At 38.0% G+C, this 144,179-nt stretch overlaps 1 protein-coding gene across 1 annotated transcript; it reads left to right on the forward strand.

The window, feature by feature from the left end:
- The first annotated feature begins 4,041 nt into the window (after positions 1-4,041).
- On the forward strand, positions 4,042-119,814 carry LOC125231286 (glucose dehydrogenase [FAD, quinone]-like). Its single transcript, XM_048136725.1, has 5 exons — positions 4,042-4,823; positions 116,358-116,556; positions 117,542-117,652; positions 118,160-118,304; positions 118,399-119,814. Exons 1-5 carry the CDS (start codon positions 4,042-4,044, stop codon positions 119,760-119,762), a joined length of 2,601 nt encoding a protein of 866 aa, XP_047992682.1. The 3' UTR covers positions 119,763-119,814.
- The last annotated feature ends 24,365 nt before the right edge of the window (positions 119,815-144,179 follow it).

Raw genomic sequence — 144,179 nt, forward strand, 5'->3', positions numbered from 1 at the left:
ATTGTACTTGAGAGTTGTTTTTGCAAAAATTTGTTTGTGAATTATAAAATGTATTTTGGTTATTATTAACAATATCGATAAAAAAGTCATTGAATATATTACATATGTCCTGAGGTTTACAGTATGTTACATTATTATGAGTCAATATACGAATGTTATTACTGTGATCACTAGATTTACAACTATTAATTAAGTTCCAGGTGGCTTTACACTTGTTTTTGTTTGACTGTATATACTGATTGTTATGCAATTTCTGAGATTTATCGATACATTTCCTCAGAATTCTACTATACTCTCTGAACCTTCTCTTACAACTCTTATTTTTGTCCTTTCTACACATAATATAAAGCTTGCGTTTTGTTTGGCAGGATTTTTTTAATCCTTGAGTTATCCAGTTTATATTTTTCCTACGGCTGCTCACTTTTACTTTTATCACCGGGAAGCAAAGATTAAAAAAGAGGCATATTAAATGGAGACTCATCTACATTATCATTGTTTCATAGGAATCGTAAAGAAATTGCCTTTCAGATAAGGTATAATGTTGGTTGCCTGGTAGTGTTGAAAATGATGCAAGTTTCGTCAACAGGAATCAAGTTTTTGACAGCAATTTGTCGCCGAATTATTTTCAGCGATCACTTTAATTTTATCTATCTAGTTAGTTGAGAATTGCTTTTAAACATGATTCTAACATAATAATTTTGTGAATCTGGCAATTTGAATGGTGTAATGTATATATAAAGTAAGCTAGAAATTATACAAGAAAAAGCACTCTGAATTTGACAAATCCGTTACGAATCAGGCCTTATTTAAGCTATAAATAGGAGCACACATTGCCTAACTATATTGCGATTACCTATATTATTTTAATCAAAAGTCCTAAATGTACTTAAATGGACTCTGTAAAGAGTGTGAAGAAACCACGACCTTTATGTAGAAATATCGGGTTACCCTCATCTGGCAGAATAATGTTGGCCAGAAACACACTTGGCATAACATGTTTCACAGAAAAATATTCGGTCGAATTGTAATTTTGCAGAAAACTTAGTGGGCATTATTATCTCGCTGGCAACTGTACTTGCTAAGGTGCTTGATAGTCTTCTTAATGAGCAACTCTGTAAATACATTAAGCTGCACGATGCACAATTCGGCTTTAGGCCAGGATTGTCCACAGAAACTGCGATATTGTGTTTTAAGAAGGCTGTCAAGTACTATAAAGATAGGAACACACCTATATATGCATGTTTTTTGGACCTCTCAAAAGCGTTTGACCTGGTTGTGTACGACGTACTGTGGGACAAGTTAGCGAAAACCGATATACCGGGAGAGTGCGTCGAACTGTTAAAGTACTGGTACAGCAGCCAGGTCAACTGTGTGAGATGGGCAGGTGAGGACTCGGATGACTATGCTCTAAAATGTGGGGTTCGTCAAGGCGGACTGACATCTCCCGTGCTGTTCAACCTCTATGTAAATGGGTTAATTGAGGGGCTCAGCAACACACATGTCGGATGTCATATAGATAAAACATGTTTTAACAACATCAGTTACGCTGACGACATGGTGTTGCTGGGTCCGTCAAGTGACTCGTTAAGGCAACTCATTTGTGTGTGTGAGGGGTATGCTGTGGAACATGGTCTTAGGTATAACACTAGCAAGAGCGAGTTCGTTCTCTTTAAAGCTAGTAAGTACAACCCTACAACAATACCTACGATCATGTTGTGCGGCGTGCCCTTAAAGAGAGTTGAGAGGTTTAAATACCTGGGACATGTCATTACGGAGGACCTTAAGGATGACTTGGATCTGGAGAGGGAGAGAAGGGCGATGGCAGTGCGTGGCAATATGCTTGCCCGCAGGTTTGCAAAGTGTAATGAACAGGTCAAGTTGACGCTTTTTAAAGCCTACTGTCAAACGTTCTACACTTGCAGCCTGTGGGTAGCGTTTACCCAGTGGGCATATAACGCACTGAGAGTGCAGTATAACAATATTATGAGGATGCTCTTGCGGCTGCCGAAGCATTGTAGTGCGTCCGGCATGTTTGCCGAAGTGCGAACTGACGACTTTTTCGCAATCAGACGCAAGCGTGTTGGATCGTTGCTTAGGCGAGTGCGTGGCAGCAGCAATAGCCTCCTCAGAGTACTGTCTGGGAACTAGGACTGCCCCATAATTAAATACTGGGTGGAAGTTGCCATCGGCAAGGCTAAGTAAGAGAGTGTGTGTGTGTGTGTGTGTGTGTGTGTGTGTGTGTGTAATGTGTGTGGGTTTTCTTGTGAGTGTGTATGATAATTATTATGAATCTACTAACATAGTTTGTAAGTTAAAATTGTTACTAATATATTCTATGGATCAGTGGTCTGCAATAAATGTTTTTTATTTTATTTTATTTTTATTTTTTATTACTACCACACATACGACACATTTGGCAGAATATTGTTTCACAGAACATTAGTTTGGTAGACTTTGATTTAGCATAATTTAATGTACCGTAATAATAGCATACTATTACAAGAGCAGAATTATGACAAGCTATCGAAAAGGAAATATTGCCTCAAAGCCCCCGTTAGGTACGACGACGAGCGAAGCGAGGAGGAGTGTTAGGTATCTTGCATCCCCAACACATCTGACTCGCTATCAAAAAGCAAATTGCGACTTTATGCTGTCTAAATATTATGCACAAATATTACCTGCGAAAGTACTATTCGACTAATATTTATATTTATATTTATATTTATTTATATTCTGCGTAAGGTATTTCTGCCAAACGTGACTTCTGCCAAGAACTATTATGCAAATCAAATAAATGCGAAAAAAGTTTCTGCAAGATAATAGTAAACCAGAAATATCAGCTCAAGTCGCTAACACATTAAAACTATTTTAATTCAAATCTGTATATTTTTAGGCCCTCCGCTCACGAGGCTACTCTCAAGCGACTTTCGTCTCATACGCGTATGATACGCGTCGCTCGTGAGTAGCCTGCATACAAATTAACGTCGCTCCGCACACGACGAGACGCGTCTACGACCCGTATGCTACCAGTCGCACGCGATTGTCATTGCTGGTCGCACGCTACTCGAGTCGCATGCACGTTGCAAACAAAAATGGCGGTGGATCAAAAGTTTAATATTCGATTTGTCCAAGAAGTGGAAAATTATCCGTGTTTGTATAATTATAAGCTGCCAGAATATATGAGAAAAGATGTGGTGGAAAAGGCGTGGAATGATATTGGCAAAAAAATTAATATGACAGGTCAGTATAGGTATTATATTTTGTTTTTATGAAATGAAGGGTTTATTTACCTACTATTATTACATTAACCTACTACAGACTATGAAGGGGTGAGTGATAAATAACGTCACGATTCAAAATTCATCGTGTTTCATCATCTTGTACGCACGAATGTTGCACTGCAAATGATAAAAATCGTCTCAGTTGCGTAGCACTGTGTGCGGAAACGAGTAGCATACCAGTATGCAACCATGAATTGCATTGCAATCGCGTCGCTTGAGAGTAGCCTCGTGAGCGGAGGGCCTTACACATGCCTTAAAAACATCGTTCCGTTCACCTCAAGAAGATTTAGTGCTCCGCGAGTGCTATAAGCGTTGTAAACAAGCGCTGCGTGGGCGCAGGGTACGTAGCCATTGCACAAACGCTCACGATAATATCGTTATCGTAGCTAGCTATCTCTATCGCTCTTCCGTATTGGCGCGACAGAGCCAGACTGTGTTTTAATCGGCGTCTAGCGTCCACTATTGTCATTTCGATTATGCCGGCTGGGCATACGCAGATACAGATGATACAATTGTAGGGTTGACAGCGCCATCGATATCGTTATAATGGAACTTTTAAGTGATTCTCATATTATCCTTTTAATTCAAATTTACCTAAATACTTCTCGTCTCTTTCTAACGCGAACGAAGCCATGGGCAAAAGTTAGTTATGTATAAACACACAGTCGTGTCTAATGTGCGCAGCGGTGCAGTCGCATTGATGATTTAATTCATATAATTACGAAATCGCGCGGCTCGGCCGCTGCCGGTATTTGACGCGATGGCAGACTCTAAACGGAGGCAACCTGTCGTGAACGAGTTCCTCGCCTTTCTTCAAGAAAGAGATAAGCTCATTCTGGAAGGGGCGATGGATGCGGTGAATGCTGTCCAGATGAATTCGCGTGCATCAAGGTTCACTGTCGAAGACATCTGCGAAGCAAAGAGAGTGTTGTGCGAGTCCCTAGGAATCGCCGGCACCTACGTTCCTCACCGGAGAGGAGATGAAACCGGGAAGAAGAGCCTTGAAGACATTATGAAGATCTTCAAGGAGTACAAGGACCGAATTCCGGAGTTTGTGGCGACAGATATCTCCATCATTCCGTCGTGCGATCCGGATGACGTCAACGTTCGCAGCTTGTTAAGGGAAATCGTGGCCCTAAAAACAAGTTTAGCTGTAGTTATTACTAGGTTTGAAACCAGCTTGCAAACAATCGCCGAGTTACGTGACGAAATTAGTTGTTTACGTAATGCTCCTGCTCGGTCAGCGGTTTCAGACCTGACGTCCGATCATCGACCTGACAACACTAGTGTCGAGTCAGGTAGTTTGCGCGTTGACACAATTAAAAATGTCGCACGCGCCGCTCCGCCGCCCGCGCGCCCCCCGCGCGTGCGGCCGCCTCCCCCCCTCACGTCGAGCTCACGTCAGCCGGCATATGCTGATGTAGCCGCCCTAGCCGGTCAACGCAACGCCGCAGCGAACCAGGTCAGCGCACCTGCAAAGGTGTGTGAAGAACGGGCTCCAATCAAGGAGAAGTCCTCCCGTGCCGATGTGGATAAGGAGGGGTTCACACTGGTGCAAAGGAAGAGCAAGGCGCGTAGGGCGCCTCGTAAGACTCTGTGTGGTACCGCGGAGCCGATTACTTCTGGTCTGCGAGTTGCTACACCGAGTAAAGCGCTCTACGTGTCGCGCTTGCATTACTCCGCCGGGGCTGATGAGGTGGTGGAGTACGTTCGCCGGAAGACTGGCTACACGCTGAGGGTGCAACAGCTGCAGTCGCGCCACTACGTGCACTTCACTTAATTTGTTGTGCGCGTGCCGCGCATGCTGCAGGACACCATCGCGAGCGCAGACTTCTGGCCGAAGGGTGTGGTATTTCGGCGGTTCCGGGGCAACCTGCCGAATCCTACGCCGAGTCAGACGACGCAACGGAGCCACGCTGTTACGTCGTCGCCCAAATCTAATGTTTAATTTGTTTATTTTTTGTATGTCTTTTGTATTTTTTTTTTGTAAGTCCTGTTTTGTATTTTGTAGTTTCACAGTGCCTTGGTGTAAACTGTAATGCTGTGTTACTTTTTGATTAAATAAATAAATAAATATTCAAACATCTTACTCAGTAAGCTGAACAAACAACAGTTAACCATGTCGTCCATAAAACATCAAAGGCCGTCCCCGGTTATATTATAATTAACCCTTTCAGCGTTCAACCCTTTATCCCGGTGGCAGCGACATTCGCACGTCCGTAAACAATTACTCGTCAGATGCCGGGAATATTTTAATTTTGAAACCATTCTTGGTGCATTTTGAAGGGAATTATATCAAAAACATATTTTCTGTCCTCCGGCCGGAAAGCGTCAAATTTCAGGCCGCTGTGCTAAGTTTAAGGGCAGTTTCAATATTTGGGACCCCTCAGTTAGCATAAGTTGTTAACAAAAATTAACTCACTGTCACTTTTGTGACGATAATTAAGCATAAAATTTCAATAAAAATAATGTTTTTGTGTTAGTTACATAAACTTTAAGCGATAAGCTAGATTCAGAATGTGAAAAAAGTAAATTTTTAGACAGATTTTATGCTTTTTTGTCGTCATAAAACTGACAGCGACTTAATTTTTGTTAACGACTCACGCTAATTGGGGGACCCAAATTCTAAAAATGCCCTTAAAAGCTTTGAAACTAAATCTAAGCGTAAGCTACTATACGAGTATGATGCGGCTACTATATGATACCATATCGTCACTACTTTTAAAAAATCTCGTATCTCACGCTGTTCCTCAAAGTTATAACGCAGTAAGTCTATATGCATTCCATACATACTGACTACAATTTTCTTTTCATTGACAGACGAAGATACAAGTTTTTTTAAAAGTAGTGACGATATTAAAACCGAAATAAATTACACATATGACAGAAAAAGTGACCAAGGCCTCTCGTGCTGAGGCTGGAATCGAACCAGCGTACTCTGCATTCGCGGCAGATGCCTATTAATCCGCTCGGCCACCCAGGTCACAGTTGCTGAGGTCGAAATTATCTCTCATATGAGTAATCTATATAAGGAATCGTAGCGCCCTCTTTATTTCGGTTTTAATTTATATACACCGTGTTTCCGGTATCACTCAAAACCTCAGACACCCCATCTGATTTTTATTTTTTTAAACGTATCTAGAATGTTTACTTTTTAATCTGATGATTATTATTTTTTTAAATTGAATTTCTAATTTTCTGTGCAGCTCTACTCGGCTTTTAACTTTACACTCAATAAAATAATTGCTAGCTACCATCACAAACCTTCAAACTGTTTAATTATGTATGTTACTGCAACGATATAAGGTTTACCAATAGACGCTAAGTCACTGTAAAGCACTTTAACCTGTGTCACAGTAAACTTCAAATTGGACAGGTGACGCAGTAAGCAAATTTAAACCTAACATTCAAAATGACAAGGTTGTAATTAGGTACGAGTTCAATTAGTTATGACTTATGATAATCAATAAAATTAAACTGACGCACAATGTCTATCTCGTAGAAAAAAAATAATCGTCCAAGTAACCAGCCAGTATTAATACCCCTAAATACTGAAAAAGGCATACAACCTCCGACAATATGATATGCACAATGTTGTATTACGAATTTGTAGAATGGGCACGTAAACAATAACTAATAATACAAATTAAAACAAAATATATTACCCCCATCAAGATATACCTCAATCGATTCTACTCTCGATTCTGAACAAACAGTTTTCAGGTTTTTAGTGTTAAGTGAAACACGGTGTATAGTGGTGTGACTACTTTAAGGTAGCACAGGTTGAAATATTTTCAATAGATTATAATTTAACTTGTGTTAATTAGAATTAGTGACGATATGCTGATACGTTGTGCGAGGAAGTCGCTAGCTCTTCGGTCACCAGTTTCGTCAACTGTGTGCGTAGCCGCATGCTTAAACGCTTACGAAACGCTCACGATAATATCTCTTTCGTAGCTATCTATCTCTATCGCTCTTGCGTATTGGCGGGACAGAGCCAGGCTACCTTTCTGCGGCGTTTCGATTTCGTTTCGCGTCGCAGAAATGCCATTCGGCTACGGGGCCTGGCCTGTTTCACCACAGTGACAATTGTCGCCCGACAGTGACACTTAGCCATTCATTGCCTGTTCAACAAGCAGAGGAAATGTAATTTTATCGATCCAGAAATAGGCACAGAATTGTTTCGCCGTGTCCTGCGTGGGCGACGGTCGCGCGAGCGTCGCGCGACCGTCGCCGTCGCGTCTCATACTTCCATATCGATAAGGTTTGATTTCGTATGCGTCGCATCGCGCGACCGTTGCCCACGCAAGCCACGGCGTTAGCTTCGCGATTTCAGCAAAGAGAACTTGTCACACTGGGATCCCATGAATTTAGTTTAATATGTATTTGTAAGGTTTCCATCCTCCTTGCGTTACCCCGGCATTTGCCACGGCTCATGGGAGCCTAGGGTCCGCTTTGACAACTAATCCCAAGATTTGGCGTAGGCACTAGTTTTTACGAAAGCGACTGCCATCTGACCTTCCAGCCCTGAGGGTAACTAGGCCTTATTGGAATTAGTCCGGTTTCCTTACGATGTTTTCCTTCACCGAAAAGCGACTGGCAAATATCAAATGACATTTCGCGCATAAGTTCAGAAAAACTCATTGGTACGAGCCAGGGTTCGAACCCACGACCTCTGGATCGAAAGTCGCACGCTCTTACCGCTAGGCCACGAACGCTTGTATTTGTAAGGCTAAGTACATCTAATGGCGCTAGTGGCGCAACTGCTGCGTTCAGAAAAATATTTTTTTGTCTGTTTGTTTTAATATTAATATTATTGTAATTGAAATCCTTGAGTTTGTATTGTTAATTATTGTTATTATAAATTTTTGTGGCTATAGGGTTCAAATAATTGTACTTTTATGTTTGTTTTTGTTTTTAAATTAATGTGTTATCTGTCGTGGCATCACCAAATGGGCCCTACGGAAGATCAGCGCTGGCTATGCAGCGCTGAGCCATGTGGCTAGCATCATGCTGAGTTGGGTCCATTTCGTGATGAACACTTTTATGTCATTTTGTTCTTTGCCATTTTATGTTTGATGTCTGTACATGTCCGTACATGTTATGTGATCGTCATGAATAAATGTCTTTTATCTTTATCTTTATCTAATGAAAATGAATATGAAATGTTTTAGAATGTTACATTTCCGCATTTCCTGTTGTTCTCCAGTTTTCGCGGAGACAGGTGCGGGCCTTCGCCGCGGGCCTCGGCTCCCTTTGATCTCGAATTACGGCTGTTTGTGGAGCTGTAGAGCTTTGAGAGTAGAGCGGCGATAGAGCCGTTATATCGTGGAGAAGTATTTTTTCAAAGTAGGTATATAGTAGGTTGATAGAAGACTCCAATCGAAACTGAAATAGTGTATAGGAATTGTCTTCTGAATTTTCGTAGCATCTTACTAGCTTTAATTGTCTATTTAAACTTAAATATTACAAATGGCGGAGTTAATGGTAATAGTAACCTAACCTAACCACAAAATTAAAATTCCGAAAAAACCCCCGACCGCGACATAGTTGACCGATTTTCATGAAACATGGCTAAGAACACTCCCGACTAACTCAGCTTTCAGACAAAAAAACTAAATCTAAATCGGTTCATCCGTTCTGGAGCTACGATGCCACAGACAGACACACACACAGACAGACAGACAAACAGACAAACAGACAGACAGACAGACAAACAGACAGACACGTCAAACTTATAACACCCCGTCGTTTTTGCGTCGGGGGTTTTTTTTTTCCGGGGGTTAAAAAGCATTCTCAACCAGTCATCTCAGGCCGAGAGATCGTGTTGGTGCAATTTCATAACACAGTTACGGTGAAATGAAAAAGAACAATATAACCAAAGGAAATAAAAGTAACTTTGTAGATACTGCACTTCGCAAGATGCAGGCGATCATAATCTACGGAGACTTATTACTATCAGATAGGTCAAATACTTACATGTTTGCCATCTACATTGTACACAAAAACTTGCACTGAGAGAAATTTGCATTGTGAATTTAACAAGTTCGACTTGTTGCGGCTTATCCGTTTGAATCAGCCAAACGTATGTTTAAAACAATATGTGTCAGGTTGTTTTTATAAAATCGACTTGTTGATTCAAATATATTGCCGATTCAAATGACAAGTAGCTTGTTGTTTGAACCAAAGAGCACGTAGGCGCTATTTTAACCAAAAAACTTGTTGAACGAACATGAAAACTGGTTGTATTTTCTCTCAGTGCAAGATGCAGGCGATCATAATCTACGGAGACTTATTACTATCAGATAGGTCAAATACATGTTTGCCATCTACATTGTACGATTGTACACAAAAACTTGGTGTACCTAATACCTATTATGAATATAAAACTTATGTAAAGTCACAGTTTAATAAAGAGTACTATCGTAAAGTAGACACAAAAGAAAATTAGACTTATATTAACCGGGATATAGACGGTAATTACCTTTTCGATTTTTGTCGACTCCCGATATTTCGACGCAGTTGCATGCATCATGATCACGCATGCATGCAACTGCGTCGAAATATCGGGGTCTCGACAAAAATCAAAAAGGTAACCACGACACTATATCCCGGTCAATATAAGTCTAATGAAAATAACCGTGAATCATTCAAAACAAAAGAAAGTGCCTAATGATATCAACAAGAATGGTAAACAACAAGTATTATACCAAGTATTTTATACTTGTTATCCTCAGCTACTTACCGTATTGTCTGAGATACACAACTATAATAAAAGAGCTTACCCCGCAAAAACCTTTTTTCTACCTTACACATCACAACGTAGTTGCGAACTTCCTACTCTTAAAAAAAGACTTCAGTCCTCTGGATTTTCAAGGGATAAACCTCTTGTTTATCTTAAGTTTAAGGAAGATATTTCTTTAGCAAATATAAGGGATATATGTGATTTTATATACTAATGGTTATTAGCGATGTTATTCGACTGGAAAGTAACTTTGTGTTATTTCCCCCCTAACTATCCTAATGGGGAAGGTGAGTTTCGGCAAAACAACTAATAAATAATATTCATAGGTAAACAGGGAGGTAACATTGTTTTATCTTGTTTTTATTGGTTTGGGAAGGGACAAATCGGTTTACAATTTATTTTCCCCCTCACTAGCTCGGAAACACGTGTTTTGTCCTTCAATACCAGCGGGTAAAAACGCATTTTATCCACTAGTGGGTAAAGTGATTTGACCTTGAATAAAGTCAAATTAACTGCTTTAAAATTGATAAGAGTAGGTGAATCTAGTAATAAAGATGATTTACCACCTGTGGAACTACTGGAAGTAGTGATAAACGCATTTTTTGCGTTGTAGTTTCCTCGCTATAGTGAGGGGAAAAGTTTTGTGTTACACTCGGGTGCAAATTTATTTTACTTCTCGTGTGTTAAAAAACTCGCGAGTTCAGGATTCTATTCTCAAACCACTCGCTTCGCTCGTGGTTCAACTATAGAATCCTTTCACTTGCTCGTTTTTCAATTCCACACTCGGCGTTAAAATACAACTTTGCCCCCTTGTATAACAAATAACTACTCGTATTATTTAATCGTATGGCATGCATGTTCAGGCAATCAGAGTATAGCTTTGAGATCATTAAGCCAGGAAACTGCATCGGCTGTCAGGGCATTTAGATCCTCGGCTGGGCCAGGATAAGAGTGGAGGGGGCAGCGCCGGAATATGTGGTCAGTGGTTTGCTCTTCCTCGCTACACTCGCAGAGGGGAGAATCCTTCCAGCCCGGCCAGCATCGGTTTACAATAAGTTTAATGTAACGAAAATATTTTTTGTCGTTTGATTTTGTAAAACTTTTTATTTTGGGTATATTTAGATTTTTATGTTAGAATATCTAGTGTGTTATTACAGGCAAAAATTTCTATGTGAATGTTATAGGTTTTTAGCTATCAGACACTCTTCATACAAAAGTGCAATTGTCCTTTCATTATGAATTCGTTTATCTATTTTAAGTAAGTATATCGACGCCTAGCACCCATAGACAGCTTTGCTTAGTTTGAGACTAGGTTGATCTGTGTAAGGTGTCCCCCAATATTTGTTTATTTATTATTTAAATTTTAACTGATACAACTGGTGCATAAAACTATAATATGAATATCGGAAAGGAAGAAATTTAAAAAGAAAAGCGAGTTTTAACTATTTAAGTAACTAAGCCAGTTGAACATGTTTTTCAAGTTAAAGTGGCTCTCCATATCGATTAACACCGTATTTATGATACCATTGTTATTCGATTATAGAGGCATGAAGATGCCAGATCCCAATTTAAGTTGAACATCTATTAAGTCTGAGACAGTACAATGAATAACATAAGTGTGGGTGGTCTTTTAATCAAGTAGCAATGGAAATGGTTTTCAATTAATCGATATTGAATAGACTGAAATAGAAATTAATTGTCAAATGGGTAATTTGAAATAAGTTTTGACACTTGGTTTTCAATTTCAATATTTATGTTTAATTACAATAGTATAGTCAAAGGCAATTTTGGTACAAGAACAGTATGGATTTATTAAAGATAGGCAACATCTTCTTTATATAAACCTTTTCTCCAAATGTTCTCTCTAAATATTGCGTTAATAAATCTAAACTATACCTCAGCAATTCCCGTTAAGTTTGTACATTAAGATCACGTCTCCGATTTGGATAAAAATTGGTAGGCTGGTAGAGTCCATGATGCTGAGCAAGATCCAATAGGTTTCCCAAAATGTCCTAGGTTGATTGGTATGAAATTTTCCTTTTTCGTTACCGAAAATGTATAGAAATCTGGTAACAAAAAAAGGAAGGTTTCATACAAACTACATAGGACATTTTGGAAAACCTAGTGGATCTTGCTCAGCATCATGGACTCTATCAGCCTACCAATTTTTATCAAAATCGGAGACGTGATCCAAATGTACAAACTTAACGGGAATTGCTCACCTACAATACAAGCCGCTATGCAAGACTACAAGCTACAAGTTCAGCTTCGAAAAAAAACATGGATATATACTAATCTAAGATTTATTTTTGTAAAACACATTACCTACTGTTTATACAGAGTGGGGCCTGTAACAAAAGCAAAAAATTAAACTGTAAGCTATTCTCCTTATACTGATCAACATTTGTTCAGCGACTTTTAAAAAAAACTTGTATTTTGATTTTTATTACCATTGAAAGTTTTTTCTAAGAGGTAATGTATTGCGAATTTTGTTAAGTCTAAAGTATGACAGACAACGTCAATGACAACAATAATGGCGTACATTGAAGCTAATATTTATTTTGTATGAAAAATAAAAAAATTAAAGACTTCATAATTTTTAAAAGTCGCTGAACAAATGTTGGTCAGTTTAAGGAGTATAGCCTACAGATTAATTTTTTGCTTTTGTTACAGGCCCCACCCTGTATAAAACTTCAACCAGTTTTTTAAGTACTTAGCAATAATGCTTTTATAATTTAAAATTTAATTTTTTAAACAACTTTATTACCTAATGCATATTTAACACCGTGTATGAAGGACGAATTCCTCCTAACACTAGTGTCAAACTTAAAAGGAGGATTCGACACCATGTTTGATAAATAAATTAATTTTGAAATTTGAATTTTTTAGGCCCATTTGCACCAACCACTTAAGTCAGGGTTAGTGGGCTGTCATTTATCAAATTTCATATTAGCAGTCGGTAGTCACCCTGCCTGCTACGCGGCGGTCCCGGGTTCGAATTCCGGTAAGGGCATTTATTTGTGTGATGAGCACAGATATTTGTTCCCGAGTCATGGATGTTTTCTATGTATATAAGTATTTATATATTATTTATTTATATCGTTGTCTGAGTACCCACAGCACAGGCCTTCTTGAGCTTACCGTGGGCCTGTCAATCTGTGTAAGAATGTCCTATAATATATTTTTTTAATATAAAAACCTTTGGGTTAACCCTCCATTTTGGTTGGTGCAAGTGGCCCTTAGAATATTGCCATTTTATCTTTCAATACCTAACCAATATAACCATTGTCTCCTAAAAACTTAAAATATAGGTACTGATACTAATAAAGCATATCAAGTATTTCCTTGGTCCATCGCCAAACAAATTACAATACATAGTTTAACCCGGCCCTATTTTTCCATGCCCACTTCAAGTTGCATAACAGCCCTTTTCCCGTTTATAAGACTTGGCTTAGTAACATCCATTAGCTAGAGTTATCTGCTCTCTTAACGGACAATAGAGCCCCTACCATGACGTTTTAAAATATGTTAGTGTAACGGCTCAGCCACGACATTGGTCTAAGCGCGACAGCGGTGAGCGATGGCCATACATTGGAGCGAGACACAGCGATGGGACTTTTCATTCGCACGTATGGCTGCCGCTCACCGCTGTCGCGCTTAGACCAATGTCGTGGCTGGGCCTTAAGGCCTGAGTGCGCGCTCATATTGGGCGTGCAACGGGTAGTGTGCGGAGTGCAAGACTCGGAACCGGTTTCTTTTTTACCGGTTAAAACCGGTTTATTTCGATTTTACTCCGAACTTTTTAAAGAACGCGAACGTTATGAGAACTTTATTTTAACCGAAATAAACCGGTTTATTCGACGAGCGGCGAGACGCACCTAAATACCTAAGTTTACGCAGCGAGTTTTTTGTTTGGTTAGAACAGTATTACCTATCATGCTGCGGAATAAACCGGTTTATTTTGTTCTAAACCGGTTAATCGAACAAAACCTTTATGAAAGAGTTCTTCTAAAAACCGGTTTAAAAATAGCGGTTTTTCGAGCGAAAACGAAATTTAAAGGTTTGTCCGCAAGTACATGATAACGGTTTGAAAATTTAACCGGTATCCGAGCCCTGGTGGCGTGCACGTCAAACAATAGGCAAGACGGCTAAAAAAATCTAATAATAAGTCCGTCAGTTAGATTATCAAAGAATTTTAGACACGTATTTTTTCTTTTTTCTCGTAAACGAAAAATGACGACGGTACAGTGCGTTGAAGTTTCGCGTGACGTCGTGCCTAGGTACAATTATTACTTAGAAGTGACGTCACAAGGCCCCACTATGGAACTTTGATGCTCTATATTTTTGTATTTTTTCATTAATTATGTGTATGAAATACATATACACAGCAAGTTTATGTTTGTTCCTTGTGTTATAGTTATGGATGTCACTGTTAAGCTTAAATTCGTGGATGTTTTTCCGAACATACATAAAAAAGTGAAATCTCATAGTAGTGGTTTAGGTCGCTTCCCGCAGAAAACACTTATCTTTATGGCTATAAGAAAGCGAGATGTACATTAAGATTCGCGGTGAAACAAAAAGGTAATTTAACATGGAAAATAATTTGTGAATCGCTTCGAGGAAATGTAATGTGATGCTTTCTTTTGATTTAAACATGGATAAGAAAGGTAATCGCTAATACGTTTTTGGCATAAACTTTTTTGATTCAATCTATTATAGCTAAATTACTTTTTTTACTGCCAACACTAATATTCTCTGAAAGGAACTTTCATGTGCTCTGCGTACCCCTTTATGGGATACAGGCATGTATGTGCATAACTAATATTCATCGATATAATTTTTAATACCTCAATCTGATTAGTTGAGTTTCATGGTCACCTCTGTCTATCATCAGATCAGGGGCCCATTTCTCAAAACTGAATGTTACAAGTTACAAGCGGAAGACTCTTTCCAACTTGTCATATTAACATTGATTACCTCTTGTAAATTATAACTTGTAGTTCGAGAAATAGACCTCAGCTTATTGTCATCATAACATTGCATTTCCACCCGATTTACGTGAGTAAGCAGAACTAGAACTTCATCTAAACTCGGGAAGTGTGTCTTTAACTTGAGCCGTACTCTATGGTTCTAAAACTAAAAAGCAAAAAATTATAAACCTTTGAATTCGCATTTTATTTCTTATCGGATTGTAATTATCTAAACATCCAAATTATAAACAAATCAATTATTTTTATAGTCGGTACCAGCCCTGTTCGTCGCTTTGCTATTGCCTGTTTGCCCCACCCAACCATACGCAGGCTGGTCCCGACTCCAAAAATAATTGATTTATTTATAATTTGGATGTTTAGATTATTGCATTTCGATAAAAGATCTGAATTCAAAGGTTTATTATTTTTTGCTTTTTAGTTTCTTCGTGTTTTCTAACGGACTTATTTTTGAAGGTGGTTTTTTTTGTTCCTATTATAATTGATATTATAAGTAGCAGTCTGAATATGTGTACAGTAGTGAAATAATGATCCTTTAACTCATAACCATCTAGGAGTTGACCTTCCATCATCAGCTCAGCCACATAATTATAATCATGACCATCAGGCGTAAATACTCATACTCATACTCATACTCATTTATTCATAATATTCTTAAAATATTACATGTCAACAACAGGGAATAAATTATTTTGTATCATCAATTCAAAGTGAAATACTGGTGAACCTTTGAAAAATACACTAAAAACATTACATGTGCCTATAACATTTGAAGAGTTCCCTCGATCTCCATGATCCCATCATCAGACACCGACTTGAAGCCAATGGTAGAGAATGCCTCAAGGCGTTAAGTCCGCCATTTGTACTCTTTTTTTGTAAATTTGTGCAATAAATAAATAAATATCGAGTAACATACATACAAAAAAAACATTTAGTCGAAGAGCCTCCTCCTTTTTTTGAAGTCGGTTAAAAAATTCCGGAAAGCTCACGCATTACCGTTGTTGAGTGTACATTGCAAATTAATGAAATTTTAGTGGTGAAATCTCCAATGGTAAAAATCTTACGGCTCATGTAATGATTATGATTAATAATAAAAGGCTTTTGTATCTATAACAGATGATTCGTGCAGCATCTTTGCGACAATTACGTTTGTGGCTGTATAGCCCAATTCGAGAGAGGATCCCTCGTCCGCACACACGGCAGGTGTATGCTCCCCCAGATGGGCGGGGGTTAGAGGCCTGCTCGTGACGCCTCATGCGTTTATCATTCAAGGAGGAGAACCAGGCGTTGTCGTGCTTGGATTGACCGTCATGGACAACACGGCGCCACGTGGGTCGGTCTTCCGCCAGTCGCTGCCACTGGTTGCATGGAATATCAAATGATTATGATTACCTTTCTAATAAAGTACCTATGGTATCACGTATCCATCAGTGTCCATACATAATTGCGTCCGTTAGGAGACATTGTTCTACATTGTTACCATTTAATTATCTCGTAAGAAGTGACAGGAAAAGTAGTTAATCACCGTTCGAAATGTAACCTTTGCTAACAATTCATCTGTCATCTTACCGAGCTAGCCCTTTGGCAGAACTGCAATGTATTAATGGGCATCATTGACCATGGATTACTTTTTATAGATGGCGCGTTAAAACGCTAAAAGCTCATTAAAGTTTTAACCCTGAAAGTGTGCCTATTTTGTTAACCCCCGAAGCAAAAGCGACGGGGTGTTATACTCATACTCATACTCATTTATTTATAATATTGTTACATATTACACGTCACAATTGATTTAGGTACATAGTTATTATATGGTATATTAAAATTAAAATTATTATATTAGTATTCGTAGTTTGATATGTCGAAATATGGTAATACATTTTTAAATTACATTAAGGACCATTGAGCATTATATAATATTAGAATAGAATGGATACAATGTTTTGTGACTGTTAATTAGATAGTTAATTAAATAATTTAAAAGATGTAGAATTCATTCATGTCATAAAAGGCGTGGGCGATAAGCCATTTTTTTAACGCTCGTGTGAATTGGTTCGAAGATTCTATACAGGTAATGTCTTCGGGAAGTTTGTTAAAAATCTTGGGACCTTGTACCTGCATAGTCTTGGAGGACTTACTCAGACGACAATATGTATAAGTTTGACGTGTCTGTCTGTATGTGTGTCTGTCTGTCTGTCTGTCTGTCTGTTTGTCTGTTTGTCTGTTTGTCTGGCTGTCTGTCTGTCTGTCTGTCTGTTTGTCTGTCTGTCTGTGTGTGTGTCTGTCTGTGGCATTGTACCTTCCGAACGGATGAACCGATTTGGATTTAGTTTTTTTTGTCTGGAAGCTGAGTAAGTCGGGAGTGTTCTTAGCCATGTTTCATGAAAATCGGTCTACTATGTCGCGGTCGGGGGTTTTTTCAAAATTTTTATTTTTCTACACTGGGTAATTATAACAATTTATATTTAAGCACCTCAAATTTCATGGGACATGTTCGACTAAAAATTTTCCTTATCAACATACCTGCCACAATATCAAAAAAATGTCTGGTTGAGGTAACTGGTGACCGAAGACCTGGCAACTTCCTCGCACAAAGTATCAGCATTGCGATACAGCGAGGAAATGTCGCCAGTATCCTTGGTACAATGCCGCAAGGGCCTATTTTAGACATTAGCAAGCTTTTAAGTTTAGTCTTAATTTCTTTTTATAATTATGTAAATATGTTCATGTAAATAAAGAATTTTAATTCTTACATACATACATACATACATACATACATACATACATACATACATACATACATACATACATACATACATATATACATATAATCATGCCTGTATCCCATAAAGGGGCACATGAATACTAAGTTTCAGTGCCACTCTTGGCAAAAAGGGGTTGAAAGAAATCCAAATTTTGACATTGCAGTGACAGATTGCCAGCCTCTCGCCTACGCCACAACTTAACCCATATCCCACAGTCGACTTCTACGACACCCACGGGAAGAAAGGGGGTGGTGAAATTCTTAACCCGTCACCACACGGGGGGTTTAATTCTTAAAAACCACTAAGTGTTGTTAAGGAATTTTAAATATCAGTAAACCGAAATTGATATTGAATAATACATATGTAATCGCTTAGGTATAACTAAGTTTTTAAAAGTAACCTCCGACGTTTCAAGGACGACATTGTGTCGGAGCACACTCAGTACCGTTTTGAATATTATAATATTTTTACCGTGTAAAATCGTATAAGTTCAAATCACTGATATTTAATAAATCTTAATATTCAAATATTTTTTGTAAGCTAAACGACCGTCGCAGGTTAAGGAATTTATTTGTGTGATATTTAATTGAATTGAATTCAATTGATAAAAGCAGATGATTGATCCTGAATAACGAGGAGGCACACTTAAAGATTATGCCAGATGGCGCTACCTTATTAGTCCATTGCACAGATAAAGAATTTCATACGTGAGAGCGAGAAGCAGATATATATGTTTATGTCTCTCTCACATATGAATGACAGTAACATGCCTAGACACTTGCACAGGCGCCTAGCGGGATAAAATGTCAGTGTGTCTCCTTATTGTTCCTTAGTCGTGGGTGGTTAGGTATATTAAGTACTAGCTTTTGCCCGCGGCTTCGCTCGAGTCTAAAAGAGACAAAAAGTAGCCTATGTCACTCTCCATCCCTTCAACTATCTCCACTTAAAAAATCACGTCAATACGTCGCTCCGTTTTGCCGTGAAAGACGGACAAACAAACAGACACACACACTTTCCCATTTATAATATTAGTATGGATGGTTATTTAGAAAATAAACACAGAAGTGAAAACAAAAAAATCATATGAAAATTTTGTATTAATTTCTAGTGAAAGTTAATTGTTTTGATATTAATTAACGTCCCTTAAATATAATATCCGTGACTACTTTGATAAGACCCTATACACCGTGTTTTTTTTTGGATATCACTTTTAGTTAAATTCGCCAAAAAATATTTTTCATCGTTTTCATACATAATAAATGAATTAATTAGTGTGAGAGACCCTTAAGAATAATATTCAAGTTAGTGTTAAGTGATTGACGGCACATGTCAAAACAAATAACATTAGGAAGTGATAAAGGCTGTCACACACGTGTTCAGTAATTATATTTATTTTTTTAATAACTCAATAACCGTAAGAGTTAAGACGCTAGTTTCCTAGAGAAATTAATTGTATTTGATCTGAAGAACCTTCCCTTAAAGTTAACGGAATTCAATAAAAACACGGTGTATAAAATTTGTGTACTCATAAGTTTTTAGTGTAAGTTAGTTAAGTAGAGTAGTATGGTGATGAATAAATTTTGATTGATGATTAAATAAAACTTGAAACTTGGTGAAAAATCTATCTAATCTATCTAAGAGTTAAGTTAAGACGCTAGTTTCCTAGAGAAATTAATTGTATTTGATCTGAAGAACCTTCCCTTAAAGTTAACGGAATTCAATAAAAACAGGGTGTATATATTTTTCTAACATGCATTTATTTATTTATTTTCTTGATATACTCCGTCTAATGTGTAAGTGGTCTCTGTGAGTGACAAAGCGGTTAAAGTTGCTCGGCCATGTTGGTTTCCGAACAATCGCACCAATCAGGAGCGAGCAAAGGGCGCGCCGGAGGCTACGAGTTGATCTATTGCTTGTAGGATGACTGCACACGAAACAAGTGGTTACATTACAGATTAAAATTTTGAAAAAACCCCCGACCGCGAGGTAGTGAACCGTCTTTCATGAAACATGGCTCAGCAGTTCTCGAAAAGTTTGTACAAAAATTAAGGAAAAAGTTAAATCTGTTTTTATTATTCCTATTTTGTTACCAATATTTTTTTGATGAATTGACATTTTAGTAAGTTTTGTTTCGTCATTGAGGTTCTCTAGTATCTATATTTTCTTAATTATAACAATTATCCTGTATATATCTTACGAAAGTCGACTTATATTACTAAATGTTGGTAACAAAATAGGATCAATTAAAATTTGCTGACGTGGCTATGTACAAAGTTGACGGGAACTGCTCGGCTAAGAACACTACCTAACTCAGCTCACACAGACTCCGTTGGTTGGGCCATCTCGAGAGGATGGATGAGGATCGGAATGTGAAGACAGCATGCCAAGCAGGAGGACGACCTGAATGTCACGCCCTCGCCAGACAAAGAATGAAGAACTTTGGAGCAGGCTACCTGGCACCGAAGGACTTCAGAGAGCTACCCATGAGCCTCATCATCCGATACGTGGAGATGGTCGAGAAGCTCCTGAATAGCTGAAGGATCTTAGGATCGCAGGGGGTAATTGCACAAAAGATCCCGCTGGGTCGAAGTGTATCCGTAAGGGCCCCCGCAGATTTAAGATAAGATAAGATAAGGAGGACGACCTGCCGGACGCCCTAGGTATCGCTGGAGCGACATGGTGGAGGTGGATCTGTGCGAACTCCAAGTCAAGAATTGGTGAGAGGCAGCGCAGGACCGAGAAAAGTGGCGCTGTATCGTACCAAGTCTCATTTTGGAGCACTGAGCCAACGGAGTAAGTAAGTAAGTAAGTAATATAAATATAATCTTGCTTGTTTGCCACTGGTATACATCACCCGCCCGCCAAGCGCTAGATTAATAGTCATGCCTTTTTAACGCCCGACGCAAAAACGACGGGGTGTTATAAGTTTGACGTGTCTCTGTGTGTGTGTGTGTGTGTCTGTCTGTCTGTCTGTCTGTTTGTCTGTCTGTCTGCCTGTGTGTGTGTCTGTCTGTGGCATCGTAGCTCCCGAACGGATGAAACGATTTCAATTTAGTTTTTTTTTTGAGAGCTGAGTTAGTCGGGAGTGTTCTTAGCCATGTTTTATGAAAATGTCGCGGTCGGGGTTTTTTCAAAATTTATATTTAATTTAGCAGTATCGTGTGTAGCCGCCCTTATCAAGCCGGTTTGCCGGCGCCAGAGAAAGGTCGCAGGTAAATATCACCACAACTTATGGCCGTAATCGATATGTTGCGAAATCACTGATATTGCTTTTGTATCAGGTCAAAGCACTCCAACTGGTAATAATGTACTCGATAATATATACCTACTCGGAGTTTAAAAGTTATCAGGGCCCGTAACTTTCATGCCGATGACATCAATTTAACGTCACGCTACATATAGGATAATTCAAATAAGTAGGTCTATTGTAATAATTAATCATTATTCATTAATCAATTTAATCGATTACAAAATACTTCAAAAGTAAGCTATTCATACGTGGAATAATTAATACCTACTCGATACGTGAAACGCAAAGGAAACAATTTTGTTTTCATAATTTATTGAAATACGGTAACAAAACTATTTAATAAGATGGATGTATAAAAAATAAACAAATAATTTAATTTACTTTTTAAGTATCAAGTAGGTATTAATTATTTCACATATGAATAGATTCGTTTTGAAGTTATGATTAAAATGATTTATGAATAATGATTAATTATTAAATAAAACTCTTGAATCATCCTATATGCAGCGTGTCGTCAAATTTATGTCATCGGCATGAAAGTTAGGGGCCCTGACGGCATATCATGCTTCCAATTTTATCACTTGTCTACGTGGATAAGACAGCTGTCACTCTCACACTGACATACTTGCCAAAGCGTGACGCATGCTTTATCCACGTGGATAAATGATAAAATTGGAATCATAATACGCCGGTTGTTATCGAATATGTATAATATAATTATAAGTACAGTCAGAAATTAATTGTAACGCATAAAATAACGCACCAAAGTTATCTGCCAGTCGGGATCAAATGGAACCTCTGTCATAGTTTGTGGTTAAGAGTAAGTATAGCCTGTTACAACAATAGCATACGCTGGGACACCCAGTATGTCAGTAGAAGGTGTGAAATTTAAAATTCTTAAGGGTTGACCCTTCATGTCTAAAAATGTGCCGAAGAAGATAGGTTCACGTTTCTTTTAGGTAACTTTCGTATATTTGAGACTGTATTTCCGTATATTTTCAGAATTTGGGACCCCAATTAGTGTAAGTTGTTAACAAAAATTAACTCAATGTCAGTTTTGTGACGATAATTAAGCATGAAAGTTCAATAATAATATTATTTTTGTGTTAATTACTTAAACTTAGCGATAATCTAGATTCAGAATGTGAAAAAAGTAAATTTTTAGACAGATTTTATGCTTTTTTGTCGTCACAAAACTGACAGCGACTTCATTTTTAGGGTTCCGTAGTCAACTAGGAACCCTTATAGTTTCGCTATGTCTGTCTGTCCGTCCGTCCGTCCGTCCGTCCGTCCGTCCGTCCGTCCGTCCGTCCGTCCGTCCGTCCGTCCGTCCGTCCGTCCGTCCGTCCGTCCGTCCGTCCGTCCGCGGATAATCTCAGTAACCGTTAGCACTAGAAAGCTGAAATTTGGTACCAATATGTATATCAATCACGTCAACAAAGTGCAAAAATAAAAAATGGAAATAAATGTTTTATTAGGGTACCCCCCCTACATGTAAAGTGGGGGCTGATATTTTTTTTCATTCCAACCCCAACGTGTGATATATTTTTGGATAGGTATTTAAAAATGAATAAGGGTTTACTAAGATCGTTTTTTGATAATATTGATATTTTCGGAAATAATCGCTCCTAAAGGAAAAAAAAGTGCGTCCCCCCCCCCTTCTAACTTTGGAACCATAAGTTTAAAAAATATGAAAAAAATCACAAAAGTAGAACTTTATTAAGGCTTTCTAGGAAAATTGTTTTGAACTTGATAGGTTCAGTAGTTTTTGAGAAAAATACGGAAAACTACGGAACCCTACACTGAGCGTGGCCCGACACGCTCTTGGCCGGTTTTTGTTAACAACTTACGCTAATTGGGGGGGGGGGGGGGGCTCAAATTCTGAAAAAGCCCGTATGAACACAGATCATATTTAATAGGTATGAGTCAATGTAGGGTCAACCATTTGAATCCTAAATCACTCTAGAACCCTCTCTTATTGACTCCGTGCTCTTTTACTATACAAGTCACTTAGGCGGTTACTGTGAAAAGGTTCTACAGTGGCCTAGGGTAGGATTCAAATTAAATGACTGTAACTTACTAACTACATTTTAGAATATAACTTTGGTTAAGGAAGCCATTTTTTTCCTACAAACCAAGGATGATTTATATAAGACTAGCTTTTGCCCGCGGCTTCGCTCGCGCGATAAAAAGTAGCCTATGTCACTCTCCATCCCTTCAACTACCTCCACTTAAAAAATCACGCCAATTCGTCGCTCCGTTTTGCCGTGAAAGACGGACAAACAAACAGACACACACACTTTCCCATTTATAATATTAGTATGGATTTTAGAATCGTACCTCAATTTTTTAGCGCCACCTATTAAATACTATCATAACTGTACTGAATTGATGATGCAACCATCTTATTTTTTTTTTTTTCAAAATGTGTATTGACGTGATATCATGGTATGTATTTTGTTTTTATATAAAAAAAATAACACGCAAAAATATTTGGGGAAAATATGATTTTGGCCACTTTCAGGCTGCATAACAGCGCCATCTAGTTTTAAGCCTACAAGGCCCATACATTTCAGGGTTACGCTTTTTTGTACGGGCTTTGTATGTCCCAATATTACATCGTTCTTGCTATAAACATAACTATTTACATTTCAATGTTTTTGGCGTTTTATCTCACCGTTTCAGGAAAAGTATATAACCGGGAGAAGTAACTCTTTCCTGCAATCTGTGTTTTTTCAGGATACAAGCCCCTCGGGCGCTGTTGGCTGACCTTTTGCCCCAAATTGTCCCGGAAATGGTATCAAATTATGAATTTATGCAAACAGGGCTACATACCCAAAATAAACCATCTTATCTCGTTTCGGCAATGTTTGGTTTATCCGAGCCTGCAGCAATGATGTAAGGTCCTATTCATCTGTACGCATAGTGAGGCGAATTTTGTAAGACCAGCAAAACAATACTCTTATATTTTACTTACTGCGTTGTCTCAGCTACCCGAAGTGGATCTTGGCCTCTGACAGACTAGACTTAGACTCCGCCATTCGCTTATATCCTGTTGAATTGGATCTCTGATCTGGATCTTGACATTAGAAGATCACACAGGGCTTTCTGCTTTCTGGACCTCATCGATCAATTGGTACCTGGGCCTTCCTATGCTCTGCAAAAGTGATTTTGACTGACAAATGACAAACAGATTGAAGAGGAATTAAAGAGGTACATATCTCCCATGTGGATATCAGCAGAGACTTTGTGAGTTATCGACCTCTGGGAAAACTCGACCTTTATTTTGAAGATTTTTGGGAGATAGCAGATCACTTGGATAAGTAGCGTGCTCAGAAAGAAACAGAAAGCAATAAATGGCTCATTTGATGATGATTATGAAAAATTTAGGAGATGATTGGTGAAGGTCGAAGTTCCTGGAAAAAATAATTGCTATCAGGTATTCGTCAATGATTAATGCCTTTTTTCGATGTCCTAACAGACTTAAACATTTTTTTTTAAAAACGAGGACCATTTAACTCGGGTTCGTCTCACCAGCGAATGGAATAGGGAGCGCAAACAAAAAACAAACACGGCCCATACAAGCCTAACACAATATAATTAAAATATTCACGTGCCGGCAGCAGTTCACTCGCTGTTTGTGCGGAGCGCGACTCACACCGAAGCTTTAATATACTAACACTGGGGGCAAATGCAAAGTTGGTGTTTTTCTGCCGGCGTATCATGCTTTGAATTTTATCACTTATCCACGTGGATAAGACATCTGTCACGCTCACACTGACATACTTGCCAAAGCGTCACGAATACTTTATCCACATAGATAAGTGATAAAATTGAAAGCATATAATACGCCGGCTGTTCCTACTAATACTGATACTGAAACAGGGGATCGATTTTTGAATTTCGAAAGCACGAATTCGCCGTTCGAAAGTTTGTGGAAAACGACGGCTATTTTTGAAAAAGGACGACTAGTAATTTTAAAACTACTTAGTGGTAATGTAATGACCAGTCGTTTTCTATTCTGTTAGTAGAATTGAAATCGCTTGCAGTGGAGTTATTATTGAACGAATTTCACGAAATCGAATGGTCGAGATTAAAAAATCGTCCCCCAGGTGAAAGATTCTAAAATTGAATAGTAAGACCTTGAGCACAGTATAATAAAGAGTACTATATATCGTACCTTAAGCGTTGTCAGGCTTGAAGGAAATACAAACCTTTCACTAGACGAAACGAAAGAAATTATTAAGTGTAAGATCTTGACTGCAGATATTAACTTCATGAACAAAATCAAATTCAATTGAACATTATTACATTATTTTAAACTCAATTCTACTATCCAATATAAGAAAACCACTCGAGATAACTTTGGTACACATGTAGATAAAGAACTTCTGGGTTTTTGAACGATCAAGAGGGATTTTTAGCAGTTGAATACTTATTTATTATATTATTTACTTCATCATCCTCCTTGCGTTATCCCAGCATTCGCCACGACTCATGGGAGCCTGGGATCCGCTTTGACAACTAATCCCAACATTTGGAGTAGGCACTAGTTTTTACGAAAGAGACTGCCATCTGACCTTCCAACCTGAAGGGTAAATTAGACCTTATTGGAATTAGTCCGGTGTCCTTACGATGTTTTCCTTCACGGAAAAGCGACTGGCAAATATCAAATGACATTTCGCACATAAATTCCGAAAAACTCATTGGTGCGAGCCGGAGTTCGAACCCGCGACCTTCGGAACGAAAGTCGCAGGTACTTACCGCTAGGCTACCCTCGCTTCATATTATTATATTATTTACTTACTTAAGTGCGTTTTCACATTATCCGATCCGATATCGGATGTCGGACCGATATTCCATACATTACAGGCGCCATTTTGGATTTTTTCTATTGCGATTCTTCCGACATCCGATATTGGATCGGATAATGTGAAAACGGCCTAATACTTATTTATATTCTTTCCCTAGAATATTTGAACTAAAGCTAAATTTTATCCGGTTTTATTAAATAAACAGTATTTTATTTATTGTATAAACCCTGCAGCGAATTTCGATAATCGTTCGTCTAAATCCAAAGGCACATTACGATTCGGTGTAACAGCGGCCAGCACCGACCAACTTCACCAAGCATTATTCATGACATGGCCATATTCCCGTTCTGCTAAAACAACGTTATCCGAACGTACGATAACATGTACCGAAAACGGTACACCGTGTGGTGTAAGTATGCTAATATATTGGCTTAGAATGTACACTCTGGAGCAATGAAAATGTGCAATTTGACCGTTCTTATGTACCGTCGAGGAAATTAAATGTTTAGGTAATAGTTTACGTAAGTTTCATTTGCATTTGGACAATTCTTAGTACATATCGTCACTACTTTGAAAAAATCTCGTATCTCACGGCGTTCCTCAAAGTTAAAACGCAGTAAGTCTATATGCATTCCATACATACTTACTACAATTTTCTTTTCATTGACAGATGAAGATACAAGTTTTTTTAAAAGTAGTGACGATATTTCACACTAAGAATCATACCTCGATTTTAACGCCACCTATTAAATACTATCATAAGTACACTGATGATGCCTACAATTTTTTTTTTTTTTCAAAATGTGTATTGACGTGATATCATGATTTTAAAATAAAGAAATAAATGTCATTTGTTCTTATAAAAACTACACATGCAATAGTTATTTTCAGTACAGATGGTGTTTTTTTTACGCACTAGTGCGAGAAGTGGTTCATTATAATATTATGCCAGGTCGAAACTTCGGAGGGTCATCTGTACTGAAAAACGTCGTACGATACGCGTGCAAAAAGGAAATTCGTAACTCGTGTCGATTTAAAACACTCCCTTCGGTCGTGTTTTAATTTATCGCCACTCGTTTCGAACTTCCTTTTTTACGCACTTGTATCGTAATGTACTATTGTTATACAAGTTTACGTAAGTTTCATTTGCATTTGGACAATTCTTAGTACATATCGTCACTACTTTGAAAAAATCTCGTATCTCACGGCGTTCCTCAAAGTTAAAACGCAGTAAGTCTATATGCATTCCATACATACTTACTACAATTTTCTTTTCATTGACAGATGAAGATACAAGTTTTTTTAAAAGTAGTGACGATATTTCACACTAAGAATCATACCTCGATTTTAACGCCACCTATTAAATACTATCATAAGTACACTGATGATGCCTACAATTTTTTTTTTTTTCAAAATGTGTATTGACGTGATATCATGATTTTAAAATAAAGAAATAAATGTCATTTGTTCTTATAAAAACTACACATGCAATAGTTATTTTCAGTACAGATGGTGTTTTTTTTACGCACTAGTGCGAGAAGTGGTTCATTATAATATTATGCCAGGTCGAAACTTCGGAGGGTCATCTGTACTGAAAAACGTCGTACGATACGCGTGCAAAAAGGAAATTCGTAACTCGTGTCGATTTAAAACACTCCCTTCGGTCGTGTTTTAATTTATCGCCACTCGTTTCGAACTTCCTTTTTTACGCACTTGTATCGTAATGTACTATTGTTATACAAGGGGGCAAAGTTGTATTTTAACGCCGAGTGTAGAATTGAAAAAACCGGCCAAGAGCGTGTCTGGCCACGCTCAGTGTAGGGTTCCGTAGTTTTTCATATTTTGCTCAAAAACTACTGAACCTATCAAGTTCAAAATAATTTTCCTAGAAAGTCTTTATAAAGTTCTACTTTTGTGATTTTTTTCATATTTTTTAAACATACGGTTCAAAAGTTAGAGGGGGGGGGACGCACTTTTTTTTCCTTTAGGAGCGATTATTTCCGACAATATTAATATTATCAAAAAACAATCTTAGTAAACCCTTATTCATTTTTAAATACCTATCTCACAATATATCACACGTTGGGGTTGGAATGAAAAAAAATATCAGCCCCCACTTTACATCTAGGGGGGGTACCCTAATAAAACATTTTTTTCCATTTTTTATTTTTGCACTTTGTTGGCGTGATTGATATACATATTGGTACCAAATTTCAGCTTTCTAGTGCTTACGGTTACTGAGATTATCCGCGGACGGACGGACGGACGGACGGACAGACAGACATGGCGAAACTATAAGGGTTCCTAGTGGACTACGGAACCCTAAAAACGAGCAAGTGAAAGGATTCTATAGTTGAACCACGAGCGAAGCGAGTGGTTCGAGAATAGAATCCTGAACTTGCGAGTTTTTTAACACACGAGAAGTAAAATACATTTGCACCCGAGTGTAACACAAAACTTTTCCCCTCACTATAGCGAGGAAACTACAACGCAGAAAATGCGTTTATCACTGCTTCCAGTAGTTCCACAGGTGGTAAATCATCTTTATTACTAGATTCACCTACTTTTATCAATTTAAAGCAGTTAATTTGACTTTATTCAAGGTAAAATTACTTCTACTACTAATACTTCTAATTACTTTACTTCTTCTTCTACTTATTACTTTGACACAGTTTCGTTTTCTTTCAAACCCTTATTTGCCAAGAGTGGCACTGAAGCTTTAGTAGTTTCATGTGCTCTGCTTACCCCTTTATGGGATACAGGCGTGATTGTATGTATGTATGTATGTAAAATTACTTTACCCACTAGTGGATAAAATGCGTTTTTACCCGCTGGTATTAAAGGACAAAACACGTGTTTCCGAGCTAGTGAGGGGAAAAAATATTTGGGGCAAATAGCCACTGTTTTTAGCCACTTCCAGGCTGCAAACAGCGCCATCTAGTTGTAAGCCTAAAATAGATCGGGGTTTTCAAGGGTGAAAATTCTATGTAGCTAATACTCAAGCTAAGATATGCCTAATATGTCTATGAATACGCCCATTTTTATTAACCGTCGCCTCATATCTCTCAAGAAGGACGGTTATCAAGTCGTCTGTATGTTTTTTTTTATGTTTGTTCCTCGATATCTCCGTCGTTACTAGACCGATTTTGAAAAATTTTTTTTTTGATTGAATGTATATGCATACAGATTGGTCCCATTTTTCTCAGAATCCAGTTCTGATGATGGGATCCTGGAGAAATCAAGGGAACTCCTCGAATCTGAAAGGCATACATATGGTGATTTTTGTGTTTTTAAAGGAACAGCATGCATTTAGGTACAGTGACATTTGGTGCAGTGGAACTGCTGATGATGGCCAGAACGGAACTCTTCAAATCTGAACGGCACGCTTATAGTGACTTTGGTATTTTTATAAGAACAGCATGCACTTTCGTCAAGAACAGTGAAATTTGGTGCAGTGGAATTGCTGATGATGGTCAGAACCGAACTCTTCAAATCTGAACGGCACGCTTATAGTGACTTTGGTATTTTTATAAGAGCAGCATGCACTTTCGTCCAGAACAGTGACATTTGGTGCAGTGGAGCTTGCTGATGATGGCCAGAACCAAAATCCTCAAATCTGAACGGCACGCTTATAGTGACTTTGCCATTTTTATAAGAACAGCATGCGCTTACGTCTAGAACAGTGACATTTGGTACGTACAGTGGAACTGCTGATGATGGTCAGAACCGAACTCCTCAAATCTGAACGGCACGCTTATAGTGACTTTGGTATTTTTATAAGAACAGCATGCACTTACGTCCAGAACAGTGACATTTGGTGCAGTGGAACTGCTGATGATAGTCAGAACCGAACTCCTCAAATCTGAACGGCACACTCATAGTGACTTTGGCATTTTTGTAAGAAAAGCATGCATTTAAGTTCAGAACAGTGACATTTATTTAGTTATGTTTGTTAAGCATATTGAGTTTTCAAGTCAAAGTTTGTTAAGCTTCGATTTCTTATAATATAATCGGATTCATGAGGAATTGAGGAAACTCCTCAAACCTTAACGTTATACGTATATTCATTTGTGTTGCCATCTAATAATTAAAGCATTAAAAGCAGTTTTACAAAGTACTTACACATTTCTACATAATCCAACATTCGCAAGTAGCTTTCACCAGAACCCGAAAGGCGACGGTTTTTTTTTCTTAAAAATTATGTGAGTTTGGTATCATATGTTTTTCACTGATTTTCTTCTGTATTTTAGTACTAACCCCGCAGCTCACGGAACCATAGTTATATACCCACATAAAGCTTACATAATAATAATACATTTGGAAGCAGAATGGGGCGGACGTCTCCGACATTCAATTTCCGACCAATATCGGGAGCAACTAGGGTGCGCCTAAGTCCAATCACTAATATATAATGCTGTGTTTTATGGTTTTTATGAATGACGACCGGTCTGACTCAGTCGGTAGTGACCCTGCCTGCTACGCCGCGGTCCTGGGTTCGAATCCCGGTAAAGGCATTTTTTTTTTGTTCCTGAGTCATGGATGTTTTCTATAGTACAAGCTTTGCTCAGTTTGGGGCTAAGTTGATCTGTGTAAGGTGTCCCCAATATTTATTTTTTATTTTTTTATTTTACTAGCCTTTGCCAGCGGCTTCGCTCGTGTTAAATTCCATAAGTGCTTTTGGGTGAATTTCTCAGTGTGATTTTTTTGTGGCGGAGCTGATAATCATTGTGTGGGCTAATTGTTTCCGGGTTTTTATTTTTTTTATGAAAACCAATCCTAAAATACTACCTTCGGCAACATTGAAAATTGTTACAAGTGTTATGTATATTTATTTAAAAATAATTTTCCATCGAAATTCTAATTTTGGTGTAGCGTCCAGAGCCTGTTTTTAGCGGATTATTGCTATGGTAAATCCAGTAAATCCGCAGCTATAAAGAAGACTTGCCATAACTTCATTCTTTATTACATTAAGTATATTTTAAGATGACATAAGTCAATATTATTATACAATTTGACACTTATAACTGCGCACCAAAAGTTGTCCGGGGGAAAGAACCAATTTTGGTGATAAGTATTGAAATCATTTTTATGGTTAAACGAGACGCAGCAAGAGGAACAAACGTGTCGTAACATGACCATTCAGGTTCGTTCCCGCATTTAGACATGACACAAGTGTCATACCTTGCTGGATTGGTCCGCCCCACACAAAAATATCTAATTTTGGTGGGTCGTAATACTTTTTCCACCAAAATTGCATAAATTTTGGTGATGAACAAATTGAGGGCAGTAACGTTTTTGTTTCTATTTGAAAAGTATTTATTACATGTTAAAAGTTTATTATTTCAAGTAGAAAATAATAGAAAAATGAATAAAAGGCTTATTTTTGATTTTATTTTTTATTTTTGTGGGTAGACCAATTTTGGTGGCGACCATGTCATTGAAATCGTAATTTCTCTAAAACTACTTATTATAATGAAAGGTCATTGATACATAACATTGGTAATAATTAGTTATGTAACATCAGTACATAATTTCAACAAAAATTACAAAACTAAAAAAATCCACCAAAATTAGGCAAATTTCGAGTATGTTGAAATCCACCCTTTTATGAATTATAATGGCATGTTATTGATTTATTGTCTATAGAAAAATATGGAATTGGAACGTGTGTAGCACAAAAGATTACTTTTTCAGTTCATATGGTGTTTTTTCCCGCACTAGTTCGCAAAGTAGTACCTACCTACATTTTAAAGGGTCATAATGTACTGAAAAACGTAGTAGGTAATTCGTTACTCCTTTCGGTCGTGTTATTTAACGCCACTCATTTCGAATTTCCTATTTTCCGCACTTGTATCGTAATGCTATTTTTCAATTTTCCATGTTTCCGGCCAATATTGGGAGCAACTAGCGTGCCTAAGTGCAGTCACTAATATCTAATATTCTGTTTTATGAATTATGACGGTATGTTATTGATTTATTGTCTATGGAAATATAATGATCGTACGGCTAAAAGCAATTTTTTCACGATATCCCTTTTTTTTTCTTCGTTCATTCGAGAATTCTGAAACTCAAGGGGCTAAAGGTGACATTTAATTTAACTTTTATTTACCAATTATTGTTATTTTATACTTATAGCAACTTAATATTATTAGGTACTATTAGAATATGATTAAATAAAATTAAAAAAATTGCATACATTCGTGATCCACCCTACGCTCCCACAAAAGTAAAGTATCTAAGTAAATTTTAGATGTCATATGATAATGACCTGAGCGACGCGAGCCTTCAAGTTGGACTTCAAATGAATCGCGAAAAGACCCAGGTGATGACTAATAGCACGAAACTTGGGGTAAAGGTAGACGGGCAGACTATACAATACGTCAACGAGTATATTTACTTGGGCCAGTTAGTCTCTTTCAACGATCGGCAAGACAAGGAAGTTGAGCGCCGAGTTCAAAATGCATGGAAGAGCTACTGGTCCATGAAAGAGCTAATGAAGGGCGACCTTCCAATGTCACTGAAGCGCAAACTCGTTGACATGTGTATTCTGCCTGTCCTCACCTACGGTGCCCAAACGTGGTCATTCACCGAGGGTCAGAAGTCCAAATTGAAGGTTTGCCAACGAGCAATGGAGCGCAGTATTTTAGGTGTTACTAGGATGGATCGCATCCGAAACACTACACTGCGCTCCAAAACACGAATAGCTGATGTGGGAGAGAAAACCGCCAGACTAAAGTGGGACTGGGCAGGCCACGTTTGTCGCATGCACCCGGATAGGTGGGCCAGCATAGCCACCAAGTGGATGCCTCAAATTAAGCGCGGACGTGGAAGGCCCAGACGGAGATGGCGGGACGACTTTGACACCTTCATGACTAATTGGCCAGAAATAGCACACCAACGGGAGCTGTGGAAATCACGGGGAGAGGCCTTTGCCCAGCAGTGGGACACATAAACGGGCTATCTAAAAAAAAAAAAAAAAAAAAAATGATAAAAATACTTAAAATAAAATAAACTCCCCCTTACCCATTTTTTATACAAATACATATTACACAAATGTGTTTAAATACCCAGAATAGTACAAATAAAGCGTGCCACTTTGTCAAGTTCATTTAGGGGTGTTCGGACACCAATACGATACGAGTAAACACGGCGTGCAAACACAGGTGCCGGTGACAGCTTCCCCGGGTACCGTGTTTGCCCGGGCTCACCCAACCGGCGTCGCCGAATGGCAATCAACGCCGATTGAAATGTAGTCTCGCTCTGTCGCGCTAAGAAGAGCGATAGAGATAGATAGCTACGAAACAGATGGTATAGTGAGAGTTTGTTCATTTGGCTACATACCCAGTATTATGGGCCTTTTAGTGGTAAGTGTGTTGGTTGTCGGTTGCAAGCTTGTGAAAAGGATGTTTTGGGATTTGGAAGGATGTTTCTTTTTTTTTTCGGAAGAAAACTTGTGTAAAAGACCTCCTACTTCTCTTCCTTAAAAAAATATAGAGGTATATTGTAATGTAATGCTTAGTGATCTTGGGATTACTTGTCAAAACCCCAGGCTCCCATGAGCCGTGGCAAATGCCGGGATAACGCAAGGAGGATGATGATGATTGTAAGGCTCAGTGATGAAGGTACTTACTGGAAGAGATCCCTAAGGGACCAGTTTAAATAAACACCTCACACAGATCAACTTAGCCCCAAACTAAGCAAAGCTTGTACTATGGGTGCTAGGTGACGATATACATATTATTTAAATAGATAAACACATTTTTTTTAATTAGCCTCTTTTGTGTCCCACTGCTGGACAAAGGCCTCCCCTCGCTTTCTCCACTCGACCCTGTTGTCGGCATTCTCCCACCATTTTAGGTAGAATGCGTCCAGCACGGGAAGCATGGTCGCGCGAAAGACGATAAAATATCAGGCCGTCCCTATCGCACTTACAAATAGTGCGATAGGGATGGCCTGACCATAATTGCCTGCCAGGTCGTCCCGCCATCTCCTTTTTGGTCTGCCCGCACCCCGGCCTGCCCCGACTATGGTGTTTCGCGGGTCCCAGTCTGTAAACAAATATCTGTAAACAATCAATGACTCTGAAACAAATATCTGTGCTCATCACACAAATAAAGCCCTTGCCGGGATTCGAACCCAGCAGGACCGCAGCTTAGCAGGCAGGGTACGCACTAGGCCGGACCGGTCGTCAATTATGTAAGTAACACCTCGGAAACCGGGACCTCTAGTCGTTTTCTCTGATACTTTGACTTCGTCTGCTCAAACATAAATCCAAAAAGACTTATTATAATGCAAAACCCGTTAAAGTTGCAACTTTGTCAGTTAAATACGTATAAAAGAGCGTATAATGATAGGTAAAATGTGGCGGTTATGTCCTTTTGTTTTAAAAGGTTTGTAAATCCATGCCTTTCTAATGACAGGCTGGCGCCAGCGTCTGAGAAAGTTGCCTATGGGCGCGTAGCCAACATGCCAATGGATTACGCTTCGTAGCCAAAGAAACGTGAGTCTGTCGCACTAAAGGTAAACCGCATCGAGGTATAAGACGGGATCGTTTAGTGGGTAGGGGAGACCTGAGAGACTTGTAACAGAGGTGAGTTGTCACAGACGATTTCTCCCTATTTATAATAGTGAGCGAGCTGGCAACACCTCTCATTTGTTGCTTTAGAGATGAGCTACTTAAAAAAAATATATTGGGGACACTTTACACAGATCACCTTAGCCCCAAACTAAGCATAGCTTGTACTATGGGTGCTAAGCGACGATATACATACTTAAATAGATAAATACATACTTATATAAATAGAAAACATCCATGACTCACTACTGGTGACTTGTACACTACTGATGTACTTGATGCAGTACCCGACAGTGGCACATGAGAAGCAGTTCCGTAGTTATGACATTTGCGGGCCAAATAACGCTAATAAAAGTAAGTAAGTGTCACAACTCTCCTAGGTCTCCCCTAAACTTGATTTCAAGGAGTCCCACATAACCACTCGGGTTCATTCCCGTACCCGAGTGGTACCTATGTGTGATTGCATTTTTCCTCTCTTGGAAAAAAAAGGAAAAAAAAAGCAACTGCCATCTGACCTTACATTATAACTACTATTATGAGGTTTCCATCAAAGAAAATTTCTCATGGATATTCTTTCTGGCGGAAAGACTGTAGTCTTGAATAATGAAATAAAATAAATAAATAATGATTATGTGCCGTTTATTTCTTCTCAAGTCTTCACGCTTAAGCATCTGAACTGATAATATTATCCCAATTTATTTAATGGACCATTTTTTTTGGGATTTGGAAATTTTTGTGTGTTTTCCACTCAGAATCGCGAGCTCTTTCAATCCTAATGGGAGAAAAAAGTGTCCCAAGGTTTTTTCCCATTCCATTACCATTTTTCATACATTTTGCCGCGGTCTCGGGTTCGAATCCCGGTAAGGGCATTTATTTGTGAGATGAGCACAGATATTGGTTCCTATATATCGTTGTCCGAGTACCCACAACACAAGCCTTCTTGAGCTTACCGTGGGCCTCAGTCAATGTGTGTAAGAATGTCCTATAATATTTATTTATTTATTTAGTTATGGCGGTAACGGAATGAAAGGTTTAGATAATGTATGGAAATCTTGGGACATTTTTTTTTCTCCTATCAGGATCGAAAGACTTCGCGAGTCTGACTATGAATCGCATAAAAAATAGGTACCCATGTTACAGAAAAGTGGGGTGGACAACTTTGAAAAAAATGCCCTAATAATAGTTGTTTCACCAGGATATAATACTGTGGCTCTCGTGAAAAAGGGTACGTCTCGCGGGGACATGTATGGGACATACACCCTTTTTAACCTGCGCTCCGCGAGACTTGTACCCTTTTTCACTAGAGCCTCAGAATTATATCTTTAAACTATTTCTAAAAGAAATATATCTACTTCAAATGTCCATAATATATGTAATGATATGTACCTACTGAAAATCGTCGTACACGTGCGAAGAAATAATACGTAACTCGTGTCATCCTACGTAAATTCTCAAGCATGAGCTGGTTCTAAATAAAATTTTAAATGTAATCCTTTCCTTCAAATTTCCATGCGCCTGTTAAAATCTAAAGAGCAAACCACTTCAAAGCATAATGTAACAAATTAACAATGCTGAGGAGTATCAAACGAAATTAATTAATTATTGATTATCTCCTAAACAATATAGATAAGATAACAAAGGAAAGTGTGTTTCAAAGGGAAGATTTTGCACGTTTATTGATTAACTCGCGCTACTGAAAATTTTATAAGAACATGCATTTACTTACGGAACAGTGACATTTGGTGCAGTGGAACTGCTGATGATGGTCAGAACGGAACTCCTCAAATCTAAACGGCACACTTATAATTAATTACTTTGGTATTTTTATAAGAACAGCTTGCATTTACGTTCAGAACAGTGACATTTGGTGCAGTGGAACTTCTGAAGATGATCAGAACGGAACTTCTCAAATCTGAACGGCACACTTAAAGTGACTTTGGTATTTTTATAAGAACAGCATTCATTTAAGTTCAGAACAGTGACATTTATTTGTTAGGAGATTTGTTCTCTTTGTTATGTTTGTTAAAGCATATTGAGTTTTCAAGTCAAATTTTGTCAAGCTCGATTTCTTATAATCGGATATCGGATTCATCAGGAATTGAAGAACTCCTCAAACCTTAACGGTATACGTATATTCATTTGTGTATCCATCAAATAATCAAGGATTTACATTAAAAGCAGCTTTAATAAATACCTACACATTTCTACATAATCCAACATTCGCCCTTAACCAGAATCCCAAAAGCCGCGTACCTTTAACCAGAATCCCAAAAGCCGCGGTTTTTTTTTCTTAAAAATTATTTTTAAAATGGCGCGATAGCGGGATGTCCCTGTCACACCATGTTTTAACATTTATAACAGCCAGTGTGGGATCACCATAATACATAGTACATACAAGAAATGCGTTATTACCTAAAATCAGATTACTTCTTTATTTACATTTCGTGAACTCAACCGTGAGAAACTCCGTTTGTACCTAAGTACTTAACTGAAATTTATTGATTGTGTCATTTTAGACGGAGTTTAAAAAGGTGAATGTTATTATCGACACTATAAATTTATGTGATCGAATTATACATTACGCTATTTCATTAAAATTATTTGTTTATTTATTTACTCTTCGTATTGACAGGGGCGGCTCACTCCGCGATTCTATCGCCGCGCTATAAGTACATGCTGGCGGCCGCGAGTTCGCGGCCTAATCAGGGGTGGCGCGCGTTCTCACGGAACGCACGTTCGCACCTTCTATTGTTACTTTACGTCGCGAGCTTTTTTAAGGTTCATATGCGATGTCCGTGTGTGGAATGACTAATAATGATTACTTAAATAGACATCATGAATTAAATAGGATAATCTTACACAGATCTAGGTACTATTGATTAAGTCCCGCGGAAAAGTTCAATAAGGCTTGTGATGTTGGGACTTAAACAAAAATATATAAATACTGTAAATATACCTACAAAGTACCCAAGACAAATATAATAGTAATTATAACATTCTAATTAAATTTGTTTTAATCCATAGACAACCCTATCGTCCGACGCTACGCACGTGCGGCTCGTTTCTTTGTTAGAATTTTGTAGGTATTTAAAAAGGCGGCATTTAGTAAACATCAAAGCAGTGGGCCTTCTGTACTTGTACTATTATATATTCTGTGGTATTGACAGAAAGCCATTTGGCGTTTCAAAGTCCGCCGTAGTTGTAACCGCTGGGTGATGCTGTCATCGTGCACACATCCAATAGGTATTAGGTGGGTACTAAGTGTTATGATTATTATGGACAATATTAATGTGCCTGTTCGAAGCTATTAAATATCATTAAGGTTGCGCCGGAAACGAGAGCGGGTCTGCTGTTCGATGTCGGGCTTTAAAGGTTGTGGCACACTAGCTCGTGAAGTGTAAGATTTATACATCGAAAAGATCCAAGACTCAGGAACAAATATCTGTGCTCATCACACAAATCAATGCCCTTACCGGGATTCGGACCCAGGACCGCGGCTCAGCAGGCAGAGTCACTACCGACTGAGCCAGACCGGTCGTCTGGTCGTCTCAAGTTTCAAGTTTTATTTAATCATCAATGAAAATTTATTCATCACCATCATCATACTACTTAACTAACTTACACTAAAAACTTATAAATACACAAATTTTATGCATCGTGTTTTTATTGAATTCCGTTAACTTTAAGGGAAGGTTCTTTAGATCAAATAGGTACAATTAATTTCTCTAAGAAACCAGCGTCTTAATATTATTAAAAAAATAAAAATAATTACTGAACACGTGTGTGACAGCACTACCTAAATATTATTTGTTTTGACATGTGCCGTCAATCACTTGACACTAACTTGAATGTTATCCTTAAGGTTCTCTGCTCTATTTTTTGCGAATTTAACTAAAAGTGATATACAGGGTGCTTCCTGATAATGAACCTAACAACGTGTCGAATTTAACTGAAAAAAAAAAACACGGCGTAGAAATATAAAACAATAAATACATTTTTATTGGAATACCTTTACCTTTACACTTTTGGAAATACCTTTTAATTTATTTATACCTTTATATTTATTTAGGTATATATAACTAGATTACTAGGTAGGAATTACCGTTCGGTCAGTTTGTGTGACATCTAGCGACAATCACGCGTCAAATAGCGTGAATTATCAGTACCACTACTCGATACTAGGTGGCAACTGTGTCTCGTCTGCCAAAAAAATAATATTAGAACAGTTTACAACTTATATTACAAGCAGAAGGAATTGAAAACAGAATACTGATTAATACTATTGTAATATTAGCTAAAAATTGGTGAGCATTAGACTTTTCGTTCGTCGCGACATCTATTGACAAGTAGCAGGACTGATAATTTACGCTAGTTGACGCGTGATTGACGAGTGATCGTCGCTAGATGTTGCTTAACTATGCCTATACAAATAACCCGCATTTACTGATGTATAGAGTAGAACTCCTCCCTTACTTATTCCTCTATATTCTAAAGTTCTAATAATTAGGGATGTTACGAATATTTGCATTCGCATTCGCATATGCGAAAGATTCATATTCTTTTAAACATTTGCATTGACATTCGCATTCGCTTCAAACGATGCGAATGTTTTGCGAATGCGAATATGTGCAAGTCGCAGTTTGTTACTCGCCCGCGCCGGCCGCTCCAATTTGCTACTTGTCGACTGTCGACTCGCACATGCGCAGATAGCTCAAATTCGTACGGCGTGAAGTTCGTACTCGGCATTTTGACCAATAGTAAGTATTTAATACCTAGCGGGTTATTATTGGTGATTGCTTGGTTTTTATTTTGTTTTTTTTTTTTATGAAATTCAGCGATATTCGCATTCGCACATTCGCATTCTGAATATTCGCATTCGCATTCGCGAATGTGACACATCCGACATTCGTGACATCCCTAGTTCTAATCAGTGTAACACAAGCATTAAACGGGTATGGCCAGAGGTATAATTTTCCAATTTTCCCTCCCTACTCTACTAGTTATAAACCAGTCCTTCCACTAACAACTGCGATTAACTAGCATAGTAATCAACTTATTAGGTAACTATGATTATTACTAATCTGTTCGGTATTACGAAATAGGGGCAATTTTATCAATCAAATGGGGTTCATATTAAAGTTTAAGAATAAATCTTAAATCTAAATATATAAAAGAAGAGACTAAGAGACGTCACCGGAGACCGAAGAGCTGGCAGCTTCCTCGCTCAGCGTATTAGCTTGACAATCCAGCGAGGAAATGCTGCCAGCGTCTTCGGTACTATGCCACAGGGGCCGTTTTTAGATTTAATTTAGTTTAATTTTAGATTTATTTAGTTTTTTTTTTTATTTTCAGTTTAATTTTAGAATAATTTTAGATTTATTTAGTTTACTTTACCTGTAATATTATTTTAAAATTGTGTAGATATGTTATATACCAGAAATAAATAAGAATTAATACATGTTAAAAAAAAAGAAGAAACTGACTGACTGACATTATCAACGCACAGCCGAAACCGCTGGTCCTAGAAATTCCAAATTTGGCACGCAGGTTCCTTATAAGGTGTAGAGGAGCACTAAGAAAGGATTTTTAAAAATTTACCTCCTAAGGGGGTGAAATGGAGGTCCAAAGTTTGTATGGGAAAACAAGATTAAATTAGTATGCGGGCGAAGCCCCGTGAAAAAGCTAGTTCATAATAAAACAATGTTTTAAAACGTTTTACATACAAATATATACTATCACACAGTCAAACTATGAGCACACTATATTAAATTGGACGCAATTTTGATAGCTTGTGCATGTGCAAGTGTCAAATAACCGTCAAATATTACAAGCTTTATTTAACTTATGCCTTGTTAAGTTGTTAGTATGTTAGTTTGGGTCAAAACGTAGAAGATCAATTTGACCCACTTCCCGGTTTCTGATTGATCTGAAATTTTGCACACATATGTAATTCACGTGACAATGCAATATTATGGTATCATAGAGGTCATCTGATGATGGAGCAGAAAGGTGGCCATAGGAACTCTGTCATGAAACGTCGTATCCCCATCGAGTAAGGGGTTTTTAGAAATGCCTCGGAGAGTAGATGACTCTTGAAAGAAAGGTACAGTCGGCGATAAAAGCTTGTTCCAAATATGAAATTTTTGCAAAAAACTTATTTTTTTGAACTTTAAGCTGGCACCGTCGCTATCAAAATCGCTGCAAACTTAGCTTGGTCTAACCCTAGATGTGTTATTTAACTAACACAGTTACTAGTTGCCAGGGTCACCTTCATTCATATGTTTAACAAATAGAAACTACCAAGTTTTAGTATACAGGTAAAGAAACCTTATAAAGAAAGCTGTTCTACCGAAATTTCCTTAGTAGGTATACAATATACACCGTGTTTTCATTGAATTCCGTTAACTTTGAGAGAAAGTTCTTTAGATCAAATACAATTAATTTCTCTAAGAAACTAGCATCTTAACTCTTACGGTTACCGTGTTATTAAAAAAGTAAAAATAATTACTGAACACGTGTGTCTAGCCTTTACCACTTCCTAATGTTATTTGTTTTGACATGTGCCGTCAATGACATTAAATTGAATGTTATCCTTAAGGGTCTCTCACACTGATTAATTCATTTATCATAGAATTTATTATTATTTTTTTGCGTATTTAACTAGAAGTGATATACAGGGTAGTTCCTGATGGTAATGAACCTAACAACGTCTCGAATTTAACGTAAACAAAAAAACACGGTGTATATTTAAAATGATATAACTATATTGTGTACAATCCAAGTCCCGTCAGTCACCCTCATTGAAATCTAACAAACCAATTCTCATTGAAAGGTAAAAGAAACCTTACACGTGCGAAAGCTGTAATACCGACTGCACAATGAGTTACTGAAAGACCTCTCGACTCCCGGATAGCAGTTATTGTGCTGAAAATAGGCCATTGTCCAAACTATACACGGGTCAGTTACGTAGCCCGTTAGAGCCGGTTACTCGTGGAACAGTTAGTTAACAGTCGGGCGCCAATATATAGGAAATTTAAATAGAACGATTTAAGAGAGAATATACTACGACCGGTCTGGCTCAGTTGGTAGTGACCCTGGGTCCTGGGTTCGAATCCCGGTAAGGGCATTTATTTGTGTGATGAGCACAGATAAGTATGTATATCGTCGCTTAGCACCCATAGTACAAGCTTTGCTTAGTTTGGGGCTAAGTTGATCTGTGTAAGGTGTCCCCAATATTTATTTATTATTATTTATTAATTCCGCTAGATTTAAGTTTTTGCGCTGTTTTCATACGACTTAAAAAACAATTAAAACCAAAAACAAATTATTCAATCTAATGTGAAACCATGAGCCCTACTTAAAAGTAAAACTTGGTAAGTCAAAATCCCATGCATATCTGACGCCCCATGGTAAATCCCAAGAAAATACCGTATAAAAAACTCGTCAAACAACTCCGTAAACGTATCCTAAATATTCAAGTAAAACAATTCCGAAGACACGGCATTAATTAGTTTTTAAAACCTGCTCTCTTCACAAATCCCTTTCAAACTTTATAAGATAATAAATAAATTAAATTTCTAACAATATTTACAGTCTAGTGATGATGTACGTACATACTGAAATCATCATTCCTAGAATGTTATTTTAATAAAGGAACGTTTGCGTTCACAAATACTAGGTACCTAAAAATACATTGCTGGCCTTCAAGTTGGAGAAACTCCGCAAAACATGAAATTTTTCACATGATTAAGACAGCAAATGGTCAAAAATTTGTTAACGCGTTTATCTGTATTAGTAAAACGTTGCACAACATAATTTTAATACCAGATAGTGCAACAAAATAATGTAATCGTTTGCTTGTTTGTTTCCCAAATTTAAATTTAAAAAAAGAATTGAAAAAATTGAGGCATGGATAAATTCACACACATCCAGCAGGCCTCCGTGGCTCAGTTGATGAGAGAGACGGCTCCGGCAACCCATGGTCGCAGGTTCGAATCCTGCCAGAGGTGTAAACTATTGAATTTTTCCTTTAATTAAAAAAAATATTTAAAAAGTTCTCAATTTTACTCTGTAACGTGTAATTACAGAAAACGCAAAAACTAAAAAAAGGTAGGTAGAATAAGGAACGCTCCCAAAGCGGGAATATTCCCATCTAATCCTTGTCCCTGCACATCACTAGTCAAAGCCAAGATGCCTTCTCGCCACCGGGCCCAAAACTTTCCGAACTTGGCCGATGAATTAAAACTAAAGCCCGTTTCACCCCATTTATTTATAAACGGCCAACTTCGCTTAGATAAACTGTTTCCGCCTTAAATATCAACACTATTTTGTACTTTATAAACTTTGTATTAAGGTTCAATAACCCCACCCCATTTCTTCCTTGGGTGTCGTAGAAGGCGACTAAGGGACTACTGTGACAGGACTAAATAACCCATAACCATTGACCAGTCACTGCATTCCTTTCCTCCATCAGTCGTATCGATCAAACGGTCCACTGATACTAGGGGGTTAGGGACGAGAGAGTGGGTCTGCAGAAGCGCAACTGCTCATTCACTATAATCCACAATACCGCCCTATTTCACTTCTTCCCGCCATCTCCAAGGTATTCGAAAAAGCAATGTCAAACCGTGTGTATAACTTCCTTGAAAAATATAAAATACTAGATAAAAATCAGCATGGTTTCAGAAAATGTCATTCTACAACATTAGCAGTTTTCAAATACATTAGAAATATTTTAGAGCACATTGATAACAAAAAATACAGCATTGGTTTACTTCTAGACATGACAAAAGCATACGATAAAGTTTCCCACGAAAAACTCCTCACAAAATTGTACGAAATGGGAATACGCGGTACGACGCACAGCTGGTTTAAATCTTACCTAACAAATCGTCAACAATACGTACACATTGACCATTATAATTATGAAGCTCGCGAAGTAACCGATATTACCTCACACAGGCGCCGCACAACTTGCTCTTTGCCACAAGGAAGTATTTTAGCCTACAGTACCCTATTTTTGGCATATATAAACGACTTGCCAAAAATCCTAGATCCGAATATAACTTGTGTAATGTTTGCCGACGACGTCTCCCTTTTGTTTAGCGCTACAGATAGTATAGAATGCAACTCCCAACTTATGTCAACTTTCAACTCAGTTAGTAAATGGTTAAATTATAACAACCTTGAAATAAATATTAAGAAAACGAAAATAATACAATTTAAGCCTACACAGAAAAAACCTTTAGAATTAAACCTAAACATAAACAACACGGAAATAGAGGAAGTCACTGAATTCAAATTACTAGGCATATTCATAGATTCGGGGGTCAACTGGAAGGCTCATATACAGAATACGAAGACGAAATTGACAAAGTTTATATACGCGCTTAGTGTAATAAAGTTAAATACAGATTATGAGTCTGCACTTTCAGTCTATTACGCGTACATATACTCTAGTCTCCGATATGGTGTGGTCTTATGGGGAGCCAGTACTGATGCCCTGGACCTCTTCATCCTTCAAAAGAAATGTATACGTATTTTAGCAAATATAAGGATTCTTAATAGCTGCCGCCCCTTTTTCAAACAATACGAGCTCCTTACACTGCCGGGTATATACATAATGGAGGCCGTTATCTTCGCACGGAAAAACCCTGACCTGTTTGAGGCTAAAGTAGACACATATAAAACTAGAAGCCAGTATAGAAATAAGCTAAAAACACCTGACTCGAACTTGGCTATATATAGAAACGGTCCCCATTTTTTATGTATCCGCATAGTTAACAAAATCCCTGATGACATCAAATTAGAAAATAATGACAATTATTCCATAAGAAATTGAAAAGTTTTCTCATACACAAATGTTACTACTCAGTGGAGGAGTTTTTTAATGACGAAACCTTTTAGTACCTAACTTAAAATTTCCAAAAAAAAAAAAACGTTTTTTTTTTTTTTTTTTTTTTACATATATTTTAAATTTAATTGAAATCATTTATTCCTAAATCGTATTACTCGAATTATATTATGCTATGACCAAAAATTATTATATAATAATTCCACCTATCCAAATTATTAACTAACTACATGGCCTGAAACTTAGTATTAAGCTAGATATAAGTAATTTGTGTGCCCTGACAGGGTGTCATGGAAGCTATTTGTAAAATTTTAAGATCCTATGTACATGACTTATACAAATAAACATCTTATCTTATCTTATCTTATCTTATCTAATCGCATCACGCGCAGATGACCTTTGCAAAATTACTGGACTCTGATACAAAAGCCCTGCGGCGATGGAGTACTGGCGGTGAGGTTTTGGGTTGTGATGGATCCGGGCCTTAGTTGGTGCTCTGCACGCAGGCGGCCAGACGAGAGTGGTCGCTCCTTGGACTCGACAGAGGCGGGAGGACAGGTTCGGCAGCACGTTTGGCGACAAAGCAGCCCTATAGGCTAGTAGGATCGCTCTGCTTTCCCCAATCCGGGGAGGGGCCTAGAAAAGGTGGCCCAAACATAGTCCGTCTCACCTTTTACGCCAAGTGTCAAACCGCGGTCACTTGGGCATCAATTTCACGCGGTCGAAATAAGAAACGAAAGCAAGTATGTAAAAATCTAGTTTTAGCGACATGGAACGTCCGCACTCTAAAAGACAACGAGCGCAACATGTGCCCTGAAAGGAAAACTGCAATAATAGCCAGAGAACTGTCGCGCTATAACATCGATATCGCAGCTTTGAGTGAAACCCATCTAAGTGATAGTGGAGAACTCTGTGAACAACTTGGTGGCTATACATATTATTGGAGTGGAAGACCTGCTCAAGAAAAGGCAGCAAATGGAGTGGGCTTTGCCATCAAAAACAACATCGCTAGGTCAATGCAAGAACTGCCAAAAGGTATCAACGATCGAATCATCACCCTGCGCTTGACTCTAGCTTCTGGTAAACATCTTCACCTTATAAGTGTATACGCGCCGACTTTGCCATCGCCAGAAGAAGACAAAGCTCGTTTTTACCACGAGTTGCGCCACGTCCTGGAGGGCGTCCCCTCGAGTGATAAGTTAGTTTTGATGGGCGATTTTAACGCACGTGTTGGTACGGATTTTGGTGCTTGGGAAGGCGTTCTTGGACGTCATGGGGTTGGTAATTGCAACACTAATGGCTTAGATCTTCTGACAATGTGTGCAGAATTTAACCTTTGCTTAACCAACACTTGCTTCCGTCTAAAAGAAAAATACAAGACCTCGTGGATGCACCCCCGATCTAAGCATTGGCATCTCTTAGACTATGTGATTGTTCGTAAAACAGATCTCAGTGACGTTCTAATCACAAGAGCCATGCGAGGAGCACAGGGCTGGACTGATCACAGGCTTATAAGATCCAAGCTTCGCATCAAATTAAAAGCACCACGCAGAATCCAACACAAAACCCACAAACTGGCTTACCCAAAACTTATTCACTCGAAAGAGATGCAGAAGGCTTTGGATGACGATTTCGGCACTCATACTGTAACTGAAAATAACATCTCAGTTGACGAGGCTTGGAAAACATATTCAGCTAACTTAAAAGAAAGCGCTGAGCGAGTTATTGGAAAACCATCCAAGAAAAACCAAGATTGGTTCGACTCATCAGAGGAAGAATTCCAAAAGCTCGCTGATGAACACCGACGCGCTCTTCGTAACCGTAGTGCCAATCGGAAATCCATAGATCTACAATTTAAGACTAAGGTGCGTGAGCTCAAGGACCGCTGGTGGCATAACAAAGCTGAAGAATTGCAACATCTGGCTGATCCTAATCAAACCGGCAAGTTTTTTGAGGGTATTCAGGCGGTTTTTGGTCCAAGAATTAGGAAAACTGCACCTCTTTACTCTCGTAGCGGAGACCGCCGCCTTACTGACCAAGGCGATGTACTTGCTCGTTGGGCAGAACACTTTAACGAGGTCCTAAATCCCATATCGCAGAGAGTTGACATGGATTACATCAATGCTCTCATAAACTTGCCGCTGAAGGAGAATCTGGCCGACCCTCCAACTTTCACAGAGTTTTTAACAGCCATAAGGAAACTTAAGAACGCAAAGACACCGGGCGTGGATGGTTTGCCCTCAGAAGTGTATAAGTACAGTGGACCAAACATTCTGAATAGGCTTTTTGCCCTGGTACTAGAGGTATGGGAGACCGAGATTGTGCCGCAGGATTGTAAAGATGCCTCTTTATGTAAACTTTATAAAGGTAAAGGAGATATAGCTGATTGTGGTTCGTATAGAGGTATATCTCTTCTAGTCACTGCTGGTAAGGTACTTGCGCACATAATAAACACCCGACTGGGCACCCTAGCAGAACAAATCCTACCAGAGAGCCAATGTGGTTTCAGGCCTAACAGAGGTACGGTGGATGCCATATTTGTTGTGAAACAAATACAAGAAAAGTGTGCAGAGCAAAACCGTCCTCTGTTCATGTGTTTTGTAGATCTTGAAAAGGCGTTTGACCGAGTTCCACGTCTGGCCCTCTGGTTAATTTTAGAGAAAATTGGCTGTCCACCAAAGCTAGTAAACCTAATAAAGCAATTTCACGTTAACATGTCAGCTAAGGTTCAGCATAACAGCGAATTTTCGGACTCTTTCTTAGTTACTAGTGGTGTAAAGCAGGGCTGCGTTATGGCTCCTACTTTATTTGCTTTATACTTCTCGGCGGTGATGAGGGACGTACTTAGCCGAAGCATCGAACCAATTCACCTGAATGTAAGATCGGACATGGGGGTGTTTAATATTTCACGTTTCAGAGCGATACAAAAAGTTCGTCAGGTTTCCGTTCTTGAGATCCTCTATGCCGATGATGTCTGCCTGATGGCTAACAGCTTAAATGCACTGCAAGGCTCCATAGAATCTCTAAGTAACTCGTGTGACAGATTTGGCTTGGTGATAAGCGTCACCAAGACCCAGGTACTCAGACAACCAGTTAGAGGTACCAGCGCTGATAATGCTCAAATCGTCTTGGGTAATTCAGCATTGAAAGATGTCACAACTTTCAAATACCTGGGCAGCCAAATACGTAGTGATAATCGCCTTGCCTCAGAAATTCCGTCACGCATAGCCAAAGCTGCAGCCACATTTGGCAAATTAAACCAACGTGTTTGGAAGTCGCACGATCTTAAACTCCAAACCAAGCTTTCTGTGTACAAGGCCATGGTGCTCCCAATACTTACCTACGCTTCAGAGTCTTGGTGCCTGTACAAAGGAGATATCAGAAAGCTTGACACTTTCCACATGCGTTGCTTACGCAACATACTCAGGATTAAGTGGCAAGATCGTGTGACGAACACAGAGGTTTTGCGACGAGCCAATATGTCCGGTATGGAGGCAGCTCTAATGAAGAGCCAGTTAAGATGGTGTGGCCACGTTTGTCGCATGGATGACTGTAGACTCCCTAAATCCGTTTTCTATTCGGAACTTAAGGATGGAAAACGCAGCCACGGGGGACAGTTTCTGCGATTTAAAGACGTACTGAAGCGCCACCTTAAAGCCTGCAATGTCTCACCTGAGCGTTGGGAGGAGCTGGCGGTCAGGCGACCAGAATGGCGCAAGAAGGTAAGAGAAGGTGTAGCTACTTTTGAAGAAGCTCGACTAGAACACCTAGACCAAAAGCGCCTTCAACGGAAGTCTCGACCCAAGCCGTCCTACGCATACACCTACAACGAACAGGGCCAGCTTTACTGCGCACAGTGCGACCGGATATTTAAGACCAAGTTCGGATTCGCGAGCCATATACGTGCTCATCAGAGGAAAATGTAAAGGTCGCCGTTGTCGGATACGACATGGAGGACTATATATATATATATATATATTAATGTTCAATAGTGTGTAAATGTTATTGGTAAAGGTATACGTGTTCAGGTTTCATAATGGCAAGGGTTTTTGAAAGTCAAGACGGATTGTTCTTTTGGGTAAAGGACTGGGTTATCTTTTAATTTGATTTGACATGCCGTTTCATTAGGTGGGTGAATTTAACATAAGGAACAGCGGGGCAAATCTCGACTTGGGGTCAATTGTAACTAATCCATTTTTTCCATTATTACACTATGACGTTTAGTTCTACATGTATCCACTGAACACGCCTACCATATATAACCGGTGGACACTCTATTTAATAATGCAAACATTGTAAAACATAGAATAAATGGACCAGTTACATTTGCCCCCCAGGCGATATTTACCCCACTGCACCTTAGGATGGCTCCCATACAATGAAGTTCTAAAACGCTTTTAAAACGACCCGATGAACGAAGTAGGTAGACGACGGTGGAGAGACGTGGTAGAAGTCGACTGTATATGTATAATATGGGTTCAATTGTGGCGTAGGCGAGAGGCTGGCAACTTGCCACTGTAATGCCACAATTGCGTTTTCTTTTAACTCCTTAATTGCTAAGAAAGGGACTAAACTTTGAGCAGTTTCATGAGCTCTGCCTACCCCTTATAACAATACAGGCATGAGTATAACTGTATGTAAACACACACGATATCAAACACGAAACACGATGTAAAATTTGTTCTTGAATAAATAAACTGAATTGAACTGAACTGTAAAATCGGTAAGGTATACTTTATTTCTTGTTACGTGCCACATGACTTACAGTGCACAGTGGACTGCAAAATAAATGTTGGCAGTTTGTAATGCTAAATTTCTTATAAATCTTGGTTTTGTGCGATTAGGACCCCTCAAGAGTGTATGGAAAATTACAAAAAAAACTCAAGTACCTATTTATCAAATCTTAAATCCTCTTCATTCTGAAATCCATCTTTCCTTATTTAACCCCCGACGCGACGCCAAAACGATGGATGTTATAAGTTTGACGTGTGTGTCTGTCTGTCTGTCTGTCGGCCTGTCTGTCTATCTGTTTGTCTATGGCATCGTAGCTCCCGAACGGATGAACCGATTTAGTCGGGAGTGTTCTTAGCCATGTTTCGTGAAAATCGGTCCACTATGTCGGGTTTTTTTTCTTTCAAAATTTAAATTTTGTAGTTAGGTTATTGAAACCTTACATTGTAATAAATAAAGTGACAACTACTTCTAAATGTTTCCACATATTCGACCTTACCTATCATACATTTTATGCTCTTCTAATATGGTTAAAAATGACTAAAACTGAGTAAAAGTTAGTTAATCCTTCAGTGGTTCAGAGACCCATTAGGGTACGCTTAAGATTAGAGACGGGTACCCATTACGCTCGGTTTATACCTGTTACATTGGAATTAGATTCGTCTTTAGCATAGATTATAGAAACCCTTAGACGGGTATGTGACGTTATAATGATATCACTTTACCATTACAAGATATGTATTTAAATTAGTTATAGAAATTATATAGAACACATTTGTAAATATTATAAGTTAATTCTTAGAGTAATATGAATTACTTAGTTTAGTGAATGTTTATGTTTCTGACGTGTAATGTATATGTGCAATATCAATAAATATGAATATGAATACGAATATGACTGATAGCCACAAATTCAAAAAGTCGGGGATAAAATGCGGTACTGAGGTACTGATTGACGAAAATCGAATAGATTAGCTATGAAAGAGTACAAGTACTGCCTTGGTTTAGACTTGAATTCACGGCATTTGGATATGATGAGTTCAAGTTTATATGTTTTAATATATTTTATTGTTGTTTTGTCTTTTACGAGTGTGTCTATATATTAGTTATAACGAATAAATAATTGAATAGGCTTAGTAGCCTAGTGACTCATATCTAATTTGGCACAATAAAATGATTGTCTTAAAACCGAAATATTTTCAATAGATTATAATTTAACTTGTGTTCATTAGGAATGATTGTCTTCTGTAATATTTGACATAAGGAACCAATATTTCATTATTTTGGGTTTTAAATGTGTATGATGACTACGTATTTTTAATTCAAAAATGTGAGTATTTTATTTTATTTCGCCCACCGAAAACGCTGTCGGCCGTGTAGTGACGTCATAGAATTCATGTCAATTCAATCACTGACATAATGACCTTTATGCCTCGTACTTAAAGTGTCAGAAAGTGTTGTTTTCGCACTGAATGACTTAATTCACAGAAATCTATAAATGACCTGGCTGATGTTGTTTTTGCCTGATTACGTAAAAGTATTATTTAAAAATATTTTTTTGCGGTTTATAAGTCATAATAAAATATAGTGATATTTTTTTCGGTTAATTGGACAGTAAGTAATGATATAAGACAAACTTTAAAAAAGGCCAAGTAGCCTATTGAATTGAATTGAATTACGTGTCATCCGAGGCATAACTTTTACACTTTTTTTAATGAAATGACACCAATTGCAGACGTTTCTGCTTTTAAAAAAATAAATAGAGTAGCTAGGTAATCTAGGGATATCTCTCCGAGTCTCTTTATAGTCTTTAGGTAGGTGGGGGAAGTTTGAAGGGTATACCTTGCGAGTTAAGATACAAACCCGCCTGTAGTGCTTCACTATACAGAACATATTTCATCTTACCCCTTAAGAAAAAACCTTCAATCTTCGCCCACATTACCTTAAGTCAAAGACATATATAACTCCGTATAGACAGATAAAGTCTAAGAAAAAAACATACCTCAGTACCATATAGAAAAAGGTACGGTGGCCTAGATGGCATTACACCTTTGGAGTACGCTCAGCTAGATGGTCCTAATATTAATATTTGACATTTTAACACATATCAAGCTAAGAATATGAGCCAAATTGTCAAAACTGAGGTTCAAAAGTTTTAAGTCTGTGTCAAGAGATGGCAGTCTATGCACTGTGATTACATTTTACTTTGACAGTAACTCTCTATAATACTCGATCCTCTTTGCCTTAAGTATAATTTTATTATGTTATGCTTCATTATAATCATGAGAGTGTACATTAATGACATAAGTTTATTTTGATCCTGTTAAAATACCCTCGGTCTATATTTTTTTCTATGTCTATGGTATTTAGTGAATGACTAATACAAGTACGTACATTAGTCACATGCTCTTTAATTCACTACTAATCTTTACTAAGTATCTTAAATGAGAAGAAGCTACGTTTCCCGACAAACGTCACAGGAAATGACATATTTATTGGATGAAGAAAATGAACAGCGCTAAATTTTGCATATAATTTCTGTAACATTTACACTATCCTCTTGCCGCCCAATGTGCAATGAGATGTACATTTCGGTTCATTGGAATTTTAACTTTTATGTGAGTACATAAAGTATCATTTCTTTTGTCTCCAAAATTTTTCGAAAAAATGAAACTAAACTTAATTTAAAATGCAACTAGAATCAAAGTTCTCTAGCAAGATTTTTGTATGGTGGGCGTTACGAGGATTACAACTAGAGAACAAATCAAATTTTTATTGAATATTTTTTTCTTTGTTCTTTTTAAAGTAGTCACACAACTATACAGATTATCCCCCTTATTCATAAACGTACTCTAAAGTTATCAAGCCGATAAAGTTCGTTTGTCCTTTTCTATAACACCAATACGTCGGAAAGGGACAAACGAACTTTATCGGCTTGATTACTTTAGAGCACGTTTATGAACAAGGGGGTATAAATTGAAATAGATATCATTCTATTTCTCTAATACTATTTCAATTTATGAAATTTACATTATTGAGCGATGAATTCTAAACGTCATAAAATAAGACTTATATTGACCGGGATATAGACCGTGATTACCTTTTTATGCAACTTTAACATCCACCCGCCTTCGTCAGTTTTCCGTGATCATGATGCATGCAACTGCGTCGGAATATCGGGAGCTCGACAAAAATCAAAAAGGTAATCACGGTCTATATCCCGGTCAATATAAGTCTAATGAAAATAACCGTGAATCATTCAAAACTCTTATCATAAAATAATGTTAGAAGCTTAGTAAAGTTATAGTAATTAAGGTTTTATTTGGCATGCTACTTCCATCAACATAAGCATTTTTGGTACAGTCGAGTTAATATACACTTATACAGGATGGTTCATTTAAATCGGTCAGTATAGGAAAGTCTGAAACTTTAAGACATACGAAGATCTTAGGAACGATGTCATCGATTAAAAAAAAAAAAAACTGTACTCAGCTGGGGAATCAAACCCGGTTGTTTTGAAAAATTAAACTTACGCTTTTTCTATTCAAATATCGATTGTGTAGGTCTTAAGCAGTTAATATCTCTATGAAACATGATGTCAAATTGAAAAAAAAAGGTTGCGAATTTTACTAAAAGTGATACACAAGGTGGTTCCTGATAATGAACCTAACAACGTGTCTAATTTAACGGAAAACAAAAAACACGGTGTATAACTGACTGAAATATTATAAGTAACACATTTCCATGAAAATACGACACATAAATGACGACAGATCTGGCTCAGTCCGTTGTGACCCTGCCTGCTGTGCCGCGGTCCTGGGTTCGAATCCTGGTAAGGGCATTTATTTGTGTGATGAGCACAGATATTTGTTCATGAGTCATGGATGTTTTGTAGGTATATAAGTATGTATTTATACAAGGTGCCCGGTAATTAATGGTCAACCTTTTAACCACCAAGAGGGCACCTTATACTGGTCCAGAAAATCGACAAGGTGAAGTAAAAGTCGCCTGGTTTTCGAGATTTTCATAAAATTTTAGGTAGTATTAAAATTCTATGTATAAGTATGTATATCGTCGCTTAGCACCCTTAGTACAAGCTTTGCTTTGGGGCTAAGTTGATCTGTGTAAGGTGTCCCCAATATATTTATATTTATTTATTTATTTATAGTCGATCTAGCAGAAATTCAGCAATGCACCAAATTGACATCAACATCAGCCTTACGTCCGTCTTCATAACATGATGTTCCGCCAGGCGGCGCGGCCGTAACGCCGCTCGTAAAACTTTACGATGTTGCCAACCGCGCGGGCTAATGACTGCAACTTTACCGTAGTCGCAGTGTAACAGTAGTAAGTGCTAGTAACAGGCCCCGTAGCCGAATGGCATTTCTCCGACGCCAAACGAAAGCGATACGCCGCTGGCTCTGTCGCGCCAATACGCAAGCGCGATAGAGATAGATATCTACTAGCGCTTCGTTTCGTGAGCGTTTCGTGAGCGATTGTGCCATTCGGCTAGCCACCCTGTTCTGACAAACGTGCGCCAAGCGGTATGTATGTGTGCGCGCCGTGTTCGTACGCAACACATGTAAGCGGGTGAGGACGAACGAGGATGAATCTTTCTCATCCGCTTATAATATGTGTGATTAAAATAATATAAAATATTGAAAATTCGAATTAGGATGCAACAGGAGCAAACTAGAAAGGAGCCCTCATTTCAATTTGTATTTTTTAGACTAGAGTCTAAAAAAATGCGTTAAGGGGATACAAGTACCTCTAAAATGATACCCATTAGTCATGGCGCCACTGTCGACAGTTTCCTTCTCCAAAATTTAACCAGTTGGAACGAAATTTGACAATCTGAATAACAATTTGTGGCATAATTGCCAGCAAGCAGTTTTTTGGAAACTGTCAAGAAATGGAATTCCTTGCCGGCGGCTGTATTTCCGAGCTCATTTATAACTTGGTAATCTTCAAATCTATGGTGAACAGGCATCTTCTACGCGAGCTCACTGCATCGTAAGCTACGGCTTTGCCTTTGGCTAGAGTAAGCCCAGAGTCCATTTATAATAAAAAGTTGTCAAATCAGCAATAATTCATGTAGTTTTGAAAATTACCTACTGTTGTTACACTTTTGACTGTGACAACGAGATATGGTAAGAGCCGGTGCCTTACACCGAGCAAATTAACTTTGCGGGTACCAAGTAAAGTATCTCTGAAACATAACATCGCTGCAGATTTAACTTGGTTCAATTTTAATGAGATATTAATGAGCTCTGATGGGTATAGAATGTTATTGAGTTATAATTTATACTATTTGAGCAATAAATGTTTTGAGTTTGAGATGAATTGAATTACATGTGTTTTCGTCCTAGATGCATATTCGAGATTTTTTTCGTAACATGCGGCACACAGTAAACATTTTGGCATATTTTGTTTTTCTAGGCCACTGTGGGACATGGGGTAAATTGTGGCGTAGGCGAGAGGCTGGCAACCTGTCACTGCAATGTCACAGTTTCGTTTTCTTTCAACCCCTTATTTGCCAAGAGTGGCACTGTAACTTTAGCAGTTTCATGTGCTCTGCCTACCCCTATATGGGAAACAGGCGTGATTGTATGTATGTATGTATGTATGTTGTTTTTCTAAAATAGAGATTAAATATCGGGTGTTTTTTGGGAGATTCATTAACAGTTTCAATCCTTTCGCACGTCGCGTGATAAACGTCTTTCGGACTATTTCTAAGTGCGAATAGGACAGGCTGATGTTTTATCGTTTATCAGGCGACCATACTAACTACTATCGGTGCTGGTGATAAAAAAACTTCCGAAAATTAACTAAGTATAAAGTGTGAAGTGTACTTTGAATCCTTAAAACCCTAAGGTTTAGTGAGAATAGAGTTTTCAGAAAATTATATATTTACTAATAGAAGTCAGTATCAAAAGTGACTATTTTTAATAACACACATCGGATCTACATCCTATAATTTAACTTCAAATCAAGCCGTTGCGCCACATTCCATTTTTAGCGGTACCCCCCCAAGTATCGAGCCCAATACCTCCTCACGTCACGTCACGTAGAAACACGTAACCAATACGGAACGTGACAGCTCACTGATGCCTCTCTACTTCTTTTCAATCTTCATTTTAACTCAAAAAACAAGTCTGTTCGTAAATCATCTTTATGCTAAGAAATTAAAGTTGAAAATTGGAAACGATCGGGTGCAATTCATCATTTTGAAAGGTAAAGTATTTTTACTTCGCAAGGCCCATTATATTTTAGGACAGGTATAATAAGGATCCAAGCTTCTAAAAATAGGAAATTCATTTTATACTTACGACAATTTTCCAGAGATCATTTCGAATAATCGTTAAAACCTCTTTTGTGGGTTGACTTAATACTTCCGTTCTAAGATTTGAACAGTAGGTTTGACGAAGTAAAAGCATTTATAATCTGTTCAGTAACGATTTCAAATCGGAATTAGAGCTAATATTTGAAGTAGGTCGATAAATTTAATCGAATTCTAAATACGGAGTTACAAGAATTTACCTATTCGACTCAAGAATTAAAAAAATAAAATTTTGAAAAAACCCCCGGCCGCGACATAGTAGACCGATAAACTCAGCTTTCAGACAAAAAGAAACTAAATCTAAATCGGTTCATCCGTTCGGGAGCTACGATGCCACAGACAGACACACACACAGACAGACAGACAAACAGACAAACAGACAGACAGACACGTCAAACTTATAACACCCCGTCGTTTTTGCGTCGGGGGTTAAAATCTGAAGCCTCTTAAACGTTAAAACGGTAAGAGACTATCAGCACTAATGACATCTGTGTAACTTAAGAAACAACGAATCGAGAATAAATGGTGAACAATAAAAGAGCATTATTTTTTTTGCCAATAATTTTTTTTTATTGTTTTAGGAAATTTTAGGTCAATTGTACCAGGGGCGGCTCACTCCGCAATTCTATCGCCGCGCTACAAGTACATGTCAGCGGCCGCGAGTTCGCGGCCTATTCATTGGCAACGACCTTCGCGCGGCGCAATAAAATTCAATGTTGGCTGCTAGCGTGCGGTCCGTTTGTTAATGTAGGTAAGAATTTAGAATGGCGGCATTTTGTGAACATCAAAGGAGTGAGCCTTCTGTACTTGTACTATTATATTATATTCTGTGATTGTACTCAGAATCACGAGTACTTTCATTCTCACTGGGAGACAAAAAGTGTCCCAGAATTTCCATACATTTTTGTTACTTTCCTCTTTTGTTACCCCATACAACATGTACGGAAAATGGTAACAAAATAAAAAAAATCTTGTGGGACAATTTTTTTAACTACTAGGATTGAAAGGCTAGTAATTCTGAGTAGAAATAGCATATTTTTTTCAAAAATTTCACACAACTTCATAAATGTGGCAAAAAAAAAGAAATGCTCAAAAAACCCCTTCGCCATATTTAAATGTTGTTATTTTCAAGGAGAAATAAATAAATCTATCTATCTAAAAAGCCTTGCCTTCGTGTACCGATGGCCGAGTGGTTCAGGCATCCGTCCGGTAAACGGAGTACGCTGGTTCGATTCCAGCTCGGAACACTTGAAGGCCTTGGCCACTTTTTCTTTGTATAAATGACATTTATTTAATGTTTATAACATAATAGTAGTGTGACTACTTAAAAAATACAAGTTAAAATATTTCCTATGAAAATAATTTAATTTTCCCCTCACCAGCTCGGAAACACGTGTTTTGTCCTTTAATACCAGCGGGTAAAAACGCATTTTATCCACTAGTGGGTAAAGTAATTTGACCTTGAATAACGTCAAATTAATTGCTTTAAAATTGATAAAAGTAGGCGAATCTAGTAATAAAAATGATTTACCACCTGTGGAACTACTGGAAACAGTGATAAACGCATTTTTTGCGTTGTAGTTTCCTCGCTGTAGTGAGGGGAAAAGTTTTGTGTTACACTCAGGTGCAAATATATTTTGCTTCTCGTGTGTTAAAAAACTCGCAAGTTCAGGATTCTAATCTCGAACCACTCGCTTCGCTCGTGGTTCAACTATAGAATCCTTTTACTTGCTCGTTTTTCAATTCCACACTCGACGTTAAAATACAACTTTGCCCCCTTGTATAACAAATAACTATTGTTCTTAGAAGAAATGGTGACGTGATAGTTATGAAGAGATGAAGGTTGGCTTCAAAACAGTTTCATTCGAAAGAGTTGCTTATCTTTCAGTACAGTCGGCACCAAAATCAACGGATCAAAAGTAACTATTTACAATTCTGTAACCGTTAAACAAAAAGAGAATCATATAAAGAATAATTAAATTTTGACATCTGACTTTGATCTCTACACAATTGTATATAATTATTTAGAAATGTTATTAAGGAGGTCAGATACTTTTGTGGGTTGTTTCATCCGCTACTATTGCTGACTGTACAATCTAAAAATGTGAAGCATTGCTATAAAATTTACATCACAAAATTTAAATTTTGAAAAAACCCCGACATAGTGGACCGATTTTCATGAAACATGGCTAAGAACACTCCCGACTAACTCAGCTATCAAACAAAAAAAGACTAAATCTAAATCGGTTCATCCGTTCGGGAGCTACGATGCCACAGACAGACACACATACAGACAGACAGACAGACGGACACGTCAAACTTATAACACCCCGTCGTTTTTGCGTCAGGGGCACAGTATAATAAAGAGTATTATCATACAATATGGCCACTCCTGCTCCCCGCTGAAAGTGCCGCCCACCCCCTCTCGGTTACCTCACAGTTACCGTCTGTCAAAAACGTGAACAGTCGACCTGTCATATGTCACTCATACAAGCATAGTACGCGTTCTCCTACACGAGCTTAGACTGTGCTTCCCCACTCCGACAAAAAAAAAAAAAAAAGGAACGCGCCTCTTTCATATATATAATCGCCAGTGTCCGAGGTGTGTCAGGGGTTAAAAATCATTAAGTAACGGCCCAACCTTTAAAAGACGTCAAATATTTGAATTTTTGTTCGAAGAGACGTCACTTTCCTAGTGTGAACTCACTAAATTTCTATCAACACTAGCAAAATCTGTTATACCTACCAGTGAAATAAAACCCTCAGATCTATTTGATGGAGGGGACAATACCTCATTCAGCGGCGCGAGTGAGGGGAAATGGCGACGCGATATTGGCACCCGTCACTCATATCTGACGAACGTCGCAATGCTGTGTAGATTAGACACGTCAGTTTGTACAAGTTGGTGGTTGGTTTCACTATAGTTGAATTCGAAAAAAGTGGTTAACCTTCACTACAATCTAAATATTTATTATTTATGTTCAGAAATGAATCTAAAAATAGTGTAGCACTTTAGCAAATCTACAAAATCATCTAACGGCCCGACGTATCTTAATAGTTACGTAAAACTAGATGGCGCTGTTTCGCAGCTGAAAGTGGCCAAAATCATATTTTCCCGAAATATTTTTGCATGTTTTATAAGAACATTTATGTTTTATAAGAACAAATGACATGCTCCTTTATTTTAATATCAAGACATCGTCAATACACCTTTTGAAATAAATAAATGTGTAGACATCGTCAGTGTAGTTATGATAGTATTTAATAGATGGCGCTAGAAAATGGAGGTACATTTCTTAGTATGAAGATTGTAAATCCTGTATAAATTATCCTTGGTATGAAGATCCTCAATCTTATCTTATACTATTAAACGAGCAATTCTTGTATATTTATTTATTTATTTATATATACCGACGATCTCGGAAACCGCTCTAACGATTTCGCTGAAATTTGTTATGTGGGGGTTTTCGGGGGTGAAAAATCGATCTAGCGCAGCCTTAGATCCCGGAAAACGCGAATTTTCAAGTTTTCATGAGTTTTTCTTTCGCGTTTGTAAACGTAAAATATGGTCCTTAATTTCGCCGCGCGCGCATCGATTCCGCTTAGTTCAGTCGTACGAGGTCGGTCTAATGTACGCAGATAGATCGTAGGTGTCAGGGTTTCGAATCCCAGCCAGAAATTAAGTTTTTGTTTTTTGTCTTTTTTTTTGTTTTTGTATTTATAAGAGTTTTTTTTTATCTAAAGACGTGATATATTAAAATAGAGCCGAGCGAAGCTCGGTCGTCCAGATATTTTATATAAAGAAATCATCCTTGCTAATGTTAAAAAAACTCATACATTATTTTTACTTAACCCACATCTACAATTTACAGCATCTTCAGGAATTCGTACAAAAATATTGCTAGGTTTACGACAAGGCTTTTCTTGGCGTGACCAGAATAACTGAGACGGAAACTAACCAGGCAACAATGTGACCCTTATTCCTTTGATATAGAGGGTAATATTGCTTGGCTTACGAACTGACTAGGGTGAATGGATAAAACAATTTAGTATTATTTGATTGTTTTTTTTAAGTGTGATAATAACTTACAACTCTAAATGCGTTTTCACATTATCCGATCCGATATCGGATGTAGGACTGATATCCAATACATTTAAGCCGCCATCTTTGATTCTTGCTATTGAAATCCTTCCTAAATTCGATATCTGATCGGATAATGTGAAAACGCACTTGATTTCAAATGTGAGCATAGTGTCATGTGACTCTACCCATATAACCATAATCGGTCGTCGTTCCTACGCAAAGCGTCCTATTTTGTGTACACACAGGTCTTCGTGTCTCAATGCTTAGTCGCAGTACGGTCGACCCAAATGGGGACGATTGGTAACAGGCACAAATGGTCACAGAAGTGTGCACTACGCGTGCACACATTGTTACCGTTTGGCGACCATTTTCCCAAAATCATTCGTTCATTTCATTCCTTTCAAATGGTGACTGTCAGAGACGTCAAAGTAAAAAATAAATAAAATCATTTAACATTAAAAAAATGTAATGGCGTAAGAATTTGTTAAAAGTAAATATTGTTTGCATTTGTGTTATAATGTGGGCTAATTACCATGGCCAATTAAATTGCACTACAATTTAATACACAAAAGTATTCATCAAAAAAATTTAACAGACTATACTCTGTCAAACAAGTCTGTCAGTAAATAAGAACAAAGAAAACTATATTAGGTATCCTTTTCTCTAGCACCCTAAAGAAAAGGATGCATAATTATAGTTTTCGTTGTTCTTATTTACTGACAGACTTCTTATTACTACATACATATACCTACATACATATAATCACGCCTGTATCCCATAAAGGGGTAGGCAGAGCACATGAACTACTAAGTTTCAGTGCCACTCTTGGCAAAAAGGGTTGAAAGAAAACCAAATTGTGACATTGCAGTGACAGGTTGCCAGCTTCTCGCCTACGCCACAATTTAACCCATATCCTAGAGTCGACTTCTACGACACCCACGGGAAGAAACTTATTACTACTTCTAGCAGAAAGGGCGTTAGTTACAAACGTCAAGACACAGCTTTATAACGTCACATGTGTTGTTTCATACACCTAAGAAAACGACAAAATCATTTAAAAAAAAAAAAAGTTTTAACACTCAGCTTAAACAGTCCGGTATGTCTGACTGTCAAGTGTCACTGTCAACCGCTAGTGAATGACTAAGTAGAGACTTCCGGTTGGGACGCCATCATAACGGTTTCGTGTCGTGAATAATTTATTTTTCTTTTACTCATTAATGTTGTTTAAAGTGTAATATTGATAGCGTATTATGCAGTAAACCAATGGTGTAGTGAGAAGCTGAAGAAGAATTGTTCTCGAAACGCGTTTAGCCTCTTTTTTGTCGTAAACGGCCGGTAGTCCACGTGCTCTTGTAAAATCTAGCTATCAATTTACAAGGGCTAAGTCACCGTACAATGTCGTACTTACCGTACAAACATTAATACTAATATTAGCTCATATCACCTTGACACTGGCGAAATAGTCCCAATGGACTGAAGCCATTTAATTTTAAAAACTGAACTGAACTGAATGACTAAGTAGCGTAGACTAAGCCATGAAATTTTTAATATCTTTGCTACGAACTGTGATGAGTGTCTTCTTATCTTATCTTAAATCTGCGGGGGCCCTTACGGATACACTTCGACCCATCGGGATCTTTTGTGCAATTACCCCCTACGATCCTAAGATCCTTCAGCTATTCAGGAGCTTCTCGACCATCTCCACGTATCGGATGATGAGGCTCATGGGTAGCTCTCTGAAGTCCTTCGGTGCCAGGTAGCCTGCTCCAAAGTTCTTCATTCTTTGTCTGGCGAGGGCGTGACATTCACACATTAAATGTCTGACGGTCTCTTCCTCTTCGCCACACATGCGACAATCAGTGTTGTCGGCGTGTCCCATCTTGGCCAAAATTCCTTTGACCCCGTAGTGGCCTGTGAACACCCCCGTTATAATTTGGAGTTGTCTTTTGCCTAGCTTCTCTAGCTTTTTGCTCCATCCAGAGTCTACCCTCTGCATAAAGAGCTTTGAATGCTTCAGACCAACCAGGGCATCCCACTCTTTTTGGTGACTAGCCTTTGTTTGGTCTTTCATAGCCATTCTGATGGTTCCTTGTGAAAGGCCCACATAAGGTTCCGGACCTATGAAGTTGTCTTCAGATCCGGCCTTGGCAAGTTCATCAGCGTTTTCATTGCCAATGAAGCCTTCGTGCCCCGGTATCCATACCAGTTGCACCTTGTTTTGCCTTCCAAGCTTGTTAAGAGCTCGGATGCCGTTTAATACCAGTCTAGAGGTAACTCTGGGCGATGTGAAGGCTTTGAGTGCCGCTTGACTGTCGCTGAGTATATAGATAGTCTTACCTTGGATTTGTCTAACTATATTCTCATGTACACAGGCAATTATTGCATATGTCTCGGCTTGGAAGACCGTGGCATAATTGCCCATGCTGATACTACCACTGTAGTCATTTGCATAAATGCCTGCGCCCGTACCAGATGCCATCTTGGACCCGTCTGTATACCAGATGATGGTGTTGTCATCAGGGGTGGGTGTCTCCAGACCCTCCTTCCATTCGGCTCTAGTATGGACTTTGGTTTTGAAGTTTTTGTGGAAGATGAATTTCGGTTGCATTTTGTCGCAGCCCATACTCATCAGCCTTCCCATAGAATTGTTGTATTCCATGCTTGTGTGTTTAGTCTTCGGCATGCTATCGCTCCAGAGGCCTGTTAAAGCCAGCCGGTGTAGCGATTTCAGTGCCTCAGACTGTATCACTAGATGTAGCGGCGGGAGATCCAATAGTACCTCCAATGCTGCTGTTGGCGTCGTTCTGAACGCACCCGTTATAGCCATGCATGCTGTCCTTTGTACCTTCATGAGGACATCCTTGCATGTGCTCAGTAATGTCCTTGGCCACCAGGCCAGGCTTCCGTACAGGATTATAGGTCTCACCATCATGGTGTAGATCCACCTTAGTACCTTTGGGTTTAAACCCCATGTTTTGCCGTAAGCTGACCTACACATTCCAAACACTCTAAGTGCCTTGGCTGTGGTCAGTTCGACGTGTCTTTTCCAGTTCAGTTCTTTGTCTAGTGTTACCCCTAGATATTTCACTTCATTGGAAAGTTCAAGTACCCTTCCATAGAGCCTTAGTTGCTCCATGCCAGTAAGGGCCCTTTTCCTGGTAAACGGTACTACCACTGTTTTGCCTGGATTGATGGAGAGTTGTTGGTGGTTACACCACCTCTCCACTTGCCTCAGTGCTGTATTCATGATTTCTGACACCGTTCCCGGGAATTTCCCGTTTATGAGTATCACTAAATCATCTGCATAACCCACTGTATATACTGGGCCCTTATTTAGTTCTTCCAAAAGTGAGTTCACTACCAGGCTCCATAGAGTCGGAGAGAGAACCCCACCTTGTGGACAACCTTTTGTTGCTGTGGCTAGTAATTCTTCCCCCATGAGGGAGGACTTAATTAGCCGGCTGTTCAACATATTACCTATCCAGCGGCAGATGGTAGGTTCTATGCCATGTTTGAGTGCAGCATTATTGATTGCACCATATGTGGTGCGATCAAAGGCACCTTCGACATCCAGAAATGCAGCAAGACATAGTTCTTTGTTTTCTATGGCCTGCTCCGCTCTAGTTGTCACCAGGTGTAGTGCTGTCTCCGTGGACTTGCCCGGCTGGTATGCACATTGCAAGCGGTGTAGTGGATGTCTCTTGAGCGGACCATCCCTGATGTGTCTGTCCACCAGTTTCTCCAAAGTTTTAAGGAGAAATGATGATAGACTTATGGGCCTATATGATTTGGCTTCTGTGTAATCCTCTTTGCCTGGTTTGGGCAAGTATGTTACCTTTACTAACCTCCATGCACGTGGTACATGTCCGAAGGCAATACACGCTTTGTACAGTCTACTCAAGTGGGGTATAAGTACGTTAGCGCCTTCTCGTAGTAGTATGGGGTAGATTCCATCTGGCCCCGGGGCTTTATATGGCTGAAATGTCGATAATGCCCATTGTATTTTGTTGTGGTCTACTACCTTTTTCGACGTGTCCCAATTATACCTGGTCGTGCGAGTGCACTGTTCCGTAACACTAATTGGTTCATCGTCTGGTACACTCTGATTTATTATCGAGCCTGGAAAATGTGTGGCACACATCACCTTGAGGGTCTCTAGCCCCGTTTCAGTCATTCCACCATCACTCCTTCTAATAGAGGTGAGTGGGACTGACTTCGTTGTGGCTAGTGCCTTCGTGAGTCTCATGCCTTCCGGAATGGAACCGATTTGATCGCAGTGGTTTTTCCACGCTTTCCTTTTCGCTTTCCTCACTGCCTTGCTATACTCTGTGAGTTTTCGCGCGTAGAGCTCAAAATCATTACTTCTTTTGGCATCGTTGAAGACAGCCCTAGTTTCTTTCCTGAGTTTTGCTATCTCCGGATTCCACCAGGGTACCTTCTTCGCCAGGATTTTCTTTTCCGGGCAGTTATTTGTCCAAGCCGTATGGACGGCTTGCCCTATTTTGTCAGCTTCAAGTTCTATGTCAATAATAGAGTTTAGCTTACCATTGGGGTTTCCCAGGTCCGCCTTAAGGTCATCCTTGAACGATAACCAGTTGGTATTCCTGGGATTCCGTTTTAGTATAACTTCTACTTTGATTTTAGTGGTATACCTAAAGCATATATATCTATGGTCCGATAAAGAAATCTCCCCAGAGACATGCCATGAACTAACTTTATTACTTGCGTTGTTGGACGCTAGCGTTATATCAATGACCTCACCTCGCCTAGCATTGACGAATGTCGGCTCATTGCCTTTATTTAAGAGTTGTAGTGAAGAGCTTACCAGGAATTCCAGTACCTTCTCTCCTCTTCTGTTGACATCCGAGCTTCCCCAGATGACGTGGTGTGCGTTCGCATCGCAGCCGATGATCAGGTCAGTGTTCGCCCGGCTGCCGTAGTCAGCAAGATCCCGCAGTTGTGTGGTGATGGGATCCGCCGCCTCGTAGGGAAGGTAGGCTGATGAGATGACTAGTGCCTTACCCCCCTTTATTCAGGATCTTGACCGTGGTCAGATCCCTGGAACAGAAAGCATTTAGAAGCATAGCATCAATGCCGGTTTTAACATAAATACATGTCCTCATATTACTCTCGGGGCAGATATACAGTATCGTCCCGCCAGTACCATTTAAGCCTCTTATCTCTCCCTTGTAAATATATGGTTCTTGAATAAGAGCAATGTCGAACTTGTCGCTTTTTAGCTGCCTAGCCAGAAGGGCAGTGGCGGCCTTATTGTGTTGTAAGTTTATTTGTGATGAGTGTCACTGTCAAACTCAAGTGACATCCCAACTGGAAGATTTTTTTGTTAAAGTGGCAGCTCTAAATCAGCTGTTTGACGTCACTTCCCCTTTAAACTTCAAACTTCAAACTTTTTATTTTGCAAGAATACACGTAAATACATAATAGGTCTTAAAACTAGGGAAGTGTCAGTGTATTCGACCAACAGGCATGCAAAAGATACTTAAACAGATTAAAAATTGAAGTTATAAAATGTCAACATGTAACTAACCTACCTTCAGAAATTGCAAAACAATAAATTTTAAATCATGTCAAAAAAATAGGGTAGGTTCACATTAAAGGTATTAATGGTTACAAAGCTAGGCAGAACGGAACGGTTATATATTCAATGTCAAAATAAAACTAACACAAAAACAATATAGGTAAATCAAAATTTGAATTGGAAAAAAAAAAACAGAAACATGAAAAAAAAATTAAATAGGGGAGTCAACTAACTATTTTTATGATTTGGTATACTTACTAGAAATACGGAAAAAAAATTTAAAAAAATATTAATGTGATCTACAAGCGTATATCTCGAAATGGTTTTCGACTTAGGGATATTGAAGAAATTTTGAAACATTGTCAATTGCATATTACGACTAGGCTATTTGAGTGATTTGAGTTTTAATTAATTATTAATTATTATGATTTTCATACGTTCAGTTTAGATGAGTAAACATTTTTTTACTCATCATCACCATCATCCCTCGGAGACTAATTCACGGATTGAAGCTTGCTGGTTAATCACACGAACATTTACAAAAGCAAACAAAAAGTACAGAACCCATAATTTCACAGTATCTTATACTTTTAAACGAGCAATTCTTGTATATTTATTTATTTATTTATTTATTTATATATATATTTATTTACACTGACGATCTCGGAAACCGCTCTAACGATTTCGCAGAAATTTGTTATGTGGGGGTTTTTGGGGGTGAAAAATCGGTCTAACTTATCCTTAGGTCCCGGAAAACGCGATATTTCGAGTTTTCATGCGTTTTTCCTCGCGCGCCATCTCGTGTGCAGTAGTTGTACTGTTAAGACAGAATTCTTTCGGTCGATGTAAGTACTATTTATTACAAACACTAGATGGCGACACAGGTCAAGGCTAAAACGAATAGAAAATACACTATTTGAGTTTTTGTGGCGAAATGCGCGCCATCTCGTGTGGAGTAGTTGTATTGTTAAGGCTGAGAATTCTTTCGCTCGATGTAGGTACTATTCATTTTTGAACTAGATGGCGACACATGTCAAGGATACGAAACAGAACCGAGCGAAGCTCGGTTGCCCAGATATTAATATTTATACAGAACAAATATTTTAGTATGCTTCCAAAAAACGCAAACCAACAACGGAAAAGTTACAAAACATACATATTATTTAAATTTCCGCATAATCTTGTGTGTGTGTGCTTGAGTGTGCGCTGCGCAAGCGTACAGTGTAGACGTGCTCCAAAGTTATATTAAAAATCATTTTACGCATTACACGCAAATCTCATCCATAAATATAGTACATAGTGAATTCAAATTTGTTTAACAAGTGTTGTATTCATACGTCCTTTTGACTTGTGCACCTACACCAATCCGCTCATACAGGTAAACAGTGCCACGGATGTACAATGTCTTACGTAGTACGATCGCCAAATGGAGGCGGCATCGACGATGGAGCCGGGGGTTCTCAACAATCCCAACCAACCCAACCGAATTTCAGTGGCTTATCTGCGGATAATGATAACCCTCAAATAACGTTTAGAAATAAACGTAAGTTGCATACTGATAACGATCAGATCATGAACGAACTATCAGATTTGAGGAAAGAAGTCGCAGAAATGATGAAATTAATGAAAACAACTAGTGCCACGCAATCAGAAAATATAAGTATGCTCCGCCAAGATATAACTGATATAAAAAGCCAAGTAAATGTTATTAGCAATAATATGGCTTCGATGAGTACAGAACAAGACAAGCTGCGGGCGGATATACAACGATTAGTCGCCTCTACAGAAGCCACAGAGGAGAGAGTAAATCTTTTGGAAAATGACATCAGCGTACTAAAGTCATCTCCACCGGCAGGCCTAGACCAAACGTACGAATCATATGATAAACTTATTAACGAATGTCAAGAACGAAACATACGAAATAAAAATATCGTCATAGCTGGCATAATAGAGTCTACTGCTGAAAACGCCACAGAACGACTAGAACACGACACACAAGAGGTATTGAAGATTACTAAAATGGTTCTCAATGACTGCCCGGACCCTCAGCAAATATTCAGATTAGGCAAATATCAGCCAAATAAAAACAGAATCATAAAAGTCTGTTTTACATCTGAAAATGTAGCAAAAAAACTGCTTCGTAACCAAAAAAATGTAAAGCTAAATGATATAAAAATCTACTCGGATCAGACACCGTACCAACGAGAAGTCTTAAAGAAATTGCAGCAGGAACTAAAACAGCGAACCGAAAATGGAGAGTCTAATTTACTTATCAGATACGAAAAAGGGATACCTAAGATAATACAGTCACAGGCGTCACAGCCAAAAAACTCCACAGCGACGACGGTAGTCAAATCTTGAACCCGTCCAATAATGGCTCTGTCTCATACCAAATTGCTCACACATATTCAGAAATTGACACCACCAACAAATCAATAAAATGCTTTTATGCCAACGTACGCAGCATAATCAAACCAGGAAAATTTGACGAGTTAAAATGCATTCTCCAATCCTTCCAGACTACAATTCATATCATCGCACTGTCGGAAACGTGGATAAAAGATGAGGATGAAGGACGTAGACTTCAGTTGCCCGGTTACTGTCACTACTATAATTTTAGAAGCAATTCCAGAGGTGGCGGCGTATCTCTTTTCATCCACGAATCTTTGACCCATCACCTTATAGAAGAGCGTTGTATAAATGATAACCACTTTCTCTGGGTACACATAAATAAGTATTCTTTGGATATCGGAATTGTTTACAAACCTGAACGAACCAACTCAAATGACTTTCTCGATGAGTATGCGCTCCAACTTCAAAAAAGAAAGAGGGTCGTCATCTTTGGAGACTTCAATTATGATCTCTTGAAATCTAGTACTGCAACTCAAAATTATAAGCAAGTTCTCAAAGAAAATGATATTAAAATTCTTAATAAAATACACCACGAATTTTGCACACGAGAGACACACACAACGAAGACCATATTAGACCATGTATGTTCAAGTCTTAAGCAAAATGACTTCCACCTAGCTATCATAGATTCAGCCATGGCTGATCATAAACAGATCGTTTTAGAGGTGAAAAAATACCAACCATGTCCAGCAAGAAAAATACAATATGATGCGGTGGACTACAATAAATTATGCGTGGCTTACAAATCTATACATGAAGATAATATAGAATACACCTATGAAAATCTGGAGAAAAAAATTTCAAAATGCTTATTGGAGTGTAAAACTAAAAAATACAAGTTTCTAAACAAACCACGACAAGAATGGATAAACAGTAGTATTACACAAGCCATAGATAAGAGAAATAAATTGTGGCAGTTAAAGAAATCAAACCCATCGCTCAAGAACGTAGATGAAGATCTAGAAAAGGAGAAAAATACGTAAAAAAACTCATCCAAAAATCAAAAGCTACATACTATCTTAACGCTTTTGATGCTTGTGTAAGAAAACCATCGAAGATGTGGAACTTAATAAATAGCCTTTCCATTAATAAGGTAAAACACCTAACATCACCTACAAAACTAGAAATAAATTCAAAAATAGTTACTGATAGTGCAGATATATGTGATCATTTTAATTTGTATTTCTCTACGATAGGATCAGACTTAGCGAATAAAATACCTGTAATGTACCACACACATGCGAATCCCCAAGTCACAGCTGACAATGAACTTCGAACATTTGACCCAGTTACTCCGGACGAAGTGGATAAAATAATTAAAAACTTAAAATTAAACTGCAGCTCTGGCCTCGACGGAATAACTACCAAGTCAATAAAGTCTATAAAACCATTAATAACTGAGGAACTTACAATTTGCATAAACAAATGTTTTGATCAGGGTACTTTCCCTGAGAGCCTTAAAATTGCTAAAGTTACTCCAATATATAAGTCTGGAAGCAAATTGGATCCAGGTAATTATAGGCCAATTTCAGTACTCCCAGTACTATCAAAGGTGTTTGAAAAAGTTATCTACAGTCGTCTGAATACATTCCTAATCTCAAATAAAATTCTTTCTCCAAAGCAATATGGCTTCAGGCAAAAATCGAACACCCTTTCTGCTACAATTGACCTCGTTACAAAAATCAAAATGAATATTGACCAAAAGAAGCTCGTATTAGGCGTCTTTATTGATTTAAAGAAAGCCTTCGATACAGTGAGTCATCAAATACTACTACAAAAATTGGCTAGTATAGGTGTTACTGGTAAAGCTAATGAAGTCTTTAAATCTTATCTGTCAAACCGATTCCAAATAGTAAAGATCAATGATCAGCAGAGTAGCCCCAGACCTATAAACTACGGCGTTCCTCAGGGTTCCATTTTGGGGCCACTTTTATTTTTAATTTATATTAATGACATACAGAATATTGGTCTCAAAGGAGATCTAACACTCTACGCTGATGATACTACCCTTTTTTATTACAGTTCTTCAATTTCCGACATTATGACTGATGTTCAAAACGATCTAGAGCTTCTAAACACGTGGTTCCTACATAATCTTTTAACTATCAATGTAGATAAAACAAATTATTTAATTTTCACTGCGAAAAACAAAAAGATAGAGGCCTTTACAGACCCCACATTAGATTCAAAATCTATCTCGAAAAAAGCATCCGAAAAATACTTAGGATTAATATTGGATGGCAAGCTCACGTGGGAACCACATGTCCAGAAAGTAAAATCCAAACTATCATCACTAACTGGAGCTCTGCGTGGTATAACACGGTGTCTCCCACATAAAGTGAGATATTTGATATATAATACGTTAATTAAGCCGCACATTGATTACCTTATAGAGGTTTGGGGAACCGCAGCCAAAATACACTTAAATAAAATACAAACGGCTCAAAATAAATTACTCAAAGTTCTGTTTAACTATCACCACCTAACTCCGTCTAAGATACTTTATAAAAGCACAAACATTCTAAGCATAACACAAACGTATCACTATAACACATGTATATTGGTACGTAAAATTCTTAATAAGGATATTCATACGAATATCAACTTTAAACGGAAAACCGAAATCCAAAAAATCCAGTTGCGGAATGCAGACCATTTAGTTTCGCGCCCACCTAGAACTAACTACGGGAAAAAAAGCATTACCTTCGAAGGTGTCAAGCTATACAACAATATACCAAGAGACATTAAAGATGCCAAGTCTATGTCCAGTTTTAAAAAACAATTAAAATCATATATAACCGAAAATATCGCACCCTCCATTTAAATTTACCTTTAAAAATTACCTACCAAAATAAAATTGTAATATAATACCTAAAAATTAAATCAAATAAATAATATACATTTATCAATAACTAAAACTAAAATAATACAAAAAAAAAAAAAAACAGAAACTAATATATGTATATATATATATATATATATATATATATATATATATATATATATATATATATATATATATATATATATATATATATATATATATATATATATATATATATATATATAAGTAGGTATATTCCCTTACATACTAATATTCTTTGAAACGTAAAAACACGCTTACAAACTAAACACTCTTACATATTCAAACTTACAATATATACCTGCTTATATTCATATAAAAGAAAAAATAATAACTATATAAAAAAAAAACAATAATAAAAAATACTTACACTTACCATATGTGCACACTCGAGGATGCCGCATCCATTCCATCCTAGTACGTGTTATCTTATCGTCCGGCCTCGTACATCGCTGGTTGTGTGGTGCAGTTAGTAACTCACAAATGTTCCGAGCGTTTAGCGATAACTAATTTTGTAATGAGTTTCTACCCACTAGATTTATTTAAAATAAAATAAAAACTTTTTTGTGTAATGTGTACACTGTATGCTTAATCTTAGTTTTGTGAAATGTAAATTTTCTCATGTAAGTGAATTATGTAATTCTTTATGAGAAATAAAGTTCTTTAAACCAAAAAAATCTTGTGTAATTAGGACGAAATGTTAAAATATTTAAAGGTCCTTACGTGAAACTCAATTAAAACTCTCATAACATGAAATTTCCGGGTTAAAAACAAACAAAATTTCCCCATGCGTGAAATGAGGCAAATTAATTTTCATACAATTCTCCAAAACTCATACAAAACTTTTTTATTTGAATCAAAATTCAACCTTAGACTCGTAGCACACAGTTTACTTTTCTGTATCTTAATAATATAGATACGAGTTTGCTGCAATTATTTTCAGTAATATTTGTCAAGGGCTGCCAACTTATTATATACGAGTCAAGCTGAAAGTAGCTTTAACCCCATGATATAAAGTGCAATTTCTAGTTACCCTTATGTGGTACAATGACACAAAGTACGGAGTGCAATTTGGGGGGAAACTATTTTCAAAATGGCGGACTCTTAGCTCGTAGCCACACCTCGGATTCTGGCGATCAAATATATGAAAGAGGCGCGTTCCTGCGCACACAGTCTAAGCTCGTGTAGGTGAACGCGTACCATGCTTATATGAGTGAGAGACAGGTCGACTGGTCGCGTGGTACAGGCGGTAACTGTGAGGTAGCTGAGAGCGGGTGGGCGGCACTTCAGCGGGGAGCGGGAGTGGCCATAATGTACGATAGTATCTACTCTTTATTATACTGTGTAGCACAGTTTCAGACTGCGTGGTGCCTACGGCGGTAGCGGTTCGTAGCATGTTGTAGTATAACCCTACACTACCCTACGCTACACTGCCCCATTCCAATTCTAGGGACTAACTATTTTCGAGATCATGAAATAAAACGCGCTCAACAAGCTCAACGAGGGTGCGGTGTGCTGATGACGGGAGGACTAACGGAACTGACTTATACCGTCTTTTGAGTCCTTTGACTCGTCAGCAACCCAAACCCTCCTTGGAACTTGTGCACTCCTTTTTACTGTGTATTTAACACAGCAAAAGGGAATGTACAAAGTTTCTAATGGGGTGGCAACGCGCATGTGACACTCTTTGAGTTGCAGGCGTCCATAGGTTACGATGACCGCTTTCCATCAGGCGGGCCGTACGCTTGTTTGCCACCGACGTAGTATAAAAAAATAAAAAATAAAACCATCATCATCCTCCTTGTGTTATCCCGGCTTTCACCAAGGCTCGTGGTAGCCTGAGGTTCGCTTGGACAACCAACCCCAAGATATGGCGTAGGCGTTAGTTTTACGAAAGCGACTGCCATGACCTTCCAACCGAGTTATCCTGCCTAGTTAGGCCTTATTGGAATAAGACCGGTTTCCTTACTATATTTTATTCGCCTAAAACCTTTAGACAATTCCGTACTATCTGTGTTATTACGCCTGTGGGACTTAAATATTATCTTCCACATAAAACTATGTCACTAGTAACTTACAACACGAGGCCCAGAGGCCCTCATATTTCTAAGTATGAATGGGACACTTAATGACGCACTAATTATTATATCTCATATCTTTCCATTGCAAAACGTTATATCTTACATACATGTATATTCAGGTACAAAAAAACACCTTAAGCTACCTTACACTTACGCCATTCTTAAATACACTTTCATACAAATAAGGCACTTTGCGACATAAGTGCCAAAGTTCACTAAAGTCCCTTTTCATAAGAATGGCACTACGTGATATTTATATCACGTTCTGGTAGGGAGAAAGTTTTGTGTGTGCGTGATATGCCAGCGTTATATTTTGGAACAAAACTTTTTATGCGGTCACGAAAATGTATATTAACTTCCTTGTGCTCGGATCTAGATGTTTATGGTCGAGTTCACAAACATCTTTACAACACAACATGCCGAAATAGTATTTTCTCAAACATGCAATGAAATATTGTCTTTACGTTCCTTAAAATGGGCTGGGAAGTGTCGCTTTTTGGGCGCAACAACTCGAGAGGACTGTAAAGGGATTTCATATTATTTTTTAGGCCTAGGCCTGCAAAGTAACTTTTTTAAGTAAGCTGTCAGTACTGTCATGTCACTTTCTTTTTTAATTTTTGTGTGATCTGGATACTTGTCACACTTGACGTTTGAGTGTATTTGTATTTTGTCACTTAATAAATAAAATATTGTCCTTTAGAGCATTTTATTTTATTTCATTGTATGTTTGAGAAAAGCACTATACATGCCTCGGCGTGAAAACGGATTCCCGGCCTCGTATCCCTATCCGGCCTCGCTCGCACGCTCGCTCGGCCGTATATACCCACTTGGCCGGAAATCCTCATTTTCCCGGCCTCTGATGTAATGTACTATTTATACAATCTTCCTTTTCCAAAGGGAGCTAAAAATGCGTTAAAATATAAAATACAATAATTTTGTATGAAAGTAAAAATAACGTATCTTACTTAACAAACAAAAACCAAAATTTTCTTTTGCACTAAATTATAGGAATATTAAGATAAATGTGTACCCATTACCAATAATTGATACGTTTTTAACTCTAAGACAAGGATTTAAAATATGGCTCAACCGAATATTAGGCCGAATGTCGGCAAAGTCCGTATTCGGCCCATCTCTAATACAAAGCTTGTCAGTCGAGTACCATGTTTAGGCCACGAAGCTTGCTGAGTGGCCTAATAGTACGGTACGAGAGTGAAAAGCTTAATTATAATATATCACTATTGTTTACAATACTTTTTCTATGAGTCATCATTTTCATCATCAATGGACGAAAAGTATCATCATTCAAGTTAAAATTAATGTTAATAGCGTCGTTCGCCGTTGTAAATATCAACATCGAATTACCTAGCAACCAATTGTTTGTAATAACCGCGTCTCTGATTGGTCGATAACGCGATAGATAAAAAAAATGTGTTTTAGATTCAGAAAAATTTGCCAGGTATCGCAAATTAGTAAAGAACTTGTATGAACTTCTATTTTTGAAATTATTTCAGTTAACTAAAAGTGAACTGTAATGAAATGAAATATTATAGTTGACTAAGTGTCAGACTATCTAACACTGAAAAGTCAGCACTTATAGTTTAGTCTGTGGTGTCCTAATTGACACATTAAAGTCGACGAGTAGAAAAACACTTTTTATACCCGAAATCTATAAATATTGTTTTTTATGTCAAATACTGCAAAAGACAATCATTTACTGTGCCAAATTCGATACGAGTCTAGTAGCCTATTTAATATGTTGGTTTGTAAAGATGTTTATGTGACCTCGACACCTGCTCATCTGTTGTGTTAGCAATGTTTGCTAAGTTATACTTATTGCAATGCTGCTTAGGTTAGTTTACATTTGTCTACCACTTTATTACTTACTACTCATGAATGATCTCAAACTACCTAATCAATTTCATCATGATGTAATAAGTACTAAACCATTTTCAACAAAGAGGGAAAGAAAACTAAATATAGTTTACAATCTTCTTTCCAACATAAAACTAATGACCGGTAAACTTTAGAGAGTAAAGAATTACTAAGCACGTACCTAATCATTAAGATATTAACGAGATGGTAACATCTCTGGTAGAACTTTTAAGTTTCAGTTATCACTTTTAATTCAGTCTTAGCAGCTGCAGCTGAACTAAAATCCTACCGACTGCGCCACTTACCTTGGTCTAAAAATTTTTCTGTTAAATCATAGAGTTCATAGACTAAAAAAACATAATAGTACATTACGATACAAGTGCATAAAAAAGTAAGTTCGAAACGAGTGGCAATGAATAACACGAGCGAAGGGAGTGTTTTCAATGACACGAGTTACGAATTTCCTTTTCGCATGTGTATCGTACGACGTTTTTCAGTACAGGTGACCCTACGAAGTTTCGACCTGACATATAATGAACCACTTCTCGCACTAGTGCGTAAAAAATCACCATCTGTACTGAAAAGACAATTACACATTACTCTACACATTGAATCTTTAGTTTGATAGTAAATAAAACGACTTCTAAATTTTCTAAAAGCTAAATTTTCTATATCCCTTTACCTGCGTCAGGGGTAGCTGTGTAAACTGCCCGTTATCACGCACGGGGCGAAATCGAAATGATTTGCTGGCTCAGCGGGCCTAGTAACAATCGCTGACGCTAGACGCCGATCAAAACGCACTCTGGCTCTGTCGCACCAGTACGGAAGAGCGATAGAGATAGCTGCAATAACAATATTATCGTAAGCGTTTGTATATTAGGCTATGTATAAAGTATTGGTCCCTTTTCACCCTGTGTGATCTGACGTGTGAGGACGGTTGCTAACATTCGTTCTGGCACTTCTGGCAGGTGATGTTCGTCGGTTTTAACTTGTAGTTTAATCTTAAGATGGGCCAAGACGATCAAGAATCTGTTTTCTATGACAGGTGACGGTTATCATGAACTGCTTTTTGTACATAACTTAATCTAACCACAAAATTAACATTTTGAAAACCCCGGACATGGCTAAGAACACTCCCGACTAATTCAGCTTTCAAACAAAAAACTAAATCTAAATCGGTTCGGGAGCTACGATGCCACAGACAGACACACACACATGCAAATAAACAAACAGATAGACAGACAGACGAACAGACAAACCGAAAATGTATAGAAATCAGGTAACAAAAAAGGAAGGTTTCATACAAACTACCTAGGACATTTTGGGAAACCTAGTGGATCTTTCTCAGCATCATGTACTCTATCAGCCTACCAATTTTTATCAAAATCAAAGACGTGAACCAAATGTAGAAACTTTTCGGGAATTGCTCATTTAACATTTCAGAATTGCAAGCATCCAGGAAACTCAAAGCATGGTATCCGTTTAAATAGTTTTTTATTTACTGTGAAATTAAATAGTTAAGTCCCTGTAAGCATGCTATCAAAAAAAATCATGTTTTTTTTTTAAATTAAATAGGTAAAATGAAAGATCACCGTCGTCGTAAACACAAACTAAGATACAATTTTCTAGAAAAAAACTTTACTTTTGTTGTTTATCAATTATTCTAAGTAGATTCAAGATTAAAATCAAATATTCTGGAGTAGATAAGTGTAGGAGGACGCGGGTGGGTGGGAAAACACAGAACTGTAATAACAACATTTAGAAGATTTCGGAGTGGGTGGGAATGAACTAAAATAGATATCGTACTTTAAAGGAAAAGCGTTCAAGTTCGGTGGCCGAACCGGGAATCGAATCCGGGTCTATAGAGCTTACGCGGCTAGCGTCCTTACCACTAGACTATCCGACTACTAAATACCCGCTTGTGTATTTACATAAGCGGGTATTTATTAAATAACCTAACCACAAAATTAAAATTTTGAAAAACTCCGGACTGCAACATTAGTAGACCGATTTTCATGAAACATGGCTAAGAACACTCCGGAGTCGGGACTCGTCAGCTTTCAGACAAAAAAAAACTAAATCTAAATCGGTTCATCCGTTCGGAAACTACGATGCCACAGACAGACACACACACAGACAGACAAACATACAGACAGACAGACAAACAGACAGACAGACACGTCAAACTTATAACACCCCGTCGTCTTTGCGTCGGGGGATAAAATTTGTCAGGATATATAATTTGAATGATGAAGTTTGAAACGTCGGAATCGGAATATTAATTTCAACTAAGCTAAAACCATACCTGTAGGCCTAGCACATGATGGCCGCGGGAGTATGTCGCCGCGAGATAGATGCCATGTCTTCTTCTAACTGTATTAATGACATAAGGACGGGTAGTCTATCTCGCGGCGACATACTCCCGCGGCCATCATGTGCTAGGCCTACTGAACATTAGTTTGTCGATAGTCAACGATCAATTCACGTCTTCGCCTTTTGTCGAAGCCATTGACTTCAATGAGTTTCATTTTTACATCACCCTGCCTTGCCACATTCCCTACGTTGAAATGAAAAAGATGAGAGTCGAACGCTTGTATCTTGGGAGTGATTCAGATTTTTAAAACTTGTTATAGTTTTGTTCTTGTTTTGAGACGATTGTGAGGTTACAGACTGGAAGGGAATGTACAAGTTTCTAATGGGGTGGCAACGCGCATGTGACACTGTTTGCGTTGCATGCGTTCATGGGTTGCGGTGGCCGCTTTCCATCAGGCGGACCGTATGCTTGTTTGCCACCGACGTAGTATAAAAAAAAAAAAAAAAAACGCAAACGCGAGGTGCAGAGAGTAGGACATCCTTACATTTGGTCGAATCCAACTATTCGCTTAGCACTCAAACAAACTTCTTTGCAAGAACCGGATGACATCCGGAAATTTGCTGGTCACAACTGGAGAAGACTAGCTCAGGACCGGGACAAGAGGCGTACTAGAAGAGGTCTATGTTCAGCAATGGACAATAAAAGGCTGACATGGTGATATTGGTGATGATGTCAAAGCATTATACCCCAGGCTCTTACAAGCCGTGGCGAACACCGGATTTATCCAAGGAGGATCATGATAATGATTTGAAGACTATTGACAACGTGCGTTAAAGAATTGACACAGTCAGTCGTCGCAATAAGTTACCAAATAAATAAGTAAAAAAAACTCTTTTTAGGGTTCCGTACCAAAAAGGTACAAAAGGAACCCTTATGGTGCGACGTGGGTGCGACTCTGTCCGTCTGTCCGTCTGTCACATTTCTAAATATCTCGAGAACTTGCTATCGACTTGAAATTTGGAATAGTTATGAACATTGTTAACCTCTACAAAATTAAATGACTATTTTATTTATTTATTAATATTAACTATACAAACCGGCCAAGAGCGTGTCGGGCCACGCTCAGTGTAGGGTTCCGTAGTTTTCCGTATTTTTCTCAAAAACTACTGAACCTATAAAGTTCAAAATAATTTTTCTAGAAAGTCTTTATAAAGTTCTACTTTTTTAATTTTTTTCATATTTTTTAAACATATTATGGTTCAAAAGTTAGAGGCCCCGGGACGCACTTTTTTTTACTTTAGTTACTTTATTATTTTATTATTTCCGAAAATATTAATATTATCAAAAAACTATCTTAAAAAAGCCTTATTCATTTTTAAATACCTATCCAACAATTATATCACACGTTGGGGTTGGAATGAAAAAAAAAATCAGCCCCCACTTTACATGTAGGGGGGGTACCCTAATAAAACATTTTTTCCATTTTTTATTCTTGCACTTCGTTAGCGTGATTGACATACATATTGGTACCAAATTTCAGCTTTCTAGTGCTTACGGTTACTGAGATTATCCGCGGACGGACGGACAGACAGACATGGCGAAACTATAAGGGTTCCTAGTTGACTACGGAACCCTAAAAATGGCCAATATAAAAGGGGGGCAAATTGTAAATATCAAGTAACTAGGTCAAGTGGGGTATCGTTAGAAAGAGCTCAAATTGTACATATCAAAACTATTTTTTATAATTTTTTTGTTGTGGAAAAAAAATAATTATGAATGAAAATGTAAAAAAAATACCGTTCCCCCCCTTATCTCCGAAGTTTACCAACAAAAAATTACGAGATTTTCACCAAACATGGCTATTGTAATGATTATTACAGGAAAAATAAAATCGTACACGTATTTTGTAAACTTTGTAAAGCTTAACATGTTAAATTTCAACACCCTTGCGGGTGTTTATTGTACCTGTGTTTTTAACAAAATAACAATAAAATTACCTGCTTTCAAATAGAGGCAAAATGGTTAAAATCGGTTCACGCAATAGTCAATTATTCCATAAAAATCATCTTCCATACTAGCTCGCGCACATTACTCAATTTGCCGATAGATGTCGCTGTACGTTGAGCGCTCATTTCCTACATCGCGTTTTTCTTGATATAATGAGGTCGGTTCAGGAGCGTCCTTGCGACATATCGTAAGTCGTAAACTATTGAAGTCGAATAGTCTTGATTTTGTTTGGACGTTGTCTAACAATAAAATTGTATATTAAAATATTACTTATGTGGGAAATTGAGTCTTGAGGGATTTAGTAAAATCTGTAGAGTTCTATGAATAACATTTTGATGATTCAACAATTGAAAGTTTGTACGGAACCCTCGGTGAGCGAGTCCGACTCGCACTTGACCGGTTTTTTTTTATATTAGGGACACCTTACAGAGATCAACTTAGCCCCACACTAAGCAAAGCTTGTACTATGGGTGCTAAGCGACGATATACATACTTTAATAGATAAATACATCCATACTAATATTATAAATGGGAAGGTGTGTGTGTCTGTTTATTTGTCCGTCTTTCACGGCAAAACGGAGCGACGAATTGACGTGATTTTTAGGGTTCCGTAGTCAACTAGGAACCCTTATAGTTTCGCCATGTCTGTCTGTCCGTCCGTCCGTCCGTCCGTCCGTCCGTCCGTCCGTCCGTCCGTCCGCGGATAATCTCAGTAACCGTAAGCACTAGAAAGCTGAAATTTGGTACCAATATGTATATCAATCACGCCAACAAAATGCAAAAATAAAAAATGGAAAAAAATGTTTTATTAGGGTACCCCCCCTACATGTAAAGTGGGGGCTGATTTTTTTTTTCATTCCAACCCCAACGTGTGATATATTGTTGGATAGGTATTTAAAAATGAATAAGGGTTTACTAAGATCGTTTTTTGATAATATTAATATTTTCGTAAATAATCGCTCCTAAAGGAAAAAAAGTGCGTCCCCCCACCTCTAACTTTTGAACCATATATTTAAAAAATATGAAAAAAATCACAAAAGTAGAACTTTATAAAGACTTTCTAGGAAAATTGTTTTGATCTTGAAAGGTTCAGTAATTTTTGAGTAAATTACGGAAAACTACGGAACCCTACACTGAGCGTGGCCCGACACGCTCTTGGCCGGTTTTTTAAGTGAAGATAGTTGAAGGGATGGAAAGTGCTATAGGCTACGTTTTGTCTCTTTCTAACGCGAGCGAAGCCGAGGGCAAAAGCTAGTACTTGTATAGATATAGAAAACATCCTCAGGAACAAATATCTGTGCAGAAATAAATGCCCTTACCGGGATTCGAACCCAGGACCGCGGCTTAACAGGCAGGGTCACTACCGACTGAGCCAGACCGGTCGTCAAGTATAGTTACCACTTCCTAGTTTGACTCCTTCGCTCACGAGTAATAGCACTCCTTGGCTTCATAACAAATGGCGCCCTTTGTGTTTCTAACCCGTGAGGGCTCCATACAAATTATTAGGGCACAATGGGGGAAAAATTGAATTGGGCCCAAGTCCAGCAATCACTTTGATGGAAAATCCCTTTTAAATAAAAGGACCAATTTTTATTCATCGCTTTTGTATGAGGGAAATATGAAATGAGTATTTCACGGACTTTGATGTTGCTTTGAGTTTGGGCGTTGAAATGTGGGGATTGGTAGGGCTTCTTGGATATAGGTCATGTGTTTGAACTCTTTGAAGGCAACACAGAGAACCTCCTATAGAGTAGCAATCTTGTATATTTTGTTCGCGATACGAGTCACCAGTGTTTGGGGTGCGAGGAGCGGGCGGGGAATGTGTTAAGCGCGCTGTGATTGGCCGTTTCAAGGACGGCGGGCAGTCGCGCCAGATGAAAAGGGACAGAAGTATGACTGTCCCTCTACTGACGCGTAAGTGGCCAATGTAAGTTGACCTATGCCGGCTCTGAATAAATTATAAATATGACTTATTTGTGGAATGTAATGCCGTCTGTTTTTAAATTTGAGCTTCTTGTTACCTTTCCACACCATTTCACACTACAGGTGGACATCTTTAAGGCATCAAAATACCCTTTTCCAATTTTTTAGTGCGAAAAACACGCGCTGCTTTCGGGTCTGTTACTTGGTCGATACTGATCGGGCACGGCGAGCGCCCGCGCTTATATCAGTGCAAATACTAGGAAGGCTGGCGACCGCGAGTCGTCTTGTAATAGATGTCTATAGGGGTTGGTCTGTGGAAGGCAACCTCCTGTTTTAATGTACCTATATGTGAGTGGGTTTAGTAAAACGTCCCACTTTGTCGGTTACCATTAAGGCGAGATTTACTTGTGTCTTTATATGAATAAACTGACAAACCGGCTTTATAGCAATCGACAAAGTGGGACGTTTTCCCGTGCACACTCACATATAATCAATATCGACGGTCAACATGTACGTCTCGATCGATCATTATGAGATACCTATTCTTTTTCATTTTCCCTTTTTAGGGTTCCGTACCTCAAAAGGAAAAAACGGAACCCTTATAGGATCACTTTGTTGTCCGTCTGTCCGTCCGTCCGTCTGTCAAGACCCTTTTTCTCAGGAACGCGTGGAGGTATGAAGCTGAAATTTATATCAATTACTCAGGTCTACTGTCCCTTGAAGCTGTGAAAAAATCAAACTTCTAAGCCAACGCAATCAAAAGATACAGCCGTTTATGCCGCAAATTTTCGACACTTGCAAGGGAATCAAAACCTACAGGGTGCTTCCCGTGAACTCAGAATCTTGAAATTTGGTACGAAGCAACGTCTTATAGCATAGATAAAGGAAAAATTACGAAAACCATAAATTTTTAGTTACATCACATAATATATTTTTTTTTAATAATTGTAAACCTTGCAGGTTTGTACGGAACCCTCGGTGCGCGAGTCCGACTCGCACTTGGCCGGTTTTTTTTTATGTAAAAACTCACATTGTGACTTAATTTTTAATTCATTTTCTTTTTTATATAAATATGTAGTTTTTGTAGAAAGAGACAAATTTAAAGTAACACGTCACTCTCCATCCCTTCAACTATCTCCACTTAAAAAATCACGTCAATTTGTCGCTCCGTTTTGCTGTGAAAGACGGACAAACAGACACACACACACTTTCGCATTTATAATATTAGTATAGATTGACATTGTGACAAATTTTAATTTATATTTTTAATTTAAGTAGTATTAAATTTGTATAAAATTGTACTATAATTGTTTTTGACATTGTTTATAGTAATAACTTGACGATCATAATATAAATTCGTATAGATTAACTTAGAATAATTTTATATTGTAACTTTATATTATGAAATAAATAAATCTAAATCTAAATCATGAATCTGAATCAAAAAACAGTATCACAGTATGTTGGTACGGAAAAAATCCAAAATGGCGCCTGTAATGTATGGGATGTCTGTCCTACATCCGATATCGGATGGGCTAATGTGAAAACGCGCTTAGCCTCCTCTTAAAATACTTGCAACAAGGGCCCTGAAGACATTAACTTTAAAACAACAGAAATCCACCTTTATTCCACCTTCTTAAAAGTAAAACTTCTCTAGCAGTATCTTATAATGATGTTGACAGAGTTCTAAGCACATTTGTGAGGTCCAAGGATGCTGGAGTCAAACGCCGACTAAACGGCACGGAAAATTTAAATTTATTCTGATAGATTGTTTATGATGTTACTGGGTTTTGCCATTTTTTATTTTTATTTTTTTAGGGAATTTCAGGTCAACCATACGCAGAATCACGAGTACTTTCAATCTCACTAGGAGACAAAAAGTGCCCCAGAATTTCCATAAATTTTTGTTACTTTCCTCTTTTGTTACCCCATACAACATGTACGGAAAATGGTAACATAATAAGAAAAAATCGTATGGGACAATTTTTTTAACTACTAGGATTGAAAAAGCTAGTGATTCTGAATGGAAATAGTGCTCTCCTATGGGTGCTTTGGATGGAGAAAAACCGTATTATACGATGTTTTATTACTTTATCTTAAATACTTACCCCCTTATTCATAAACGTTTACTTAAGTTATCAAGCCGATCAAGTTCGCTTGTCCCTTTCTATCACACCAATACGTCAGAAAGGGATTAACTAACTTTATCGGCTTGATAACTTTAGTAAACGTTTATAAGGGGGTAAAGGTTTTTGAAGAAGTAAGTAGGTAAGCAAGTAAACTCTTTTTCAGTACAGATGGTGTTTTTTTACGCACCAGTGCGAGAAGTGGTTCATTATATGCCAGGTCGAAACTTAATTCGGAGGGCCATATTCTGTACTGAAAAACGTCGTACGATATCCTATACAACCATTTCAGTCGCAAAATCTTCAAATCAGTAACTAACTGTCAAATGTGACATAACGCGTGGTAACGTCGTGCAAACAATGCGACCGTATTGATACAATAACAAAATGTAGTCGTCGTGTGCACTCGTTACGGTAACAAAATGTGTACGAATTTGTGGCTGTCAATGTCACTGTCAGAATGACTTTTAACGACACTTTATTAGTCGACGTTTGCACACATAACGGTAACAACATGTGGACGAATTTGTGGCTGTCATTGTCACTGTCAGAACGGTTTCTGACAGTGACATTGACAGAATTTGTACACACATGTGTAGGTCTGATTACCAAACTGCTCCTAAACCACTGTATCCGCAAATGACAATCTGAAATACGAAGGTTTCTCAAACTGTCTTGTGAAGTTGTGGACTGGTTGCTTTGAATCATTTAAATATGAGCGAATTAAATAATAATAAACGACGACGACCATTTAAACACTCTTCGACATTTTATAGAAATGTGGGAAAGTTAAGAAAAGTGCAGAATGATAATACAAATAGATAAGCACTTTATAGTTACTTAATGTATTAAATATATAATTTTTAATTCTTATTGATAAAAATGAAGTGTAGTGTTGCTTTACACAATAAAAGTAGGAATCAAATGAAATAGAGTATTTACTGTGATATTAATAGAATTTCTGTTGCGCAATGATAGTTTTTTTCAGTACAGATGCTGCTTTTTTTAACGCAGTAGTGCGAGCAAATCAAGCAATGATTCATTTCTTGTCTGGTCGAAACTCTTAGCTTAGATTTAGGTACTGAAAATCGTCGTACGATACACGTGCGAAAAGGACATTCACAACTCGTGTCGATTTAAGACACTCCCTTCGTTCGTGTATTAATTTATCGCTACTCGTATCGATTTTCCTCTTTTCCGCACTCGTATCTACAAGTATTTTGTTTGGGTTACAAAAAAACACATTATTTACTCTACTACGTTTTATTTATGTCTCTTTAACATTACAAATTTGTAGACACTTATCTATACAAAAATCTTGACAAAAGAAGTACAGATCGCTGAAATTAATGTTGATAGTAATATTAATGACGACTACTTCAACAAGTGTCAATTGTGAAATGCCGCAAGATACTAGTTGCTCTATAGAAAACCATAATAATATGATCCCCGATCCTTTACAGCCCAGCAGCTCGGTACGCACGTTACAATTTTTTTTAATCTTCTTTAGTGAGGGCAACTGAGTACGACGGCATATTTAATTGTTTATAAAGTTTGAGGATACCTGGAAAAAATTAATACAAGAAGCCATTTTGAAAATATAATAAATATTCACTGCTTTCGGTCACGCGTGTACGCTGCGACCATTTTGCGACCGTTTGTCGACCGTTTGGTGACCGTTTGGCGACTGTTTTTTACATGGAATATTACTGTCTTAATCCATATTTTAACAACTTTATTGGTTTTCTAGGCATTATTTTTATTATTTCAGTATAGTATATGCACCGGAGCACTAAAACTTCACCAATCAATATACATAACACGCAAACACCGAGTAGTCATTAATATTATTACTGGTTAAACTGAGGTAAATTGATGGCGCGTTGATAAATTTAGACTTATTTTATGAAATCACTCGAGCAATTTAATTGGCCATGGTAATTAGCCCACATTATATTACAAATGCAAACAATATTTATCTTTAACAATTCTTACGCCATTACATTTTAATGTCAAATGATTTTATTTCTTTTTTACTTTGACGTCTCTGACAGTCGCCATTTGAAAAGAATGAAATGAACGAATGATTTTGGGAAAGTAGTCGCCAAACGGTAACAATGTGTGCACGCGTAGTGCACACTTCTGTCACTTCTGTGACCATTTGTGCCTGTTACCAATCGTCCCCATTTGGGTCGCCGCGACTAAACGTCGACCGTACTGCGACTAAGCATTGAGACCCGAAGACCTGTGTGTACACAAAATAGGAGGATTTGCGTAGGAACGGCGACCGATTATGGTTATATGGGGTGTGGAATTGAAAAACGAGCAAGGGAAGGGATTCTATAGTTGAACCACGAGCGAAGCGAGTGGTTTGAGAATAGAATCCCGAACTTGCGAGTTTTTTAACACACGAGAAGTAAAATACATTTGCACCCGAGTGTAACACAAAACTTTTCCCCTCACTATATCCAGGAAACTACAACGCAAAAAATGCGTTTATCACTGCTTCTAGTAGTTCCACAGGTGGTAAATCATCTTTATTACTAGATTCACCTACTTTTATCAATTTTAAAGCAGTTAACTTGAGTTTATTCAAGGTCAAATTACTTTACCCACTAGTGGATAAAATGCGTTTCTGCCCGCTGGCATTAAAGGACAAAACACGTGTTTCCGAGCTAGTGAGGGGAAAAAGAAATAACAACATAAAATACCTAATCACAAAGTGAATAAAAGAGTTTGCACTTAAATAGGGAATTTTGGGCAATAAATGTTTTTCCTGGACCAAGAAATAATAAATATCCCTACAAGTACCTTCTCTCACGGCTAACTGGATTTTTCTTATAAAAACTTTTGCCTACACCAATTTAAAAACGACTTAAGTACGCTCAATTTCATATGTATTTAACCCCTTTTAGTTTTGAGTGTTTATTATTTTCCTTGAACAATTTCGTCAGTAGGAAGTTTCGGTAAATTCTCGTTAGTGATATAAGTAGCTTGTTATGAAAGTGCGTGAGTGGGGTTTTTGTTGATGTTTACGACTTTGGAAATTGGTAAATATGTCATTAACCTCAAATTCATTCGAAACTTTTCTAGGTACTTACTGTAAAAATATCTTAATATTTACTTATGCCTCAAAATCCTCAAATGTATATCAAAGCCACGCGGGCCACGTTTCAAATGCTTCATTACATTTATACAATACTAGCTTTTTCGAGCGGCTTCACTCGCATTAGAAAGAGACAAAAAGTAGCCTATGTCACTCTCCATCCCTTCAACTATCTCTACCATAAAAATCACGTTAATTCGTCGCTCCGTTTTGCCGTGAAAGACGGACAAACAAACAGACACACACACCTTCCCATTTATAATATTAGTATGGACTTACCTACTTATTGTATTTTTCGTGAGACATATTCAAATAATTAATGAATCTACGGTTGTACTGACGTTATTATATAGCTACTGCTTAGACATGTTTCGGGCCAATTTTGGAGACCCCTCTTCAGGCATATAGGAGTTCTCGCGGCGGCTGAACTCCGAGCACTGACCGCGCCGCTCGTGATATAATAACGTTAAGTAGTAGTAATGGGAACAAACAAACTCGCGGACAATTTTAGTAACATTGCGGACTGTTGAGGTTACCAGATACAAATACTGTATATATACCCAGAGAGTACACAAGATTTGAATATAATAGTATAACATTTTATCTGAGTATTAATTCGATTTAATCCATTAGGCAACCCTATCGTCCGACGCGGTGCACGTGCGGCTCGTTTCTTTGTAAACATTTTGCAGGCATTTAAAAGGCGTCATTTCGTGAACATCACAGCAGTGAGCGTTCTGTACTTGTACTATTATATATTCTGTGATACAACCCAGCACACAGATTAAATACCGCAACCTAATGAAACTCGCATGCGAGTTCTTGCCCCGTGTAAATTCAGTGTCGTACAACCAACGTTGTTTTGGCAGAAATCACAGCTCCACCGATACAAATGTTATTTTAAAGACCAAATTTTTATAAAATTAAGTCGTGTACGTAACCTCTGCAGAGACAGCGCTATCATTGTCATTGTCAACTAAGGGTCAGTTGCATCAACCACATTTGACAGACACATCATCGTCACGCAGCAGACGTCTATGGAACTTCTTATACAATAAAATTTAACAACACCGCCCTCAAGTCCATAAAAAAAAAACTCTTTAACGGTGACAGACGGTTTGATGCAACCGGCCCACGGAATGGTAAATCACTAATCTGGGCGGCCAGAAGTCAATTTTTTAAAACTGATTGTGGGTAGAATAATGAGGTAGGTTCAGAAAGTCTACTTATTGACGCACTATAATCTGTCAATGTATTCGACCTTATCGCTAAACTTTCCTCGTATAGCTGGTTGCAATATCAAGTATTAGAAGTGCACTTACGATACATATTAAATCGGTGACTTTTAACAGTGAATTTGTATGTTTTTGCGGTAAAATATATAATTTATGTTATGATGGCAGGTAAGGATGTTTCGTTTATACGAGTATATGTTTTTAATAGGATTGATTATGTTATGAAGATATGGTAGTCATTCAAATGTACATTCTTTTAACGTTCTCATTTTGCTCGTACTTTGACTTATCGGAAACATTTAGTTGTGGTTCCCGAGGAGTCCCGGCAGAAATAATACATGTACCACATACCTCATTTATTCTAGTTTACGATTAAGCTTTGATTTTTCACGGAAATACTCCGGAAATTGGAAAATTAGGCATCCAAACGTTATATGGGCATAATGTATGATTTTATAAATTTATTATTTTTTGCTTATTTTGATTTTTTATTGTTTCTAGGGCCATCTAATGTTAAGCTAATAAGTCGACCTAAGTTGTTCGAGTTGATGCAACAAACGAAATTGCCAAATTTACAAAATAAATTGGATTTTCTTGAAAATGATTTGCTTAGTAGGGAAAGCTTTAATGAGGAACAAATAAAGGAAATCAAGCATAATTTTAGCCGGTTTAAATCTGAAATAAGATCTAGCAATCGGGCAATTGTCGGGGAAGCCCGAAACAGACATTTTCGTCTCTACCGTCAAAACTTTTCCCGAAAGTTTTCGAGGGTGTCGTGCAATACGGATGTACTGAACAGATTACTAATGACTTCGGATCCTCTAATAACAGGCCCCGTAGCCGAATGGCATTTCTCCGACGCCAAACGAAAGCGATACGCCGCTGGCTCTGTCGCGCCAATACGCAAGCGCGATAGAGATAGATATCTACTAGCGCTTCGTTTCGTGAGCGTTTCGTGAGCGATTGTGCCATTCGGCTAGCCACCCTGGCCCCGTAGCCGAATGGCATTTCTCCGACGCCAAACGAAAGCGATACGCCGCTGGCTCTGTCGCGCCAATACGCAAGCGCGATAGAGATAGATATCTACTAGCGCTTCATTTCGTGAGCGTTTCGTGAGCGATTGTGCCATTCGGCTAGCCACCCAGGCCCCGTAGCCGAATGGCATTTCTCCGACGCCAAACGAAAGCGATACGCCGCTGGCTCTGTCGCGCCAATACGCAAGCGCGATAGAGATAGATATCTACTAGCGCTTCGTTTCGTGAGCGTTTCGTGAGCGATTGTGCCATTCGGCTAGCCACCCTGGTATGAGAGCAACACCGTGTAAAAAGACAAAGCCATTCGCAACAGAGACTCTCGATATGCTACTTCCCATGGAGCCTCATACAGGTGAAGTGGTGTCTGATGATGATGAAATAAGATAAGATAAGATGTTTATTTGTATAAGTCATGTACATAGGATTTTAAAATTTTACAAATAGCTTCCATGACACCCTGTCAGGGCACACAAATTACTTATATCTAGCTTAATACTAAGTTTCAGGCCATGTAGTTAGTTAATAATTTGGATAGGTGGAATTATTATATAATAATTTTTGGTCATAGCATAATATAATTCGAGTAATACGATTTAGGAATAAATGATTTCAATTAAATTCAAAATATATGTAAAAAAAAAGAAAAAAAAAAACGTTTTTTTGGAAATTTTAAGTTAGGTATTAAAAGGTTTCGTCATTAAAAAACTCCTCCACTGAGTAGTAACATTTGTGTATGAGAAAACTTTTCAATTTCTTATGGAATAAATTGTCATTATTTTCTAATATCCACAGAGCCGCAGCCGTCTTCGTCTGATGAAAGTGAAACGATTTCTGACTGATTTTTTAAACTTTTGTATATACTTTGTACATATATTATTATACCTACTTTGAGCTAATACTTATTGAAAAATCCTTTTTTTTATTGTTTTCTTTTTTATATTTCAACATAATTTCCTTACCGTATAGATAAAATAAATGAAATATTAGCTTAATATTACTAGAACTACCAATATAACATCAAAAATAATATTGGCCGCCCAGATCAGTAAAATAACACACTGCGGCCCTTAGTGTAACTCTATTACTAGGTGTACTATTTCACCCACCACGTCTAGGCCTTATTTCTAAAAAAAAAAACTTAAAATTAAAATTATTATATTATTTATTTAAAAATATTTTAAGCGTTTTACTCACGTATTAAGTCGATATAGCGTTCGACATGTTTCGGTTCAATGAGAAACTCTACTCTTGAGAAAGGTTCTCGAAATTGAACCGAAACATGTCGAACGCTATATCGACTTAATACGTGAGTAACCCGCTTAAAATATTTTTAAATATGTATGAGTCTCACGGGAGTTTTATAGTTAAAATTATATTATTTATTTTTAAAAAGCGCTGGTAGCCTAGCGGTAAGTACGTGCGACCTTCGTTCCGGAGGTCGCAGTTTCGATTCGAACCCCGACTCGCACCAATGAGTTTTTCGGAATCTATGTGCGAAATGTCATTTTGATATTTGCCAGTCGCTTTTCGGTGAAGGAAAACATCGTGAGGAAGCCGGACTAATTCCAATAAGGTTTAGTTTACCCTTCGGGTTAGAAAGTCAGAGGGCAGGCGCCTTCTTAAAAACTAGTGCCTACGCCAAATCTTGGGATGAGTTGTCAAAGCGGACTCCAGGCTCCCATGAGCCGTGGCAAATGCCGGGATAATGCGGGATAAAGAGGTAAAAATTACGTTATTTAAAGCCTACAGCCAGTCATTCTACTCTAGCGGCCTGTGGGTCAAGTATACGAAACGATCTTATAATGCTCTAAGAGTGCAATATAATAATGCTTTCAGAGTGCTGTTGGTGCTACCCCGATGGTGCAGCGCATCAAGAATGTTTGCTGAAAACCAAATAAACGGCTTCTATGCAATCATGCGGAATAAAGTGGCATCTCTGTTGAGTCGTTTAAGAAATAGCCACAACAGCATTCTGAACTTGATTGCAGGCAGGTTTGACTGTCCAATTCAAAACTATTGGATCGGGCAAGTCAAGCCTGTTTGGCAGTATATCAAATAAATGAAATATAAATATGAATGGAAATGGGAATAAATACAATGTTAATGTGACTGTTAATTGTTCTAATTTTATTTTTATAATTTTATGTGAATTAAAATGTTTTAATTTTTTAAAATTTTAATCTGATGTATAATTAAAAAAAAATGTACTTTATTTTAATTATTCTATTGTATTCTAGTGTATAATTGTATGTGCCTAATCTATAATAAATAACCTAGTTTTAAGCTAAATGTATTATTAACAAAAATATGGGTCGATAGACCTGAAATAAAGAATTTCAACTTCAATTTCAATGCAAGGAGGATGATGATGACGTCTAGGCCTTATTTCTTCACTATCTTCTTCTTCAACCTAGCGTTATCCCGGCCTAGCACCAGGGACCAGGGTCCACCTTCCTGCTCAGTCTTCTCCACTCCTCCCGGTCTTCGGCATCCTTAGCGTGCGATTTTTCTCTTGCATGTCCACTCCCACGACGTCCAGCCAGCGCTTCTTAGGCCTACCGGGGCCGCGTGACTTAGGGCCTTGGACAGTGAGATTAAGGCATCTTATTTCTTCACTATAAGCCTCAAAAATTACTACAACATTTGAGCTAACGCCGATCCTCTCAGATAAGTAGACAAAGACATTAAAACGGCGACCATTATCATTATCAAATAAGTCTATTAGGTATTATTTATTCCACCACTAGGCCTTATTTCGTCACCATAATAGTACATTGTGCATTAAGAGCGGAAAGTGAAGAATTATGAACGAGAGGCGGTTTCAATAACTCGAGTTTGTAATCCTTCAGTCGCCCATGATATACACAATGTTTTTCATCACAATCGCGAAGTAATAGCCAAATTTTAAACTAAATGTATTGAAATACCGACGCTGACATTTCGAACACTCGTCCACCATCTTGTAACTTTTGACAGGTCGTGGAAGGCCCCACCCAGGTATTATACCGCCCTAGCTCTTTACGTATATAACACCGTCTACGAGCGAGTGTGAAAACTACTTTACACACTATTCGAGCTAACACCAACCCTCTCAGATAGTAGACAAAGACATTAAGATATCGAACAAGATTTATGGTGTTGGCCGGCTTGATGGATGGCGAGAGAGGCGCCCGTGTTGACAGCTTTACTGTGCCGGTAACCTTTGGGAAAACTAGAGGAAAAAAACGTTGTAAATGTTGCCAGGCAGAGTGATAAATAAATAAATAAATATTATAGGACATTACAACTAGGGAACAAATCAAATTATTTTATTGAATATTTTTTGATTTGTTCTTTTTTCAAGTAGTCACACTACTATATATAAATTATAAATTTTAAATAGATATCATACACGAAAGAAAAAACGACAAGGCCCACTGGTGGCCGAGCCGGGAATCGAACCCGGGTCTTCAGCTTACGCGGCTAACGTCTTCACCACTAGACCATCCGCCCGCCGTGGTACCCGACGAAATTTCCCTAGTGTATGTTATCTCTGATAAGGCTAGGCGCCTTTTGACCAACTCTAAGGGCGAGCAATTAGTGCTTGCACCTCCTATACGAATCCTTTGCAGGATTACGATATAGCGAGAGAGATGGTGCTGCCATCTATACAACTAGGGAACAAATCAAATTATTTTATTGAATATTTTTTGATTTGTTCTTTTTTCAAGTAGTCACACTACTATATATAAATTATAAATTTTAAATAGATATCATACACGAAAGAAAAACGACAAGGCCCACTGGTGGCCGAGCCGGGAATCGAACCCGGGTCTTCAGCTTACGCGGCTAACGTCTTCACCACTAGACCACCCGCCCGCCGTGGTACCCGACGAAATTTCTCTAGTGTATGTTATCTCTGATAAGGCTAGGCGCCTTTTGACCAACTCTAAGGGCGAGCAATTAGTGCTTGCACCTCCTATACGAATCCTTTGCAGGATTACGATATAGCGAGAGAGATGGTGCTGCCATCTATACAACTAGGGAACAAATCAAATTATTTTATTGAATATTTTTTGATTTGTTCTTTTTTCAAGTAGTCACACTACTATATATAAATTATAAATTTTAAATAGATATCATACACGAAAGAAAAAACGACAAGGCCCACTGGTGGCCGAGCCGGGAATCGAACCCGGGTCTTCAGCTTACGCGGCTAACGTCTTCACCACTAGACCACCCGCCCGCCGTGGTACCCGACGAAATTTCTCTAGTGTATGTTATCTCTGATAAGGCTAGGCGCCTTTTGACCAACTCTAAGGGCGAGCAATTAGTGCTTGCACCTCCTATACGAATCCTTTGCAGGATTACGATATAGCGAGAGAGATGGTGCTGCCATCTATACAACTAGGGAACAAATCAAAAAAAAACAAGGGTTTTTTCTTTCGTGTATGATATCTATTTAAAATTTATAATTATAGGACATTCTTACACAGATTGACTGAGTCCCACGGTAAGCTCAAAAAGGCTTGTATTGTGGGTACTCAGAATACAACGATATATATAATATACCTTACAAATACTTATATACTTAGAAAACATCCATGACTCAGGAAAAAATATCTGTGCTCATCACACAAATAAATGCCCTTACCGGGATTCGAACCCGGGACCGCGGCTTAGCAGGCAAGGTCACTACGCGCTAGGCCAGACCGGTCGTCAAAATCACCATCAGTCGTCATGAATTATGAAATTACTTTTGAAGACGGTGGCTGCCACCATACACTTCATTTAAAATGGCTATTATTTAAATGATCACCAAAAAAAGTTTTGGTACCCCAAACTTGCAACCAAAAAAAGTAGTTGAGCACCAAAATAATGTTACTTAAAATTATACAACTGCCACCAGTTTAAAGTAAACCGTTCACATTAAATTGTAAACTAGCACCAAAAATAGTAAATGAGCCCCAAATTTAAGCACCAAATTAATGCGCTTTTGTAACCTACATAAATAATTGATTACCAAAAAATATCCAAATGGGCATATTACCGAATATAATGACACCAAATTTGGTAGCCCCTCCCGCTAAACCCATGTACACCGCACCTCATGCACAGCGCGTTTTGACCAGTCTCATTAGACAGCGAAGCAATCCACACACAGACGAACTGCTACCAAAAAGTGGGTTAGGTTAGGTTAGAACTGCGACCCGCACACACACGAACTGCTACCAAAAAGTGGGTTAGGTTAGGTTAGAACTGCGACCCACACACAAACGTACTGCTACCAAAAAGTGGTTAGGTTAGGTTAGAACTGCGACCCACACACAAACGAACTGCTACCAAAAAGTGGTTAGGTTAGGTTAGAACTGCGACCCACACATAGAGGAACTGCTACCAAAAAGTGGGTTAGGTTAGGTCAGAACTGCGACCGACAGCACACAGACAATATTTAGGCCTACAGTATCCGAGTATCATTTTGTATTAAAATGCGGCAGCAATATTGGTGCTCATTAATTATTTTTGGGTTTACAACGATTATTTTGGGTGTTATGTACTTTAATAGCACGGCAAGATGTTAAAATTTTGGTTTCCATTTCACATTAAAATGGTGTTTCAATATTGGTGATCATTTACAATTTTTGGGTAATGAATTATTATTTCTTTAGCAAAAGTTACCATATTTGGTTACCATTTTTCATTAAATGATAATAGTTTTAATTTGTAAATAGTAGAATAGAAAGTGATATCTGATTATTGTTTTCTGTCACGATGCCTGCACGTACCAAATGTTTCTTTTTAACCCAGTGGTTGACTGGTAGAGAATGCCTTAAGGCATTATGTCCACCATTTGTACTTATTTTTTTATGTGCAATAAAGAATAAATAAATAAATAAAATAAATAAATTGGTACACTGATTTTGGTGCTCATTTACTAAAATTGGTGCTAAAATGTATTTTATTTGGTGTGAAATGTTACTAAATTTGGGGCTCAGTTAAACATGAGCTAGTTAAACAAACAAGTCACTGTGGCGCAGGTATAAAAGATCGAGCCAAAACGCTGAATTGATTTTTTTCTCACTCCAGATAACAAGCAACCTCTAACCTTTTCAATAACGTATTTAAATAATTTTACAACTAAATACATTTTCTTAGCAACTTTACAGAACAAAGGAATGAAAATACGCCCGGGAACCTCTTTCATTTAAGCAAAAGTATTTTTGGCTCAGGAATTTAAACCTTTGAACAGCTCAAATTCAGATTTAATCAGAATTCTGCGGAAATAACGAAAATAACGAAAAATGATAAGAAATACAAATTCTTATTCCTATCTCTGGGAATTGCCAAGTGCTCGTCTTTAGAGGAAAGTTTCGATTGATAAAAGGCCCAAAAAGGGCCTTGACGGATACGCACAATTTCCGAGGATAAAAATGTATTTTCTGTCCTTACACAAAAATCCCTCCAAAAATCTTATCTCGATTTCACCGCTAACCAACTTAGAATCTCTGATCAATGTTGTTAAGATTGATATCTGGGTGGGCCTTATTGAAAGATACTAGATTGTGAAAGTTAGTGGAAATGTACGTTCCATATAAATTGTATTTGTAGGAAGGATGTTTATTATAATGCCGGGAATGTATAAAGGTATGTATTGTGCTGGGGGCAGGAAATAGACTGCTCCTTTCGCAAAGTCGGGTAGGATTGAAACGGAGGTGAGTTGACACGGTGTTGAATACAGACATGGAGTTTATTATTCATATATATAATTTTTTATGGGATAGGAGGCAAACGAGCAGACAGGTCGCCTGCCGCCCACGGACACCCGAAACACCAGAAATGCGTAGCCGAATGGCATTTCTCCGACGCGAAACGAAAACGAAACGCCGCGAAAGGTAATCTGGCTCTGTCACGCCAATATGCAAGAGCGATAGAGATAGATATCAACGAGCATTTCGTTTCGTGGATAATTATTGTCACTTTAACGACCGCATTAACGACTTAATACTGTCAGTTTCTAAGTAAATTAATGGCCGCGGGTTCCCGTTGATGAAATTCGAATGGGACGCCAATAAACGTTGAAATTACTTGGAAACTCGCATAATTACAACTTTATTGTTCTCGTCGCTCCCTCAGGGCGTGGAAGGGGGGCGAAGGGCGGGGGCCGGGGGGCTTTTGTATCTAATAATTGTACTATGAACAATAAGTAGGATACATATACATAATAATACATATCTTCAATTGTTTTTTATTCGTATTTTGTGAAGTAATCCGTTGTAGAGAATACTCTGTACAGATTGAAGGTAGAACACGGAATCGCTTTGCTTTTCTTATGCGCACTGCCAAGGAGTGGAATTCGTTGCCGGCGGCTATATTTCAGAACTCTTCTAACCTGGCAACCTTTAAATTAAGGGTGAACTGGCATCTTCTGGGCGAGCTCAATCCATCGTAGGCCACGTTTTTGCCTTTGGCTAGTTTGTGCCCAAGAGTACCTAAGCCCATTTATAATTAAAAAAAACATGTCATCATCCTCCTTGCGTTATCCCGGCATTTGACACGGCTCATGGGAGCCTGAGGTCCGCTTTGACAACTAATCCCAAGATTTGGCGTAGACACTAGTTTTTACGAAAGCGACTGCCATCTGACTTTCCAACCCGAAGGGTAAACTAGACCTTATTGGAATTAGTCCGGTTTCCTCACGTTTTCCTTCACCGAAAAGCGACTGTCAAATATCAGATGACATTTCGCACACAAATTCCGAAAAACTGATTGGTGCGAGCCGGGGTTCGAACCCGCGACCTTCGGAACGAGTCGCAGGTACTCACCGCTAGGCTACCAGCGCTTCTAACAAAAAACAACATGTATTGTCTATTAATAAATACACATATTATACAAAACCCACAACGCTCCAGGGTCTTGCATAATGGGGCTGCTGAACTGCTGAAGGTGACTCCACAATAAGCCGATTTGCCTTGCTACCAATAGATACTTATTTTTATCGGGAGAAAAAAAAACGATGAAAAAATGTCTTAAGAATTTGAAAAATCGTGTGTTTTTCTAAATTGTTTATTTTTAACCCCCGACGCAAAAACGAAGGGGTGTTATAAGTTTGACGTGTCTGTCTGTCTGTCTGTTTGTCTGTCTGTTTATGTGTGTGTCTGTCTGTGGCATCGTAGCGCTCGAACGGATGAACCGATTTTGATTTAGTTTTTTTTATCTGAAAGCTGAGTTAGTCGGGAGTGTTCTTAGCCATGTTTCATGAAAATCGGTCCACTAGGTCGCGGTCGGGGGTTTTTTCAAAATTTTAATTTTGTGGTTAGGTTATTAAAAGAGTTAACTGATCAATGTAAAGTAACCTGGCGGATTTTCAATGCCTTTGGACAAACGTATTTCAATTTTGAAATATTTTATAAGTATTCGACGACCGGTCTGGCTCAATCGGTAGTGACCCTGCCTGCTAAGCGGTCCTGGATTCGAATCCCGGTAAGGGCATTTATTTGTGTGATGAGCACAGATATTTGTTCCTGAGTCATGGATGTTTTCTATGTTTATAAGTATGTATTTATTTATATAAAATATGTATATCGTCGCTTAGCACCCATAGTACATGCTTTGCTTAGTTTGGGGCTAAGTTGATCTGTGTAAGATGTCCCCGATATTTATTTATTTTATTTTATTTCATAAAGCCGTCGAAGGTTGGTTAGTAATATCCAGATGAAATCGAGATGCAACGAAGAGTTATTATACAACAATATAGCAACTTTTTGGACATATTTAGTGATGCATCTGATCCAAACAATTCGGAAGGCATTTTTGATATTAGTATTACCCTTGGAAGTAAGGAAAAAATCAGTTCAGCAAACAGTAGGTACTAACGTAGGCGAAGCCGCAGGCAAGACATGTGTACAATTACCTATGTTACTTACAGGTACATTATCACAATTTGAGTAGGTACCGCTATTGAGTAACATCTTACACCATTACAATAGTATAACAGCCGAGGTTCAACCCTGAAACTATGTAAAAAAAGTACCTACGTGAGAACATTTGTGTGGTGACTTTGAGTTGCCTTCAATGTTCCGTCGAGTCACATTATAATAAATAAATAAAGTACTATTGTACTCTCTGTTACCGCCTCGCCTGTCAAGAACGCGACCAGTCGACCAAGACGTTATCTATGTTTATAAGTGTATGTTTCCTATGTATATAAGTATTTATATATTATATATATCGTTGTCTGAGTACCTGCAACACAAGCCTTCTTGAGCTTACCGTGGGACTCAGTCAATCTGTGTAAGTGTAGTCTAGTCTTAGAGCGGGCGGCGTTGTGCTGGTTCGATGCGGGTCTTGGTGTTGTGGTGCGGAGCCATGTTGCTGCGACGGGGCCCGTGATGATGGAGCGTTGGTGGAGTCTAAGCTGGCAGGGTCGCCATATAATGGTCGGCGGTAGGAGTGGTAAAATAATACTCTTACTTCCAGTGCAGTAATGAATGAATGAATCCTTTATTTGAAGATGGTTAGGCTTATATAGTTGATGCCTACGTGCGTGACATTTAGGCTGACCTTTATGTATTGTTTTAACATAAGCATGGTACGCGTTCACCTACACAAGCTTAAATAGACTGTGTGTGTATTAGGAACGCGCTTCTTTCATATATTTGATCGCCATTGTCCGAGCTGTGGTCTTGTAGTTGAACTTGTTCCAGAGATAGGTACAGAACCCAGCTAGGCAAGGTCTCGCTATGAATAAATATGGACAAAATCTCCAGAGTTTTGCATAATAAGGCTATTAACCTGCTGAAGATCTACAAAAAGCTGTTTGTCCACTTTTTGCTGCAAAGTTTAAATATATTCCGTCGCTCGGCATAGCTAGACAAATCGTTCTGGAGTCACCTTCGGAGGTTCATCACCCTTGTTATGCGAGACCCTGAAATCTGGTGACTATTGTATACGTTATACTCTAGTGAGATGTTGCTAAAGTGGGGTTCTGTAGCTAGTCTATGTATTTGACCAGAGCAAATCGTAATACCTCCGCTACCCATTTTGCAAACTCCGGACAAAAAAGTTAAATTAAAAGTAAGAGGAAAAACTTTTTGTATAACTTGCTGAGAAATCATGTGGCTTAGTTATAATAGTTATACATTTTTTTTATACTACGTAGTGGCAAACAAGCATACGGTCCGCCTGATGGAAAGTGGTCACCGTAACCTATGGACGCCTGCAACTCAAAGAGTGTCACATGCGCGTTGCCACCCCATTAGAAACTTGTACACTCCCCCTTGCTGTGTTAAGTATGTGCACAGCAAAAAGGAAGGAATTTAAACAAACAAAAAAAATATCTATATCAAAAAAAATTTAAATCAATATTCAACCCAATTCATGGTGTATATGCAATTTTATTATAGACTAGCTTTTGGCCGCGGCTTCGCTCGCGTTAGAAAGAGACAAAAAGTAGCCTACGTCACTCTCCATCCCTTCAAAAATCACGTCGATTCGTCGCTCCGTTTTGCCGCGAAGGACGGACAAACAAACAGACACACACACTTTCCCATTTATAATATTAGTATGGATTTTATAAATAATCAAATCAAATCATATTGATCTTATATACTGGCATGGCTAGGCAAATTATCTTATTATGCAGTCACCTTCAGCGGGTCATCGCCCTCATTATACAACAGTCTATCTATTCTAATAGATTCTACGATTTACTATCATTCCTTTGTTTCCATGGCATCAAAGAATCGAATCATCAATAAGTCATGAAACTGAACAAAAAACGTGAATTTAAACTGAATGCGTTTCAATCAATATATCAATCACACTGGACCTTTGGTCATGCTCATCTTCTTCTTCTTCTTTGCATCCTGTTACCCTCTGCTGGGGTGTAGGGCTCGAATCATATTTCTCCATTTACTCCGGTCTTGGGCAGTTTGGGTGACCTCCTCCCACCCCATGCCTAGCACCCTGAGCTCCTGCTGAACCGAACGACGCCAGGTCGATTTAGGGCGGCATGGTTTGCGCTTTCCGAGTACATTCCAGGTGAGAGCCATTGTGGATACTGTGGATAGGTGGGTATCAGGTTTTCTGAGGATGTGTCCAATCCAATGCCATTTCCGCGTCTGTATTTCTTCTTGTACGGGTGCTTGTCCAGTTACTCATACTCATACTCATTTATTTGTAAAGCCATTTTACACGTCAAGATTTGGTTTAAAAGTATAATAGGCAGCTTAATAATAACAAGTCCATCCTACATACATACAATCACACCTATCCCATAAAGGGGTAGGCAGAGCACATGAAACTAAAGCCTGGCCAGAAATATATGACTACGAGCCATGTTGCGGAATTTCATTAGAACTATACCGGTCTGGCTCAGTCGATAGTGACCCTGCCTGCTAAGCCGCGGTCCTGGGTTCGAATCCCGGTAAGGGCATTTATTTGTGTGATGAGCACAGATATTTGTTCCTGATTCATGGATGTTTTCTATGTATATATGTATTTATCTATTTAAGTATGTATATCGTCGCTTAGGACCCATAGTACAAGCTTTGCTTAGTTTGGGGCTAAGTTGATTTGTGTAAGGTGTCCCCGATATTTATTTTTATTTTATTTATAATATTCTTCATACTAAACTGAACTGTCATCCCATATCCCATACATCAGAACAACAGCGCCCTCCTGACAATCCATACTAATATTATAAATGGGAAAATGTGTGTGTCTCTTGGTTTGTCCGTCTTTCACGGCAAAACGGAGCGACGAATTGACGTGATATTTAAAGTCACATACAGGTCGAATGCGATTAATTAACATCATTTTTACCTTTTTTCCCAACGTTTACGTTACGTTGCTGGGACGTCAGTCTTCCGCGGCCACGGCCAGTGCAACCTGGCCGAAACGTTGGGAAAAAAGGTAAAAATAATGTTAATTAATCGCGTTCGACCTGTATGTGACTTTAAATATGTGTACAAAGCGCGAGAACTTAAAGTGTTGAATTGACGTGATTTTTAGGGTTCCGTAGTCAACTAGGAACCCTTATAGTTTCGCCATGTCTGTCTGTCCGTCCGTCCGTCCGTCCGCGGATAATCTCAGTAACCGTTAGCACTAGAAAGCTGAAAATTGGTACCAATATGTATATCAATCACGCCAACAAAGTGCAAAACTAAAAAATGGAAAAAAATGTTTTATTAGGGTACCCCCCCTACACCTAAAGTGGGGGCTGATATTTTTTTCATTCTAACCCCAACGTGTGATATATCGTTGGATAGGTATTTAAAAATGAATAAGGGTTTTCTAAGATCGTTTTTTGATAATATTAATATTTTCGGAAATAATCGCTCCTAAAGGAAAAAAAAGTGCGTCCCCCCCCCTCTAACTTTTGAACCATGTGTTTAAAAAATGTGAAAAAAATCACAAATGTAGAACTTTATAAAGACTTTCTAGGAAAATTATTTTGAACTTGATAGGTTCAGTAGTTTTTGAGAAAAATACGGAAAACTACGGAACCCTACACTGAGCGTGGCCCGACACGCTCTTGGCCGGTTTTTTAAGTGGAGATAGTTGAAGGGATGGAGAGTGACGTAGGCTACTTTTTGTCTCTTTCTAACGCGAGCGAAGCCGCGGGCAAAAGCTAGTAGTCATATATTTCTGGTTAGGCTTTACTATCCAGTTTCAGTGCCACTCTTTGGCAATTAAAGGGTTGAAAGAAAACGAATTTGTGACATTGCTCATTGTGAGAAGTCCGTTCTTTTGTATTTAAATAGAAAAAAGGCTATTTAAGGATTGGTTTGATATCTATTTGTATGAAGAAAGCACCCTCCATTCTGAAAAATCTCCAGGCTGAAAAATATAGAAATGTACAGCGCATGTCATACAGAGGAAGTGTGAAATGTTTTTTCGTCGTACTTTCTCGGAAACTCGAGGTGTCATGTTATTTCAATCAGTCTCAGTACAAGAAGTACTAACATTGACCGAACTAGTGGCGTAATGGCATTTCTGCGACGCAAAACGAAAACTTAATGCCGCGAAAGGTCTGGCTCTGTCGCACCAATCCGCAAGAGCGATAGAGATAGATATCTACGAGCGTTTCGTTTCGTGAGTGCAAGTTGCGGAAACTTTCCAAAAAAATCTTAAATTTCTTGAAAAATTCACGAAACTTTCACGAAAAATAAAGGGAATTTAAATTTATGAAATGGAAAGTTTCCATCCATACAAAGTATGGAAAGTTTCTGAAGTTTTCCTATGTGAAAATTTCAGAATTTTGGAAACTTTCCTCTGGCACATCAGTATTCGTGAGCGTTTCGTGAGCGTTTGTGCCATTCGGCTACGCACCCTGGCATGACTTCGTGAGTTTCCGCGAAAACACGAAGGAAAAACATTTCCACTACATCTGTATTGGTACCTAGAAATATAGCGCATGAAACATGTGTCGACTACCCTCGCCAATCGACACATTTAGACAGACGGACAACCGAGGCTAATGGCTTGTTAATCTAATAACACGGTGTACTTATTCCGAGTGTCCAGCAATAGGTGAAACGATAGTAAAACTGTATCATTTCTGGGTCAATCCGCGGCACGAGTAACATGAGTCACAATTTTATGGCATGTTCGATTTATTCACGATGCAAGTTCAAGTGATCTCTAAATAAGTTACTTTTCCGATATATGCATAAGGTCTTTTCATTTGCAGCTGTAGTTCAAATAAACACTGAATGAAGTCGTGACTCGCGTTACTTTTAAGTGGATTCACCCTTCTGTCATTGGCATTAATTCGTGAAACTGTACCTATCGCTTCTTGACTGTTATGAATACATGAAATAAAACTAGAAAGCATACTTCTCAAAGAGTTTTAGTATATGATTTTCTCATATTCAGAATAGGTAGGTACAGTCTGGCAAAAAGAGTAGAAATTGACATTGACATTGACAACCGGTCTGGCTCAGTCGGTAGTGACCCTGCCTGCTGAGCCGCGGTCCTGGGTTCGAATCCCGGTAAGGGCATTTATTTGTGTGATGAGCACAGATATTTGTTCCTGAGTCATGGATGTTTTCTATGTATATAAGTATGTATTTATCTATTTAAGTATGTATATCGTCGCTTAGCACCCATAGTACAAGCTTTGCTTAGTTTGGGGCTAAGTTGATCTGTGTAAGGTGTCCCCAATATAAAAAAAAAAAAAAGTGGCGCCGTGTCCCTTTAAAAGCAATTTGTGTGAGACAACAGGCCCCGTAGCCGAATGGCATTTCTAGGACGCGAAACGAAAACGAAACGCCGCGAAAGGTAGTCTGGCTCTGTCGCGCCAATACGCAAGAGCGATAGAGATAGATATCTACGAGCGTTTCGTTTCGTGAGCGTTTGTACGTTTGTACTACGATCTATAGCCACTTTTTAATTTTTTTATGATATAGGCAGCAAACTAGCAGACGAGACGATCCGCCTAACGCCGTGTCTTGCGTGAGCGACCGTCGCCGTCGCGTCTCATACTTCCATATCGATAAGGTTTGATTTCGTATGCGTCGCATCGCCGTCGCGCGACCATCGCGCGACCGTCGCCCACGCAAGCCACGGCGTAACGATGCACTTCACAATTCCAAGCAATTTACATGCCATTGCCGCGTTTGCTCTATAGTTAGTTGGTGCGTATTGAACAAACGCGGCAATGGCATGCACATTGCTGGCAATTGTATCGCCCGTGTAACAGCACCGTAATGGGAAGCAGTTATAGTATGAATTTTCTGAGATGAATTTTTGGGTTGTGCCGTAATCTGTTAAACAAAAGCCTTTGTTTCTATTATTCACAGCGGCTAGCTCCCGTTTCCACAGCACGTGCTAAAGTCTCAGTGTAGTTAAAAAGCAACTATCATGATAACAATAAGGTTCAAATTTATGAAACAGTTTACAGTATGCAGGTAACTTTTTTTGAAGATGACGAAACGTGTTATCTCCGAAAGGGCTTTTTATGGATTTGAACCTTATTGTTATCATGATAGTTGCTTTTTAACTACACTGAGACTTTAGCACGTGCTGTGGAAACGGGAGCTAGCTGCTGTGAATAATAGAAACAAAGGCTTTTGTTTAACAGATTACGGCACAACCCAAAAATTCATCTCAGAAAATTCATACTATATGCGTTGTCATTTCAATAAATAAAAAATAAATAAATATTATAAGTAGGACATTTTTACACAGATTGACTGTCCCACGGTAAGACCGCGTTATGTTGCCACTTATCCTTTATCGAGCATTCTAACACGTCAAAAGCTCATGGCAGAGACTAAGATCCTCTCACATTCATATACAAACAACCAACGAACATTGAATATGCTCCCATATTGACAAAGCCCGTACAAAAAAGCGTACCCCTGTAATGTATGGGCCTTTTGGGCTTAAAACTAGATGGCGCTGTTTCGCAGCTTGGAAGTGGTCAAAATCATATTTTCCCCAAAACATTTTTGCGTGTTTTTATTTTTAACCGTCGCCTCATATCTCAAGAAGGACGGTTATCAAGTCGTCTGTATGTTTTTTTTTTTTTTTTTTTTTTATGTTTGTTCCTCGATATCTCCGTCGTTCCTGGACCGATTTTGAAATTTTTTTTTTGATTGAATGTATATACATACAGATTGGTCCCATTTTTCTCAGAACCCAGTTCTGATGATGGGATCCTGGAGAAATCGAGGGAACTCCTCAAATCTGAAAGGCATACATATGGTGATTTTTGTGTTAATAAAGGAACAGCATGCATTTAGGTACGGAACAGTGACATTTGGTGCAGTGGAACTGCTGATGATGGCCAGAACGGAACTCTTCAAATCTGAACGGCACGCTTATAGTGACTTGGGTATTTTTATACGAACAGCATGCACTTTCGTACAGAACAGTGACATTTGGTGCAGTGGAATTTCTGATGATGGTCAGAACCGAACTCCTCAAATCTGAACGGCACGCTTATAGTGACTTTGGTATTTTTATAAGAACAGCATGCACTTTCGTCCAGAACAGTGACATTTGGTGCAGTGGAACTGCTGATGATGGCCAGAACCAAACTCCTCAAATCTGAACGGCACGCTTATAGTGACTTTGCCATTTTTATAAGAACAGCATGCACTTTCGTCCAGAACAGTGACATTTGGTGCAGTGGAATTTCTGATGATGGTCAGAACCGAACTCCTCAAATCTGAACGGCACGCTTATAGTGACTTTGGTATTTTTATAAGAACATCATGCACTTTCGTTCAGAACAATGACATTTGGTGCAGTGGAACTGCTGATGATGGCCAGAACCAAACTCCTCAAATCTGAACGGCACGCTTATAGTGACTTTGCCATTTTTATAAGAACAGCATGCACTTTCATCCAGAACAGTGACATTTGGTGCAGTGGAATTTCTGATGATGGTCAGAACCGAACTCCTCAAATCTGAACGGCATACTTATAGTGACTTTGGTATTTTTATAAGAACAGCATGCACTTTCGTCCAGAACAGTGACATTTGGTGCAGTGGAACTGCTGATGATGGCCAGAACCAAACTCCTCAAACCTGAACGGCACACTCATAGTGACTTTGGTATTTTTGTAAGAAAAGCATGCATTTAAGTTCAGAACAGTGACATTTATTTAGTTATGTTTGTTAAGCATATGTTTTGAAGTCAAAGTTTGTCAAGCTTCGATTTCTTATAATATAATCGGATTCATGAGGAATTGAGGAAACTCCTCAAACCTTAACGTTATACGTATATTCATTTGTGTTTCCATCTAATAATTAAAGCATTAAAAGCAGTTTTAAAAAATACTTACACATTTCTACATAATCCAACATTCGCAAGTAGCTTTCACCAGAACCCGAAAGGCGACGGTTTTTTTTTTTCTTAAAAATTATTATGAGAACAAATGACAATTTTTTTTATTTTAATATCATGATAACACGTCAATACACATTTTGAAAAAAAAAATTGTAGGCATCATCTATGTAGTTAAGACGATACGATACAGGTCAATTCTCCATACAAACGCTCTCGACTATTTCTTTCCTGGGTTTTGAAGATAGAGCAATGATTTTTTCAACACAAATTATTATTATTTTTATCTATGTCAGACCGTTTCGATTTTTTTGCTATTTTTATTTTAAAAGACGCTAGAGCCAATCAAAAATTTCTAAAAACGGCCTTTTTTAATATGGCTCAAAAAAGGTGTGATACTCAAGATCGGTAACAATTAGCCAAAAAATCTAAACGGTCCGACACAGATTCTCAACACACACACACACACACACAGACACAGACACAGATTCATTGTTATTCAGATTCTCAAATTTAGTTCCGTTTAAATAAGTTTTAAAGGAGGAAACAGTCGAGAGCGGAACTTCGATTTTAAAGATTTTTTCGCAATATCTTTTAACTGAGTTGTTCTTAATGGACATTTTTTTTCGATAAATCTAGTTAATAACACTAGTATATTTAACTGAAATTCCCAAATTGAAAGGGGGACTCCTTTCCATTTTAGCATTTTCGCTCCCGTAGCGTCTTAATAAGTGGCGCTAAAAAATTGAGGTACGATTCTTAGTATGAAGATTGTAAATTATCCTATATAAATCATCTTTGCAAACAACACACCGTTTTCAAAGAAAAACATGAATCACCTAAACCCAGCGAACCTTTCATCCCAAGCTTAAATAACTCAACATATCAAACAATAATCCGGAATACGGCTGCGGCGCTCCCTTCGTGAAAAAACACTTGCCATTTATCTTAATTCCGAGTTCCATAACGGAGTATACACCTTGTATATACAGCGTGTAACTAAATGACCAGTTTTAGGAAAGAGGACGATTCATTGTTTATACAAATGGTGGCCTTATTTTCCTCCCTAGATACTGGCATTGTAGGAAAGAGCCATCATCCTCTTTGCGTTATCCCAGCATTCGCCGCAGCTCACGGGAGCCTGAGAAACCCCAGCCGAGAGCCGTGGCAAATACCGGGATAACGCAAGGAGGATGATCAGGCAGCAATTAAGATATTTATTTATATTTATCGGCTTGAAGTTATCAACCCGATAAATATAAATAAATATTGGGGACACCTTACACGAAGCCCCCAAACTAAGAAAAGCTTATACTATGGAGTATGGGTGCTAAGCGACGATTTACATACTTAAATGGATAAATACATATACATAGAAAACATCCATGACTCCGGAACAAATATCTGTGCTCATCATACAAATAAATGCCCTTACCGGGATTCGAACCCAGGACCGCGGCAGGGTCACTGCCGACTGAGCCAGACTGTTCGTCGATAAAGTTCGTTTGTCCTTTTCTATCACACCAATACGTCGGAAAGTGACAAACGAATTTTATTGGCTTGATAACTTTAGAGTACGTTTGAATAAAGGTATAGAAGGGGTTAAAATTTTATCGAAAAATTTTCAATATTTGTAGTTAGACAAATTAATGGGGAAAATGGGGACAAATTTGTGTGAAGAAGTTATTTCTCTGTCGTCCTCTTTCATTTTAATGTCCTTGTAAGTCATAAATTCGATTACGAACAGCTTTTTTGGATTAGCCGGGGATTAAAGTGGGTATGGGATGTTATTTTTGTAATTTATAGTAAGGAGAGTGTTAGAGATTTTTGAGTGAGACTATTTTTAACCCCCGACGCAAAAACGAAGGGGTGTTATTTATAAGTTTGACGTGTCTGTCTGTGTGTATGTCTGTCTGTCTGTCTGTCTGTCTGTCTGTCTGCCTGTCTGTTTGTCTGTCTGTCTGTGTGTGTGTGTGTCTGTCTGTGGCATCGTAGCTCCCGAACGGATGAACCGATTTGAATTTAGTTTTTTTTTGTCTGAAAGCTGAGTTAGTCGGGAGTGTTCTTAGCCATGTTTCATGAAAGTCGCGGTCGGGGTTTTTTTCAAAATTTTAATTTTGTGGTTAGTTTAAGTATTATTGAGGGTGTTTCAGGTTGGTATGGTATTTATAGAACTCAGAATAAAAGGGTACAAACAAACTTTGTAATTACATACTGGTGTCCCTAAAACCAACGACAAAACGAAAAGTTATAGGACATCTCATTATCTGAGCATTTCTTTTTCTTTTGCCACTTTTATGAAGTGTGATATTTTTGAAAAAAAATATGCTATTTCTACTCAGAATTACTAGCTTTATCAATCCTAGTAGTTAAAAAAATTGTCCCATACGATTTTTTCTTATTTTGTTTTCATTTTCCGTACATGGACTATTTGACAGACAAACATGCATGGCCCGAACCAGAAACTACAAAAAACGAATAGCAATTAAAATAATTGTATTATGTATAGAGGACACAGTTCAGATAAGAAAGCACATCAAATATTTTATATTTTATGTTGTGTAGGTAAATTACATATTTAATGATATTGAGATTCATATTATCTTTTTCTTCTATGACAATTTGATATGTTTTCTCTGAAGAAGAACGACGTATTATTAAGCAATAATATAATTTATTGAAATTGATTTCCATAGAGTACCTAGTCTGTTCATATTCTTTGATGAATACTTTTGCATGTTAAATTGTATGTTGTTATTTAATGCATGTTAATTATAAGATGTAATGTTTTGAAAAGAAGTTGCCCGCCGAGTTTCTTGCCGGTCCCATAGTGGATACCCCCCTCCCAACTGAGGGGGGACTGAAATCTTCTCGAGGCTGAGGCGTAGGGTTAGAGCCGGCGTAGCTTTATTTGACGTTCATATGCGCATTGTAATATGCCTACTTGAAAAATAAATATTTCATTTTCATTTTCATTTTCATTTCATTTTCATTTTCATGTTGTATGTGGTAACGAAAGAGGAAAGTAACAAAAATGTATGGAAATTCTGGGACACTTTTTGTCTCCCAGTGAGATTGAAAGTACTGAGTAAAATTGGCCTAAAATTCCCTAAAACAATCAAATTTTTTTTATTGGCAAAAAAAAAAGGAATGCTCATCTATAAGTGGTCATAAGTCATGACATGGGGGCCGATTTTTGAGTCTCACTGTCACTAAAATACCGGTTGAAAACGGTGAATTGCCTATTATTTTCAGTGACAATTTTCTGAATTCGAACGCCGTGAGACTCAAAAATCGGCCCCATGATCCTGAATTACAACGCATTACGTTTTTCCTAACATCTGGGTGCGTAACCGAGTGACACAAACGCTCACGAAACGCTCGTAGATATCTATCTCTATCGCTCGTGCGTATTGGCGCGACAGAGCCAGACTACCTTTCGCGGCGTTTCGTTTTCGTTTCGCGTCGTAAAATTGCCTTTTGGCTACGGGGCCTGATTTCGATGCGTTTAAGACGCTACGGGAGCGAAAATGCTAAAATAAAGTATTTTTCCCCTCACTGGCTCGGAAACACGTGTTTTGTCCTTTAATACCAGCGGGTAAAAACGCAGTTTATCCACTAGTGGGTAAAGTAATTTGACCTTGAACAAAGTCAAATGAACTGCTTTCAAATTGATAAAAGTAGGTGAATCTAGTAATAAAGATGATTTACCACCTGTGGAACTACTGGAAGCAGTGATATACGCATTTTTTGCGTTGTAGTTTCCTCGCTTTAGTGAGGGGAAAAGTTTTGTGTTACACTCGGGTGCAAATGTATTTTACTTCTCGTGTGTTAAAAAACTCGCAAGTTCAGGTCTCTCTCGCTTCGCTCGTGGTTCAACTATAGAATCCCTTCACTTGCTCGTTTTTCAATTCCACACTCGGCGTTAAAATACAACTTTGCCCCCTTGTATAACAAATAACTATTATTTTATGTAACTACAGTCAAGTTCCCGATTTTACGCAACCCTTAATTTTTTCCATCACGAAGACTAATTAGAGAACAAACAGTCGAACCTTTGGGATTAAACGGAAAGTTAATCGAAAAAGTCCCCTTCAGTTTTTTTTATTATTTCACGTTCAGCCTTATTCGACTCGCATTGACTGTCAAAAGTCGCACCATATTTAAATCAACCAATCAATTTAATGCATGTTTTTTTTTTAATTTAAACAAGATTTTTTATAAGACATATTTTAATTTAAATAATTGTAAATTGAAACAGATATCATACACGAAATAAAAAAAACGGCAAGGCCCACTGGTGGCCAAGCCGAGAATCGAACCCGGGTCTTCAGCTTACGCGGCTAACGTCTTTACCACTAGACCACACGCCCGCCCAAAAATATTCAATAAAATAATTTGATTTGTTCCCTAGTTGTTTAAATAATCGTGTTAGTTTTAATCAACTTATCCTATGTTTCTCTCAAGCCTGGATTCGAGCAACAGTAAGCAGGAACAAAAAGTACCCATTTTCAGTAATGTAACAAATATCACCTTTATTTTATTAGCCACTTGCACCGCCCGGTTAATTCAAGGTTAGTGGGCTGTCAACTGTCAAAATCCGTATAAAATGATGGGTTAACCTCTGGTTAACCTTCCACTTTATTTATTTATTTAAACTTTATTGCACAAATTTACAAAAAAAGGAGTACAAATGGCGGACTTATCGCCTTGAGGCATTCTCTACCAGTCAACCATTGGGCTAAACAGAAACCTTAGTTTGGTGCAGGATTTTTAAAATTAAATAAGAAAACACAAGTCAGTACTCATATACTTACCAAACATCCATTTTTGGAGGTGCAAGTGACCCTTACTGATATATTATGATTTAATATAGTTCCGTTTAGTTACCACACTTTTCACCTAACTGTGCATTTTAAAAATCCAATTTTGAGATATGATTGTCCCTATTCGACAACCTGCAATATTATCCACATAACTGGAGAATCATCACGAAACGTCAGTTTGTTCATCTCGAATAAAGTTCAGCGCACCCCCTCTATTAGGTAAATAATTGAATAATAAGATTACGCCTAGAGACTCAGTCGGCGCGAAAATTCTTTTTTTATCGTGCAAATTTCTATTTCCACTCCCTAATCAGCAGGTTTAGGGGGATTCTCGATTTGGTATTGATTCCTTTTTTAGTATTAATTAAAACATGGCGTAACCGAATATTCGGCCGAATGTTCGGTTCGGTAAGAGCTGAACCGAATGTTCGGCCGAATACTCGTATTCGGCAAAGTCCATATTCGGCCCATCTCTAATTCATACAGTATGCTCTAGATATGTAAAGGCGGGGTCGCTGCTCTTGAGAAAGATCCTCGGAAATGGATCGAAACATGTCGAACGTTATATCGACTTAGCACGTAAATATTTTTAAATTTTCACTTTTGTAGAAAAGGCCTATTTATTTAATGCTCTTTGGGTCCGATGTCCAGTCAAGTGTAAAAATATGGGTGTACACATCTTACTCAAAAATATGTCCCATAGCATCTTAGTCCGGTGTAATAAGAGCGTAGTACCATATTTATGAGACGATTATTTCGATACGTATTATTACGGGGTGTTATAAGTTTGACGTGTCCGTCTGTCTGTCTGTGTGTGTGTGTGTGTGTCTATCTGTGGCATCGTAGCTCCCGAACGGATGAACCGTTGTTTCAAAGCTGAGTTAGTCGGGAGTGTTCTTAGCCATGTTTCATGAAAATCGGTCCACTAAGTTGGGGTCGGGGTTTTTTTCAAAATTTTAATTTTGTGGTTAGGTTAGGTTACCCGTCCCACGTCCCAGTCTACCCGTGACCACGGACGTAATGTCATGTCCGAAACGTCGGGTTAAATATAAAACGTAAGTTTTACGCGATTAAGTCCCGTTTTAATTTAATAATATGAGTGAAGATCGTGTTAGTTTAAATCAATATAGGTTAGGTTACTTAAGGAAACTACCTAATCTACCTATCTATATCCTTAAGTAGAGCATAGTTTTTACATAACTGTACCAGCATTCTAATAGGCTAGTTTCCTACTAGTCAAATCAGCTTCTTTTTAAGAACTGTCAAAACGATTTGCTAATAAGGAATTACTACTGTATACTGAGACTTGACGTCATGTTTAAACATAACTACTGTCCAAATTTTGTCGTGCTTTATTTCGTGCACTGCATAAAATATTTTATTTTAAGTATAGGACTAGAGGATATTTACTAGCCTATTACCTATTATGAGTCCAAGTTAATTGTAAAATTCTTAATAATACTTTCAACTTAGTAAAATTGAAGAAAGCAAAGACGTACACATTTCTTATCGTGAATCATCTTTTAAGATATATTTTATTATGAAAGGATTTACACAATCACATGCCTATGTGAAGGACATACTTGACTCACCTAAATAATCCTTAATCTATAATAGAGGATATTCACCGAAGCGCAATCCCTCCCCAACTATAATTCCTGCTAAGGCACTGGTCCCACCAGAAACGAGTACCTAAGCTATGCGAGTAACTATCGGCGATAGAAATAACAATAAAATAAATAATGGGGGACACCTTACACAAATCAACCTAGCCCCAAACTAAGCAAAGCTTGTACTATGCTGGGTGCTAAGCGACGATATACTTACTTATATAGATAAATACATACTTATATACATAGAAAACATCCATGACTCAGGAACAAATATCTGTGCTCATCACACAAATACATGCCCTTACCGGGATTCGAACCCAGGACCGCGGTTTAGCAGGCAGGGTCACTACCGACTAAGCCAGACCGGTCGCCATATATCTTTCTCTTTGACTGATTAAATATAAATTATGTTTAAACATGACTAACACGGTTCTTTATTTCGTGCACTGCATAAAATATTTTATTTTAAGTATAGGCACACCTCGGACCACAGATGTCATATATACCATAGATCAAGCAAACGTATCTACTTAGCGTGTCAAATGAACTCAGTGAAATCCACTGAGTTGTCCGTCTTTACTCGCAGCTTGCAGCTTTCGGGCGTCAATTTTTGTAAGTTGAAGTCAACCAAAACATAAAAAATGCCTCGTTACGTGATATTCAATTGCAACAACACAAAAATTATGAACAATCAAGAGCCTGAGACATATTTAAAATTACAGGCAAGAATCAACTTCAGTACAAAATTTGACACGCTCGGCCCCTATACAAATATATGAATTTGTTTCTTCTATCTAAATTAAGTTCTGTGCCTCGGACACTGGCGATCAAATGTATGAAAGAGGCGCGTTTCTAGCACACAGTCTAAACTCGTGTAGGTGAACGCGTATCATGCTTGTGTGAGTGAGATATGACAGGTCGACTGTTCGCGTTTTTGACAGGCGATAACTGTGAGGTAACCGAGAGGGGGTGAGGGGCACTTTCAGCGGGGAGCGGGAGTGGCCATACTGTACGATAGTACTCTTTATTATACTGTGGTATAGGAAACTAGCCTATTTATAGCTTACCCGCTTTTGGTGGAACCAGTGCCTATGGGGGAAGGGGTGGGGGGAGGACAATAGTCAGGAAATTGGATCCCTATTCAATCGAGAGTCTATACTCTATGGCGACGTGGAATAAACGGAGGTATTATCTCAGTCACTGGGGTTTTGGCTTCTTGAGAACGGTGATTGAGTGTTGTAGAATGGGGGTAGTGGGGTCGACCCCTTGGAAACGTTTTTATTTTTATTGGTATTTTACTAGTTTTTTAAATGTTAATTTTTTTTTTGTTTTTACAAAAATTAGGTGGACACCGGGTATTTCCTGCAACAGGAGTAAATAAAAAAAAATTGCACAAAATTCCCAATAGGCTAGTTTCCTACTAGTCAAATCAGCATCTTTTTATGAACTGTGAAAACGATTTTCTAATATGGAATTACTATGAAATACCGAGGAGTGACGTCACGGTCAATTCATTTACTTTTTAGCTTTCTCTTTGACTTATTAAATAAAAATTATATTTAAAAATAACTACTGTCCATATTTTTCTTCTAATTATGTAATGATTTATTTTGTGCACTGCATAAAATATTTTATTTAAAGTATAGGAAACTAGCCTATACATTACTTGTTATTGAACTTAACCTCGTAAGGCCCAATCGAGGATTTACTGGTGAAACCCGATAAATTGAGATCATTTTTCTTTGAAATAAGAACATTGTGAAAATTGCACATAGTTCGAATTTCAAAAACCAGTTTGCTCAACTTAACGGGTTTCACCAGTAAACCCTCGCAATTGACAACATTTCATATTTTTGAGTACTACTTTTTATTGTTTGGTTTGAAAGAACTTAATACTAAAAGATACACGTATTTTTTTATTTTTCCAAAAACTGCTATTTTAATGAGAAAATCCCTCCTTATTACTACTTCGAGCAGAAAGAGCGTAAGTTACAAACGTCAAGACGCAGCTTCGTGACGTCACATGTGTTGTTTCATACACCTAAGAAAACGACAAAATCTTTAAAAAAAATAAAGTTTTAACAGTCAGCTCAAACAGTCCGGTATGTTTGACTGTCAAGTGTCACTGTCAACCCATAGTGAATGACTACGAACCATAGACTAAGCCATGAAATTTTTAATATCTTTGCTACGAACTGTGATAAGTGTTACTGTCAAACTCAAGGGACATCCCAACTGGAAGATTTTTTTCTTATAGTGGCAGCTCTAAATCAGCTATTTGACGTCACTTCCCATTTTTATGATTTTTTATACTAAAAATACGGAAAAATAAATTAAAAAAAATATTTATGTGATCTACAAGCGTATATCTCGAAATGGTTTTCGATTTAGGGACATTGAAAATTTTGAAACGTTGTCAATTGTACATTACAATGTACATAGTTGTTAAAATCGAATTTGAACCTCTCATGAACCAAATAAAGTAGATTTTCCTTTGTAGATTTTACATTGATTTTTAAAACAAACGAAATTCTTACCAATTTACTTATACACCGTGTTTTTTTTGTTTTCCGTTAAATTAGACACGTCGTTTAGTTCGTTATCAGGAACCAACCTGTATATCACTTTTAGTTAAATTCGCCAAAAAATTTTTTTCATCGTGTTCATACATAAAAATTTTTCATCATACATAGGTAATATAAAGAGACCCTTAAAAATAATATTCAAATTAGTGTCAATTGATTGACGGCACATGTCAAAACAAATAACATTAGGAAGTGGTAAAGGCTGTCACACACGTGTTCAGTAATTATTTTTATTTTTTTAATAACTCGATAACCGTAAGAGTTAAGACGCTATTTTCTTATAGAAATTAATTGTATTTGATCTAAAGAACCTTCCCTTAAAGTTGACGGAATTCAAGAAAAACAAGGTGTAGAACAAGGTTCAAAATCAAAATGGGGAAACTGTCTTAAAAGTCCATAAAACCATTTTTTAAATAAAACAAAGCTAACTGAACTAATCCACAACAACGAACTACCTAATTTCAAAATAAGACCTTGGGTTCTCCAAAAGGCTGCCAATAGAATAAAATTAATCTCCAATTTATATACCTAAATCAAAATGTTTGTCAAACTAATTTTACCTTTTACCTTAATTTACTTCACTAATTGCTCGGACGGATTTTCCTTTCAAATCGAGCATCTAATGAATATGACGTCACTGTGACTTTGCAGTATGAGTAGAAAATGCCGTGACGTCTTGTCATGTGACGTCCCTTCTAAGTATTTGACATTTACAATACGTCACTCGATAGCAAAAAACGTCACGGAAAATGTACAAAATTTTTGAATGTGGGCATTTTTGCGGAAAAAAAAACTTTGTTTTTGCTACTCGAAATGACGAGCCGTTTCTATCCTACTAGGCGGAAAAAAATATTCCATTTTTGCAATTTTTTTCCATTTCGTTACTATTTTTCAAACACTTTGTACAGGCGGTTACAAAGTGGAAAGTTTGCAAAATAACAGAAAATTTTGGGACCATTTTTTATCCTAGATCGAAAGGGCTCGTGATTCTGAGTAAGAAAATATAAAATTTACCTACCTTAAAAAAAATTTTTTTTGATGATTCTTCTCGCGAAAATGCCCATGTACGCCTAACACGGAAAATGTATAGAATTTTCTAATCTAAACCGTAAACGATTGTGACGTTGACTAGGAACAGATCCGTTACTTTTGATACTAAATGTCTGATGAAGATAAAGACACGTCATCAATGTGCACGTCAATAAAATTTACGCTATAGGTATACCCTTTAATGACATGTCGCATTGAATAGGTACGACTCTAGGTTTTAGTTATAACACCTGTTGAAAACAATCAGTCAAATTATTACTTTGACCGTGATAGGTGTGTGACGGACAATGAACAATTTATGGAAGATCTTACTAAGGTACCCTTACAATAATGTTTAAAGTGGTCATCATTTTTTATGAATATTAATAGGATAGCTATAAGAGATCCCTGTTAGGGATAAGTTCGCCTTTGTACAGTCAGCCAAGAAAGTGGTTTACCACTTTTCGACTCTATTTCAAACACATAAAGTCCAAAAGTGGTAAACCACTTTTTTGGCTGACTGTACTACTTAATCGATTTTTTTTGTTTTGGTGGTGAAATAAAAATATTGCTTACTTGTTTACTATTTGTGGAATCTTGAGCGTTGCGAGGGTTTCAAGGCACGAAGGTTAAACAAACTTTGCCACCGAGTGAAACACAAAATGTTTCACCACACCAACGCGAACAAAATACTAACTATAAAACATCAAACTAAATCAAATCCATCGATTTATTCAATATTTATGATTCAAAATCATCATTTATAGATAAATTCTATCAGCTAGCTTAAGGCATCAAGTTAAAATTTGTATGAAATTACTTTGCACTCTTGTGGATAAAATGCAACTTTGCTATCTGTTTTCGAATAGCAAAATAAGCCTTTACCCGTTGGTGTAGTTTTATTTATACACTAAGTTTATGGAAACTGCGCTCACTTCCAGGGTGGATTTGTGAGGTTATATTTAGTAACTTTCGTAAAGATACCGGTATTCTAATATCAATAATTTAATTTTATCTGCCGGTCGATCGAATTATCCATACTAATATTATAAATGGGAAAGTGCGTGGGACTGTTTGTTTGTCCGACGAAATGACGTGCGATTTTTTAACTGGAGATAGTTAAAGGGATAGAGAGTGACATAGGCTACTTTTTGTCTCTTTCTTACCCCCCCCCCCCCCCCCCACACACGTCCCTAAAATGGGGGGTGAAAGTTTGTATGGAGCATTCCGCAATTTTCGAATCCAACGCGAGCGAAGCCGCGGGCAAAAGCTAGTGTAAAATAAAACTAGGTTACAATTTGCTACAATATCGTATTAGTTAACTTTACTGTAATGGTAGATGTATCATAAATAAAATAAAAATGTACTGAAGAGAGCGATAGCTAGCTAAACACGATAATGATATTACCGTAAGCGTTTGTCCACTTGGCTAAATCCCCTGATAAGGTTCCTACGAACGTGTACAGTCAAATTATTAAAATTTATACACCACCTTATTCCTTAGTTGGCACTTTGTCTCTGACCATAATTAAAACACAATAAATAAAAATTATTAAGGTTTCTCTCAAAATTTGTTCACATATTTCAGTGCATCATGCCTCACCCAAGTCTTCTCTCAATCCATCTTCAACGCAGCATCAGGTCTGCTCCGAGACGCCAACAAACTGTACTACGGGGAGCCTCCTGACGCTGAACTTCTGTTCTCGGAGTATGACTTCGTGATTGTTGGAGCTGGGACCGCTGGATGTCTGCTGAGTAACCGGCTGACAGAACTTGAGCAGTTCAAGGTAGACAGACAATATTCCTAGAGTTAGCAAGCGCAGTCAATAAAAATACAACAAGAGAGGCTAAGAGAGAAGGCTTAAACCCGTCGTCTGTTTCTGTCAATAAAAATCATAAAATAATTAACTTAAATAAAAATATTTAAAGTCCAACGCCTTATGTTAGGATTAGGACCAAACACAGACTAAGTGCGTTTTCACATTATCCGATCCGATATCGGATGTCGGAAGGATTTCACGGGAAAAAATCCAAGATGGCGCCTGTAATGTATGGGATATCGGTCCGACATCCGATATCGGATCGGATAATGTGAAAACGCATTAAGGGTTAAAAAAATCTATAAATTACAAATTACAAATCATTTATTCAACAAATAGGCCACAAGAGCACTTTTATACGTCAATATACAAGTTGAACTAAAATTACAATTGATAATACCAAGGATAATACTAATTCTAAGTTCTAACTAAAGTATTACGCTACTACAATGATTAGAGATGTATAAGGTCTCTAAATGTCGATATTCAACTAAAAACTACACATAATAACATAGAAAAGTACAAATACAAAAAAAAGGTCTAAAATTACTTTAGAGATGCAAATGACTAAATGACTAAATGTCACAACTAAAGATAACATGTACCTATACTTAATCTAATTATCCTTAGAGATGTATAGGGTCTCCAAGCTATCGCAAACTGATCTAATTGTTGGTCATTCCAGTGTTGTATTTCACAATAGTGACAATAGTCGCCCGACAGTAACACTTTGCCGTTCATTGCCTATTCGAGAAGGAAATATGGACGCCGAATAACAATGTTACTTATCAATCCAGAAATAGGCACAAAATTGTCAGTGCCAAGTATCAGTGTCAATGTCACTGTGATAAAATAGCCCACAGGGAGTGTATCATTTTTGATCCAGTTTACCTTCTTTTATCACGGCCGAACTTGTCTAATACACTGCATAAAATTCATATATTTTTAACAGGTCTTGCTAATAGAAGCTGGTGACAGCGAGCAGCTCTACATGGATATCCCCGTGATAGCCACTATGCTACAGTTCACCAACGCCAATTGGGACTACAGACCCCAGCCTCAGGTGAGGATTTCAGTCCCATCTCGCATCGTGTATCCTCACATCTAATGCTGTCTGACTTTTCTTGTACTAGTTTTCAACAAACACAGACACAGCTTTCTGACTTTTCCTATTTTAATTTTGTGCAATTTTGTAAATCAGCAACAGTCTGCATTCTGCTTTATCTCGAATGCCCTTAATAGGTAGTAGGTGGGATTTTTTTCATATTCTAGCTTCTTTATGCGATAGGAGACAAACTAGTAGACAGGTCGACTGATGGTAAGCGAACACCAGCCGTAGCACAACTTGCCTTGTCGCACGCGAGTCCATACTTGAAGTCGCGTTTGATGTATGTTGTGCTAAAGGGTCAGAACTCTTACAGATTTAATTTTTTCTCTGACCTTATCTAGATTTTATCTGAATTAATTTTCCTCTTAACTTTTATCTTTTACCTCTCAATGCTCTCTTCAGTGAAAATTCCATACCAGTGAAAAGTCAATATACGCTGTAATTAATGATTTACTATTACAGAAAGCCGGTTGCCTAGGTATGCGCGAGGGCCGCTGCTCTTGGCCCCGTGGGCGCGTGGTTGGCGGTTCATCCGTGCTGCATTCCATGATGCACACCAGAGGCAACCGGCAGGATTATGACCGCTGGGCAGCCTTAGGAAATCCAGGTAATAACCACAAAGTCATTTCTGACACGTAATATAAGATCCAGATGATAATCATACAGTCAAAAATTTAATTGAAAACATTGCTACGTTACAGGATGGGATTATGCCACAGTGTTAAAATATTTCAAGAGATTCGAAAACATCCAAGTACCAGAATTGAGGAAAGACACAGTTTATCACTCCACCGAAGGAGAGTTACATCTACAACACCCTCAGTGGAGAACCCCGCTCTCCGACGCGTTTCTTCAAGCAGGAGTTGAAACTGGAGGGAAGATTGTAGACTACAATGGGGAAAAGCAGATAGGGTACTCAATCATACAGTTCACAATGTTAAATGGAACACGAATGAGTGCAAGTCGGGCTTTTCTGCACCCTATCAAGTATAGACCCAATTTCCACATAGTTAAGAACGCAATGGTCACAAGAGTCTTAATAGATCCTCTGACTGGAAGAGCATATGGTGTCAAATTCCATAAAGGTGGACAAAGGTACACGGTAACGGCAACAAAGGAGGTCATCCTATCCGCTGGTGCCATCAATACTCCTCAATTATTAATGCTCAGTGGAATCGGACCAAAGGAACACTTAACGAAAATGAACATAAATACATTCGTAGATTTACCCGTCGGCTACAACCTTCAAGACCATTGGGCTTTAGGAGGCTTGACATTTCTTATCAACACCACAGCTTCTATAAGATACGAAAGGGTTGCCACTATCAATAATATCCTAGGATACTTAACGGATCACAGTGGACCGTTATCAGCTCCAACTGGTACTGAAGCTCTAGCTTTCATAGACACTAAAAACCCTGACAACCCTGATGGTTACCCAGACTTGGAACTGCTTTTCGTAGCAGGATCTTTAGTCAGTCAACCAACATACAAAACTGCCTTTAAAATTGATGACCACATATACAATACAGTTTATGAACCGATAAAAACTCGTGACACATGGATGGTGTTTCCAATGATTCTCCTCCCCGAATCCAAAGGACGAATAATGTTGAAAAATAAGAACCCGTATACAAAGCCGCTGATATACGCTAATTATTTCACAGACAACGGTCACGATCAAAAGGTAATTCTACATGGTATAAGAAAAGTAATAGAGCTATCAAAGACAAGCGCTTTTCAAAAATATGGCAGCAAACTTCACGACATACCTTTACCAAACTGCGCGCATCACGGTTTCAACTCTGACGAGTATTGGTTCTGCGCTATGAAGACTATAACCAACACTATATACCACCACTGTGGGACAGCTAAGATGGGGCCCAGACATGACCCAGGGGCAGTAGTGGACCCAAGACTCAGGGTGTACGGTATAAAAGGGCTAAGGGTGGTAGATGCTAGTGTGATGCCATTTGTGCCGGCAGCTCATACGAATGCTCCAACGATGATGATAGCTGAAAAGGCTGCTGATATGATTAAGGAAGATTGGGGGATCCGGGTTTGAGTGGAGGGTCACTGAATTCTTCGGCATTCAAAAAAATCCCATTTGAATTATGTATGGAAGAAACTGTTGAATTTCTTCGGTTTTGAGAGGAAGAAATGCAAGACTATTGATGAACTAAGTGATTGTAGTTTAACAAGGGAATAAAGAATAATATTCAATAATAAGTATATCTACGCCAGTACTTGTGTATATCCAAAGGATTCTACACCGTGTTTTTTTTGTTTTCCGTTAAATTCGACACGTATTAGCTTGGTTCAATCAGGAACCACCCTGTCTGTATATCACTTTTAGTTAAATTCGCAAAAAAATTTTTTTTTATCATTTTCATACATAAATTATGTAACATAATAAATGAATTTATTAATGTGAGAGACCCTTAAGAATAACATTCAGGTTAGGGTCATGTGATTGACGGCACATGTCAAAACAAATAACATTAGGAATTGGTAAAGGCTGTCACACACGTGTTCAGTAATTATCTTTATTTTTTTAATAACTCGATAAAACGCTAGTTTCTTAGAGAAAAAAATGTATTTGATCTAAAGAACCTTCCCTTAAAGTTAACGGAATTCAATAAATACAGGGTGTATACCTATAAGTTAATACTCGTTTCAAATACTTAACACTTTAATACTCGTCTTTATAATTTATTAATTTATTTTTATACTTTGTGTAATAAATATGGATTTGATTTTATCTGTGGTTTATCACTTATTCACCAAATTATTAAAAGAAATCCTATTTCCAAAAAAAATTACCTAAGTCTCAGGAATAGTACTTATAGCTTTTGTTACAAGGGAGCAAAGTTACATATTTACGGCAAGGGCGTAAATTGCATCGTGAATGAAACTAAGGATTCTAAAATAGAATCCTAACCCTACCTACCTAAGTCTCAGGAATAGTACTTATAGCTTTTGTTACAAGGGAGCAAAGTTACATATTTACGGCAAGGGCGTAAATTGCATCGTGAATGAAACTAAGGATTCTAAAATAGAATCCTTAGTTAGGGATTCAAGTGTTAAAGCCCCAAGTTCGAAGCAATTTTGCTACCACGTGACACATACTGTTTTTCACATCACCTATGAGGAAATCCCGAACGTTAATGTAATCAAGTCAAAGTTCTTGAATTCCCTTCTGGTTACTCTACTAACTAGAGTCTAGTCTATCAATTATATGCCCTATGCCGCCTATGCGGTTCAATTTCGACTAGTACCTAACAGAGTAACTTTAAAAATTATAAGCACATTCGCTTTTCTAGGTCCTTATCCTCACAATTCGTGTTTGACGTAGGTACATTTGAATGCACCAATAAAATGGCCACTTGAAAAACAAATGAAGTTCAACGGTCGGCTGTGAACTCGCTTAGCATTAAGCTGGACAGATGGCGTTGGGTACGGTCAGGTCAGTGGTGGGGACGGTGACCCGCACGTTTACCTTAGAGTAGGGGTGAAAGTGGAAGATTTTTTTTTGAGAAGGTAAGTTCATGAGTGCAAATGAATGATGAGATGACGTTAGATCGAGAAGTATGGAAGGAAAAGACATGCTGATTAGGCGAGACGACTAAAAAAAACGAATTAGTCCGTCAGTTAGATTATCAAAGAATTTTAGACACGTATTTTTTTTTTCTCGTAAACGAAAAATGACGACGGTACAGTGCGTTGAAGTTTCGCGTGACATCACACCTAGGTACAATTTTTACTTAGAAGTGACGTCACAAGCCCCCACTCCGGAACTTTGATGCTCTATATTTTTTGTTTTTTTTTTCATTAATTAGAAAAAGCGAAAAATATGTGTTCAGTATTTTTGGACTAAACAGAATGCTATTTTTTTTATGTATTCGTCATCCCTATTGGGATAAGGGCTAGCGAATGATACATGATGTTGATGACATACGTGATAGTAGAAAGATAAAGCACGCAAAATATTCTGAAACTGATTCATGAGCGTAGTGAGTGATTCGAAAACTGCCATCCGATGCGAGGCTTTGAAACTACACAAGGGTTAAACAAAGTTTTAATAGAGAGTGCATCACAATTTTTTTATACACAAATTCGGGGATAATCACTAACTATACAATACTTATTAAAAAACTCGAAATATGACAATCAAAGACTGTCTTGTTTCGCCAAGATATATATAAACAGACAAAGACATTAAAGAATAAAATTCTTTAAATGAATCGAGCGGAAAACACAAACAGATTTATTGATTATTCTATAAAATAATGCAGAGGTGTTTAAAATACAGTAAAAACAATGGATATCCGTCTACATTCCTTCAGTTCATCGCACCATATTCCATAGAACGGGAAGTGTCTATGAATAAAAGAGCACATTCTATAGATCTCAAGTCGACGCCATGGTTTTAATGTTCTCACGTTCATTGTACTATCACAGACCATAATATTGAATAGATGAAACAAATTCTGTTTATAGTGCGCTTTTAAGTTCTCAGGTGGTTGTTATATAGAGAGACAGCAGTTTCAAAGTTCAAAATACGGAACCCTAAAAATATACCTACTAGCATACTAGTAGGTATATTTTTAGGGTTTTTAGGGTTTTTAGGGCTATACATATATAATCAACATGATCAATGTTTGTTTATTGCATAATCATAATCTTTTATTTATAAAACCAATTTATACGTCAACAATTAATAATTCGTAGTAATTAACTACAATATAATATATGAATAATTATTACAAACAAATTGCTTTAAGTCGTTCATTACAAATTACAATATTATTATTGTATTATTTCCTGCTGTTGTATTAATACATACATACTCGTACATAAATATAATCACGCCTGTATTCCCATAAAGGGCTAGACAGAGCACATGAAACTAGTCAAGTTTCAGTACCACTCTTAGGAACGAAGGGGTTAAAAGAAAAACGAAATTCTGACATTGCCAATAAAATAAAAAAAAATAAAAAAATAAAAAATTGCAGTGCCAGGTTGCCAGCTTTTCGCCTACGCCACAATTTAACCTAGTCGACTTTTACGACACCCACGGGTAGACACGGGCGACAAAGCATTTCTCGAAGCTACAAGTTACAATTTACAAGTGGTAGTCAATTTCTAATATGATAAGTTGGAAAGAGACATCCGCTTGTAACGCCCGTGATCGCGATAACTTACCAATTTTTTTACAAGCAATAATAGTAACATTAGTAACCAAAAATGTCAACACCATTACAAAACTGAATAGTCTTGTGTAACCGATCTAAAAAAAAACAACTGTATCTTGAAGACATAACAAAAACAAATAGTATAAGGTACAGCGGGGCAAATCTCGACTGGGGGACAATTGTAACTAATCCATTTTTTCCATTATTACACTATGATGTTGAGTTCTACATGTATCCACTGAACACGCCTACCATATATAACCGGTGGTGGACACTTTATTTAATAATGCAAACATTGTAAAACATGGAAAAAATGGACCAGTTACATTTGCCCCCAGTCGGGATTTGCCCCGCTGTACCTTATTATTATTTTTAAACTAGGCTATGTTTCTGGCATTAGGACGTAGACAGATCATTTCGAATTTCAATGATCGCGGTAACTGCTATTACTTAATACAAATACAAATACAAATAATTTATTAATAAAAACATAATTGTACAGTGATTGTTCTTAAAGGCTAAGAATTGTTATACATATAAGAGATGTTTTATACAAATGCCTGAGCTAGGATAGTTCCTGTGTTTCAGGCAGAGGAAGGACTAAATTAGTGATTTATTTTTAATTATTCACTAAAATAAAACTTATAAGAAAATAAAATAAGAAAATAAAATAATAAAATAAATTAATAGTAATCTAGTCACACCTATGGTCTGTCGCCAACCCTAAATGCATTGACCACGTGCATAAAACACGGCGCACGGCTCGACTCATGTATAAAACAGGATTTTATTCATCGCCTTTGTATGTTTCATACCTTTGTATATTTAATACACGTGCGTCAACCCTGACCGGGTAATGGCCGCACAAATTTAAAACTTAAAAACTTAAAACTTTGAAAAAACCTCCGACATAATGGACCGATATTTATGATACATAAAATAAATAAATATTATAGGACATTCTTACACAGATTGACTGAGACCCACGGTAAGCTCAAGAAGGCTTGTGTTGTGGGTACTCAGACAACGATATGTACATATAATATACAAATACTTATATACATAGAAAACATCCATGACTCAGGAACAAATATCTGTGCTCATCACACAAATGCCCTTATACCGGGATTCGAACCCGGGACCGCGGCGTAGCAGGCAGGGTCACTACCGACTGCGCCAGAGCGGTCGTCAAACATGGCTAAGAACACTCCCGACTAACTCAGCTTTCAAACAAAAAAAAAACTTAATCTAAATCGGTTAATCTGTTCGAGAGCTACGATGCTACAGAAAGACACACACACACAGACAGACAGACACGTCAAACTTGTCGACACCCTGTCGTTTTTGCGTCGGGGTTTAAAAAAAGGTTTTTACAAGCTTTTATTTTACGACTCGATTGTGTCCTGCGATATTACGATTTCGTTTTCTTTCTACCCCTTTAATTGCTAAGAGTGCCAAGAGTGTTATTGAAACTAGCAGTTTCATGTGATCTGCCTACTCCTTTTGGGAAGACAGACGATCTTACAGCATGCACTGCAAACTGCAGTTATTGTAGCTCATAAGTTAGACCCTCTTCCCACTATCCAATTTCTAGAGCTACATTTTAAGGTGGCTCGCTTTCCATACAAAAAACATCTACCATTTATTTAGTCACCGCACACTACAACTAAATAAAAATATGCGCATACATCTACTATACATTATCCGTCGTCGCGGTAGTGAATGAAATACATTGTTTCATACAGAAATCATGGACAAATCCTTGTGAATTTTTTATTAATTTTACGTAAATGTGCGTGCCAAATTTTGTGTACAGACACAGAGCCGTCATATTTCGCGCATTTTTAGTTGACATTGTCATCAGTGACATTTGGCTCTTGACAAGTAATTATTTAAAGATATTGGTTTAGTTAACTCAAGCAGACTCAGAAATAATGACGCATTTTGTCAACAAAGATACATATCGTGTATTTCGACACTGCTAATGTAAATCGAAATGGCGTCTCGGTCAAACGACTGACTATGATGCAGAAGATCGTGGGTTCGAATCCGAAGTTTTTTTTAATCATTTGAACTTTTATGGATTTATTAAGTATTTTTTATTTTTTTAATGGAATATTTTGTGATGTGTAAGCATACCTAATTAGATTAAGTAGGCTAGATGCTTTATATATGGAAACTGTATTACTCATAATGATCAGCTTATTCTATCTGTATTCTAATCGACATTACATATTGATGCCTTGGAGAGTCAACATGTGTTTCATTTATTAAACTCTACTACATCCCTACCGAATAGAACATGCACCAATAGCTTCGACCAATACATGGCGACCTTGCCAAAGCGTGTCAGCGTGTTGAGGAACTACGACCACTAAGGCTTCTCTGCAGCATTTCGTCGGTTTGCTATTTTCAAGATGGGGAAAACTGTGTCTAGAGTGGAGAAGGAAGAGGTCATCATAGCTCAGGCCGGTCAGGGCAATAGCGCCAGGACGAGTCAGGACATCAGCCACGCGGATGGGCAATCATACATAACGATGGCTATGGGAGTGATGATCACCGTTATCTTCGTCTATCTCGTCTGGAAAAGGATCCACAAGTGTCTGACGCAGAAGATCGAGCGCCAGGCGGCTGCTATGGTGATGCGCAGGCGTGCGTCCGTCTAAGGTGGCGGGCAGCGGCTGTCGTGGGGATTCCTGGAGCGCTGCGGATCGGCAAAGCAGTGTGAGTGTCCTACCATGAGCTAAGTGACAAAGACTTTCATCGGACTACCGGAAAAATCATGTAAGTGTAGTGAAGTGACAAAGACTTTCATCGGCCTGCCGGGAAATCATGTAAGTGTAGTGAATTATTTTCCTATGGACTGTAGACCTTATCGTGTGGCGTTATATTAGCTTAAGGCTCGTTATAGTTATGCCAGATGTTTTAGAATTTTATAAGCGCATTAATTATTTTAAGGAATATTTGCTTAAGCTTGGGCCAGTTAGAAGAAGCGAGAAGTTAGGGCAGGAAAAATTTTCGGAGGCAAAGTCGGTTTATAACGAGTATAATGCCTATTTAGAGATTTATATTTCAAAGGTAGAAAAGGGGGAAGTGCCCCTCGACAATAAGGTACAACAGTATATTGCGGAAGTCGAAAGAGCATATGCTAAAATATTGCAACTGTTCGGGGAATCGCAACAATTAATTAATTCAAACATGGGTTCCAAATCGAATTTCGACTTGAAGACGGCAGTCTCTCTTTTGCCCGTCATGGATGATACTGAAAAGGTTTCTTTGCAATTAATCGACGCCATAGAGTTGTATGGGATGCTCGTGAAGTTGACCACCCCATTTTTTTTGCCCGCAAATGGCATATCGCAATCGTTAGTTCATCGTTAGTTCACGTTTGTTCAGTAGGTAAAATCGTTAGGACCCGATCCTAACATCATTTTTTTTAAAAATCAAAATGGGGTGGCTGTCTTCACGCTAGCCACCCCAAACCACTTTTTCCGAGTTTTTTTGATTTCTATCGATAGATATTCATTAGTTGACGTTTGTTCACATATTAAAATCGTTAGGACCCTATTCCTCATTTTTTTATTTTTTTTCAAAGTGGGGTGGCTGTCTTCACGCTAACCACCCCAAACCACTTTTTCCAAGTTTTTTTGATTTCTATCGATAGATATTCATTAGTTGACGTTTGTTCACATATTAAAATCGTTAGGACCCTATTCCTCATTTTTTTATTTTTTTTTAAAGTGGGGTGGCTGTCTTCACGCTAGCCACCCCAAACCACCTATTGCCAGTTTTTTTGATCTCAATCGACAGATATTCATAAGTTGACGTTTGTTCACATATTAGAATCGTTAGGACCTCCTTAGATTTTCAAAAAAAAAATGAAAATTTGAAAAATTCAACTTACGCTCCTGCATGATGACATTATGATGCTATTTTGTGCATACCTTCATAACACAATCGGGTCCTAACGATGCCACTTTGTGCATACCTTCATAAGACCTTGCTGATTGCAGACAGTTAAGCCATTTGCGGGCACTCGAACTAGATTCGCCGAAAAAAAATAAAACTTGAAAATTTGAAAAACTCAACTTATGGTCCTACGTCGAAGGCCGAAAAAATTGCTTGGAATCGGGTCCTAACGATGCCACTTCGTGGATACCTTCATAAGACCTTGCTGATTGCAGATAGTTAAGCCATTTGCGGGCACTCGAAACAGATTCACCGAAAAAAAATAAAACTTGAAAATTTGAAAAACTCAACTTATGGTCCTACGTCGAAGGCCGAAAACATTGCTTGGAATCGGGTCCTAACGATGCCACTTTGTGGATACCTTCGGAAGACCTTGCTGATTGCAGATAGTTAAGCCATTTGCGGGCAATCAAAACAGACAGAGAACAAAAAATAAAACTTTTTAATTTGAAAAACTCAACTTATGGTCCTACGTCGAAGGCCGAAAACATTGCTTGGAATCGGGTCCTAACGATGCCACTTTGTGGATACCTTCATAAGACCTTGCTGATTGCATATAGTTAAGCCATTTGCGGGCTTTCGAAACCGATTCGCCGAAAAAAAATAAAACTTGAAAATTTGAAAAACTCAACTTATGGTCCTACGTCGAAGGCCGAAAACATTGCTTGGAATCGGGTCCTAACGATGCCACTTTGTGAATACCTTCAGAAGACGTTGGTTAATCAAGAAACATAGGTCACTTGCGGGCACTCTTAGAAGATTGGTCATAAAAAAATAAAACTTAAAAAATTTAAGAACTCAAGTTATGGTCCTAAGTCGAAGGCCGAAAAAAATACTTGGGATCGGGTCCTTACGATGCCACTTTGTAAATACCTTCACAAGACGTTGCTCAATCAAGATACACAGGTCATTTGCGGGCACTCGTAGAAAATTCGCCATAAAAAAATAAAACTTAAAAAATTTAAAAACTCAACTTATGGTCCTATGTCGAAGGCCGAAAAAAATACTTGGGATCGGGTCCTTACGATGCCACTTTGTGAATACCTTCACAAGACGTTGCTAAATCAAGATACACAGGTCATTTGCGGGCACTCGTAGAAGATACGTCATAAAAAAATAAAACTTAAAAAATTTAAAAACTCAACTTATGGTCCTATGTCGAAGGCCGAAAAAAATACTTGGGATCGGGTCCTTACGATGTCACTTTGTAAAAACCTTCACAAGACGTTGCTTAATCAAGATACACAGGTCATTTGCGGGCACTCGTAGAAAATTCGCCATAAAAAAATAAAACTTAAAAAATTTAAAAACTCAACTTATGGTCCTATGTCGAAGGCCGAAAAAAATACTTGGGATCGGGTCCTTACGTTGCCACTTTGTGAATACCTTCAGAAGACGTTGCTGAATCAAGATACACAGGTCATTTGCGGGCACTCGTAGAAGATACGTCATAAAAAAATAAAACTTAAAAAATTTAAAAACTCAACTTATGGTCCTATGTCGAAGGCCGAAAAAATACTTGGGATCAGGTCCTTACGTTGCCACTTTGTGAATAACTTCAGAAGACGTTGCTGAATCAAGATACACAGGTCATTTGCGGGCACTCGTAGAAGATTCGCCATAAAAGCAGAAAACTTAAAAAAAATAAAAACACAACCTATGGTCATATGTCGAAGGCCGAAAAATATACTTGGGATCGGGTCCTTACGATGCCAGCTTGTGAATACCTTCACAAGACGTTGCTAAATCAAGATACACAGGTCATTTGCGGGCACTCGTAGAAGATTCGTCATAAAAAAATAAAACTTAAAAAATTTAAAAACTCAACTTATGGTCCTATGTCGAAGGCCGAAAAAAATACTTGGGATCGGGTCCTTACGATGCCACTTTGTGAATACCTTCAGAAGACGTTGCTTAATCAAGATACATAGGTCATTTGCAGGCACTCGTAAAAGATTCGCCACAAAAGCAGAAAGTTTAAAAAAATTAAAAACTCAACTTATGGTCCTATGTCGAAGGCAGAAAAAAATACTTGGGATCGGGTCCTTACGATGTCACTTTGTGAATACCTTCAGAAGACGTTGGTTAATCATGATACATAGGTCACTTGCGGGCACTCGTAGAAGATTCGTCATAAAAAAATAAAACTTAAAAAATTTGAAAAACTCAACTTATGGTCCTACGTCGAAGGCCGAAAACATTGCTTGGAATCGGGTCCTTACGATGCCACTTTGTCAATACCTTCAAAAGTCGTTGCTCAATCAAGATACACAGGTCATTTGCGGGCACTCTTAGAAGATTGGTCATAAAAAAATAAAACTTAAAAAATTTAAGAACTCAAGTTATGGTCCTAAGTCGAAGGCCGAAAAAAATACTTGGGATCGGGTCCTTACGATGCCACTTTGTAAATACCTTCACAAGACGTTGCTCAATCAAGATACACAGGTCATTTGCGGGCACTCGTAGAAAATTCGCCATAAAAAAATAAAACTTAAAAAATTTAAAAACTCAACTTATGGTCCTATGTCGAAGGCCGAAAAAAATACTTGGGATCGGGTCCTTACGATGCCACTTTGTGAATACCTTCACAAGACGTTGCTAAATCAAGATACACAGGTCATTTGCGGGCACTCGTAGAAGATACGTCATAAAAAAATAAAACTTAAAAAATTTAAAAACTCAACTTATGGTCCTATGTCGAAGGCCGAAAAAAATACTTGGGATCGGGTCCTTACGATGCCACTTTGTAAAAACCTTCACAAGACGTTGCTTAATCAAGATACACAGGTCATTTGCGGGCACTCGTAGAAAATTCGCCATAAAAAAATAAAACTTAAAAAATTTAAAAACTCAACTTATGGTCCTATGTCGAAGGCCGAAAAAAATACTTGGGATCGGGTCCTTACGTTGCCACTTTGTGAATACCTTCAGAAGACGTTGCTGAATCAAGATACACAGGTCATTTGCGGGCACTCGTAGAAGATACGTCATAAAAAAATAAAACTTAAAAAATTTAAAAACTCAACTTATGGTCCTATGTCGAAGGCCGAAAAAATACTTGGGATCAGGTCCTTACGTTGCCACTTTGTGAATAACTTCAGAAGACGTTGCTGAATCAAGATACACAGGTCATTTGCGGGCACTCGTAGAAGATTCGCCATAAAAGCAGAAAACTTAAAAAAAATAAAAACACAACCTATGGTCATATGTCGAAGGCCGAAAAATATACTTGGGATCGGGTCCTTACGATGCCAGCTTGTGAATACCTTCACAAGACGTTGCTAAATCAAGATACACAGGTCATTTGCGGGCACTCGTAGAAGATTCGTCATAAAAAAATAAAACTTAAAAAATTTAAAAACTCAACTTATGGTCCTATGTCGAAGGCCGAAAAAAATACTTGGGATCGGGTCCTTACGATGCCACTTTGTGAATACCTTCAGAAGACGTTGCTTAATCAAGATACATAGGTCATTTGCAGGCACTCGTAAAAGATTCGCCACAAAAGCAGAAAGTTTAAAAAAATTAAAAACTCAACTTATGGTCCTATGTCGAAGGCAGAAAAAAATACTTGGGATCGGGTCCTTACGATGTCACTTTGTGAATACCTTCAGAAGACGTTGGTTAATCATGATACATAGGTCACTTGCGGGCACTCGTAGAAGATTCGTCATAAAAAAATAAAACTTAAAAAATTTAAAAACTCTACTTATGGTCCTATGTCGAAGGCCGAAATAAAAACTTGGGATCGGGTCCTTACGATGCCACTTTGTCAATACCTTCAAAAGTCGTTGCTCAATCAAGATACACAGGTCATTTGCGGGCACTCGTAGAAGATTCGCCATAAAAAAATAAAACTTAAAAAATTTAAAAACTCAACTTATGGTCCTATGTCGAAGGCCGAAAAAAATACTTGGGATCGGGTCCTTACGATGCCACTTTGTCAATACCTTCAAAAGTCGTTGCTCAATCAAGATACACAGGTCATTTGCGGGCACTCGTAGAAGATTCGCCATAAAAAAATAAAACTTAAAAAATTTAAAAACTCAACTTATGGTCCTATGTCGAAGGCCGAAAAAAATACTAGGGATCGGGTCCTTACTATGCCACTTTGTCAATACCTTCAGAAGACGTTGCTTAATCATGATACATTGGTCATTTGCGGGCACTCGTAAAAGATTCGCCACAAAAGCGGAAAACTTAAAAAAATTAAAAACTCAACTTATGGTCCTATGTCGAAGGCCGAAAAAAATACTTGGGATCGGGTCCTTACGATGCCACTTTGTCAATACCTTCACAAGTCGTTGCTTAATCAAGATACACAGGTCATTTGCGGGCACTCGTAGAAGATTCACCATAAAAACATAAAACTTAAAAAATTTAAAAACTCAACTTATGGTCATATGTCGAAGGCCGAAAAAAATACTTGGGATCGGGTCCTTACGATGCCACTTTGTGAATACCTTCACAAGACGTTGCTCAATCAAGATACACAGGTCATTTGCGGGCACTCGTAGAAGATTCACCATAAAAGCAGAAAACTTGAAAATTTTAAAAACTCAACTTATGGTCCTATGTCGCAGGCCGAAAAAAATACTTGGGATCGGGTCCTTACGATGTCACTTTGTGAATACGTTCAGAAGACGTTGGTTAATCATGATACACAGGTCATTTGCGGGCACTCGTAGAAAATTCGCCATAAAAAAATAAAACTTAAAAAAATTAAAAACTCAACTTATGGTCCTATGTCCTTACGATGCCACTTTGTGAATACCTTCACAAGCGTTGCTAAATCAAGATACATAGGTCATTTGCAGGCACTCGTAAAAGATTCGCCACAAAAGCAGAAAGTTTAAAAAAATTGAAAACTCAACTTATGGTCCTATGTCGAAGGCAGAAAAAAATACTTGGGATCGGGTCCTTACGATGTCACTTTGTGAATACCTTCAGAAGACGTTGGTTAATCATGATACATAGGTCACTTGCGGGCACTCGTAGAAGATTCGTCATAAAAAAATAAAACTTAAAAAATTTAAAAACTCTACTTATGGTCCTATGTCGAAGGCCGAAATAAAAACTTGGGATCGGGTCCTTACGATGCCACTTTGTCAATACCTTCAAAAGTCGTTGCTCAATCAAGATACACAGGTCATTTGCGGGCACTCGTAGAAGATTCGCCATAAAAAAATAAAACTTAAAAAATTTAAAAACTCAACTTATGGTCCTATGTCGAAGGCCGAAAAAAATACTAGGGATCGGGTCCTTACGATGCCACTTTGTCAATACCTTCAGAAGACGTTGCTTAATCATGATACATTGGTCATTTGCGGGCACTCGTAAAAGATTCGACACAAAAGCGGAAAACTTAAAAAAATTAAAAACTCAACTTATGGTCCTATGTCGAAGGCCGAAAAAAATACTTGGGATCGGGTCCTTACGATGCCACTTTGTCAATACCTTCACAAGTCGTTGCTTAATCAAGATACACAGGTCATTTGCGGGCACTCGTAGAAGATTCACCATAAAAACATAAAACTTAAAAAATTTAAAAACTCAACTTATGGTCATATGTCGAAGGCCGAAAAAAATACTTGGGATCGGGTCCTTACGATGCCACTTTGTGAATACCTTCACAAGACGTTGCTCAATCAAGATACACAGGTCATTTGCGGGCACTCGTAGAAGATTCACCATAAAAGCAGAAAACTTGAAAATTTTAAAAACTCAACTTATGGTCCTATGTCGCAGGCCGAAAAAAATACTTGGGATCGGGTCCTTACGATGTCACTTTGTGAATACGTTCAGAAGACGTTGGTTAATCATGATACACAGGTCATTTGCGGGCACTCGTAGAAAATTCGCCATAAAAAAATAAAAATTAAAAAAATTAAAAACTCAACTTATGGTCCTATGTCGAAGGCCGAAAAATATACTTGGGATCGGGTCCTTACGATGCCACTTTGTGAATACCTTCACAAGCGTTGCTAAATCAAGATACATAGGTCATTTGCGGGCACTCGTAGAAGATACGTCATAAAAAATAAAACTTAAAAAAATTAAAAACTCAACTTATGGTCCTATGTCGAAGGCCGAAAAAAATACTTGGGATCGGGTCCTTACGATGCCACTTTGTGAATACCTTCACAAGCGTTGCTAAATCAAGATACACAGGTCATTTGCGGGCACTCGTAGAAGATACGTCATAAAAAAATAAAACTTAAAAAATTTAAAAACTCAACTTATGGTCCTATGTCGAAGGCCGAAAAAAATACTTGGGATCGGGTCCTTACGATGCCACTTTGTAAATACCTTCACAAGACGTTGCTTAATCAAGATACACAGGTCATTTGCGGGCACTCGTAGAAAATTCGCCATAAAAAAATAAAACTTAAAAAAATTAAAAACTCAACTTATGGTCCTATGTCGAAGGCCGAAAAAAATACTTGGGATCGGGTCCTTACGTTGCCACTTTGTGAATACCTTCAAAAGACGTTGCTGAATCAAGATACACAGGTCATTTGCGGGCACTCGTAGAAAATTCGCCATAAAAAAATAAAACTTAAAAAATTTAAAAACTCAACTTATGGTCCTATGTCGAAGGCCGAAAAAAATACTTGGGATCGGGTCCTTACGATGCCACTTTGTGAATACCTTCACAAGCGTTGCTAAATCAAGATACACAGGTCATTTGCGGGCACTCGTAGAAGATACGTCATAAAAAAATAAAACTTAAAAAATTTAAAAACTCAACTTATGGTCCTATGTCGAAGGCCGAAAAAAATACTTGGGATCGGGTCCTTACGATGCCACTTTGTAAATACCTTCACAAGACGTTGCTTAATCAAGATACACAGGTCATTTGCGGGCACTCGTAGAAGATTCGCCATAAAAAAATAAAACTTAAAAAATTTAAAAACTTAACTTATGGTCCTATGTCGAAGGCCGAAAAAAATACTAGGGATCGGGTCCTTACGATGCCACTTTGTCAATACCTTCAGAAGACGTTGCTTAATCATGATACATTGGTCATTTGCGGGCACTCGTAAAAGATTCGCCACAAAAGCGGAAAACTTAAAAAAATTAAAAACTCAACTTATGGTCCTATGTCGAAGGCCGAAAAAAATACTTGGGATCAGGTCCTTACGACGCCACTTTGTCAATACCTTCACAAGTCGTTGCTTAATCAAGATACACAGGTCATTTGCGGGCACTCGTAGAAGATTCACCATAAAAACATAAAACTTAAAAAATTTAAAAACTCAACTTATGGTCATATGTCGAAGGCCGAAAAAAATACTTGGGATCGGGTCCTTACGATGCCACTTTGTGAATACCTTCACAAGACGTTGCTCAATCAAGATACACAGGTCATTTGCGGGCACTCGTAGAAGATTCACCATAAAAGCAGAAAACTTGAAAATTTTAAAAACTCAACTTATGGTCCTATGTCGCAGGCCGAAAAAAATACTTGGGATCGGGTCCTTACGATGCCACTTTGTGAATACCTTCACAAGCGTTGCTAAATCAAGATACATAGGTCATTTGCGGGCACTCGTAGAAGATACGTCATAAAAAAATAAAACTTAAAAAATTTAAAAACTCAACTTATGGTCCTATGTCGAAGGCCGAAAAAAATACTTGGGATCGGGTCCTTACGATGCCACTTTGTGAATACCTTCACAAGACGTTGCTCAATCATGATACATTGGTCATTTGCGGGCACTCGTAAAAGATTCGACACAAAAGCGGAAAACTTAAAAAAATTAAAAACTCAACTTATGGTCCTATGTCGAAGGCCGAAAAAAATACTTGGGATCGGGTCCTTACGATGCCACTTTGTCAATACCTTCACAAGTCGTTGCTTAATCAAGATACACAGGTCATTTGCGGGCACTCGTAGAAGATTCACCATAAAAACATAAAACTTAAAAAATTTAAAAACTCAACTTATGGTCATATGTCGAAGGCCGAAAAAAATACTTGGGATCGGGTCCTTACGATGCCACTTTGTGAATACCTTCACAAGACGTTGCTCAATCAAGATACACAGGTCATTTGCGGGCACTCGTAGAAGATTCACCATAAAAGCAGAAAACTTGAAAATTTTAAAAACTCAACTTATGGTCCTATGTCGCAGGCCGAAAAAAATACTTGGGATCGGGTCCTTACGATGTCACTTTGTGAATACGTTCAGAAGACGTTGGTTAATCATGATACACAGGTCATTTGCGGGCACTCGTAGAAAATTCGCCATAAAAAAATAAAAATTAAAAAAATTAAAAACTCAACTTATGGTCCTATGTCGAAGGCCGAAAAATATACTTGGGATCGGGTCCTTACGATGCCACTTTGTGAATACCTTCACAAGCGTTGCTAAATCAAGATACATAGGTCATTTGCGGGCACTCGTAGAAGATACGTCATAAAAAATAAAACTTAAAAAATTTAAAAACTCAACTTATGGTCCTATGTCGAAGGCCGAAAAAAATACTTGGGATCGGGTCCTTACGATGCCACTTTGTAAATACCTTCACAAGACGTTGCTTAATCAAGATACACAGGTCATTTGCGGGCACTCGTAGAAAATTCGCCATAAAAAAATAAAACTTAAAAAAATTAAAAACTCAACTTATGGTCCTATGTCGAAGGCCGAAAAAAATACTTGGGATCGGGTCCTTACGATGCCACTTTGTGAATACCTTCACAAGCGTTGCTAAATCAAGATACACAGGTCATTTGCGGGCACTCGTAGAAGATACGTCATAAAAAAATAAAACTTAAAAAATTTAAAAACTCAACTTATGGTCCTATGTCGAAGGCCGAAAAAAATACTTGGGATCGGGTCCTTACGATGCCACTTTGTAAATACCTTCACAAGACGTTGCTTAATCAAGATACACAGGTCATTTGCGGGCACTCGTAGAAAATTCGCCATAAAAAAATAAAACTTAAAAAAATTAAAAACTCAACTTATGGTCCTATGTCGAAGGCCGAAAAAAATACTTGGGATCGGGTCCTTACGTTGCCACTTTGTGAATACCTTCAAAAGACGTTGCTGAATCAAGATACACAGGTCATTTGCGGGCACTCGTAGAAAATTCGCCATAAAAAAATAAAACTTAAAAAATTTAAAAACTCAACTTATGGTCCTATGTCGAAGGCCGAAAAAAATACTTGGGATCGGGTCCTTACGATGCCACTTTGTGAATACCTTCACAAGCGTTGCTAAATCAAGATACACAGGTCATTTGCGGGCACTCGTAGAAGATACGTCATAAAAAAATAAAACTTAAAAAATTTAAAAACTCAACTTATGGTCCTATGTCGAAGGCCGAAAAAAATACTTGGGATCGGGTCCTTACGATGCCACTTTGTAAATACCTTCACAAGACGTTGCTTAATCAAGATACACAGGTCATTTGCGGGCACTCGTAGAAGATTCGCCATAAAAAAATAAAACTTAAAAAATTTAAAAACTTAACTTATGGTCCTATGTCGAAGGCCGAAAAAAATACTAGGGATCGGGTCCTTACGATGCCACTTTGTCAATACCTTCAGAAGACGTTGCTTAATCATGATACATTGGTCATTTGCGGGCACTCGTAAAAGATTCGCCACAAAAGCGGAAAACTTAAAAAAATTAAAAACTCAACTTATGGTCCTATGTCGAAGGCCGAAAAAAATACTTGGGATCAGGTCCTTACGACGCCACTTTGTCAATACCTTCACAAGTCGTTGCTTAATCAAGATACACAGGTCATTTGCGGGCACTCGTAGAAGATTCACCATAAAAACATAAAACTTAAAAAATTTAAAAACTCAACTTATGGTCATATGTCGAAGGCCGAAAAAAATACTTGGGATCGGGTCCTTACGATGCCACTTTGTGAATACCTTCACAAGACGTTGCTCAATCAAGATACACAGGTCATTTGCGGGCACTCGTAGAAGATTCACCATAAAAGCAGAAAACTTGAAAATTTTAAAAACTCAACTTATGGTCCTATGTCGCAGGCCGAAAAAAATACTTGGGATCGGGTCCTTACGATGCCACTTTGTGAATACCTTCACAAGCGTTGCTAAATCAAGATACATAGGTCATTTGCGGGCACTCGTAGAAGATACGTCATAAAAAAATAAAACTTAAAAAATTTAAAAACTCAACTTATGGTCCTATGTCGAAGGCCGAAAAAAATACTTGGGATCGGGTCCTTACGATGCCACTTTGTGAATACCTTCACAAGACGTTGCTCAATCATGATACATTGGTCATTTGCGGGCACTCGTAAAAGATTCGACACAAAAGCGGAAAACTTAAAAAAATTAAAAACTCAACTTATGGTCCTATGTCGAAGGCCGAAAAAAATACTTGGGATCGGGTCCTTACGATGCCACTTTGTCAATACCTTCACAAGTCGTTGCTTAATCAAGATACACAGGTCATTTGCGGGCACTCGTAGAAGATTCACCATAAAAACATAAAACTTAAAAAATTTAAAAACTCAACTTATGGTCATATGTCGAAGGCCGAAAAAAATACTTGGGATCGGGTCCTTACGATGCCACTTTGTGAATACCTTCACAAGACGTTGCTCAATCAAGATACACAGGTCATTTGCGGGCACTCGTAGAAGATTCACCATAAAAGCAGAAAACTTGAAAATTTTAAAAACTCAACTTATGGTCCTATGTCGCAGGCCGAAAAAAATACTTGGGATCGGGTCCTTACGATGTCACTTTGTGAATACGTTCAGAAGACGTTGGTTAATCATGATACACAGGTCATTTGCGGGCACTCGTAGAAAATTCGCCATAAAAAAATAAAAATTAAAAAAATTAAAAACTCAACTTATGGTCCTATGTCGAAGGCCGAAAAATATACTTGGGATCGGGTCCTTACGATGCCACTTTGTGAATACCTTCACAAGCGTTGCTAAATCAAGATACATAGGTCATTTGCGGGCACTCGTAGAAGATACGTCATAAAAAATAAAACTTAAAAAATTTAAAAACTCAACTTATGGTCCTATGTCGAAGGCCGAAAAAAATACTTGGGATCGGGTCCTTACGATGCCACTTTGTAAATACCTTCACAAGACGTTGCTTAATCAAGATACACAGGTCATTTGCGGGCACTCGTAGAAAATTCGCCATAAAAAAATAAAACTTAAAAAAATTAAAAACTCAACTTATGGTCCTATGTCGAAGGCCGAAAAAAATACTTGGGATCGGGTCCTTACGATGCCACTTTGTGAATACCTTCACAAGCGTTGCTAAATCAAGATACACAGGTCATTTGCGGGCACTCGTAGAAGATACGTCATAAAAAAATAAAACTTAAAAAATTTAAAAACTCAACTTATGGTCCTATGTCGAAGGCCGAAAAAAATACTTGGGATCGGGTCCTTACGATGCCACTTTGTAAATACCTTCACAAGACGTTGCTTAATCAAGATACACAGGTCATTTGCGGGCACTCGTAGAAAATTCGCCATAAAAAAATAAAACTTAAAAAAATTAAAAACTCAACTTATGGTCCTATGTCGAAGGCCGAAAAAAATACTTGGGATCGGGTCCTTACGTTGCCACTTTGTGAATACCTTCAGAAGACGTTGCTGAATCAAGATACACAGGTCATTTGCGGGCACTCGTAGAAAATTCGCCATAAAAAAATAAAACTTAAAAAATTTAAAAACTCAACTTATGGTCCTATGTCGAAGGCCGAAAAAAATACTTGGGATCGGGTCCTTACGATGCCACTTTGTGAATACCTTCACAAGCGTTGCTAAATCAAGATACACAGGTCATTTGCGGGCACTCGTAGAAGATACGTCATAAAAAAATAAAACTTAAAAAATTTAAAAACTCAACTTATGGTCCTATGTCGAAGGCCGAAAAAAATACTTGGGATCGGGTCCTTACGATGCCACTTTGTAAATACCTTCACAAGACGTTGCTTAATCAAGATACACAGGTCATTTGCGGGCACTCGTAGAAGATTCGCCATAAAAAAATAAAACTTAAAAAATTTAAAAACTTAACTTATGGTCCTATGTCGAAGGCCGAAAAAAATACTAGGGATCGGGTCCTTACGATGCCACTTTGTCAATACCTTCAGAAGACGTTGCTTAATCATGATACATTGGTCATTTGCGGGCACTCGTAAAAGATTCGCCACAAAAGCGGAAAACTTAAAAAAATTAAAAACTCAACTTATGGTCCTATGTCGAAGGCCGAAAAAAATACTTGGGATCAGGTCCTTACGATGCCACTTTGTCAATACCTTCACAAGTCGTTGCTTAATCAAGATACACAGGTCATTTGCGGGCACTCGTAGAAGATTCACCATAAAAACATAAAACTTAAAAAATTTAAAAACTCAACTTATGGTCATATGTCGAAGGCCGAAAAAAATACTTGGGATCGGGTCCTTACGATGCCACTTTGTGAATACCTTCACAAGACGTTGCTCAATCAAGATACACAGGTCATTTGCGGGCACTCGTAGAAGATTCACCATAAAAGCAGAAAACTTGAAAATTTTAAAAACTCAACTTATGGTCCTATGTCGCAGGCCGAAAAAAATACTTGGGATCGGGTCCTTACGATGCCACTTTGTGCATACCTTCACAAGCGTTGCTAAATCAAGATACATAGGTCATTTGCGGGCACTCGTAGAAGATACGTCATAAAAAAATAAAACTTAAAAAATTTAAAAACTCAACTTATGGTCCTATGTCGAAGGCCGAAAAAAATACTTGGGATCGGGTCCTTACGATGCCACTTTGTGAATACCTTCACAAGACGTTGCTCAATCATGATACATTGGTCATTTGCGGGCACTCGTAAAAGATTCGACACAAAAGCGGAAAACTTAAAAAAATTAAAAACTCAACTTATGGTCCTATGTCGAAGGCCGAAAAAAATACTTGGGATCGGGTCCTTACGATGCCACTTTGTCAATACCTTCACAAGTCGTTGCTTAATCAAGATACACAGGTCATTTGCGGGCACTCGTAGAAGATTCACCATAAAAACATAAAACTTAAAAAATTTAAAAACTCAACTTATGGTCATATGTCGAAGGCCGAAAAAAATACTTGGGATCGGGTCCTTACGATGCCACTTTGTGAATACCTTCACAAGACGTTGCTCAATCAAGATACACAGGTCATTTGCGGGCACTCGTAGAAGATTCACCATAAAAGCAGAAAACTTGAAAATTTTAAAAACTCAACTTATGGTCCTATGTCGCAGGCCGAAAAAAATACTTGGGATCGGGTCCTTACGATGTCACTTTGTGAATACGTTCAGAAGACGTTGGTTAATCATGATACACAGGTCATTTGCGGGCACTCGTAGAAAATTCGCCATAAAAAAATAAAAATTAAAAAAATTAAAAACTCAACTTATGGTCCTATGTCGAAGGCCGAAAAATATACTTGGGATCGGGTCCTTACGATGCCACTTTGTGAATACCTTCACAAGCGTTGCTAAATCAAGATACATAGGTCATTTGCGGGCACTCGTAGAAGATACGTCATAAAAAATAAAACTTAAAAAATTTAAAAACTCAACTTATGGTCCTATGTCGAAGGCCGAAAAAAATACTTGGGATCGGGTCCTTACGATGCCACTTTGTAAATACCTTCACAAGACGTTGCTTAATCAAGATACACAGGTCATTTGCGGGCACTCGTAGAAAATTCGCCATAAAAAAATAAAACTTAAAAAAATTAAAAACTCAACTTATGGTCCTATGTCGAAGGCCGAAAAAAATACTTGGGATCGGGTCCTTACGATGCCACTTTGTGAATACCTTCACAAGCGTTGCTAAATCAAGATACACAGGTCATTTGCGGGCACTCGTAGAAGATACGTCATAAAAAAATAAAACTTAAAAAATTTAAAAACTCAACTTATGGTCCTATGTCGAAGGCAGAAAAAAATACTTGGGATCGGGTCCTTACGATGTCACTTTGTGAATACGTTCAGAAGACGTTGGTTAATCATGATACATAGGTCACTTGCGGGCACTCGTAGAAGATTCGTCATAACAAAATAAAACTTAAAAAATTTAAAAACTCAACTTATGGTCCTATGTCGAAGGCCGAAAAAAATACTTGGGATCGGGTCCTTACGATGCCACTTTGTAAATACCTTCACAAGACGTTGCTTAATCAAGATACACAGGTCATTTGCGAGCACTCGTAGAAGATTCGCCACAAAAGCAGAAAACTTAAAAAAAATAAAAACACAACCTATGGTCATATGTCGAAGGCCGAAAAAAATACTTGGGATCGGGTCCTTACGATGCCAGTTTGTGAATACCTTCACAAGACGTTGCTAAATCAAGATACACAGGTCATTTGCGGGCACTCGTAGAAGATTCGTCATAAAAAAATAAAACTTAAAAAATTTAAAAACTCAACTTATGGTCCTATGTCGAAGGCCGAAAAAAATACTTGGGATCGGGTCTTTACGATGCCACTTTGTGAATACCTTCAGAAGACGTTGCTTAATCAAGATGCATAGGTCATTTGCAGGCACTTGTAAAAGTTTCGCCACAAAAGCAGAAAGTTTAAAAAAATTAAAAACTCAACTTATGGTCCTATGTCGAAGGCAGAAAAAATACTTGGGATCGGGTCCTTACGATGTCACTTTGTGAATACCTTCAAAAGTCGTTGCTCAACCAAGATACACAGGTCATTTGCGGGCACTCGTAGAAGATTCGCCATAAAAAAATAAAACTTAAAAAATTTAAAAACTCAACTTATGGTCCTATGTCGAAGGCCGAAAAAAATACTTGGGATCGGGTCCTTACGATGCCACTTTGTCAATACCTTCAAAAGTCGTTGCTCAATCAAGATACACAGGTCATTTGCGGGCACTCGTAGAAGATTCGCCATAAAAAAATAAAACTTAAAAAATTTAAAAACTCAACTTATGGTCCTATGTCGAAGGCCGAAAAAAATACTAGGGATCGGGTCCTTACGATGCCACTTTGTCAATACCTTCAGAAGACGTTGCTTAATCATGATACATTGGTCATTTGCGGGCACTCGTAAAAGATTCGCCACAAAAGCAGAAAACTTTAAAAAATTAAAAACTCAACTTATGGTCCTATGTTGAAGGCAGAAAAAAATACTTGGGATCGGGTCCTTACGATGTCACTTTGTGAATACGTTCAGAAGATGTTGGTTAATCATGATACATAGGTCACTTGCGGGCACTCGTAGAAGATTCGTCATAACAAAATAAAACTTAAAAAATTTAAAAACTCAACTTATGGTCCTATGTCGAAGGCCGAAAAAAATACTTGGGATCGGGTCCTTACGATGCCACTTTGTGAATATCTTCACAAGACGTTGCTTAATCAAGATACACAGGTCATTTGCGGGCACTCGTAGAAGATTCGTCATAAAAAATAAAACTTAAAAAATTTAAAAACTCAAATTATGGTCCTATGTCGAAGGCCGAAAAAAATACTTGGGATCGGGTCCTTACGATGCCACTTTGTGAATACCTTCAAAAGACGTTGCTTAATCATGATACATAGGTCATTTGCGGGCACTCGTAAAAGATTCGCCACAAAAGCAGAAAACTTAAAAAAATTAAAAACTCAACTTATGGTCCTATGTCGAAGGCCGAAAAAAATACTTGGGATCGGGTCCTTACGATGCCACTTTGTCAATACCTTCAAAAGTCGTTGCTTAATCAAGATACACAGGTCATTTGCGGGCACTCGTAGAAGATTCACCATAAAAACATAAAACTTAAAAAATTTAAAAACTCAACTTATGGTCATATGTCGAAGGCCGAAAAAAATACTTGGGATCGGGTCCTTACGATGCCACTTTGTCAATACCTTCAAAAGTCGTTGCTCAATCAAGATACATAGGTCATTTGCGGGCAATCGTAGAAGATTCGCCATAAAAAAATAAAACTTAAAAAATTTAAAAAATTTAAAAACTCAAATTATGGTCCTATGTCGAAGGCCGAAAAAAATACTTGGCATCGGGTCCTTACGATGCCTTTTTGTGAATACCTTCACAAGACGTTGCTTAATCAAGATACACAGGTCATTTGCGGGCACTCGTAGAAGATTCGTCATAAAAAATAAAATTTAAAAAATTTAAAAACTCAAATTATGGTCCTATGTCGAAGGCCGAAAAAAATACTTGGGATCGGGTCCTTACGATGCCACTTTGTCAATACCTTCAAAAGTCGTTGCTCAATCAAGATACATAGGTCATTTGCGGGCAATCGTAGAAGATTCGCCATAAAAAAATAAAACTTAAAAAATTGAAGAACTCAACTTATGGTCCTATGTCGAAGGCCCAAAAAAATACTTGGGATCGGGTCCTTACGATGCCACTTTGTGAATACCTTCAGAAGACGTGGCTCAATTAAGATACACAGGTCATTTGCGGGCACTCGTAGAAGATTGGTCATAAAAAAATAAAATCGAAGAACTCAACTTATGGTCCTATGTCGAAGGCCGAAAAAAATACTTGGGATCGGGTCCTTACGATGCCACTTTGTGAATACCTTCAGAAGACGTTGGTTAATCAAGATACATAGGTCACTTGCGGGCACTCTTAGAAGATTGGTCATAAAAAAATAAAACTTAAAAAATTTAAGAACTCAAGTTATGGTCCTATGTCGAAGGCCGAAAAAAATACTTGGGATCGGGTCCTTACGATGCCACTTTGTAAATACCTTCACAAGACGTTGCTTACGAGTGCCCGCAAATCACCTGCGTATGTTGATTGAGCAACGTCTTGTGAAGGTATTTACAAAGTGGCATCGTAAGGACCCGATCCCAAGTATTTTTTTGGCCTTCGATATAGGACCATAAGTTGAGTTCTTCAATTTTTTCAGTTTTATTTTTTTATGGCGAATCTTCTACGATTGCCCGCAAATGACCTGTGTGTCTTGATTGAGCAACATCTTCTGAGGGAATTCACAAAGTGGCATCGTAAGGACCCGATCCCAAGTATTTTTTTCGGCCTTCGACATAGGACCATAAGTTGAGTTTTTAAAATTTTCAAGTTTTCTGCTTTTATGGTGAATCTTCTACGAGTGCCCGCAAATGACCTGTGTATCTTGATTGAGCAACGTCTTATGAAGGTATTCACAAAGTGGCATCGTAAGGACCCGATCCCAAGTATTTTTTCGGCCTTCAACATAGGACCATAAGTTGAGTTTTTAATTTTTTTAAGTTTTCTGCTTTTATGGCGAATCTTCTACGAGTGCCCGCAAATGACCTATGTATCTTGATTAAGCAATGTCTTCTGAAGGTATTCACAGAGTGG

Source organism: Leguminivora glycinivorella, chromosome 11, assembly GCF_023078275.1.
Source record: "Leguminivora glycinivorella isolate SPB_JAAS2020 chromosome 11, LegGlyc_1.1, whole genome shotgun sequence".
Taxonomy (NCBI): domain Eukaryota; kingdom Metazoa; phylum Arthropoda; class Insecta; order Lepidoptera; family Tortricidae; genus Leguminivora; species Leguminivora glycinivorella.

Bases quoted from the DNA above. Each gene is read 5' to 3' on its own strand.
- LOC125231286 (XM_048136725.1), top strand. From the start codon at position 4,042: ATGGCAGACTCTAAACGGAGGCAACCTGTCGTGAACGAGTTCCTCGCC. The intron at 116,557-117,541 runs GTAGACAGACAA...TATTTTTAACAG, and splicing joins CAGAACTTGAGCAGTTCAAG to GTCTTGCTAATAGAAGCTGG. The intron at 117,653-118,159 runs GTGAGGATTTCA...TTACTATTACAG, and splicing joins ACTACAGACCCCAGCCTCAG to AAAGCCGGTTGCCTAGGTAT.